The 117,746-nt window shown below is 38.4% G+C and overlaps 1 protein-coding gene across 1 annotated transcript; it reads left to right on the top strand.

Annotated features, from left to right (window-relative positions):
- The first annotated feature begins 43,721 nt into the window (after positions 1-43,721).
- On the top strand, positions 43,722-109,285 carry Ppef1 (protein phosphatase with EF-hand domain 1). Its single transcript, XM_027432575.2, has 15 exons — positions 43,722-43,847; positions 45,917-45,977; positions 53,332-53,495; positions 61,418-61,532; positions 65,567-65,613; positions 86,772-86,938; positions 90,003-90,039; positions 90,916-91,065; positions 92,948-93,100; positions 96,266-96,451; positions 98,011-98,153; positions 100,793-100,899; positions 105,319-105,482; positions 106,568-106,652; positions 108,339-109,285. The coding sequence occupies exons 1-15, from the start codon at positions 43,722-43,724 to the stop codon at positions 108,509-108,511; spliced, it is 1,878 nt and encodes a 625-aa protein (XP_027288376.1). The 3' UTR covers positions 108,512-109,285.
- Positions 109,286-117,746: the final 8,461 nt, after the last annotated feature.

The following is a 117,746-nucleotide window of genomic DNA, read 5'->3' as shown; positions in this document are numbered from 1 at the left end:
CCATCTCATCAGCTCTAGGTCTGCTTCCTAGATTTCTTCTAATGACTTATTTATTTTATGTATATGAGTGTTCTGTCTTTCTGGGCATCAGATCCCAGAACAGATGGTTGTGAAACACCATGTGTGTGCCGGGAATTGAACTCAGGACCTTGGGAAGGTCAGCCAATGTTCTTAACCACTGAGCAATCTCTCTAGCCTCCTTCTTCACTCTTCTAAGTTGGAGATGTCTGAGGGCTTCCCTGAACAAGTCTGAAGGACCAGAGTATCCTCATATATCACAGATTCAAGAATGTTGTCATGATGGTCTTACAATGCTACCTTGATGTCTATGGTTAAGTCACTTCTGCCTATTGTATTCACATGAAAGGGACATGCATTCCCACATAAGCTCTGCTTCCCTTTTGTCTTGGAATGGTAGGACTGAGCTCCCACAGAAGGAAAATGAGAAGAAATGGGGAATTGCGACCACTCTGCTATTGACTCATATTCTGGATGTCAAACTGAGATACATGCAAAATATAAGCATTTACAGGATAAAGGAACAGATTGTAGCAATACTTAAAATAGTATAGCTCTTTAAATAAGAAGCAGTTCTGATAAGCCTACTTGGAGTTCAGGCAAAACACCCATGGACTCTGAAAATCAGAATTGTCGTTGCCAAGTAATGACTTACGTGCTGAGTTGTAGATAAAGATAGGTGTCACTCACATGGTATTGAGAGTCTCACTTGGTTGACAGATACCACTTGCCTCAGCCTCTTACTTTGCAGATTGTTCTTTGTTAGTCTCCCTGTCTGCTCCCCCCCACCCGCCCCGTCTTGGTTTCATAGTGTTCTGTTTTTACCTTATTATAGCCTTCTTATCTATCCATGCTCTTCACAGTCATTTTATTTCCCCTAAGTATTTCAGCTGTTATCCATAACCCATGAGTTCCTTAATCAAACTTGGTTAATTTCCTGCCCTTGAAACCTAGGCTTCTACTGCCTATGGGACATTGAAACAGTGAAGTCTCTCTAGCACTCAAACCTAGTTTTCTCCATGATAAATGTGCCTATTGCCCTTTGCTTACCATTCTGTATCCTAACACCCTACTACAATTAACAGTATTGTCTCTTAGACTGTAAGTTATAGGAAGGCAGGGAACATGTTTGTCCACCTACCATTACACCCCTAACACCTGGCACATGTTAGACACCTTCTAAATACTGTTGGACAAATAATGAATCTGTGTATTCCAAATTAGGAACCTTGGAATCCTCCATGATGTTTCTGCTTTCTTAACTTCCCATCCTCACTTGTAGACTTGTGGGACTTGTTACATAAAACTTTTACATTTGACACCTCCCTCCTCTTCCTGCCCATAGCTGAGGTTTTAATTCAGCCTTTATCATTTATCTCCTGGATTACTGCAGGAGCCTCCTCATTGGTCTTCCTGCTGCCAGCTTTCTCCTGGTTCATCAGCAGCTGACCTCCAGAGTGACTGTCCTGAAGCCTGAATTTAATCAGATTACCCTCAGGATCCCCTGGACTTAAACAGAGTGCAATCTGGCAGCTTCAAAATGAATCCCAACAGTCTATTCATGGTTTTGAGAAAATGAAAATTACTGTATTCTGTTGATTCTAAGATGCATATTTTTTCACATTTTTGCATCTCTGATTTGGGAATGCCTTTAAATTGACAGAGTGTCATAGTTTGATTGCTGGTGGTTTTCTTTCTTACCAGTACATAAAACAGTGATGTACCCTGTAATCTATGGCATCCTGATTGTGCTGAAATGTACTCGTGTGGACATTTAAAAATAGAAGATCATGCATATAGAAGTATGCTTAGCTCTTCTTGAAAAAATGCATGAGGCAACACTGGGCCAGAATCTCTGGATGGTAGCCTGAGATGGAGCTGTTGGCAAGTGGTGGCTGCCTTATTTAGATAAAAATTCCCTGCAGCATCTGTAGCTTCTACCCAGGCTGTTATCTATTCCAGCCCCATTAAGCATCTTAAAATTATCTTTCCTGACCAGTACGTTAATTCCAATTTTTTTGCTGTGATTTATAAGAATGTTCACAGTTGTCACGGATCTACCTCCCCAGGTTAATGCCTCCACCCTCTGTTCTATACAGTTTTTATTCCTTAATCTCAGGAAGCATTACTTACATATTAAGATGATTGCATGACTCTTGGGATGCCTTTTCTACCTTTTATGCTCCATGAAACATTTCCTGACTTTCCCAGGCATAGCTAATTTCTTTCTGGACTCCAATAGTATGTGGACATATTTCTATGCTTGCATCTCATTTAAAAAAATTGTGTGCCTGCCCATGCCCCTCATCCTGCTGTGAAAACTTAGGGGAGAGTACCATAAATTGATTCATCATTGTCTCACAGTTTCATAGCTGGAACAGATCCAGTAAGTATCTGTTAGATGAGAAAAAGCTGGGCTGCACCCTTTATGTGTTTTTCCTCTTGTTCTCATTTTGCTTTGAATTTTTAAAGGTATATTTATTTTGTTTTACGTGTATGAGTGTTTTTGCCTGCATGCATGTAAATCACATACACATGCCTGGTGTCCTTGGAGGTCAGAAGAAGGCATAGGATTCCCTGGAACTGGAGTTACATACAGTTGTGGGTCACTATGTAGGTGCTGGGAATTGAACCTGGTCCTCTGTTAGAGTAGCCAGTGGTCTAAACTACTGAGCTATCTCTCCAGTCTGCTTTGTTTTGATTTTTAAAAATTCATTATATGGTTGAGATTAGCCTTAAACTCCTGATCTTCCTGTCCACACTCTCTAACTGCTTGAATTATAGTTGTGTGTTACTCTGCCTGCTTACTTTGGTTGTTTTCACTATTTGCTATCTTAACCTGTATACAGTTTTTTTTTTGTGTGTGTGAGTAATTTTATTTCTTTAGAGGAACTGCTCTGGGGTAGAATTGTAGGTATATGTTCAACTTTATAAGCAACTACCTGTGATAGGTTTTTTTGTTTGCTTGTTTTGTTTTTTGTTTTTTTTTTTTTGTCAACTTGACACAGGCTTAGGTCATCAGAGAAAAGGGAACCTCAACTGAGAAAATCCCTGTCAGTTTAGCCTGCAGATTGCAAATCTGTGGGGTATTTTCTTGATTAATGATTGATGTAGGGAGGCCCAGTCCACTGAAACCAGTGCCATTCCTGGGAAGGTGGTCCTGGGTTATGTAAGAAACCAGGCTGAGAAAGCCATGGGGAGATGCATTACTTTATTGTCTGTTTCAGTTCCTACCTCTAAGTTCCTGCCCTGCTGCAGTTCCTACCTTGGCTTCCTACTGTGATCCTGGCATTTATGCCATATAAACCTCTTTCTCCTCAAGTTGTTTTTGGTCATAGTGTTTATTACAGCAATAGGAAAGCTAACCAGGACACTACCCAACTCTTTTTAGAGTGATCATATCACTTTGTGTTCCCCCCAGCAAGGCACTAAATTCACCATCCTAGCCAGTCCTGGGCATTGTTAATATTTAAAAAAAATTAACCATTCTAGTAGGTGAGTAGTGTATCTTATTGAGTTCTAAATTTGAAGTTCTAATGCGTTGAATCTAGTCTGAAGGAATTGAAAGAGAAAACAAGGCAAATTCAGAGGTACTTCATATTGATCTGTTGACTTAATTTACCCCCCCCTTGCTGATAAGGATGTAAGCTCCCAGCTACTGCTCCAGCACCATGCCTGCTGCTTTCTGCCATGTTCCCCACTATGATTGTCATGAACTCATCCTCAGTAAACTCTTTTGTAAGTTGCCTTGGCCATGGTGTCTCTTCATAGCACTAGAAAAGTAATGAAGACACATGAGGAATTTCTTTTCTGGTCCTGTCCATTTGGAGTTCTCTAGGCCTCTCATACTTAGATTGACATTTCTTTTTCTAGGTATGAAAAAGTTTCTTCTATGATTTTAATGAAAATATATTCCATACCTTTTTGCATGGTGGTATTCTTCTCCTGTTTCCATGATCTGATGGTAATAGATTTCCATGGTTTCCTAAAGCTCTCCCATGTTCTGCTCACAGATTTTTATAAATTTGTCATTGTCTTTTACTGACTGACACAATTTCTTTCCCTTGTCTTCCAACCTTGATACTCTCTTTTCCTCAAGGTCCATTCTATTGGTAAAGCTTTCGACTAAGGTTTTTATTTGGATTATTGAATTTTTTCATTTCTAGGATCATTCAAGTTTGGCTGTTCTTCAGTAATTCTCTTTATTGCATTCTATTTTACTATCATTTATTGGCTTCTTTATTTCATTCATCTCTTTGCTTTCGTTTTCTTTGAGTTTATTGAACAAAGTTATAATCATTCTTTTGAATTCCTTCTCTGGAAGTTCTTTGAAGTCATTCTCATTTGGACCCATATAATGGGATCAGTAATTTTCAGAGGAGACATGTTTTCTTGGATCTTCATGTTTCTTGTTTTGAACTGAGATTTGTGCATTTGGAGTTAGTTGGGTGAATGGGAGTATGGGACTGGGGGTGATGGTCAGTGTTAGGAATTAGGGGAACTGCAGAGGTGTGAACAATTGGTTTGGGGTCGAGGACTCCTTATAAGTCAGCCCCAAATAGGGAAAGTTTGGGTCCAGTGATTTGGGTCTGGGGTCACTTACTTATTGGCATTGGAAACTGAGTTGCCTGAGTAGTTTGGGCTGAGATGTTGGTGCCAAGGGCCCTTACCTACTGGGGGGTTGGAGCTCAGTGGACCAGGAATGTAAAGGAGAGTCTTTACCTGTCAGTGGCAGGAACTCTTTTAATTACTTCTGGTGACTAGTCAAATCTGACCTCTCTCTTCTCTTTTGCAGTCTGATTGTTTATCAATACCTAGAATTCATTCTTGGAGATATGTTTGAGCCTTTTTATTATTTAAATACAATTATTGTCATTCCTTTAGTCTCTTCAAAAGAGACTAAATCAAAGTTCTTTGCATTTTTTGGATAAATTAACTCTGTTGCAGTAAATGTTTTTTGACGATGGAGCAATTGATATAGATATTTATGCTTATTTACAGCTAGACTACTAAAGTCACATTTTGTATATATAATTAAATGCACATAGAAATAGAAAAGTGTGGTGATATCTTTCTTGCACAAATAAAGCCTGTCTGGGGGTCAGAGAATGGACCTTGCCACTAGCTAACCATAGAGGTCTGAAGGTCTGTACAGACAGACAGGAAGTGACTAGCTGGGCAGAAACAGGATATAAGCAGGGAGAAAAATGAAATCGCACTGTTCTCTGCTGAGATGCTCAGGAGGCAAGGTATGCTGTGGCTTGCTCCTTCTCTCAGCATTTCCCTCTATATCTGACTCCGGCTTTTTATTATCTATACCAATTAAAAACTCCATTTACAGAAAAGTTAGTGATAAAACGGATAAAGATATAAGTTTTAATACTTTGTGTTTTACTAGCAGATCTCTGTTCATTTGCTGGGAACTGGGCACCCCAATTTAGGAAACTACTAGGAATCAGGAAGTATTGATTGGGCGTGATTGCAAAATACTGTGGTCCCAGCATTAGAAGGATAGTTACTAGTTACTAGGGTTGGGAAACCTGTCCTGATTTCTCATCCTTTTAGTGCTGTTTAACTTGAAGGCAACAGGGACCATGAGCAGATAGACTCCTTAAACATTCCTAGCCAAGCAGACATGTGAATATTGATATTTCTCAATCTATTCAGCTCTGCCGCTGTGCCTAGATTTTATCATATTCCTCAGGGTGTGTCATAATTCATAATAGCAGCTATCTATTAGAAGTACTTTGCCTTGGCAGAAATTAGAGCTGTTGGCCTGTAACACAAATAAATAAATGACCCAGAGACTGATATTGGGGTTCAAACTTCAGGCTGCAGAAGAGAAAAGCAAAGTAGCAGGCCACTAGCTCTTACAACTACCTCAGGCTGAATGGGCTGATCTTGCTGCCTCTCTCCTCAGTGTGGCCGGAGAATGAATGCTTCCTATCTTCAGTGTGGCTGGAAAACGAATGCCTGATACTGAATCCTTGCTCCTGTCTTATATACTTCTCTAGTTCTGGCATTAAAGATGTGATCTCTGTTACTCTTTTAGACTGATTCAATCTTGTGTAGATCTGGGTGGCCTTGAACTCAAGAGAGATCGCTCTACCTCTTAATCCTGTGTCCTAGAATTAAAGGTGTGTGCCATCACCTCCTAGATCCTGGCTGCTGGGATTAAAGGTGTGTGTCTCTGGCTTCTATGGTTTATGGCTGATTTTGCTTTCTGAATACTCAGGCAAGCTTTAATTAATCATAAATAATATATCACTATAGTAGCAAGTTCCAAGAAGTATATGAAATAGGAGAGCTTTTCCTGCAATGTCTCCTCTTGCTTCTGCTGGTAGCCAACATTCTCTATTCCCATCTGCCTTTTGGGAGTTTGTTACTACTATCCAACTAACCAAGTGTCCTAGTTTGGGGTCCCTCAGTAGCAGAGCCTGAGACCAACATTTTAAAAAATAAATTTGGTTTTGTAGGTTTTATTTTTAGGGGGCAGTCTCACAGTGTAACCCTGGCTGTCCTAGAAATCTAGAAATCACTGTGTACCAGGCTGGCTGTGAACTCACAGAGATCCAGCTGTCTCTGCCTCCTAAATTCTGGGATTAAAAGTGTGTGTGTGTGTGTGTGTGTGTGTGTGTGTGTGTGTGTGTGTGTGTGTATGTATACGCCCGTGCTTATGTATGGGTACACAGCTCAAGCTGAGCCCACTATGCCTATCTTAAAAGTTTATATGTAAAATGAAAGCAAAGCCAGTAGGGGAGTGGGGAAGTAAGAAGAGGGAGACAGTGAAGAGTCAGTTAGTTCCTCCTGTAGAGATGGAGAGGATATTTTTCCTATTATTATTATTAAGAAGGCATTTCATTCTGATTTTCAGTTCTCTCTCCACATCCTTTCTAAGTGCTGTAGAATGTGCATGTTTATGAGAACAGCCGATCTTTTTTAAAATTCTATGTGTTTTTCATATCATGTATCTTGATCCCATTCATTCCCCATCACTTCACATCTTCCCTCTGCCCCTACACTCCCACCCACAGAGTAAAACAAAATTCAAGAGAAAAAGGAAGTAAATAAAATGAGAAAAATTTAAAAAGGGAATGAATTAAAAATCTCATCGTGGAGAGCTGCAGTGTGACACAGTGAGTCACACCGTGAACCCCTTTGTCCATTTATCTTTACTTGCAGGTGTTCATTGCAAAGTCATTGGTCTGGTTTGAAGCCTCTGGTTTCTACTATATCCATGCTGAGCCCTTGCTAGGGCTCTTCCTGGATATCCTGTTGCTGTCCTGTGTTGTGGAGATCCTGCAGCTCTGGATCCTGCAGGTCCCTTCACGTGCTCCAGCACATCATGGATGGGGTGGATGATGGGGCGGGCCAATTCATAGCCCTGGTTCTGGACCTGGGCAGCTATAGGGTTGGTTTGCCAGATGGTAAGTGAGAACAGCTTTCCTATGGCCACAGTTTCAGGGCTGGCTCACGTAGACCTATGCTAACAGGGTTGTCTCTATCGTGCTGTCTTGGTGAGATGCAGGGCCTGCTCTGCTGAGTGTTGTAGCTGGTGGGGGTCACAGATAACTCTCCCATTCTTATGACCACAGGGACGGATCTCCCACCTGTCCCAGGTGTTGATGGGTGGGAGGGAGCAGTTCTCCCCTGCCCATTATGCACAGGACAGATGAGAAATTGGGACCACTCTCCCATGCTCACTACTTTGTGGCTGGCTCACCTGTACTTCCGCTAACAGGGTTGGCTCAATTGTGCCGCTCTATTGAGGTGCAGGACCTATTCTCCCAAGTGTTGCAGCTGGTGGGTCAGAGACAGCTGTCCTGCTCTTATGACCACAGGACAGTTCTTCCACACCTGCCCCAGGCATTGATGGGAAGCACTTCTCCCCTGCCCATGTTGCCACCAGACAGGTAGGTAATGGGGACAGCTCTTCCATGGTCATAGTTTTGGGGCTGGCTCTTTTTCCCTCACATCTTCTAAGTTCTGCTCAGTCTTTACGTCATGTGTCCCTTTTAGAAAGCCTTCTCACATCCCCCTCTCTGAGCCTTTTGTGCCCCTATGGTGCCCTGTATTTTTCCTATTAGAGATTCTATCTTACCATATCATTTTCATTTATTTATGGATGTAATATTGCTTTTTGTGACCAACACTATTTGAACAACAAAGGATGAAGATTTTCATTTGTAATTTTATGCCATTTCTCATCTATTTAGGTGTTTGCTCCACCAAATACTGTATTTTAGTTACCATCGGTGTCCTTTCCTTCAGCATAATTGAGTGAACTAGCTCCTTGAGTCTGTCTGTCTGTCTGTCTTTTGAGAGTTTCATGTAGTCCAAGTTTGCCTGGGGACTCACTGTGTATACAAGGATGATCTTAAACTCCCGACTTCCTGCCTTCACCTCCCAAATACATGGTGTGTACCATCATGTCCAGCTCTCCATCCATTTGTTTTTCTTGCATGTGCATTTGACATTACATCTATGAAATGTGTCAAGATTAAAGTCTTGAAGTTTTTGTTGTTATTCCAAGAAGTTCTTTATTTTCTTCCTAGGAATTTTATGGACACAGGTCTTTCATTTAAGACTTTAAACCATTTTGAGTTGACTTTATTTGTGTATAGTGTAAGATGGAGATCCAATTTCATTCTCGTGTGTAAGTATTCAATCTTCCCAGGACTGATTAATTGGAGACTATGATTTGTTATTGTTTGAGACAGGTTCTCACTTGGAGCCTTGGCTAGCCTGGAACTCACGATGTAGAACAGGATAGCCTCAAAACCACAGATATCTGCCTCCCTCTGCCTCCCAAACACTGGAATTATGGGCATGCACCACCAAGCTTGGCTCTCTATCAAGTTAAAATGATACCATTGCTTGATGGAATGTTTGTTACTAGTGATTTGCATTCAGAGTTTGCTAGATACCATTCCATGCTTTCTGGATTTGGGGTTTTGTGATGAAAGGCCAGATGTTTCTCTGATAGGTTTGCTTTTATGAATTTGTAGCTTTTAAGTTTCTTTGTTGTGTTATTTTGGCATCATGGATAGTGTGCTGCTTGGATATGTCCTTAGAGATATCTGGGGAAAGGGAATCTTAATTGAGAAATGCCCCCATAAGATTGCCTTCTGTATTTTCTAGATTAATGATTGATGTGGGAGGGCCCAAGCACTTTGGGTGGTACCACCTCTGGGCAGGTAGTACTGAGTGGTATAAGGAAGAAGACTAAGCAAGCCACGAGGAGCAAGCTAGTAAGTAGCAGCACCTCTCCACGGCCTCTACATCAGCTCCTGCCTCCAGGATCCTGCCCAGCTTGAGTACCTGTCCTGATTTCTTTCTGTGATGGACTGTGATATGGAAGTGTAAATGCATATATATCCTTTCCTCTTCAAGTTGCTTTTAGTCATGCTGTTTTACCACAATAGAAATCCTAACTAAAACAGACATCCTTCTCTAGTCATGCCTATTTAGGGTTTTGAATATCTAGTGCTTGATATCCACAGACTTAGGGAATTTTATATGATGATTTCATTGAATAAATTGTCTATTGCTTTAACTTTTATCTCAGTTCCTTTTTCTACTTCATGGATTCTTAGGTCTGGCTTCTTTCTACTGTCCCAGAGTTCTTGACCATTGTAGTCAACATTTGTTAATTTTTTTGTCAATGTCTTAATGTAATATTTCTCGCCATTGTCTTCTCTCTAATATTCTTTTTGATATTTTATCTAGCCTATTAGTGATGCTTCCCATTGTAATTTTGCTGATAAATTGAGTTTTAATTTTCAGTATTACTTACCTCCAATCTTTTTCCTTGCTGAAATTTTCTTTTTTATTTAATAAATTTTATTTAAATTAGAAACAAGCTTGTTTTACATGTCAATCCCAGTTCCCTCTCCCTCCCATCCTCCCATGCCCCCCACCAACCCCCTTCCCACTCCCATCCACTCCCCAGGGAGTGTGAGGCCTCCCATAAGGGATCATCAAAGTCTGACACGTCATTTGGGGCAGGGCTAAGAAGTCCATTTATGCATTCGGGATACATCCTGGTTCCACTGCCAGAAGACCCATAGACTGCCCAGTGCTCCTAGCTGACAGCTTTGTTCAGGAGGTCTGGTTTGGTCCTATGTTGGTTCCCCAGCTTCAGATTGAGGTCTGTGAGTTTCCACTTGCTCAGGTCAGCTGTTTATGTGGGTTTTCCCAGCGTGGTTTTGATCCCTTTGTTTGCCACTCCTCCCTCTCTACAACTGGATTCCAGGAGTTCAGCTCAGTACTTAGCTGTGGGTGTCTGCTTCTGCTTCCATCAGCTACTGGATGAAGGCTCTAGGACGGCATATAAGGTAGTCATCAATCTCATTAACGGGGAAGGGCATTTAAGGTAGCCTCTCCGCTATTGCTTAGATTGTTAGTTGGGGTCATCCTTGTAGATCTCTGGAAATTTCCCTAGTGCCAGAATTCTCTCTCTCTCTCTTTTTGAGACAGGGTTTCTCTGTAGCTTTGGAGGCTATTCTGGAACTCTGTAGAACATGCTGGACTCAAACTCACAGAGATCCATCTGCCTCTGCCTCCTGAGTGTTGGCATTAAAGGCATGCGCCACCACCGCCTGGCAAATGTTTTTGTTGTTCAGAATTCTCTTTAAACCTAAAATGGCTCCTCCTTGCTGAAAGTTTCATCCATGTTTCCTTCTCTTTTTCTTTTAGTTACTTCTAGTTTCTTTTTCTTATGTTAGTTACTTTCTATTGATGTGATAAAACACCACAACTAAGGAAGCTTATAAAAGTAAACATTCAATTAGGCTTACAATTTCAGGGGGTAGAGCCCATAATAGCAGAGCAAAGGCAGGTCGGCAGGAACAGCTGAGAGCATACATCTTGATCCACAAACAGGAAGCAGAAAGAGAAAATTGGGAATTGTGCCAATCTTTTTAAACCTCAAAGTCTACCCCCAGGGTCATATTTCCTCCAACAAAGCCACACCTCTTATTTCTTTCCAAACTGTTCCCCCTATTAGAAACCAGTATTTCAAAATTATGAGTCTACGGGGCCATTTTTTCCCAAGAGATTATTTTTTTTATTAGTTCAAATTAGAAACAAGACTGCTTCACATGGCAATCCCTTCTTCCTCTCCCTCCCCTCCCCTAACCTCCACCAGTTCCCCCCACTTCACCCCCTCCTCCCCAGGGAGGATAAGGACCTCCATGGGGGTTCCCCAAAGTAGGTCATATCATCCTGGGCAGGGTCTAGGTCTCCCTCATGTGTCCAGGCTGAGAGAGCATCCCTCCATTGTGCTATGGGCTCCCAAAAGTCACTTCTTAAGCCAGGGATAAATACTGATCCACTACCAGGGGCCCTATAGAGTGCCGAAACCTCCTCATTGACATCCACTTTCAGGGGATCAGTCCCATGCTGGCCTCCCAGACATCAGTCTGGGGTCCATGCGCTCCCCCTTGTTCAGGTCAGCTGTTTCTGTGGGTTTCACCAGCCTGGTCCCGACTTCTTTGCTCTTCACTCCTCCCTCTCTGCAACTGGGTACCAGAGTTCAGTTCAGAGTTTTGCTGTGGGTGTGTACCTCTGCTTCCATCAGCCACTGGATGAGGGCTCTAGTATGACATATAAAGTAGTCATCAGTCTCATTGTAGGGGAAGGCCATTTAGGGTAGCCTCTTCACCATTGCCTAGATTGTCAGTTGGTGTCATCCTTGGAGATCTCTGGAAATTTCCCTAGTGCCAGATCTCTCCTCGAACCTGTTATGGTATCTCTCACCCTGCTCTCCTCTATTCCCCCCCCACCCAACCTTCCTGCTCCTCCCTTTCCTCCTCTCCCCTCCTCTTCTCCCAGCTCCCTCTCCCCTACCCTCATGCTACCAATTAGCTCAGGAGATCCTGCCTATGGGGGCCATTTTAATTCAAACCACCACAATTGCTGACTTGCTTATACATGTCTTAAATTTGACTTAATTCATTTAGTTTCCTCTTGGAAATAATTGACCTATTTTTAAATATTTTTTATTTAGAAACAATGTTATTTTATATATCAATACCCTATTCCCTCTCCCATCCTCCCATGCCCCCTACCAATCCCCCCAACACACCCCTCACCGGCTCCACAAGGATGGTGAGGGCCTTCCATGGGGGAATCATCAGAGTCTGTCACATCGTTTGGGGGGAAGACCTAGGCCCTCTTCCGTGTATCTGGGCTCCAATAGTATCCCTCCATAGGGAATGGGCTCCCAAAGTCCATTTGTGCACTAAGGATAAATACTGGTTCCACTGTCAGAGGTCCCATAGACTGCCCAGGCCTCCTAGCTGGCACACACATTCAGAGGGCTTGTTTCAGTCCAGTGCTGGCTCCCCAGCTTTATGACTGTGGCTGATCTATTTTTTTTAAACGGAGTCTTATCATATAGCTTTGGCTGTCCTGGAACTTGTGATGTAGCCCCGTGGGACCTCAGACTCACAAAGATCTGCCTGCCTCTGCTGCCAAAGCTCTGGGATTTAAAAATGTATGTATGTTGCCACACTCAACGATGCAATTATGTAAAACAGATTTTTGAATATTTTGTTAAGTATGTCAACCACTTCAGTATCTTTGGATTCAATAATGATTTTTTTGGAGGGATTGGGTTTCATACTTTTTCTTATTGTGTTTCTGTGTTGCAATCTGTGCATGTGTTGGTTTGAATATTTCATCCAGCTTTCTTTGGAAATAGTACTAGTGAGAAATATAGAATTTTTTCTCCCAGTATTGAGATTCAACCTAGCTACTGATGCATGCCAGGTAAGCACTCTATCCCTGAACTATATCTTCAGCCATCTTGAAACAGAGTATCTCAGTACATTGCCCAGGTTAGCCTTCAGCTCTCTCTGTAGGCCAGGCAGACTTTGACCTTGTGATTCTCTTACCTCAGCCTACCAAAATTGCTGGGAATACAGGCTTGTGCTATCAGACCTGGCTAGTAACCTACTCTCTCTTAAAAATGTTTTTAATCAAAATATAATTACATAATTTTCTCCCTTCCATTTTCTCCTTCTAAACCTTCTCATTCCTGCTCCCCAGTTCCTCTCAAATTCACTGTCTCTTTTTTGTTTTGTTACATATGTATATATACATATACAAATACATATATCTGTAAAACAAATTTGTGTGTGTGTGTGTGTGTGTGTGTGTGTGTGTGTGTGTGTGTGTGTACATAAAGGACCACTTGAAGTGGAGACAAACTGCTTTTAGGTTTCTGTCCCCTCCCATCTCTTGGGAGCTATACTGAGAGCCATATGGTGGTCACTCATTTTCCTTTTCTGTTTCTTTATACTCTTCAACTACCTAATTATCCTATTTGTGATTTCTCATATCTATTTTTGTCACCCTGACTGTGCTCATTCACTTGTCACATGGAGGCAGCTTCCAATCTGCTATCCTAATTAGAAGTCACCCTAAGTATGTACATATATATATATATATATATATATATATATATATATTGATATAACTAATCTAATTCATGGTGCAGCGGCTGGCTGTTAAAATAACCATCTGAGTTCATTTCTTTCTGTGATTAAACAAATAATTATTGAGTACCTCTTGTGTATCCAAGGCTATGGATGCCAAGAGGACTAGCATGAGTCCTTTCTCTTTAGGGTTAAATTTGTAAAAGGACAAATTACAGCACACTTTGGGAAGCTCTGTGATTGGACACACTCATGGCTTTGAGAGACAGGAGACAGAATGACTAATTCCCCTTTGGTGATTCAGAAAAGGCTTCACACAGAGGAGGTGACATTTGAACAACTACATCTAGACGCAGCCATCATTTAATCACTGTGGATCGAACAGGCACTTGGCTGTAAAGCTAGCCATGTAGCTACATGGTCCACAAGTTTGCGGGGGAGCCTGGGTAATTATGCTATCATTTACAATGTGTGTGGCAGCCTCATCAGATCCTAGCTTTGGCATTCCTGCCATGAAAACATGTATGGTTGTAGTGCCTCATAATGAGACTCTCTGGTGATAAAATACAGAAACTTCAAACTGCCTTCCCAGTTATTTTTGAAGTGACTCCATTAGACTAAATAGCAAACTTGTCACTATTTTGTTAGATCTCCTGTGGTTCTCAATTGCAGAATGATATTGGACTAAAGAGCTATTTGGGTAGGGTTATGAAATGGTTATATCCAGAATCCTGTTAATCTTGGTTTCCAAAGCCTAAAGACAGTTAAGTGTGAAAACATATATGGATATAACCACCTAGTGAGAGTTTGAGAGAAAAATTGCTGGTGGTGTAGCCAATAGCCAGCATGAGTCTCTAGGAACAAGGGCCTAGGATTGTTCCAGAAGGTGAATGAGCTACTGCCATTGGCATCTGTTAATGATATTGTTACTTTAAATTTTCACATGTGCTTTCCATCTCTTCCTTCTAAAACCCTGCAGAACTACAGATCAAGTTTCTGTTTCATTTTTGATACTAAGGAGACTGAGTCTCTTTCTTAGGTGAAGTCTCTTTGAATAGCTGAAGCAATATAAATGTCACATGAAATAGTTTTTGACAGTGTTCTCAAGTGCATTTCCTTCAAACCCATGTCTTTTTAGTTTTAAGGAATATTTTCCTATTTCTTTCTAAGTATACACACATTACATCAATGTTTTCTAAAATTCACCTTCATTTGACCCAAAGAATGAATTTCTGGCCCTTATTTACTGAAATTCTCTTTTCCATTTTATGCTGATGTGACTTGCCTTTGCAAAGAGCAGTCTGGTCCTGCCTGGGTGGAGTATGGTCCCCTTGGAAGTAGTTGTATGACCGATGAGATTGTAGCCCATTACTTAGGCACACCCCTTTATATCCAGGCCAGAAACAGCAGGGTTGTGGCAGACAGCCACGCCTTAGAGGCTTGATCAGCTTCTCCAGGATGTGTATATGCTGGCTTGCCTCCCACACTGAAAAGCACAGTAGTTTGGCCCTGTTCTAGCTATTGTGCTCTCTCTCTCTCTCTCTCTCTCTCTCTCTCTCTCTCCTCTCTCTCTCTCTCTGTGTGTGTGGTGTGTGTGTGTGTGTGTGTGGGGTGTGTGTGTGTGTGTGTGTGTGTGTGTGTGTGTGTGTGTGTGTGTTTAGGCAAAAACTTTCCCTCTAAAGATGTGAAGTGTGGTTTTGTGTGTACGTGTGTGAGGGGTGCTCCAGAGTGCTGAAACTGTATCTCTTTCTTTTCAGACCTCTGAGTTCTTTCACACATAAGGCTTTTCTCATCTTTGTTTCTCCCAAAACACCTGGAGTGAGGAAAACCTCTGCACTGGCCAAGCAGAAGATACAGGTAATATTTTTCTTTGGTACTTAGGCATTATGGGTCAGCAAAATCATATACCATAAACATATCTCATATGGAAAGAGGGAATATGTACTCTTTAGAGTATATTTTATGACTTTGTAATTTCTCAGAATGATTTTTCATCATTGCTGTTAGTAAAGCAAATAGCATCATTTAAAAAGAGTGTGCAGATGACTTTGTACTCTGAAGAGTTGTAGCCTATTCTAAATGAATTTGATTTTTGGAAAAACTCTGGTTTCCTTGGGTGAAGGTCAAGAAATGAAGAAAGAGATAAATGAAGAAATGACCTTCAAGGCAGGTCCTTCATGGAGTATTTTCCACATTCCTCTATACAATTTCATGTTTAGAATTTTCCCTTTCTCTCCTTTTGCCTCATAAAAACTTAGAAAACCACAACATTTCTATCTGTGTGTAAGAATTGGTAATATTTCCTTGCAATGGTCAAGAATTCTGTTTATTGATTTAGTTTTTTTATAGAGTGATAGACCAGATCCTGAAACCAAGACCTGGGTTACCTTTAGTGTGTAGATATTTTCATTTTTTTTGTTTGTTTTCCAGACACAGTCTCATTTTGTAACTCAGATTGGCCTGGAACTTGCAGTGCAGTCTGGGCTGGCCTGGAACTTAAGGCAATTCTATGAAATACAAGGACTATAATGTGAACCACCATGCCCAGTTAGTTCTATTCTCCCCACTCCACCACACCCCCTGCCTGCCTTTTTACCATGACTAATGTTTACTGTTACTGAAGCTGTTTTCAAACTCCTGATCCCCCTGCTTCCATCTCCCAAGTGCCAGGATCATAGGTATGGGCCACCATGCCCAGCTATCATTCTTTAATGACTGCTAAGAGGTTTTAGTGTTGCCACTAATAACCTGTGCCAATGATATTTAGTTTGTGAGCCTTATTTTCTTCATAAAATGGAATGATGATGATACTACCTTGAAGATGCCTTCTGAAAATTCACTAGAATACTTTAAATATAAAGCACCTACTGGGTAAGTAAATAGTGGTAATTTTAGCTATTATTGTTACTGTTAGCATAGCATTCTTTCAGATCTTAGTGCCCTGGTGGGGACTAGGAGAGTCCATTTCTTTGTGAACCTTCAGTTATCCCAGATTCTCTAGATACTCATGGAGGTTTAGCCTCTGAGAGGCCCCAAACAAATCATTCTGAAGGAAGTGAGTTGAGCAAACACAGTGGGTACCTGCCATGCACAGCCCCTCCTAACTTTACACCCACTAAGAAGGGCTGTGTTTTGTTCAAGCCAGTTTTGTGTTTAGCAAGCTCTTCACTAAGTACAAGTCCCATCAGGTATTTTTTTCTTATGCACAGTCTGAGGTACAAAGGAATTAAAGACATGCTGAGTTCAAATTCTAGTTTGTCAGATTTAAAATCATGGCTCGCTGGGCTAGCATTAAGTGGGGATTTTTTTGTTGTTTTGTTTTGTCTTATTTTTGTGACACGCTTTCCCTCAAGAGTCCCTCTTTGGAAAACAGTTATTGGCTTAGAGATTCACAATTGTGAGAAGTCCTATGGTAAGGAAACCTGTTCAACCTGACCTCTCCTGAACTTCTCAGGTGATGAGACCTTTGCCACACCTGTATTTCTAAAATCATAAACCACAGAGACAGTCAAACTTCAGAAAACCTAATGTCAGTGCAAGCCGCTGCCTGGCTATAATAATTTCAGATACACCAACAGGTACTTTCAGGCACTTTCCAGGAATTGATATAGTTTCCTTATTGTTTCTATCCTTTCATCTGATAGGATCAAGGAAGAACCACTACATCAGTCTTACATGTCTCTCCTTGTTCATTTAAGACCCCAGACACAGGCAAACAGTATAATATTCTCAGTAGAAGAGAGTTATGGAAGGGACATACTTAGTGTGGTCTGCCAGCCATTTCTCTACCCTGCCTTATCTCCCCTAAGTACATTTAGGCCACAGGCAGCAGGTTATAGAACCTCTGTTTCAGTAAGTGCCAATAAAAATGCAGGATGAGAGCCTGGCAAGGTACCAGTCCCTACTCCAGTGAATGCCAACACATTTCACGGAGGATGAATTATACCTTCCTGCCAAATTCCCATTATGATGGTGAGGACGGACTTGATGGCAGGGGAATGATACTGGGTTCCAGGCTTTTACTTTCATAGAGCCAGAGCTTGAATAGCAGTTTTTCAAAAAACTAACACCTTTGGGAAAAGCTGAACTTCTGAGAAGGGCAGCTGTATAGCTGACAACCAAAGCACTGTCAGAAGTGGACTCATAGTCAGGGTGGCTGAGCCAAGGTGTGGGAGCTGGATAGAGATACACTTTGTAATAGAACAAATGCTAAGAATGAATACGAGCAAGTTGAGGAGGCTAGGCTGGCACTTGAAAAGCTCCTAGAGCTGGAGGTGAATCGAACTCCAGGGGCCGTCTTTTGTTCTTTCAACACATTTTCAGCTGTGCAGTTACAGTGGTAAGGGTGAAAAGAATGGACAACATCAAAACAGTTTCACCCTTCAGGCCTTCCTGAAATACATTGTACAAACCATATAGTAGAAACCCTTCCTTTTGCAGATTGGCCATTAGTGTCTGATGACTCACTATTTTATGTTCTCTCTTTAAAAACATCCTTGGTATGATTTTAGAGAAATCATCATAGTACCAAAGTATCAACTCAAGTGGGGCTTTAGGAACCCCGAGAAACCCATGCCCTCACCTCCCTGAGCCTGAGAGCCCCTCAGGGAATGGCTTCTTCAGGCTTTGCTAATGCACTAAGTGTTCTGCTAATGCTGACCGAGGGTGGGGATAGGAGCAGCTCAGGTTGCACTGAGGAGTGAGAAATCCCTAAATCATCCTTGTCAGTTTTACAGTCAGAGGTGTCCTCAGAGGTACATGGACACAGCTCACAATTTGTTTCCCACTCTACTTCAAGGTCTAGGCTGGGCAGTCCTGAACTGGCTCATGTTTTCATGAGAGCTAAACAGAGATCTTTGTTTCTTCATCCCCCTCCCTCCATTTCTCCCTCTGTCCATTAATGGAGAGAGAATAATAGGCTTAAAATAATTTAAAATAATTAATAACACACAATTCTAATAGTCTCTAATAGTAACTTACTGTTTCTGACTACCAAATGATTCTACAACAATTTCCATTTCTTTCTATCATGATTTTAAAATATGCTTTTAAAAAGGCTAGATAAGCACTACCCATTTCTACTTTAATAAAAGGCTTTTATACCATCAAAATAGCACATAGCTGTGTATACAATAAAGCAATAATAATGATTTTAGTAATTAATTTTTAAGGAACTCTGGCTTAGAAATATTAATTTCTTACTCATCTCTCCATCATTTATTAAACACATTCTATGTGAATGCACTATACAGGTGCCTGAGATTCAAGGGTACTCAGGAAGAAGGTTATGCACATGGAGCTTGCAGTGTGCAGAAATGAACTTCCATGCTTTTTAAGTTCCTAGTGATTCTTTTGTTTTTATTTTTGAGACAAGCGCTTCCTATGTATCTTAGGATGGCCTCAAGTTCTTATTTTTACAAATTAATGGAATTTCTTCTTTCACAAGTTCTTTAAAACTTTTCTGTTGCATATATTTATTTTGTGTAAATGTGTGGTAGCTGCTACACCATGTATGTGGAAGTCAGAAGACAAGATTGTGAGATTAGTTCTTTTCTCCCACTGTGTAGTTTCCTGTATTCAGGTCATCACACTTGGTGGCAAGTGCTTTTACTCTCTGTGCCATCTTGCCAGCCCTTTTTGACAGCTTCATACATGTATGTAATACATTCTGATTACTCTCACCTTCACTCTCTCTTACCGATTTCCCATACCTGTCAAACTCCTTTCTCCCTTTTGGTTCCTTTACCATGTTCATGTTTTTAATTTTGTTTTGTGACTCACTGAGTTTAACCAGGGCCATTGGTGTGTCCTTGAGTGTGGAGCTATCCAATGAAGCCTGATGGGCTTAATGGTGAGTACACAACTGAAGACAATGATTGACCTCATCCAGAATGCTTCAGTAGCTAATATAGTTCAGCAGTGAAGGATAGGGCCCGATCCCTCATCGGTGACTGGTTACTAACAGGTTTAGTTCTTTCCAGCACCTCAAATTCTTGAGTCTCCTGTTTCCCTTTCCTGAGTGCTGAGATTATAGGTATGTGTTACTGTGCCCAGATTCCTAATGAATCTTGTGTCATCTTGTTACATGATGAGCTAACTTTGAGGACGTCTAGATCCAAATATCTTTGGACATGCACTGCTTTTTTCTGGCAAGGAAAACCATCAAGATTAAACTATATCACTTCCTGTTATGCAACCAATGTTTGCTGCCTGCTCAAGGCCTAACTCTTTAAAATTATTTTATGTGCATGGCTATTTTGTCTACATGTATGCTTATGCACCATGTGCATGCCTGGTACTCATGGAGGTCAGAAGAAATACTTGAATCCCAGTTCTGGAGTTTAGATGATTATAAACCAACATGTGAGTGCTGGGAATTGGCCCAAAATACCCTCGAAGAGTAGCCAGTGCTATTAACCACTGAGCCATCTCTCCAGCCCCTCAAGGTCGTACTCCTATAATTCATAAAAAGGAATCGAATAAGGATGGAGCAAAACCCAATGGAAATATGGGTACTGTGGGAAAATAGTTTTTTTTAACCTGGAATATGTAGACTGCCTGCATCAAAGTTCCCTTAAGAGTATACTTTATTGTTTCTTTTTATAGTTATGGGAATTGAAGTTGAGGTTCTTGGGTATACTGGGAAAGTGTTCTACCACTCAGCTACACCCCAGCCCATGGTTGTGTTTCAATGCAGATTCCAAGACCCCATGTTTAAAAAGATGTCTAGTTTTATTGGTAAGGCCTGGGAATCTGCATTTTAACCTTTCTCCTCCATCAGAAAACACTGACTTGGAGAAAGATGCTAGGTCTAGAAGAATAACTTCAAAGGGTGGCGAAAGAACTTTCTTGTACATAGGTAACCACAAATGATCTTTGAGAAATTTCTGACAGTGGAAATGGTGCCCTAATTTTAAACGTGAGTAAAGAACAGATGCCCCAGAATACAGGCTTGTAACTGTGACTGGAAAAATTCAGTTTCAAATAGATGGATTGAAAGCATTTCTAGGAAAATGATTGCTAGGTAGAATTATGGGTTTGCTAATACATGTTCTCTAGTAGAGGTTGTCAAGATTTGTTGCATATTATAATTATTTGGAAAAATTTAACAGCATCTTTATTGTGTGTGTGTGTGTGTGTGTGTGTGTGTGTGTGTGTGTGTGTGTGTGTGCAAGTAGGTGTCTGTTTGTTTTCATCTATATGTAGGTGCACTTTATGTACTGTGGAGGCCAAAGGACAACTTTATTATTTCTCAGAAGCTGTCCACATTGTTTTTTGAGACAGGGTCTCTCATGGACCTAAAAATCCTTGATTAGGCTAGGATGACAGGTCACTGAGACAAAGGAATCTGTTCATTTTTTGCCTCCTAATTGCTTCCTTTACAAGTGTGCACTACCATACCTGGTTTTTGTTGTTGTTGTTTTGTTTTTAACCTGGGTACTGGAGATGAAATTCAGGTTCTTATGCTTGCACAGCAAGAACATTACTGATTGAACCATCTCCCTAGCCCCCTCATCTGATGTTCAATCACCACCCACTAACAATTATTTAAGAATCTCAATTGGTAGGTCCTGGGCATCAGTCTTCTTTAAACTCCTAGAGATTCTGATTTACTGGTTCAGGCTGAGTTTTTAAAAGCTCCTTAGATAATTCTAATTGCTAACAAAATTTGACAACTGTTGGTCTGTATGACAAAAGAAAGTTACCTAACTTCCTTGCACTTTGTATACATAATATGGTAAAGATCGTTCACACCTTTAAATGTCTGTGATCTCTTTATTAAAAGCTCACCAAACTGACTTGTTTCCTTCCTCCCTCCCCAGAATACCTCCTCCTTCATCTTCCTCCTCCCCACCTACTGAACAAATATGCTTAGGCTTATAAATTATGAATACAGTGGATCTTTGGTGATCCTGAAGAATGATGTGGAGTGTCACAAGGCTTGTTCTGCCTTTGAACTTGAGCTTGCTAACATTTTTTATCCATGTGTTGTATGACAAAACTTTTCCTGGGGAGATGCAGCACACAAGTCTACTCACCACAGATAGGAAGCCCATGACAGACCAAAGTATGGATATCACCAGAGTCTAACTTGGTGAACCAATCCATTTTATGGGGTTTCTTACAAGAATGGGTGAGAGTTACTTACAACAGCAGAAATGACTCAAAGGCAGATTCATCACCAAAACTCACCCCAGCATGACTTACAAAATCTGGGAACCTGGAGTGCACTGAACAGCCTGCAGGCAGCTCAACAAGTTGGAAAGTGTCCTCTCCAGGTGTCTCAGTTGGTCTAAACCTCTTCCAGGCAGTTTGACTGATTTCTGCTTTTTTCAGGCAGCTGGTCTGGTCTCAGAGTCTTTGCTGTTTGGCTTCTCTGAGTGTGAGCAGCTTGTCTGAGAGTGACTCTCAGTAATCTTTATTGCTTACTCTAGCAGGCAGGACCCTAGTGAATCTAGTCACTTTCAGGGACTTCCTGAAGCTATTTTGAGTTGTTTACCTCCCTGCTTAAAGGGCTTCCATGCAAGATAGGATGTTTCAGGCTTGGTGGAAACTGTTATATAACATTATGATGTAGAAAACAAATATGCAAAAGGGGAATCTGAGGATCTCAGATTATACTTCATAAATTTGGGGGAGGTCTTGGGCCTTGGCTGTTTTTCGTGGAGTTTTTTTGGTTTGTTTGGTTTTTTTTTTTTTTTTTTTTTTTTTTTTTTTTTTTTTTTTTTTTTTTTTTTTTTTGTCAGGAGCCTCTTCCTTAGTGATTCTAAAGGATAGCCAAAGATTTCACTTTAACTTGTTTTCTTGGCATAGGTAAATGTTTTTGTCTCATAGTCAGCCTCCAATTTGTGGTTAAAAGCCTAGATAGATTTACTTTCAGTTTAAAGCCAAAGCAACTGAATTATGTTAGCTCAATTGACAGAGTGCTTAACTAGCCAGCACTGTATAAACTGAGTGGTATATATATGTTATCCTAGCACTTGTGAAGTGGGGGAAGAAGATTAGGAGTCAAAGTCATACTTGGTTGCAGAGGGAATTTGAGGCAAGTCTGGGTCACATAAGATTCAATCTCAAAATGAAACAAGACAAGCCCCAAAATGCAAAACCACCACCAACAAAACAACCCACAAAAGAAACTCCTATCTAACTCAAAATAACTCAATGTTTAGAAGGGTTGATTAACTCAATACATAATAAAATCAGTCTGATTAGAAAATCTTGTTATTAAAGTTACTATTGATTACAAATAATTCCAAAGTTAAATTTTATTTATTTAATTTTGGTGCCTGAACTTGAACTTAGAGCATCAGGCATGCCAAGAACATTCTATATGATTGAGCTATATTTCTAGCTTGGTCATTTTAATATTTCCTTTTTTAGCTCAATCAAAAATTTTAAAGCTTTTGATGTAGGAGTGAGAGAAATATACAGTTGTTCTCTGTGTTCTTTTTTTTCAGATTTTTTTATTTGAATTAGAAACAAGATTGTTTTACATGACAATCCCAGTTGTTCTCTGTGTTCTTACTAATAAATGTAAATAGGCCTTCTGAAAGTATCATAAAATAAAAGAAATACACCCTCTACCACCAAACAATGAGACAATAAAATGAGGAGATGCTATGCTGCATAGAGGAACCCTTTTGGAAGTCTTCAGATGATTCCAAAAGTCCTAATGGAGTGGACTTATCTGAAGGATGTAGTAAGTATGAGGGGAGACAGCAAGGTTTTGGAGCTGCCTCTGCCACATCTGGAAGCTTAAGAACACATTCAAATTATGATTTGTAAGTTTTAGGGAAGGCTTTGAACCTCCTGTTTTGTAAGGAAGGCCCTTCTTTACTGATTCTAAGGAATATTGCCGAAAACTCACTTTGATTTGATTTTTGGCATAGTTAAATGTGTTGTTTTGTCTCATAGTCAGCCTCCAATTCGAGCTTAAAAGCCTAGATAGATTTAATTACTTTCAGCTTTAAAGCCAAAACAAATGAATTATGTTAGCTCCTCCATATTCCATCCCCTGTATTTTAATTAGAAAATTATACAATCTTACATTTCAATGTTTCTTTTTATTTTTAGTGCCTGATTTTATACAAAGCTTGAACTGACCTGAACATGGGAAACTATCATTTTGGTATAGCAGCAAAAATTTTTATTATTTTGTGACTGTTCCTGTGGTTTGAAAAATAAAGAAGGATCAGATTATCTGATCACTTTCCATGTCATGTGATGAGCATAAATTGAATCCTACTGAGCAGGCCCTTAGCCACCATGTTGTTCACTGGTACTTTCTCTCCCTCCCTCCTCTGTCTTTCTCATTAATTATCTATAGACCAAAGGGAATCAGTTGAGTGGCTTCTGAAGCATAAAGGGAGGGACTTCACACTCTCTTGGAACCAGAAGTTGAATTTCTAAGAATAATATGATTTGGAAATCATGGGCTGTGGTGGTTCTTCAATTAAAGGCAACAAAACTCAGAAAGGTGAGTGCTGGGTACAAGCCTGGTTTTATGAATGAAAAAGAGGGATTAATCAGGACTCACACTCCTTGTTTCTTGTTTGTTCTATGGTTTTCAAGCTGCCTTGTGTGACTCTGTACTAAAACATCATTATGTGGACTGAAGGTGAAATATTGGGGGAACATGGGAAACCACCTGTAGTAAGATGCAGCATTGAGTTTATGATGTACCATAAAGTATTGTTTCAAAGATGTGTTTGATTTAATTTCAGTTAAAGTGTTCCAGGATAAAGTATCAATTTATAACCCCAGACAGGGAACCAGAAAGATAATGGAATTTACATATCTACTTCTTCTATATTCATGTAATAGGTATACCATACCTATGTGACATTTGGTGGTGGCATTAAATTTAATTAGATTTTATAACTCAACGATCACATTTTTAAAATAATGTATTCAACACAGAACTTCATGAGATTTGCCTTATGATTTAAAGATATTCTAGTGAGAATGCCAAATAATGTTTCCAAAAGAAGTGTGTTGCTTCTGCATAGACGACACGCCCACTTCTACCTCCAAATAGTGATACTTAAATATTTCCTTTGTTTATTTGTTGCAGAGGTACTTTTCCATGGCTACTGGAATCTAGCTGAAACTCACTTGCATGTTTAAGACACCTAGCTTCTGCAAGAAAGCTAAAATAACAAGCTGGAACAATTACATGAACACTTTGCTCTTATGCTCCATTCTTTTGTTATCTAAGTCATGACTTCTTTCAAAGTTTGTCCAGGTTTATGGTAGAGAGTTTAGGATGCACAGTATTCTACACTAGTTAGTCTAGGGTGTTTTTCTTTGAGAAGCAATTGTTGTTCTCATCAACTGAATTGTGCTAGGATTGCAGGCTAATTTCTGAAAGTAGGAAGAAACATGCCAGGTGCACTAAGTTTTTGGAATCTAAGTATACCACAAACAAATTCCATAGTAGTAGTTTACCAACACAAACAGAGGAGTCTACTTGCCTTCTTTGTTTTTTACAAGATGAGTGAACAAATAAAGGATTTTATTATGATACCTTTCTATATACATCATTCACTTTCACATCACCTTCTCCTGCCCACTCCTTCAAATTTTGTCTGATTTCTTAGATTTTATAAAACACTAACCTCAGGCTGGAGAGAGGGCTCAATGGTTAAGAGTAATTACTACTCCAACAGAGGACCCAGTTTCGGTTCCCAGAACCCATGTGGAAGCTCACAACCACCTGAAACTCCAGTCCAGGGAAAATAAGGGTCTCTTCTGGCTTCCATAGGCACTACACACTCATGGTACACATGTATATATGCAAGGAAACATCCATGTACATAAAATAAAAATTAACAAATCTTTTTAAAAGATCATATATTTAAGGGCTGAAAAGATGGCTTAGTGGTTAAAGAGCACTTGTTGCTCTTACAGAGTGCCCAGACCTGTTTCCCAGCACCCACGTGGTATCTTCAACATCTGTAACTCCAGTTCCAAGGGACATAAGTAAGTTCTAGCTCTTTGAATTGCTTTTCAACTTTTAAAATGTTATTTATAAATGGAAGTATTCGATTAGGTTTTTGTTTTTTCTTTTAAGTCATTTATTGAGATAAAACTCACATAATTTGAAATTAACTATCATAAAATAAACAACTCAGTGGCATTTAGTCATGTTTCCATGACTCTAAAGTAAAACCTCAATGGTTTTTATTTATTTCCATCTCCTCTCAATCTATAACAATAGTCAATTTGTGATCTGTCTCTATGGATTTATCTATTCCAGATGTTTTATTTCAATGGAACCATATACTATGTGACCTTTTGTTTTTGGCCTCATTGTTGTAACATCTAGCAGTATTTCTTTTTTAATATATAATCTTTAATATATGGGTAATATTTTTAATTTAACTTCATGAAAGAGTTGATTAAATAAATCAAATGTGTATTTGTACACTTGCCTTTATATCAGTAACTCAAACAATAATTTGAAATGGTATATGGAAATATGATTTAGACCTTCCTTCCTATTACATCTTGTCATGTGGTAAGTGCCAGGTGGTTAGTGCATTTTTATATATATTTGAATTACAAACAAGATTGAATTACATGACGATCCCAGTTCCCTTCTCCCTCCCTCCTCTACCACCCCCCAACTAAAATCCTACCTGTCATATGTCCTTTCTTCTAATCTACACCTGACTCAAAATTTCTGCTTCCTCATGACCTCTGCATCCTTCCTTTTCTTCCCTTCTCACTCTCGTAGCTTCCTCTCCCCTCTTCCCATGTTCTCATTTTACTCAGGGAATGAATGGTGACCCTTTCCCCTTCTCCAGGGGACAAAGTTTGTCTCTTTTAGGGTCTTCTTTGTTTACTAGTATCTCTGGCAGTGTGGATTGTAGGATGGTAATCCTTTACTCTATGTCTAAAATCCACATATGAGTGAGTACATATCATGTTTGTCTTTTTGTGATTGGGTTACTTAGCTCAGAATGGTTTCTTCGAGTTCCATCCATTTTCCTGCAAATTTCAAGATTCCATTGCTTGTTTCTGCTGAGTAGTACTCCATTGTGTAAATGTACCACATTTTCTCTATCCATTCTTCGGTTGAGGGGAATTTAGGCTGCTTCCAGTTTCTGGTTATTACAAATAATGCTGCTATGAACATGGTTGAACAGATGTCCTTGTTATATGAATGCTAGCAGTATTTCATTCCTTTTTATTGTTAAATAATACTTCACTGTGAGATGAGGCCATGTTGTATTTTTCCCATTTATTAATTAGTAGATACTAGGTTATAAGTTGTTTATGCTTTACCACCTTTTCGCTATTATGAACAATGCTTCTATGAACATTCATATATAAGTTATTGTGTAAACACTGGGTTTTCAGTTTCCTTAGGCATATACCAATTAGTAGAATTGGTGGGTCAAACTGCTTAACAGTTTGAAAAAATTCCAAACTATCTCCTTAAGTGACTACACCATTCTGTGTTCCTACCAACAATGTGTTAGTGCTACAAATTTTCTACATCCTTGGCTACATTTTTATTGTCATTTTTTATTATAACCATACTAGTGGTTATCTGGAAGAATCTCATCGTGGTTTTTATTTGTACTTGTCTAATGACTAATGATTTTGGGATTCTTTTCATGTGTTTATTGGCCATTGTACCAGTCTCTTTAGATAAGTGTCTGTTAAGATCATTCACACCCCCACTTTTTTTGAGGCAGGATGTCACCTGGGAGCCCATGGGGCCTGTAGCTTGCTATAGAGCACAGATACCCTCTGTTACTGCCTCCTGAGTGCTGGGATTACAGGCATGTGCTAACATGTCCAAACACCCACTTTAAAATTGTTGTTTTTATACTATTTTGTTCTAAGAATTATTTATATATGCTATATACAAAGTTTTTATCAAATATATAATTTGGAAAGCAACTATGTTCATCCATCTATCACTCAAACATATGATTTGTAAGTATTTTTCTCACTCAATGACTTGTCATAGTATTTTATTTTATTGTTGTTATTGTTTTTGAAGTGGTCTCCTGTAGTTCAGGCTGGACTTAAACTCACTATGTAGTTGAGGATAACGTTGAACTCCTGATCTGCCTACCTCTACCTCCCAACTGTGCACCACCATGTCTGGTTTAAGACATGCACCAGGCTGGCCTTGAACTACTAATTTGTCTGTCTTGTATTTTTTAGCACTTGCCTACTAGCATGAGGCCATTTTCAATTTCTTCTTCTTCTTTCTTCTTCTTCTTCTTCTTCTTCTTCTTCTTCTTCTTCTTCTTCTTCTTCTTCTTCTTCTTCTTCTTCCTCCTCCTCCTCCTCCTCCCTCCTCCTCCTCCTCCTCCTCCTCCCCTCCTCCTCCTCCTCCTCCTCCCTTCTTTTGAATGGGGAAATAACAGTATTTTGCTTCATTTACTTTGTGAACCAACAAGTTTAATTAGTATTACTTAACTGTAGTACAGGTGAGGAATGTTTACAGAAGCATGGAGAATTTTTCAGTGGCAATACTGCTGAAGAATATCTCCCTCCTTTTGCAACTGTTAACTACAGATCCTAGGGAGAGACAGGAACTCAGGAGCTCTTCCTCTCTTTAAATTCCTTTACTATGCAGTTAAAAGATAACATCAAAGACCAGTACATGTTTTCTAGCTGCCATCTGACTTAACTGTCACCCTGTGAGTTTAATGGTGTCATTCTGGAGACCCTGACAGGGAGGTGTGTGTGTGTGTGTGTGTGTGTGTGTGTGTGTGTGTGTGTGTGTGTGTGTGTGTGTGTAAGAGAGACAGACAGACAGAGACAGAGATAGACAGACAGAGAGAGCAGGGAGAGAATACATTTTCTTCCTGAAGGAAATCTTTGAAATCTTTTGGATTTCAATATAAGTTAAATACCACCAACTAAGTCCAAATGAAATGTTATGAATTAAAGAAAATAGAACAGAATAAAGGCTCCATTTCTGAAACCCTACACTTAGTGGGAAATAATGTAGCTCTACTGCTTGGTGAACCCACTTCATCCTATAGGGCATGTGATGGGCTGGGGCTCCAGACCCTCTACATCTGAATCCTGGGTTCAGTTCTCTCACCATGTAGGGGTCTTGATCAGGTTCATTTTCTCTGCCAATTAAAGAATTGAAAGGGCAGGGAAAAATCTCAAGCTTAATAGGTAGCAGTGGAGGAATTCTCAAACATAGCAGTCAGAATCATCTGCCAAAGAAAGGCCTTTATTAGGGGTGAGGCGTGTGTGCATGTAGCAAGTACAAACAGAGAAAGACTCTCTGCAAAACAAGAGGGGATTTATAACTTTCTTTATATTGTTTTTTGCAGTGGAAAAAGTTCAATTTTGACAAACTCTAGCTTATTTTTAATTTAGCTTCTTTTGTGTTTGCTATCACCTGCAACAATTGTTGCCAAATACAAGAAGATTTATGTTCATATTCAACCCATAAAGTCTTTGTAGTTTTAGTTCTTACATTTAGATTTTTGATCCATTTTGAATTATTTTCACATATATGAGGTATGGGTATAAATACATTCCTTGTATGTGGATATATGGTTTTTCTAATACCAATTGTTTAAAAGACTACTTTTTTAAAAAAATGTCTTGATACTCTCATAAAATGAATTAATAAGGACTGGAGCTTTGTAGCTCAGTGGTACACTGTTTGCTTAGCATGTATGAAAGTCCTGAATTCTGTTCCCAGCCCTACAAAAACATTATGGGGCTTCAGATGTAGCTCAGTTGGTAGAGTACCTGTGTAGCATGCAGAAAGTTCTGGTTTTGATTTATAGCATGGTATAAAGCCAAGTGTAGGACACACTGCCATAATCCCAGCAGTTGGGAGACAGATACTAGAGATCAGAAATTTAAGGCTACCTTGCAATTTTGAGGCCAGCCTGTTTTATATGAAACCTGTCTCTTAGACTTTCTCTTTTACAATGTTACTTTAGGTATTTTGGGTCATTTGCATTTCCATAAGGATTTTATAGTTAATTTATCCACATATTTTAAAAGTCCATATGAAATGTTCAGGGGGATTATACTGAATGTGTTTGGGAAGTATTGCCAGCGTAACAACTGAACCATGAGGTATATGAACATAGTATGCCTTCCCATTTATTTAGTTTTGGGTGCTACTATAAATAAGATTATTTTCTTAATTTTTAAAAAATATCCATGGCATGTGTGTGTAAAATAACTTATATTTTCAAGACAGGGTTTCAATGTGTGGCCATGGATATCTTAGAACTAGCTCTGTAAACAGGCTGGCCTTGAACTCACAGAGATCAGCCTGCCTCTGCCTCCTGAGTGCTGGAATTAAAGGCATGTGCCACCACCACCTGGCTAATAACTGATTTTTGTATTCCCCAAAGTTTTTCTAACTTGAATTATTAGCATGAATAGCTAATTATTTAGGGATTTTTTGTTTATGTCATATCATATGCAAATAGGATTAGTTTTACTTCTTTCTTTCCAATACTTTTCATATTGTATTAGTGTTTAATTATTCTAGCTAGATACTTTGTTTAAATATTGAACAGAAATGAGAGAGTACATTTCTTCATATTGTCTACTGTCATTGTCAACTTGACTTGATTTACAATCTCTTAGTAGATTGAACATACTTCTGTGTTTATCTTTGAGGTCATTTCAAAACGGATTGATGGGAGAAGACCCACTTTGAATGTGGGAGCACAATCCATGTGTTGGAGATTGGATGAAATACATTATTGTATTGTAATTAATTTTTTCATACAATATATTTTGATCATGTTTGCCCCTCCTCCAACTCTTCCCAGATCCTCCTCACCTCCATATCCATACCCAAACAACTTCATGTGCTGGCTTGTGCTCTTTCTCTTTTGTGTGTTTTTCAAATAGATCTGCCTTTATATGTTACTTGGTCTTTTTCACTTGCAACTTTTAATATTCTTTCTTGGCTCTGTACATTTCGTGTTTTAATTATTATGTGCTGTGGGGAATTTCTTTTCTGATGCAGTCTATTTGGTGTGTAAACTTTTTGTACCTTTATAAGCATCTCCTTCTTTAGGTTAGGAAAAAATTTTTCTTCTATGATTTTGTTGAAAATATTTTTCGTGCCTTTTACCTGGTTTTATTCTTCTTCTATACCTATCATTTGTAGATTTGATCTTTTCATGGTATCCTAGATTTCTTGGAAAGTTTTGTGCCTGTGGCTTTTTTTTTTAAAGATTTTATATTTTCTTTGACTAAGCTATCTTTCTTCTTCCTTGTCTTCCAGTCTTGTGATCTGTTGGTAGGCTTACCTCTGAGGTTTTTGTTTGACTTTCTAAATTCTTCATTTCTAGTTGTATTTCCATTTGAGTTTTCTTTAGCATTTCTATTTCTTTGTTAGATTCTGCTTTCATGGCTTGAATTGTTTTCATTATTTTATTCAGTTTTTGTGTTTTCATGAAGTCATTTATTCATATCCTCTTTAAGGTTCTTGACTATATTCCCAATTGCTATTTTTAAGTCTTTGTCTTGTGCTTCTGCTAAATTGCTTTTCTCAAAGCCTATTGCACAGTGTTTCTGGCTTCTGTAAGAAGCATATTGGCTTGGCTGTTATGTTTGTGTTTTTGTGCTGGGATCTAGGCATCTGGAATTATGATGTTTTTGGTGTTCCTTGGTGTAGATATCTGGTCTTGTCTATATCGGGTGGGTGTTCTGCTCTTTGGTTGCTATTGCCCTCTCTGGATTTTAGCCAAGTATTTTAGATTACTTCCACCATCAAGTGATTAGATATGAAATTACTGCATCAAGGGCTAGGGATAATTTGAAAGCTCTTTATAGAAAATAATAGCTTTTAGGGCTATGGGGTCCATGGTAGAGTGTTTCTCAGGGTCAGTGGGGAACACAAAGGAATGGGGGTGGGCTAGAAGGGAAGGCTGAGCAGATCTAAAGGAAAAATCTAGGGAGACACTGGGTCTGCACAAGATGTAACATCTTCAGGGTATGGTGGTCTTTCAGGAGGAGGGGCTCTGGACTAAGAGAAAGTCTGGTAAGGGGATAAATATTGTACTTGCACTTAATTTTAATGCCTAAATAGTAATTTGATACATAAAATACCCTGACCAAAGTAACTTAAGGGAGAAAAGATTTATTTGGACTCCCAGTTCCAGGTTATCATCCATCATGGTGGGGAAGTCATAGAGACAGGAGCTTGAGGCAGCTGGTCATACTCATCTACAGACAAGAAACAGTGAGTTGGATGCGTGGTGCTGCTCATCTCCCCTTGTCTATTTGTGCAGAGCAGGATCCCTTCCCAGATTTATGGTGGATCTTTCAACTTCAATTAAAGTAATCAAGCAATCCCCCACAGACCTATCCAGAGCCCCATTTTCCAGATGATTCTAGATTCTGTCAGGATGATCACACTAACCATCACAGGGTAATTTACTTATAATTCTTTTTATTCTTTCATTATCTCTTGTTCAAAATTGCAAAGTTTATTATGACTTTATACAATAACTTTCTGAAATTCTATTGTAATGCTGTTTGCCCTCATCCATTCATAGATGAACATTTTAGTAAAAAAAAAAATTTTTTGCATCTGTGGTGTGTGCACACATGCCTGTGCCTGCATGTAGAGGTCGGAGATTGATTTTCTGTGTCTTTGATCACTTTTAAACTTACATTTTGAAGGGATTTCTCAGTTAACCTGTAGCTTACCAATTCAGCAAGACTGACCAGTGAATTCTGGAGATCCTTCTGTCTCCATTTCCTGAACATGAGATGTTCCAGGTTATGTCTCCATGCTCCGCTTGATGTGTAAGTGCTGGGGATCCAAATTTAAATCCTTCTGCTTGGGGAGCAGACACTTTACCTATTGAGCCAGCTCTCTGTCCCCATCAATTTTCTCATTTTTAAAATTTTGGAAGATATGGAAGCAAATAGAACTAACTAATACCCATCAGTCTACTCCCCAGAGATTACAAACTCCAGATATTTTCTTGAGATATTTTAATCATCCTAAATATTAGTTTTGAAGCTGTGCTTGTAACACAGAATATTGCTATATATAAATATTTCTCAATTTTATAATTGTTTTGTAGACAACGTTTTCTCCATTGATAAATATATCATTTCATAGATGATTATAGTATACTGAAGTATTTTTCCAATATTGCAGTTTTATGCTAAATACAAATAACATTTTGAAGGATTTCTTCATGCAAAGCTGTTTATTTCAGATTGCTTCCACAATCAAGTGATTAGATATGAAATTACTGTGTCAAGGGCTAGGGATAATTTGAAATCTTTTGATAGAAAATAATAGCTTTTCATTCCTGAGTATTCGAAAGTGTTCACCATATTGTATGTACATTTTATTCCTCGGGTTTACTCCTCATAGTAAACCTGAAAATATTTTAATTTTCTTTTCTTTTGAGACAGTCGGTGTCTCACTGTGTAGCTCAGGCTTGTCTTAAATCTATGTTAATCCTGCTGCCTCAAACCTATAAGAGTGTTGTGAGTTATGCAAGAGCCACCATGCCCTGCTCCTGAGTGAAGTTTCATTATTCCAATTTGTATAGTTGAAGCAGCTGATGGCAAATACTTGCCAAATTTGCATATCTTTCAAATATGAGAATTGGGATTTGAGCTTATGCATTTTTGCTGTAAAGTAGTTTTGCCACCATCCATTCCATCCTCCTATGCCTCCCACAGTTGCTCCTTTTAGAAATTACCTTTTCATTTTATTTTTTCTTGAGACAGTCTCATGTATTCTGAGCTGCTCTCGAACTTACTATATAGCTGATGATGACTTTGAACTCCTTTTGATCCTTCTTTCTCTTCCTCTGGAGTGTTGTGATTACAGGCATGTACTTCTAAATCTGGTTTACTTGGTGCTGAGGATCAAGCACAGGACTTTGTATATTCCAGGCATGTGTTCTACCAACCAAGCCACATCTCCAGCCCTAAAACTGGCTTTAATTAAGTTTACTTATATAAAATGCCTTCTGTTTCTGTGGTGCTTACTTATAGGCCAGGCCTTTTTATTTGATCTTCATAACTTGGTATGAAGGAAAACTGAGGTTTTGAGAGGGAAACTGATTTGCTCAAGAATACATAGTTAATAATTGTCAGGGACATGGCCCAAACGTAATACTTATTTCTTGGGGGTCTGATCATGCTTAAGTGTTTTTTTTTTGTTTTGTTTTGTTTTATTGTGTTATCACTCAGGTCTATCACAGTACTCTGGCTCTTTGTGTTGTGGCAATTTTGAGGATGAATAGTCTGTATAGAGTTCCAGGACAGGCTCTGAAGCTACTTAAAGAAACCCTGTATCATTAAAAAAAAAGAAGCAAGGCCATCTTCTTTTTGTGGGTTAGGCACCATCTATACACAGAAATTGCATCCAGACTTGTACTATTTTGTTTTTGTGATATGTAACAGATAAGAAAATATACATCATAGCTATCATTCATTGAATACTTAATGCATTCATCCATTTTCAATAAAACTCTTAGAGGAAGCTCTGATTAGTCATAAACAGAGAAACTTAAACTTTTATTAAAGAATTATTCAGTATTATACACTAGTTGTTGGCAGAGACTAAATTGGTGCCAGCTCTAACAGAGTCCAAAGTTTAATTCTCTCTCTCTCTCTCTCTCTCTCTCTCTCTCTCTCTCTCTCTCTCTCTCTCTCTCTCTCGTGTGTGTGTGTGTGTGTGTGTGTGTGTTGTGTGTGTGTGTGTGTGTGTGTGTGTGTGTGTGTGTGTTTGGGTGCATGTATGTATATGCATGTGGAGGCAATAAGGCAACGTTGCTGTTTTCTGCAAATGCTACCCATGGTATTTTGAAATAAGGTCTTTTCACAAAGTATGTTAGGCTGGGGATCTGCCTGTCGTTGCCTCTTCTGCTCTGAGAATATAAGTGCATGCCACCATGCCCAGTTTTCTAGGGTAGCAAACTTCAGGTCATCATGCATTCACAATGACTGGGATATTACCCCAGTCCCAACGTTTAAGTCCCATGTCATATGCTATCCTAACTTGGAGAATTGGAATTTATGCAATGAACAGAAATTAAACATAGTTTCTGTCTGCTGAAATTCACTTTGCACTTAAACTTTTATGTCGATAGGCTTTCAGTTAATGATCTATTGCTTATTGTTGCTTTTTGTTCTGTACGGAGCACTCTGAGAGCACTAATATATTTCTTTTCTTTATGCCCTTGAGACCACTTAGAAATATAGCTTTTTAAATGCTAAAGAGCAGAAAGAGATCCACACCTCTTTGGCTTTGAAGTTTGATGCTTAAGCTAGAACAGAAAATTTCTCTAGTGAAAATTTTTAATTAAACTATTTGTTCTCGTTTTTTACTTAAAAATCTGAAAAAAATAGGGAGGAAGCTGGGGAGATAGCATAGTAAAGTGTTTGCCATGCAAGCATGAAGACCTGAGTTCAGTTTCCAGCACCCATATAAAAATTGTGATGGCGAATTGCTGTAATCTCAGCACTTTATAGAAGGAGAGAGGTTCCCTAGGGATCATTGGCCAACCATTCTAGCTGAATAAGTGGACTCCGGATTCAGCCAGACACTGAGTCTCAAAAAATAAGGCAGGAAACAATTGAGGAAGGTAACTTGTTGTTGATTTCTGGCTTCCACGTGCATGCACATGCATCTGTATACATACCTACATGGGTGCATTGAGTACACACATGCACACACATGCACACATGAAATTAAAAATCTCAAAAATACTAAGTAGCAAACTAAACATTTCTGTAATTCTTGATAATTTTTTTTAAAAAATAAATTCAGGAAAAAATAGTTCATTAAGTTCATTAAGTTAATTTAGTTATTTAAAAATCTCACGGTATGTTCACAACTGCTGGAGAGATTCTCTATGGTCACTTCTAGCCCTATGTCTCCCAGCCCCTCACTCCCACTTTTAAATGTTTATTTAAATTTTGAATCCTATGGGAAATGAATTATGACATCATTTCTTTGGTATTCCCTAAAGAATGTTCTCCCCAGTTTGGAGAATCTTTTGCTTTTGCTACTCCTGTTACTGTTGTTATTATAGTTGCTATTAAGCAGTCTTTACTAGCACTTGGAAGTGTAGCAGAAGTCAGTCTGAGCTGAGACCTTCCTTGTGTTCCTATTCCAGGAAATACAGACACCAGATCAGATGCATTGTAATGTCTGTCACTGAAAGTCTGCTGGATTGCATGGAGTGGCAGGGACACTAGTTTCCCCATTCTCTCTTTTGCTTAATCCTTTAGCTAGCTGTTACTCAACAGCCTCTGGGTATGTTCCTGTTCTTTAATTTTTTTTCTTTTTGAGTATATGTGTGAGCGCATATACATGTTTGTATGTATGTGAGGTGTGTGTGTGTGTGTGTGTGTGTGTGTGTGTGTGTGTGTGTGTGTGTGTGTGTGTGTGTGTGTGTACATGTGCATACATCTGCATGAATGGAGGCCAGAAAGATGACATAGAGTATGCCTTGTTTTACCTCTTTCTGCCTTATTGTTTTGAGACAAGGTCTCTCACTGGATCTGGGGCTAGGCTGGCAGATGAGAAGCCTTCCTACCTCATTTTCCTGTCTCCACTCCCTACAGTGCTGGGCTTACAGGCAAGCAAGGCTCAACCTGGCTTTTTACTTGGGTACTGAGGTCTGAACTCAGGTCCTTGGATTCATACATTGAATACTCTTAACCCACTGAATCATCACTCCAGCCTTTTTATTTTTCTCATGGAATTTTGTTTTGTTATCTTTTGCTTTCCTTCTAACTTACTGTTCTTGAAAACCAAAACCTACAAGGACAGTGAATACCCGTATACTCATTACCTAGCTTCCCCTATTCACATTTTCTATTCTTTCTCTTTCCATCCTTTCTCTTCTTTTCCATTTGAAAAAAAACCTAGAGCCATTATGATGTTGACCTATATATACCTCACCATGAATATCCTAAAAAGAGATATATTCACTTACATAATTACAAAACTGAATCACATTGAAGAAATTTAGCATTGATGATGTTGTATACAAGTAGATAACATTATATTCATACTTTCCCAGTTGTCAAGAATTGTTGTCTCCTACTTCTCAGCAGTCCTAGACCAGGGGAAATGATCTGATAGATCCTTAAATGTCTTCATATTTCAATGGAGCATGTCTGGTCTGATTTTGCTTAACTTCCTGGCAGAACATGGCATTCCTGCACACCCTTTTCTTAAAATAGCCATTGCTCTTGGCTTCAGTGACAACACATTCTCCTGGATTTCCTTTTATGTCTTTGTCATAATTGTTCACACTGGTTCCATTTTCTTCCAACTTTTAAATATTGGAACTCCTCTGGGTTCCTCTTAGGCTTCTGCTTTGTCACACTTATATTCCCCTTTGGTGGATTTATGACTTTAATTATAAGTCTTCATTTTTCATCACATCATATATTATAATTCCTAGTTATTGAGAATTATCATAAGAACTCTTCTTTGTAAAAGGAGATCATTTGTTTTTCATTTCAAATTGTAGTCCCTCTCAGTACATTTTGATAATGGTAATATGTTTGCATTGAGACTTGTGTAGGATTGATATTACAAACCTATTTATTTTTTATTTTTATTAGTTCAAATTAGGAACAATCTTGCTTCACATGTCAATCCCTTCTCCTCCTTCCCCTTCCCCCAAAACCCCCAGCCTCCCACCCCATCCCCCCTCCATTCCCCAGGGAGGGTAGGGCCCTCCATGGGGGCTCCCCAAAGTCCACCACATCATCCTGGGCTGGGCCTGGGCCCTTCCCCATGTGTCCAGGCCAAGAGAGCATCCCTTCATGTGGGATGGGCTCTCAAATCCCCTTCTTACACCAGGGAAAAATACTGATCCACTACCAGGGGCCCCATAGAGTGACATCCACATTCAGGGGTCTGGATCAGTCCCGTCCTGGCCTCCCAGACAGTAGTCCGGGGTCCATGTGCTCCCCCTTGTTCACAAACCTATTTATTGTCTGAGTATAATGGGCAAAAATTCCAAACCAAACCAAACTAACAACCTAGTTCCAACAACCTTTCTATTCTTTATGCCAGTTAAATATATTTTTACTTTTTTCTCTATTTTCTGTGTGATTAGCCCACCTTTGCTTTTAAAATCCTAAGTATTTTCAGACCCTGACAGACCCTGTTTAAATATCAGGTTTTTGAATCAGTGATCTTTAGAAGACAGAAAATAAAGTACCTCTTAAATGATGTGGCATTATCTATTTAAGTGACTTTGTTTTTTCACCAGCTTCAAGTTTTTACTAGGCCAATGTGCCATATTTATGGTTGTGTCCTGTTAATCATTAGAAAATCCTGTTACAGAGAGACATATTTCAAATTAATAAAGGGCAGTACCTAAGCTCCAGTTGTCAGTTATTTTCCATAATCGGAACATTTATATAATTGCGATTCATATTCTATTAGGCTTTTAGCAGGTTTAGATGACAAAATGCTGATTGTATTTGACCTTTGAATAACAAATGTGGTAATATAACTTAGATTAGTAATTAATAACAAGGAAGACAAAACAGAATTGTCATCAAGATATTTGATATTTTTCTAAGATTGAAGATCATTTTACTGGGCTGTCTCATAGGGCACATCTCCTATGAGAAAAAATTAAAATAATTAAAAATGATGTTGATACTTTGACCTATCTACATTTCTTTTAGATAGTTAAGAATACAATAGTGTTGCAAATTAGATATCTTCACAATAATGATTCTTTTAGAAAATTGGATACTGCTTTTGTCCTGCTCTGAGTGTTTACCGAGCTGTGTTGTTTTATTTGGTATCACCTACATACAACTTCACATTTCCCTAAAGTAGTGCTATAGCCAAGGATTACATTTGTATGTAAACTTTCATAAAATGGCTGTTTGTAGTCTTTGTGTTGCACAATCTCCCTATTAGATAAAATAGGGCTTTACATGAGGTATTTAAAAATCCAAATCCTAATAAATACAGAAAGAATGAGTTGAAACATGACTGCTCTGTGACCACCACAGAAGCAATTACTATAAGCAAAACTCAGTAGATATTAGGACAGTAGAAACTAGTAGATAGTAGGACAGACTATATACATAGTCTCTAAGCATGTTACTGGAATTGTTTATTAAAAGGATACAAAACAGTGCTTCTTTGGTAGAGGATCTCTGGTCCTGTGAATACTACCTTTGCCAAGCTTTTCAAGTTAGCATACTCATTGATGAGACTGAACATCTTGTGCTTATTTTTTAATTGTTGCCGTTTACATTTTTTAGATTCACTTATTTATTTTATTATACATACTTGAGTGTTTTGTGTGCATGTATGCATGTGCGTCATGTTCATGACTGGTGCCTGTGAAAGTCAGAAGATAGCACTTGATCTTCTGGTACTGGAGTTATGGGTGCTTGTGAGCCATCATGTGGGTGCTGAGAACTGAACCCTGATCCTCTGAAATAAGTGCTTTTAATTACTGAGCCAATTCTCCAGGTCCATCATATGCTTCTTGATGTTGTTGTCCCTAGAAGGACAAATTATTTATCACAGCAAAATATATAACCCAAATGGGATTGAGAAGAAATAGCAGAAAAATTAAAATTGAGGGACATTTTACAAACAAATATTCTATGCTTTTTAATAATTTCAATGATGGGCTGAAGAGATGGTTCAGTGGGGGAAATTTCCCTTAACTTCTAATTCTTCAAGGATTTTCTCCAAGTCTTGTCACCCTGATTACCTCCCCCACACACACATATACAATGCTTTGTAACACCTCAGTTCTTCAATCTCCTGAGTTCAGCAACCTCCTCCACTACTCAGATTCAGTTGCTTACTTTCATTTCCTACCACAATGACTTACCTCTGAAATCTCTGTAGTTATCATCTCATTCTCTTGCTTCTTTGTCTACATTGTTGAAACCTCTATGCCTTAGACTCTGCCTGTATGTCTGTGGGTTTCAGTTCCCTCTGTTCTTAATCTTCTTCTCCATTTATCCTTCCCCACCCTTGATCATGTCAGTTAACTGATTAGCCACAACAATCACATTTTAGAGTATTTAAAGAGGTAAATTGGGAGTGGCGGTACATACCTATAATCTCAACACGTGGACGCAGAGATGAGGATCACAAATTCCTTGACTATATAGAGAGAACCTGCTATAAACCAAACAACCAACAAAATAAAGCAAGACTTGAGACAAGAAGTTATACTAGGGAAAAAAAACCAATGTTCCTGAAACAATTGTTATCAACTTTGGCCACAGTTCCTTGATAAGAAAACCAGAGTTATTTGTAATTTTACTTATGCTTTTTATACAGGGATAATTTGTTTATTTGTTTTTTATCTAGTTTTATTTAGCAGTGCTGGGGATGAAAACTAGGGTCTTCCATATGCTAGGAAGTGTTCTTCCACTGAGCTACATCTGTACCAAGTCCTTCTTAAGTTTGAATAGCCTTTAGAATTTGTCTTGGTTTTTTGCACAAGTTTCTGGGTGAGCATTACGTTTTACTCATCATATTTTTGTCCTTCAATAGTTATTTTCAACTCTGCTATGTGTAATAATAGGTTGGCTGCAGCTGTGTCACTAAAAAAGCAGATGGTTTGAATATTTTCTAATTGGAAAGGATCTTAGAGATCACATAAACCCAAAGTTGTCAGTGTCCACAGGATGATGACCAGAGGAGTTGCATGATTTGCCTGACGTTACACAGCTGGCACCTGGTTCAGTAAAGACCAAAATGGAAGTCTTCTAATTACAAATTCAGAACTTAGTTTTTGGGTTTTTTTTTTTTTCGTCTTCTATATAGATAGGGTTGGTAATGGATGCACAAGTAAATAAAATGTAATCTAAATAACTTCTAATTCTTACTCTTCTCTAACTGGAAAGCCAGAGGTTTCTGACAAGGATAGAATTATCATCTCCATTGTCACGTGAAGAAAGTGGTGGTTTTAAAACACCCATCATGCTTTGGAGATTTGGCCTCATGCTTTAGTTTCCTGTTTAAGAAAATGTCTGGAGCTGGGATGATGGCTCAGTGGTCAAGAGCATGCAGTACTTTTGTAGAAGAATGGAGTTATGTACCCAGCACCCATATAAGACAACAACTTACAACCAGCTGCAACTCTCTCTCCAGGGGTCTAATGCATCTAGCCTCCACGGGCACTCTCTCTCTCTCTCTCTCTCTCTCTCTCTCTCTCTCTCTCTCTCTCTCTCTCTCTCTCTCTCTGTCTCTCTCCAAAATACCTTCTTTTTTGGTTTTTTGAGACAGGGTTTCTCTGTGTAACTTTGGAGCCTATCCTGGCACTCGCTCTGTAGACCAGGCTGGCCTCGAACTCAGAGATCCGCCTACCTCTGCCTCCCTGAGTGCTGGGATTAAAGGTGTGTGCCACCACTGCCCAGCTAAAATACCTTCTTAAAAATGTCTTTTTGGGACTGACAGGCTGACTTAGTGTGTAAAGGGCTTGCTGCCAATGTTGAAGACAGGAGTTTGATCCCTGGCACCCATATGATGACAGGAGAGAACTGACTCCTGCAAGGTGTTCTCTGACCCCCATATGTGTACTATAGCATACACACACCGCCACCACCACCAGTAAATAAATCAGTGTGGTTTGAAAATGTAAAAATATATTAAGCCAGCCTATTAGAGATGCTGCTTGTTGACTCAGTTTGTCATTTATATTTCCCAGGCAGAGAGCCTTGTCAGGCCACACAGGGAAGCCCCAGGATTAGTTATGTGGGTAAAGCCTTCACCCAGGCTTTCCTCCCCCCATGGCCAGCTTAATTGGGTGGTGTGGCTATTGGCAGTTGGTCTGAGGGCCAGGAGTTCCTGCTGACTGAAATGGTTAGGTTGGAAAGCCCTGGCCCGCTCTGTGGGAACTTTGTAGGGTGTGGGATTCTCTGGAGTACAGCTCAGTCTGGAGTACAACTCAGAGTTAGTGAATGTCACAGGAAAGGCAGCTCTAAGGCTTTTGGCAGTGGCTAAGGATTGACTTATTTCAAATCAGTGAACAAGACAAATCAAAAACATTTGCTTTGTACCAGACATCATGGTGTAGATAATTTGATGAATTGTCATTAGCCATAATTTGCAAAATAAGGCAACTGAGATCCAGAGATAAATTGTTTGAGGTCATCCTGCTTGTCGGTGATAGAATGCAAAGCCAGATTCAGAACTCTAATTCTAGAACCTAGGTGCATGATCATTGTGCTATTGAACCCAACATGACATTTGGGATCAGTCACAAATCACAAGGCAGCACATAGAATGGCTCTGTACTCTTACTTCAAATTCCCTTTTCTCAGCATATGTTGTACTGTTCTCTGCAGAAAGATCTCTATATAAAAGGAATGCTGCCTCTCTGTAGGTAACCTTCACAGGAAATGTAAACTGTGCTGGAATTCTTTCTTTGTTAAGATAGAGTATCATAATAGTCCAGGTTCCCCTGTTACAGTCATGCCACTTTTGTTCCAGTGAGCATATCGTGCCTGGGGTAGTGTATTGTAGTCTTCAGAGTTTACATCTGGGTAAGACTGTTGATGACCCCCCACTCAGATTCTACATAGCACCTCTGGCACTAGACTAGCTAGCCATCAGGGAGGAAGCTTCCAACTTGATTTACCAACTTGATTTACGAGTGATGTAGCAAATACACATTGTGTGTCCAGAAATAGGGTCTCATCATCTAGTTTTGGTGGGTAAACAAGAGTAATAGTAATAGGCTGTGTTATTTGGGGGCCTCTGGGGTTTCTCTGACCCTAGGGAGATATCCTGTATCTGTGGACTATTTGACTCACAGCTGGCTGAAGACTTTTTCTAGACTCCAGGATGAGAGGCTCCTTTCCCTTCCACATCCCTGGCTTTCTATCCTGCCTCAGAATACAACCCAATGAATGCAGTTGTTTACCAAAGAAAGCAATGACCCCTCCCATGCAGCACAGGATTTCAAGCATGCCTTGCATAGGTCAAGCAGAGACACAAAGATGTTAGCTCCCATTTTTCCTTGTGTTGGAAAAGAGCAGAAAGGGTAGTTACTGACAGAACATACTAGGCAATTAGAATATAGTGGTTGTTATTATTCAAAGAAAAGAAAGGTACAAATGAAGTATGGGATAAAGTAACTGGCTCTAGTGGAGAGAGCTCATGGTTTGAACTTAGAGATGTCTATGCTAGGTGAACTTAAAAACACACTTGCTGCTCTGAGCTCAGTTTCCTTACTTTTAGCATGGAGATAATGTTTGTAGGCACTGAAAGTTTTGAAGTAGACCATTCTGTTATTAAATAGAAATCAGCTCGGTTATATTATTTGACATTGTTAATACTAAGTAGATGAAACTCCAGTGATCATTTCTTGTGCTATATCATTGTATAAATTGGAAAACTGATGCATAGCAATAGGTCAACATCTCGTTGGAGGTGAAAAGCTTGGGCCCTGGAGTCAGATCTGTGTTCAAATATTCCCTGTCCATTTCCACTTACTGCCTAAGTAAGCATAAGTAGGTACTTCCACCACTTAGTTTCGTGGTGTTTGGAGGCCTGCCAGGAGTCTCTAAGTACTTGGTGAATCTTGTCAAACAGTACCTCTGTGCTTGGTGAATACAGGAACTCCAGGGGAAACGGAGATTGAACCTGGAGGCAGGAGCAGACAGAGAGGACATGGAGTGGTGCTGGTTAATGGCTTGTTCCTCCTGGCTTATTCAGTTTGCTTTCTTATATCATCTAGGACCACCTGCCTAGAGTTGACACCACCCACAATGGGCTAAAGCCTCCCACATCTACCATTAATCAAGATAATACCTTACAGGTCAATCTTATGGAGACATTTTTTTTTCAGTTAAGTTTCCCTATTCCCGTATATGTATAGGCTTGTATCATATTGACAAAATAAAACAAAACAAATCAAACTAAAAACCAACCAGTACACCCATATTTCCAAGGATTTGTTTAGTCCATTGTTTCTAATAGTGGCAAGATACTCCATGGTATGTATTCACTGCAAGTCTACACTCCTTTTCTTAGTGACTGACAGCCAGGAAGTGTCAAGTTCAGGCAAACTTACTTTGAAACTTCTCTTAATGGCTATGACATCACTGTTCTCTGAGCTCTCTGAATGAGCGTTAACATTTTTTAAAAAGCATAAAGGTCAAACTCATTGTTTATAGTGTTCCTATGTTTTAAGAATAAGAAATTATCTGATTGTTTTTTGTTAAAACACCTGCTTCCCTCAAAGGGTATGTAATTGTTTTTCTCTGCTTTTCATATCCTGTGGGTCCACAGCAATGAAAGCTGCATTAGTCATCCAAAACTGGTACCGACGGTACAGAGCTCGACTGACGGCTAGACAACATTATGCCCTTGCCATCTTCCAGTCTGTCGAATATGCTGATGAGCAAGGCCAAATGCAGGTCTGTTTAGCAAGCATCTCTCTGTCTCTCCTCGTCTTGTTATTGAAAGAGTGAAACTGTGAGTCTGTTTGAAGCTGAGGAACCTTGATGAAATGCTTTCATAGAGGCTGTAATGACATTGTTTTGGAACTAGTTATTGAAAGATTGTGATTTGAGGAGATGGTATTTCTCAGTTTTGAAGTTTACATTTTTTAGAACAATGCCAGATGTCTAGCTAACTAATAAAAAACATCATCTTTTTCTATGTTTTGAGCATATTCTGTAATGGTAAATCAAGTCATTACTTTATGAATGGAAAATTTTTGTAAAAAATGGAAGTGGGAAGATTGAACACAGAGCCTTGTAGATGTTAGGCAAGTACTGTACCTCAGCCCATATCCTCAGCCCAGAAAGAATAGTTGTATTTGCATATGTTCATGTGTATGTACGTATAGGAGTGCGTGTGCACATCCATGTGTATGTGTGTGGAATGGGTATCATTCCTCAAGAGCTTGCCTTTTTTGAGACAGGATGTTTTATTGAGATCCAAACTTCCCAATAGGGTTGACTATTAGGGAAGTGATTCCTGGGGACCTTCTTAATTTCTGCCTCCCCAGTTCTGGGATTACAAGTGGATACCTCCCTGTTTGGCTTTTTTATATAAGCTCTGGTGATCAAACTCAGGTTCTCAACTAAGCTCACTCCAAAGCCCTTCACACAGGCTACTTTAAGGCCTTATAAATGGAAGGTTTTCCATGGAAAAAGCCTATGAAAGTTCTAAAAGAAATATGTGAATGTGGAAGTCCTTTATAAAACTGATGGCACAAATTCATAACTCTAGCTTTAATACTCACTAATAAAAATGAGTACCTTTTAACCCTAAAATGATCTTAGAAAGGTCTCCCATACAAACTTATTGAGTACTACCTAGAGTTTATCACATGCATGTAAAAGAAAATTAAGCATTCAACCAAACTCTGAAAAAAGATACATAGCAAACTCTGCATAGTGGTTCTTGGCAGGGACAAGGGTGCCAAGGGTCTTAAGAAAGACCTCATTTTCCTTTGGTACTGTGTAAAGTTTTAATGACCTCATATAATTATCAGATTATTGTCTTTAAAAATAACTAAGAAAATTTCAAAAAGAGTTAAGTTGGCAAATGTCTTTTTGGTAGCCCTTAAAATAATACAGATTAGGCCAGGCATGGTGGTGCATGTCTTAAATCCCATCACTCAGTAGGCAGAGGCAGAAGGATCTCTTGAGTTTGAGGCCAACCTGGTCTATATAGTGAGTCCTTGGAAAGCCAGGGCTACAGAGTAAGACCCTGTCTCAAAAATAAAAACAAAGCAAAACAAAACAAAACAAAAAACCCACCACCAACAACAACAAAAGAGACAGGTCATTCACTGTTACCTTAGTTTGGATTAGGAGCTCATAGTGTTGGCTGTTTTTTTTTTAAAGTTATTTGTTTATTTGTGTATATGTGTTTTGCCTTCATGCATGTCTGTTTACCATGTTTGTTCAGTGCCCATGGAGGTCAAAAGAGGGAATTGGATCCCCTAAGACTGGAGTTACAGATAGTTGTAAGCTGCTGTGTGGGTGCTGCGAATTGTACCCTGTTTCTCTGGGAAAACAGCCAGTACTCTCAGCTACTGAGTGATGTCTCCAAACCCATGTAGACTGTCAATTTAAACAGTATTAATTTTGCTATCAAAGAGATAAAAAAGGAGACCATAAGGAACAAAGAAGCTAGGAAGAACTATACCTTCTGGACAAGTCTAACTTCAGCCTGATCCCATGAGAAGTGTTTAAATGTGAAAGACATTGTTTATACCATGCATGGCAAGGAGGTGGAGGACTGGATTGTTACACTTCTGTTTCAGTGACTTATGTATGGGCAGTTTCCCAGGAGGAATGCATATATAATATCTATGCAGCTCAGTGTGGTGCTGCCCATCTGTGTCTCTTGGCATGTGCTGTAGCAGGAACATGAGCACAGCAGGAGAATAAGGACTTGCATAGAACTCCAATATTTGCTTCAGTGGCTCCTTAGTCTTTGTTAATGATTTATGTCATTTTATCTTGTGCAGCTGTCCAACTTCTTTTCCTACATGTTGGAAAACTATGGAAAGACACGTAAGGAAGATTCAGGTAAGCAAATAAAAGTTTAGCCTTTTAAGGTTATACTCATTCTTATTTTAAAATTATTTTTGTGGGGTGGGTGGGTGGATGTATGTGTGTGTGTGTTGGTGCAGATGAATTCAGAGTCAATGAAGGCCAAAAGAGAACAACAGATTCTCTGGAATTGGAGTTACAGTAGATTATGAGCCGTTCAGTGTGGATGCTGGGAACTGAACTCAGGTCCTCAGTAACAATAACATGTACTCCTAACTGCCAAACAATCATTCCACTTCTAAAGCATAGCTTTTGAAAAGCAGTTTTAGATACTGAATTGTCTTCATTATAAATATAAATGAGGATGGGAGAGCCTATGCAGGTAAAAGATGTTCACCTTTCTTGTCTGTGTGACACCCAGCAACTTAACTTGGTTCAACTTGTTTTTCCCCCTTTTCTCTGGATGGAATTTGCTAAATCAGCATTTAATTAAAAACAATCTAAAAAATTTGAAAAACAATATTCTGCATTCTTTTGTTAAATATTTTGTCTTGAACCACAATCTGTTGATACATAGCAGTCACTTAGTAATGAGGATCTTATGTTTACCCACAGAAGTTTTATGCTTGGAAACCAAAGTATTTTGAGTATTTCATGCAGTGGAGTCTAGGTGAAAATGATAGATCAACCCTAACCCTTCCCCTCTCTCTACTCTGTATGTCTTCTGTGTCCTAAATTTTTCCCCACAGTTCATACATCATGTGGAAAGTGGGACCTGTAAGAGCTGTTTAAGTTAGAAACCCTCCCCGCAATGGGTTCATTATTTGAGCAGTGGTGGCCTTATAAAACCTAAAACCTCACTCCTCTTCCTTGCACCTGCTCTTTTGCTGTGATGTTTTCAGTTGTGTTTTACATTATAGCATGAAGTCCTCATCAAATATTTCTCCTTCATCTTAGAGTTCTCAGACTGTAGAACCCTTAGACACATCATTTGATTTTGATGTGGAGACTGTGGGTGATTTTTATTTTATGTCTTATTCATACCTGAATTTTTTTAAAACCTGAAATATATGCCAATTATTTTTATAATTCCCTTTTAAAATGGCAACAGTTTCAGACTTCAGGTACATGAAAACTCATTTTAGTTTGATTTTTGTCTGAACCAGAATTTAAAAGAATCTAAAAACAACTGGGCCCATTCATAAACTTGTGTTTGCTCTAAATTATCCAGTTTGTGGTATTATATTATAAACTATTATAATATAAGGTACTTTCTGTGATGTGCTTATATCTTCTGTCTATCATCTATATAATCATTTTTGAATTGATGTAGGCAGTATAGGAGTTAAAATTATAATTATTCATAAGACATATATTTCTCATACTAAATAAAATCTGCCTGCTTCTTCCAAAGTAGATGCCAAACCTAAAAGCTATTTTAAAAAACACCATGGGCAAACCATTTTTAATTCTAACAACATGCAAAGTATTTAGATTACCACCCCATTATATGTGTATGCATGTGCGCACATGCTGGTGTAGTACAGTGTGTGTGTGTGTGTGTGTGTGTGTGTGTGTGTGTGTGTGTGTGTGTGTGTGCATATAGAGGTCAGCAGAGGATGTCAGGTCACCTGTTCTCTCTACCTTATCCCTTTAATATAGAGTCTCTCATTGACTAGCAAGACTCATATCTGTGGCTTCCGCCAGTGATGGAGTCACAGAAGTGTGCAGCCATACCTGGCTTTTTATGTGGGAGCATAGAATCCACATGGAGCCACACTTAAGCCCTCAAGTTTGCACAGAAAGTGTTCTTACCCACTGAGCCATCTGCCTAAACTCCTAAGAACATCTTTAAATAATCTGATAAATACTTTCTTCTAAAATTGTCTTCACACACACACACACACACACACAGAGAGAGAGAGAGAGAGAGAGAGAGAGAGAGAGAGGGGGGAGGGAGAGGGAGAGGGAGAGGGAGAGAGAGAGTTCACACATGTGTCTTGGCATGTGTGTGGAGGTCAGAAGACAACTTATAACTTGAAGGATTTGGTTCTCTCTACCATATGGATCTTAGGAATTAAACTCAGGTCATTAGGCTTGGCAGCAGGCACTTTACCCACTGAGCCATCTTCCCGGCCTGTAAATACTCTTTAAAGTGGTGAGAAGAGTGGTATTTTAGTGGCATGGTTTGAGCCAAGAACATATGTATGAAACTAGTGAAAGAATTTTTGGATCCATAGAGGCTTTCTGAGTGGTGGAATAGGCAAACCTGATGTGTGGGAACTGCATGGAAGTGGGTACTTCACTATTTTCTTCATTTTAGGTAGCTGCATTTTGAAGACAGTTGTTTGTGCTTTATGTTCTTGGTCAAAAATATTTTGGGAAGGAAATATAATAATGATGAAATGAAACATGACTTTCTCTGCTAATGATCTATTATTTCAATCTAGACTGACTTCATCAGAGTCACTTCTATGGGGCTTTAGAGCCACAGAATACTGGATTACATCTCAGAGATATTATTCAGATTCTTCATTTTTCAAAATCTGCATTTTGAAAAAACTTTGCAGATGATTTAAAAATATAGCAGAAAGTTTTTCTCAAAGAAAAGAACAGTGTTTTCCTTGAAATATAAAATACATTATAGAAAAGTATACAAATAATATATTACTGAAATTTTCTCAAAGAAAACACACCCAGAAAACAAGTACTCAGAACAAGAAATAAAACACAATGGTTGGGGATGGAGCTTAGTTGGTAGAGTGCTTACCTAGCATGCAGGGGCCCTGGGCTCCATCCCTAGCACTGCATAAATCAAGCATGGTGACACATGCTTGCAATGTCAGCTTTTGAGGAGGAGGTGGGAGGATCAGAAATTCAAGGTCATCCTTGCTACATGAGACATTGTCTTAAAAACCAAAACTATAGCCTCCAACTATTCATTATTAGAACCACAGAAGCCTCCCTTCTGCCTCTTCTAGTTGCAACCCAACTTCCACTGCACTATGGAACTAGTTTTGAACATCTATACTATTAGTTAATGAACTATGTTTGTTTTAAAATATATTTATATACATAGAAACATATAGAATAGATCTTGAATCTATTGTATTGATTTGTGAGATCACTGTATTTGTGAGATCATTCATGTTATTGTAATTAGGCATTCTTATTGCTGGATGGCATTCCATTTTACCAATACACTATAACTTATGCATTCTATTGTTTATGTATGCTTGGGTCGATTTCAGTTTGGCAGTGCAATTGTGCTGCTGTGCATATTTATGTACATGTCCCTTTTGGTGAACATATGTATTCTTCTCTTCGCTCCCTTTCTCCTCCTCCATCCTCCTGCCTCCCTCTCCTTTCCTCTTCACCTTCTCCCTTCTCCTTTTCATTTCCTGAGGCAGGGCTTTAGTATGTGTAAGGTGACTTTATCTATGTAGATCAAACTGGCTTTGAGCTCACAATCATCCTGCCTCAGCATATTGAGTACTGGAATGACAGGCTGTAAATGAAGGTGTGTCTTCTGCTTGTTAGTTCCCAAATACACACTCAGAGGCTTAATATTAATTATAGTTGTTTGGCCAATGGCTCAGTCATCTTACTGACCAGCTCTCACAATTAAATTAACCCATTTTGTTTATATTTTGCCACAATGCTAGTGGCTTGTTACCTTACATCTTGCTTCTCTGGCAGCTACATGGCATCTCCCTTCTTTCTCTCTGTAACTCTGTTTGGATTTCCTGCCTGGCTTTATTCTGCCTGGCTATTGGCCAAATCAGCTTTATTCATTAGCCAATAAAAGCAACACAGATTCACAGTATACAGAAGGGCACCTCACGTCAACAGGCATATGCACATTTGGTGGGAGGATTCCAGACAACCTCCACCTTGGTCTGTTTAACTGAAGTGCTAAGATCTTTTAGCAGCCAGAAAATTATTTAGCATTCCACTATGTAGAGACCATGTTGGTGATTGATTTTTGAAGTGCAGAATATCTCAGGGCATTTTGATTTCAAAGGCAAGAGGGGTCCTAATGTAGGACTTGTGCTGGCAATCCCACTACATCTTATGCAAAACTCAATTATGGTTTGAGTTTATGCAAAATTCAAATTACGCAATGCCAACTTATATTCTTGTTTTTCTACTTGTAGAGCTAAAACAGATTCATAAACTCTATAGAGAGTAGAGTCCACATACAAGTTCTCACTCTGCATTTTACAACAATTTCTTCCACAGTCAAAAAGGCAAAGTTGCCATAGGTTTAAACAGAGACTGGTGGGAGTGGACTGAGTCATATATATGCAAGCGTTGTTTAGACATTTCTTCTGCCTCCCAATCAGCCAAAATGTTCCCTTAGACCACAGAGTTTACATATATGTTCTTTAGGAATACCTGTATACATGTATGCATTTATATTTTTAATTTTTGTGATGCTAGAGTACTTTTAATTTTTTGTTGCTATGGTGAATAGGATATTTTCCAGCATGCTATCTTCCCATTACTTACTTGTAATATTCCATTAAAATTTTATATCCATATCTCATCTTGTGCATCTACTGAATATTATTAGTAGTTCATATATTATTATTGATATTTTTCAGTAACCTTTACCATGTACCATGTGTTTCAATAATTTATGTCATTTCATTTAGTATTTATGATAAACTAATAAGACATTGGTATTAATTATTTACCTTTTATAAGTGTATAATCTGAGGTCTTGAGAGTACCCTTCCAAGGTTATTCATCTCATCAGTGATATAAATGTGAGTCAAGCCTGTGAGATTAATCTCTGATCTGTATTTAATTCTCTTAACAGTTTTTGGAGTTTTTCTTGAGTTTAGTTTTTAATCACATCAACAGATTTTATTATTATATATTTTTGTATACTAGTTGCTGCTCTTGATCAGCTTCCTGTCTTATTGCATTGGTTAGAGATAGCAGAAGTGTATTAAAAACTAGTAAAATAGGTAGACTTTTTGTTGATGATTTAATGGAAACCAAAATCATGTATTTATTTAATTTAAAAATTATGTCAAGAACGTATCCTTCCATTCCATCTGTTTTAAAATCAAAAATTGATGATTAACTTTATTAACTGTTATTTTGGTATCCACTGAATTTAATATATGAATACTAATAATTTTGACCTAGATTTATGGTTGACTTTATTAACTGTCATTTTGGAATCTATTGAATTTAATATATGGACACTAATGATTTTGACTCAGATTTATAATTAGAAAACAAAATAACTATAAATGTTGTCAAATGGTACTTTTCCTTGTCCAGAAACTATGGGCCTTGTTTTCAAAGTAACATGTGGGTGGCATGAGCTGATATTATCTGTGTGAAAAAATTATGAACTTAAATGTTTCCCTAAAAATATACTTTTTCCCTCTTCCAATGAAAGAAAAGATCTTTGAGTTTTAATCACTGGAAGTGATGGAATTTACTCAGTATGAGCTAGTGGGAAAGAGGAAATAGCAGCATGAGTGAAGGCAAGGGTTTAAAAGTTACTTTCTTGTAACAACTTGTAGAGGTATCATTTAGTTGTGTTAATGTCTTATTATATTTAATTAGTTTAGATCCATATTCACAAAGTTATAAATCAAATATCTAAGGGTTAACTCCAATTAAATGTTGCACAAATTTTCATATATTGCTTGCATTCACTGAATTATCGTTTATTAGTTATGGGCCACAAGGAAAATATATGCATTAGAAATGTTAAAGCTTTCCAGGTGGTGGTGGTGGCACAAACCTTTAATCCCAGCACTTGAGAGGCAGAGGCAGAGGCAGGTGGATCTCTGTGAATTTGAGGCCAGCCTGGTCTACAGAGTGAGTTCCAAGACAGCCAGAGTGGTTACACAGAGAAACTCTGTCTTGAAAAAACAAAAACAAAAAACAGAAAAGAGAGAAAGAAAGAAAAAAGAAATGTTAAAGCTTAGTCTTCATATGTGATACACACTAGTTATTAGAAGAGAATCTCTGTTACTAATTTTCATGTTGATAAAAACCCAACAGAAGCATAATAATTTAATATAGATTTATATTTCACATCAGAGGCTGGAGAGATGGCTCAGCTCTTAGAGCTCTTGCTACTGTTGCAGAGGACCTAGGTGCATTTCCTAGTGCACACTTTGTAGCTCACAGGCTTCTGTAACTCCAATGTCCTCTTCTTGCCTCTGTAGGCACTAGACATGTATGTGGTGCAAAAACATATGTGCAGGCAGAAATTCATACACATAAACTAAAATTAAAATAAGTTAATCTCACATATTTCATATTGCATAGTTTTACTGAAGAATTGGCTTAGAGAAGTATTTTTTCATTCATTTATCATTAAACTTTTTAAGGAATAAGGGTCATTAAGTCTCTGTAAGGAAGAACTATATTAAGCTATTGATTTTAAAAGAATATTTTGTTTTGTGCTTGAAACAATTGAACTCTAGTTTTCATCACTGGCATTGAAAGAATGGACTTGGAGCTGGTAGGTAGCTCTTAGACCACATTGTTCAGGATAGTATAAACTTATGAGCCTAGCTCATCTTGAAAGCAAGGGAAAGCAAACTCTTGATGAAAATCACATTATAAGAAAGCATGGATAGAAGTTAGTATACAATATTGAGGCCAATTTGCAACTAGTCCTCTTGCATCTTTCTCTGCCTGAATTGTTGAGGTTTTTGTTCAGGGGACTGTTTCATGGGCAACATGGCAAGAAATGATTGTGGGTCTCAGCCATGCTAAATTGCCCTAGTAAATGGGCATTGCAGGCAGTCTGTTCCTATACAGAAATAACTAAGAGAGGAAGAGGCCTTTGGTTATTTCTGCCTATGGTTTGTCATTTAAGTTTTATCTGCTTTGTTCCCAAGAAAAAAAAAGAAAATCGCAGAAGAAACATTGTACATAAAGAGAGAAACAAATCAATTAAAGCTAAGTAAAATCCTCTGAAGTATTTAACAAGGGAAAAATTGAATGTTGCAGTTTAATTTTGTGTAGATCATGAATAGCAGCAGCTGCTTGCACCAAATGCAGTGCATTGTTCATGCTTTTAGCCTTGCTTGTAAGAGTCTGATAAGAGTGGACAAAAGAATTAGAGCTTCAACTTCAGAACATCAAAATACCTGACTGACCAGTTTTTCATGTGCTGCGTGGTCTTCTTCCCATTGATTATGGACTCACTGCTTTGGCAAAGCATGATTCCTGGAAGGGATGGTGGTGGTTACTGGCTTCAGAATCAATTATTCCTCATAGTTTTATGTGCTCTGTGTTGGCATTCATAACAGCACAGTGCCTTGCATGAGACAGATATTGAAGAGGGTTTTTTGAAGCATTATAATGTTGATTCCCCATCTTATACCTCTTTGCCTTTCCTTTTCAGCAGTAGTGACTAGACTCTTTGAAAGCACCATGCGGGAAAACAAGGACAGACAGGAATATGTGGGGTTGGTAGAAGTGCCGGACTCTTATGATGGCCCTCGGCTGCACTTTCCTCTCACCTCTAATGACATTGATTTACTTCTTCAGGCCTTCAAGCAACAACAGGTAACCTCAAGCAGAAACTGCTCTAGTTCTCCTTCACAGCTATCAAATGCATGAATGAAAATGCTGTAGTATGTATTTTCATGGGAAATGTTTTACATTGTGTGACAGTTACTGTCTTCATTTAACCTAATAAATAGATGTTTCCTTGGGTGTACAGTAACTTCCTCTTGATCTGCAAGTCTATAGCATCTCCCTTTTCATTTTCTGAGAATACTTCACAAACTGTAAAGTTTGTTGTTTAAAAATATATGGTTCAGCGATTTTAATGTAGTCACAAGGTTGTGTACTTATTAGCACTATCTGATTATAGAACATTTTTCATCATCTCTATCTATTATTTGATCTGTTACCCTAAACTGCTACTATTCCATTTTCAGTCTCTGTTGATTTGCCTATTCCAGATATTTCATATACATGAATGAGGATGTGTTATATTGGCTTCTTATATTTGGATTCTTTGACTAAACATAGTGTTTCTAATATTTGCCCTGTTGGAGCATATAGCAATACATCATTTCTCTTTATGGCTGCATAATATTTCATTGTATACTATACACTTGTTTACTTATTTATCAGCACATGGATATTTGAATGTTTTATAACTTTTGGCTGCTATAAATAATGCTTCTTTGAAAATTCACATACAATTTTATGGACATATCCCCATTCACTTTGTTATATATGTGCCTAGGAGAGGAATTCTGTGGTTATATAATTAAATCTATGTCTAAGTTTTTAGGTATCTGCTGAAGTTTTTCTATAAGTGGTTGAATAGTTTTAGGTTTCTACCAGCTATATATAAGGGTTCTACTTATTCCACTTGTTGATACTTATTATTTTGATTAATGCTTTCCTAATGTATGTGAAGTGATGTCTAATTCTATTTTGGTTTTATTAATTTTTTTGAGACAGGGTTTACTTGCTCTGTAGACCAGGCTGGCCTTGAACTTACAGAGATCCACTCGCCTCTAGTGGATGACATTAAAAGTGTGCACCACCATTGCCCAGACTAATTCTAGTTTTGACTGATATTTCTCTAATTAATAATGTTCAGTCATTTCATCTATTAGCCATTTGTATGCCTTCTTTGGAGAAATATCTATGCATAACTTTTGCCCGTTTTAAAATCAGTTGTCTTTTTGAGTTGTAAGAGTTCTCTCTAGATAGAAGTGCCTCATCACGTATATGACTTGAAACCATTTTTTCCCTTTCTTTGGTTTGTCTTTTCACTTTGTGTTTTTTTTTAATTTTGATATTATAATGTAATTATAACATTTCTCCCTTTCCCTTTTGCCTTTCCAAACCCTCCCATATGTCCCTCCCCACTCTTCAATTTCTTAGTCTCTTTTTCATTAATTGCTATTACATGCATATATATATATATATATATATATATATATATTCCTAAATATAACCTGATTAGTGTGTATAATGTTACTGGTTTGTATGTGCCAAATGGTCACTTTCTTGATAATGCATTTCTATATGCAAAAGGTTTACATTTTGTTGATATATATGTATATGTATACGTATATGTATGTATTTGCTATATGTGCTTGTATAATCCATTGCCAAGTTCAACATCATGAAGATTTCCCTGTGTGTCTTCTTCTAAGAATTTTATTATTTTTTTGCTATTGCATTTAGGTTTATAAACTATTTAGAGTTAACATGTAGTAAAAGAGGATGCAGTTATTTTGTTCCAGGTCTTAGAAAACTGTTGAGTATTTTGCCTTTGAGTTTCATGTTAGCTGCAGGTTTTTCCCTTGCTCATGTTGAGGACGTTTCCTTTTATTCTTAGTTTTTTAAAGTTGTTTTCACATAAAATACATTGGATTTGGTTAAATACTTTTCTTATGTCAACTGTAGTGATTGTGTGTGTGTGTGTGTGTGTGTGTGTGTGTGTGTGTGTGTGTGTGTGTTCTTTCATTCTATTTAGGTCTTAAAACACATGGATTAATTTTTTATCTTCATCACATGGATTAATTTTCTATCTTCATTCAACCTTGTATCATTGAAATAAATTATGTTTGGTCATGATGTGATTATTCCTAAAATATTGTTGGATTTGGTATGCTGACATTTTGTTGAAGATTTAAAAATCTCTATTCATAAGAGATAATGGTTTTTAGTTTCTTTTCATATCCTTTTTATTATTTTTTTGCTTTACTATCAGGTTAATGCAGGTTTCATGGAGTAATTTAGGAAGTATTTCCAATATGTTTATGAAGATTTTGAGAAAGATTAATAATTCTTTAAATGTTTAGTACACTTCATCAATGAAGTCATTTGGCTTTGCTCCCCCTTCCAAGATTTATTTATTTTTATTTTATGTGCATAACAGTTTACCTTCATGTATGTGTGTATTCCGTGTGTATACCTGGTACATATGGAAGTCAGAAGAGGGTATGAGATCTCCTAGAGTTGGAATTATAGACAGTTGCTTTTTCAAAAATCTCATTTATCTTTACCATAATCCTTATTTTGTCAACTGCTAGCTTTGAGTTCAGTTTGTTTTTCTAGTGCATGAAATCATTCTTTTCTATTTGTTTCATTTTTATTTTTTATGTGTGGGAGTGCATCATACCCACAGAAATCAGAAAATGGCATCAGGTCATTGGAGTGACAAGAACTGGAGTTATATATGAATGGTTGTGAACCATCATCGTCTAGGTACTGGGAACCAAACCTGGGTCCTCTGCAAGAGCAACATGTGCACTTGACTGATGAGCCATCTCTCCATCCTACATTAAAGCATTCTTATATTAATGATTTAAGAGCCTTTAAAAAATACAGCTATATATTTCTTTTTGAGCATTTTTTTGTATTCCATAAGTTTTGATATGTTGTACTTTCATTTTTGTTCATGTCCCAATTTTTTTATAATTTGTCTTTTTTAGCCCATTGATTAAGCATTTATTGTATAATTTTCACATATTTATAAATTTTCTAATTTTGCTACTGATTTCTAGTTTCTTTTCATTCTGAAATCTACATGATTTCAACCTTAATCTGTTTAAATATTCGGAGGCTTATTTTGTGGACTAGCATCTAGTCTGTCCTGGAGAATGTTCCGTGCATACTTAAGGTAAATGTGTAGTGTTCTTTTGCTGGGCAAAGTGTTTTATAGATATCTGTTATGTCTGCTTGTGAACAGTTTTGTTCCTATAGCTTATGTTCAGTTTATGTTTTAACAGAGATTGCCTTAAATACCAGAAGAAAAAAAACAAGCAAGAGAGAAAGAAAAGGGAAAGTAAAGTAAAATAAATTTTGCTTGGTTTTTTAATATTTCTCTGGAAAGATTAGACCTTGGAGTTCCCTACACCACCCTTTTCTCTGACATCATCCCCAACCCTCATTCTCAGATAAGCACACTAGATGACATATCCCAGAAATCAGAGTGAACTGGAAGGGGTAGATTGGCTTTTCTGGAACTGAAGCAGAGTTTTGAATCATCTAATTCCTAAAAATGATTTGAGATCATACTAGATAGCTAGTTCTTCTGGCCATCTGCCAACAACAAATTTGAATTCTCTGGGAGAAAATAGGCCTAAATATTTTTATAGTTTTTCATATAAAATGTCCAGAACTCAGTTTAAATATAGCCAGGCCTATGAGGACATAAAATACATGAAATAAAATTGAGGCAAATAACAATGACAAAGGAATTGTAGAGTACTTAAATAACTACATCATTAAAGTCAGAGTTAAAACAAACACGGATAGTGTGTTCAAGTAGATAAAATATGCAACATTGATTCAAGGAACCATTATAGACATGCTTGATAATTCTGGCTCTATAAATATGGGAAAATTATATTAAGAGAAGAATCAAGGTTAAGCACAGTATATAATATATTTTCATTTGTAAAAATAAACCAAGAAACATATATTTAATAGTGAGATAAATTTCATATAAATTTGGTCATTTTAACTATTTCAAAGTATATTCTTTGGTGATTGTGGTGGTCTGAATGAGAATGACCCCTGTAGGCTCATATATTTGAATATTTGGTCCCCTGTTGATGAAACTATTTGGGGGAGATTAGGAGCTATGTCCTCATTAGAGGAGGTGTGTCACTTGGGGTGGGCTTTGAGATTTAGAAAGACTTGAAGCATTCTCTCTGCCTAGTTCCTGTTGATCGAGGAAACCTGAGCACTCAGCTATTGCCTCAGTTCCCCACCTGCCTACTGGCTGCTATGCTCCCTGCTATGACAGTCATGGACTCTAACCCTCTGGAGCCATAACCCCCTAATTAAGTGCTTTCTTTTAGAAGTTGCCTTGATCATTGTGTTTTGTCACAGCAATTGAAAAGTAACTAGGATATTGCTTTGAGTATATTAAAATGTTATGCAACTCTTACCACTATTTAGTTCTAGGAATTTTAAAAATATATTTATTTTTCAGTATTCGGGATTGAACCCATAGCCTTGTATATTGGGCAAGGGTTCCTATTTCCCAAATGTTTTTTGTCATTCAAAATGAAACTATACTCATTAGCATCCACTCCCTTTTCTCCAACTCTCAGCTCCTAACAGTCACTAATCTTGATATGTCATATGAAGAGAACATATGTGGCCTTTGGTGTTTGGCTTCTTTCATTTGTCATAATGCTTTCAGAATTCATTCATGTTGTTACATACCCCAGTGCTTTATTCCTATTTTTTAGCTTAATGTACGGTTGCTTTGCATGTATAATATCATGTTTATTTAAGGAATTAAACATTTATACCTACATGTGAATATTAACATATGGTTATATTAATTTTTTCTTCTCATAAACAAAGAATATTTTGGGGAAAGATACTCAAAACATTATCACATTGGCTATCTCTGGGGACAGAGATTGAGAGACAAAGGTCTGAAGAAAAGGAAAAATAATTTTTCATTATTCCACCCTTTTTTAATTATTTCAGCCAAAAGAATGTGTTGTTTGTCATTTAAAAACTACTTAAGCCAGTCATGGTTACACATGCTTTTAATCCTAGCACTTGGAAGGCAGAGGCAATAGGGCCACTATGAGTTTAAGGGTAGCTTGGTCTATGTGGTGAGTTCCAGGCCAGCCAAGTGAGACTCTGTCTCAACAAACAACTTAAAGCAGAAATAAGCCAGGCGTGGTAGCATATGTCTGCATCACAGAACTTGGAAAGAAGGCAGAGACAGGAGGATTGCTCCAAGTTCAATTCTAGCTTAGTCTACATAGCTAGTTCTAGGACAGCCAATATCTCTCTTTGTCTCATATCTCTCTCTCTCTCTCTCTCTCTCTCTCTCTCTCTCTCTCTCTCTCTCTCTCATACATAAAAACACATATACACATTAACACACACACACACACAAATGCACACAAAGAGGAAAATATCCTTGCAAAGTAGAAGTTTCTTGGTTGGACACCTTTATGATAATGTTAATACTTTGGTTAAGTGGTTCTTTTATCTGATATATTTATAAAAGTAAAAATCAACATTTGAATAAACTATTTTGAATATTTAATATTTTGGTTGTAAACATAACAATTATAATCCTGCTGATATATAGCTTTCTTTTTTAAAGGTTTATTTATTATGTATACAGTGTTCTGTCTGCATGTATCCCTGCAGGCCAGAAGAGGGCACCAGATCTCATTATAGATGGTTGTGAGCCACCATGTGGTTGCTGGGAACTGAACTTAGGACCTCTGGAAGAGAAGCCTAACCTCTGAGGCATCTCTCCAGCCCAATATATAGCTTTCTAAGCAAGTACTAATGTTAACAAGATTATTTTAACCAATCTTAAGGATGCTCAAGAAAACTATATTAATATTAAGAATTTTCTGTTTACAAAATATTTTCAGTGAAATTTGTTAACATTTGAAAACAAAATGAAGCTAAATACATCATTAGATGCAGTTACTCTGATTAGTGGTACAATAAGCCAGAAGAACTACAATTGCACATTAAACCATCATTAGAAATCTGTAGATTAAATGTACAAACAGAAACAAGTCATTAAACAGCAGCATTTTTGCCTATTTTTAAAAAATATTTATCCAGGGCCATTGAGATGGATCAATGGGTAAAGACACACACCACCAAGCCGAGGAATATGGTGGAAGGAGAGGACCAGCTTTCATAAGTTGTCCTCTGACCTTCACATATGTGCTGTGACATGTGTGTCCTCCCCCAATAAAATACATAATAAATTTGAAAAGAACAAATGAAAAATGTTAACCCAAGGGCTTGGGAAGCTGAGGCAGGAGGGTTGTCATGATGTTTGAGCCAACCTACCCTAAGTAGTGAGATCCAGACCCTGTGTTCAAAACCTAAGTAAATAAATAAATTATTAGATAAAAGAGTACAAAGTAATAAAATGTGGCTGTGGATTGACCGGCTTTAGAATACTTTTGTAGGGAAAAGACTTAGGAGTCCATTGTCTTATGTGGACAGGAAATGAGGGTCTAATAGAAACATTTGGATCACATATTAATAATTTTCTAGTACTCACATTAAAAAAGAGAAAAAGCACACAAAATTAATTTTCATATATTTAACTCAGTACATCTCAATATATGAAACATTTTAATATACAATCATATTAAAATGATTGAGACAGTTTGTGCTTTTTTTTAATACCAAGTCTTTGAAATCCAGTGTGAATTTTGTTCTTTGTTGATGTTTAAGACAGGTTTCTCTGTGTAACAGCCGTGACTGTCCTGGAACTCGCTCTGTAGACCAGGCTGGCCTCGAACTCACAGAGGCCGCCCCTGCTTCTCCAGTGCCTGTGCGCCACTGCCCTGCCTGAATTTTGTTCTTACAGCACTTCTCAATTCTCACTAATCCCCATTTCAAGTACTCTGTTATCTCATATTGCAAATGACTACCATATTGCACATCCCAATTCTAAGTCAACCGGACCTTTAAAACTGTGTTGATGCTAGTTAAGTTTGTGTGATAATCACCCATTTGTTATCTTTGTGGAGTATATGTTTGGAAAATTCATAATTGAAAACCAAGGAGAAAGACACATTGGATTTTTAAAAGCTTAAGAGAGAAACAGTAAATCTGTAGGAAACAATGCTTTCGATGCTGTAACTGGAGGAGTGTGGTAAGGCAGTAATAAATAGGTGATAATCCAAGTATTTTGAGATTGGAGTATTTTCTATAGTTAGACTTTTATTGCATTGTGCTTGCTGTCTTGAGCATTCTGTACACCAAAATCTGGAGCCATACTTAGGGGCTTGGGAGTTTGTGTGGCTCCCTAGTGAGGTCTCTGTGCTCAGCAATACCTACTATGCAAATGACAGGACATCTCAACAAATGAAGATCTGCACCTCATTCACAGGCTCTTTGCTTTTCCTTTCCTTCCTTGTTTCTTTTTTCTCCCTTTTAAATGATTTTTAAACTATACATCCCTTTTACTTATTTATTTTTATTTAGAAACAATCTTATTTTAAATATCAACCCCAGTTCCCTCTCCCTCCCATACTACCCTGCCCCCCACCGATCCCCCCATCCCACACCCAGGGAGGTGAGACCTTCCATGGGGGATCATCAAAGTCTGTCATATCATTTGGGAGAGGGTTAAATGATTCTCATTATTACTCCTTTGTCTGAACCTTATCTTTGGGCAAGTGAATCCCACTCCCATTGTCTTCATCTGTCCTCTTGGGATCTAAGAACCAAAAATATTCTAAGCAAATGGATAACGTCAAAAAAAAAAAAAACACGAGGCTATAAATAATTTTAGGAACCATTCATTTATTTAACTACAAATATCTCCTGAGGGCTTTTTAAGTACTAGACACTATATAGAATAATCAGAGAATAAAGATTATCCTGAAATACAGCGACCTGAACTGTGCTCATATGCCCATTGTTGTAGTTTTCTTCAGTCATGTCTTTCTCCCTCGTTCATTATCTCTATTTCCTCTGCTTCCCCTTCACAGATACTTCATGCTCATTACGTCTTAGAGGTGCTATTTGAAGCTAGGAAAGTCCTGAAGCAAATGCCGAATTTCACTCACATAAGAACCTTTCCCTCCAAAGACATAACAGTCTGTGGTAAGTTTCAGAGGAGAGTTGTCACATTAATATTTAGGAGCCTCTTGGTCCTGCATCATTTGCCTAACTTGAAAACTATGGAAATTGGATTGTGTTAAGGGAAAAATGTTAATATAGAATTATCTATCATGATAATACCGTTCCCCATCTTGTCTTTGTTTTGCATACCAGCTGGCAGGAATTAATTATGTGAGAAATTAAAGAACTCTTGTAGCTTTTTCTAAAGACAGATAGCATTTTAATATGGAAAGCCACTGATGGGTAGAATAAGTGTTCTTTGCCCTCTGACTAGCTCTCATTATCTCCATCCCATGTTGCTTTTTCCAGGTGTGCCTCTGTATGCATGCAACTTCTACTGGGAATAGAAACACCCAAGGCAGGGTGGAGATTAAATTCCTTTCTGCCCTTGGCTGCTGTTTTAGATTTTTCCAACTGGTCTTTGCAGCTTTTAAAGGAGTGGGAATGTCCCCAAAATCTGTTTCTTGTTCTTCTAAATAACAAGATTTGAGATTTTGTTATCTTATAGGCCAGCCTGGCAGGATATTGCTTCAAGAAACAGTACACATTGAAATTCATCACAGTTGGTGCTCAGCATGCTTATACTGTCTGAGAGTGGGGTGCATGGAAGGAACAGCAATTCCCTAACTTCTAATTAAGGCTTTAGGTTACAAAACAGTGATTGTTATTTTCCAAATCAGTTTTTAGCCCACGTTCTCTTATGCTGGCAGGTAGAAGTGGATTTGACAATCTAATTAAACCCTTTCCATTCCCAGCATCTCATAGTGACAGGGACTTGATGTAGCAGTGTATATCTCATGACATGGCCTGACTCCAGTTTTTGAAAAGTCTCTAATGGTTTAATTTCAACCTAATCAGGCCACCAGATCTCTCTAGACAATAATATACCTCAGCACAGAGACCTTTTATTCAAAGCCATAGCAGACTTTGCTTTTGATGGAAATAAAGAACTATGGGCCGTAAGGCTCAGAAAACCATGGCAACCCCTGAAGCCTCTGAAGCCAGGGGCTAGGTTTTCTAGCTATTGGACTTTAACAGTCAAAAACAGATGCTAGGATCTACTCCTGTGCAATTTCCATTAGCCCTCCGTTGCCATTGCAGATCTAGCAGCATTGAGGTTACAGATGTGTGCTATTGTACCCTAGAAGAAAGAGGGCATGGAGGTCCTAGAATTCTACAATTTGAGAACTGAAAATTCCTTACAAAGATGTTCTTGTCCTTTTACTAAAAGCTAAGTTCTTAATTTTTTCTGTGTTAGGGATGAAACCCAGGGCCTTCCATGTGCCAGGCAAGTACTCTATCTCTGAACTATATTCCCAACCCCTATATCTTGTTCTTGTGTGTGACATAGTGGCCCAGAGAGAAATACATGTTGTTGTCAATGTATTTCTACATAGTACCCCACATGCAAGGTTGCTCTCTCTAGGGAGAGTGTCATGTTTGTACTTGTCTGGCTATTTTTTACTTATCTTCATCAGAAAAGTACCAGAGACCAGGTAGAATGGACAAGTCCATTCATTTAAGGGAACCTACATTTGGGTCATTTATTTTCAAATTCCCCCCACGCACAAATAGCACCTTTGGCAAAGAGAAAAATAAAAATCAGTAAGTCTCCTTAACATAAATTAGTAGTTTATGCCCCTCATCATTTTTAATAAAAAAATTAGATTGTATCTCATTATGTTGCTGATGCTGGCCTAGAACTCACTGAGTAATATAGGATGGTCTTGAGCTCTTGATCCTTCTGCCTTAGCTTCTTGAAATTTTGCTGTTTAAGCTGACCTGAACAATGGGGAGCTCTTGGTCTCCAGACTGATAGCTGGGATACCAGCATGGGACTGATCCAGACCCCAGGAACATGGATTTCAATGAGGAGACCTCGGAAATCTACAGGACCTCCTGTAGCAGTTCAGTACTTATTCCTAGCATAGGTGTGGACTTTGGGAGCCCATTCCACATAGAGGGATACTCCCTGAGCCAAGACACACGGGGGTGGGCCTAGGCCCTATCCCAAAGGATATGATAGACTCTTATGACCCCCTATGGAAAGCCTCACCCTCCCTGGGGAGCAGAAAGGATATGTGATAGGTAGGGTATTAGTTTCGGGGGAGGTGGTAGGGGAGGAGGGAAGGGAGTGGGAACTGGGATTGACATGTAAAACAATCTTTTTTCTAAGTCAAATAAAAAAAGAAGATGGGAAAAAAAGAAATTTTGCTGTTTAGTTTGCAATTCATGTTATAAATCATAATCATTTCTGTACTCAAACCATTGCTTGCAGTGAAAATATCTTTGTCTGCTTTTCTATGGTACGTTGATCCTATGTCCAACTATGAGCTAAAAATATTTTATAGCTTTCTTTTTTCCCATGTGCTGTGACTTGAACCAAGGATCCTCAACTCTTAATATGCTGAAACAACTTCATATTTTAGCATGCCAGCTATCATAGGACTTCATATTCAAATTTCTGTGTGCATGGTGACGGTAGTGGTGGTGGTGTTTGTGTTGTTGCTGTTTGTGGTAGTGGTGGTGGCAGCAGTGGTGGTGGTGTTTATATGTGTGTGCTCACACGTGTGTGCGCATGGGCATGCATGTGGAGACCAGAGATTGATGATGGACGTCTCTCTCCATTGCTGTCCACTTTACTTTATGAGACAGGGACTCTCTCTGAAATTGAAGCTCACTAATTGGCTAGGTTGACTGGCCAGTGAGCTCCAGGACTCTGCCTGTCTCTGCTGCCTGCAGCATTGGGGTTACAGATGGGTGCCATTGCACCTTGTTTTTTACTTGGTTGACGGGGATCTGAACTCAGGTTGTCAGGCTTGAATAGCAAACACTATATTCACTGAATCATCTCCAGTACCAAAATACTCATATTTTTAAAAGGCAAATGACTCTGAAGCAAATTAGGAAAGCAAAGTAATTAGCAAAATACATTAAATATTTAATTGTTCAAGTTTTGAAGTGAGATAATCTAAAGGTACTGACATTTAAGTACCCACTAACATCAATATGCCCTTTATCTTCTTGTTAATATTGTGACAGTTTTAAATAAGTGCATGATGTAGGATTTCAACTTTATTATTTTTAGTGTAATTCAACTCTTCTGTCACATATACTTGATTTATCTTATTTGTGGGATTTTTAAATAAACTGAGAAAATAAATTAAAGAATACGGTGATTAAGTTGAGTACAAATTTTGAGCAAAGATTATGAAAGATAGATATTTTAATTAAAATTATTTATCCAAAAAGAAATGCTGAATATTCATATAGTCACTCTTTAATTAATGAGTTATATATTCAAAAGTTTCCCTTAGTTGATTTTGTTTTTTCATAAAACTGTCTCATCAAAAGAATCTCAGCTATCTAGTCATAATTTTTAAACTTTTAAAGTTAGAAATAAAATAAAACAAAATCCAGCAATGAATGGCTGTTGATTTAGTGATTAAATGCATGCCAGTTATTGAGTGCCTACAGTCTCCTAGGTTCTATGGTAGGCCCTTAGAGAGTTAAAGCTTCCTGTAATAGGCATTTTTTGCTGCTTTCCTGAGATTAAAATATAGGCCATACAGAGGAAATTGCTCTGAGTTTTAATTTTGAGGTGAGAGAACACTGGGTTTGAATTCTAGCTCTGATTTTGGTGACTGGGTGACTGTATAAGTTTCTTTACCCTGAGCTTCATTTGGAATATAAGAATGATGACAATTCCTCTCATCTCATAGAATGGTTGTTAAGGATTGAACAAGAAAATAAACGTAAAATTCTTAGTATAGAGATAAACTACATAAATGGCTAGAGCAAAGGGTTTCAGCTGCTGCCCCCCCCCACACCTACACAGTATAAGAGAAGAAAGAATCCCTGGAAGCAAACTGCATATTGAATTAGTATCATCAACATAAGGTGAAAACCCAATCCCATGAGAATACTTGGGGTATTTGAGATTTAAAATTATGTAACAAAGTAAGCATTGCAGCTTGGTGCCTACAGAATAATGACTTTTTTCATTTGTATTCCAGGTGATTTGCATGGGAAATTAGATGATCTTTTGTTGATCTTCTATAAGGTAAATGATTGCTTTCCTAACTATTTGTGCTTTTGCTGAGTGAGGGCAGTCCTAGGGCATATAACAATATTAGTTTTGTTGTATGCATGCATATACACAACGAATATAAATGTAATATAACAGGTTTTTGCATTTTAGAAGCTCAAAGATTTGTAGACATGTCTTTTGATTTTTTTTCACACATCTCAGAAATTTGCTATAAAATGTAATTAGATTTTTTGTTCAACATTGTGGCTATCTGCATATCAGTTAGAATGTGTACCTGGCTGTCTTGATTATGTCATAAAGGCTCAAGTGGTACAGGATGAAGAGGAGTGCAGTTTGCTTTATATTGCTTGGAAATTAACACATCGTATAATGAGTCTTTGATCACACACTAATTATGTGTGAAAGGAGATTCCTTTAGTAAGTTTCAAATTGCTGTCTTTTCTCCCTTGATTCATCAGCTCTGACTTCAGTCACTCTGCTGGTGCATTTATTATCCATCTATGACATCCTCATGACTGGCAAGATTAACCACAACTCATTTTCAGCTTCCGTATTATCTTAGGCTTATATTCTATTCATTATCTTACAGATAAAATAATGGAATTATCCAAGAGTATTTTTATTGTTAATGCTTATTTATTATATTTTTATTTAATTTTTTCATATAATACATTTTGATCATATTCTTTCCCCTGTCCCAACTTCTCCTAGATCCTTCCCATGTCCCTACCAACCCAACTCCAAATTCATGCTGTCTCCCTCTCTCTTTCCCCCTCCCTCTCCCTCTTCCCTAATAGTATTTGATTTTTGGGTTTTTGAGACAGGGTTTCTCTGTATAACAGTCCTAGCTGTCCTGGAACTCTCTTTGTAGACCAGGCTGTCCTCGAATTCACAGAGATCTGACTGCCTCACGAGTTTTGGGGTTAAAGGCATGGCCAAATGCCTGGCTCACCCAATAGCCTTTATAGAGAACCACATTGTAACAGAAATGCAATATTTTGTTTCATTCATCAATAATGGCAAATTGGAAGAAAACTAATAGTAGGCCACTGGACCTGGCACTTTGGAGCAGATTTGGATGAGACTTCCAGTAGCCTAATCAAGGTTACAGAGCTAGGGATGGTGTTCATAGGACATTGGAAGCTCCCCAGGCAGTTGGTGGTATAGGAATTCCAGACAGGTAGGGGGCTGATGGAGTTAGTAAGGACAACTTCCAGATATCAGCCATAGGAATCAAGCTAGGGAAGGAAGGAAGAGAAGCCAGTGTGGGAGAAATGGGAGGACTGAAGGATTAGAATGCTCACCAGGGTCAGGGAGGAGCTGGAAGGGTCTTAGGACATAGGAGGGGTAGAAAATTGCAGGAGAAATATTCCCAGGTGATATGAGGGTCTGAGGTGGAATCCAGAAGGCAAGCTAGGAGGAGGAGTAAAAGAATATCAGCAATGAGGAGGGAAATAACCAGGAAAAAATGTGTGTTGAATGAGTTGGCCCCATAGACCTAGCTAGAGCTGGGGAGCTGAAGAAGACATTTACTCAAAGGTCCTGGGGCTGAAAGCAGTCAGGCAAAGCGTTAGACCTCCCCCTACCCTGACCCCTGAAATGTTCATCCATGCAGGAAATGGGTTCTTTTCTTCCAGAGCGATTCTGGAGTCATGGGTCCAGCAGTATCTTTAAGGAAGGTCCACATTTGTGGAGAGAATTCTTTCTGGATGAGGTGAATTAGAGGGATTTTATTCACCATGGCATAGGGATAGCCCTGGACAGATTGGTGAGGTGAAGATGAAGGATGGATTGGTAAAGGGAAGTCTCAGGTTGCCCAATGTGAGGAATATTTGTCTGACTTACCATACTGCTTCATACTAAATGTCCAAAAGCCCAGTCCTGCTACTGCTGACAGGTACAATCTGAGGATGGGGATATGGAGAGCAATAACCAAGACAATATGGCAATAACCAAATCTATTTGACAATAACCAAGAGTAGCTGGCAAGTCTTTATCTAGAGACTTTAGAAAATATGTAAAAAGGAAAATGACTGACCAAGTTAAATGAGGAAAGTGATCACTAAGTTCCAAGGCATTTATTTGGAAAAGAAACATTTTCAAGAGGGAGCAGAAGGTATTGAGGTGTGATCAGGGACTGAGTCCTGCAGTAGAGAGGTCAGAACAGAGTATTCTGACACATTTCTTTAATTGCACTGGCAAAGTGACATGGAACATATAAAACTGGAAGGTGCTAATGTAAAGACTGAACAGGAGGAGGTGGGTGGTAAGAAGCAGAAAAGGAACTCAAGGTGAAAATATAGCATTCAAATGGAAGCAAGAAACATCTCAAGAGTTCTCACTGACAATATTCAGGAAATGGAGATTATAGGCCCTGAAGTAACAGAGAAGGAAGCTACTCTGGCATAGAGTGGGGTAGAAGAAGGTAAGGGGGACATTCTGAGGTAATATATGAGTCATGGGTTAGAATTTTGCCAAGCTCAAGGTGAGAAGATAAAATGCATATTAGTCCTGGAAAGAACCATACACATCACTTGCTTGACTTAATGGGGAATGCAGGGAAGGACCAATGATGACAGTAAGGTTTCACTTTTAAGAAACTGAAAAGAGATCTATGTCCAACATGAGAGTATTTATTGGCTGCTGAGTTGTGAGGTAGGTACCTTTAGTGACAAACTCACGTATTAATGCATTTTCAAAGTGCCCTTTCTCTTCTGCAGCTAAATCCTTGTGTGGATAATAAAGATGATTTCCTTTTTGCCATCTTTATAATACAGGCTGAGCATACCCCCAAAGTGTCCCTATCTACCATTCTAACTTTTGAAATGTGTACTTCATAAACCTGAGCTGAGTGTGCTCAAAAATGTGTCCACTATCTTTCCTTCTTAAACTGAACGTGCTCAGAAATGTGCTCCTTGCTCGAGTGTTCCAGGAACATGCCCACCCTCACAGAGCTTTCCCATGTAAAATCCCTTTGGTGCTTTCACTCAAAGAAGGTGCTGCTGGGGAACAAAGCAACTCTGCTGTTCCCTTACCTACTGCAAGGAGCAAACTTCCCTCACTTTCATTTCTTAGTCATGCCTGTTTTGGTTTCATGCTCATTAAGATGCAAAAACTACTGTGCTCAGTTACTTACTGTGTCTGAGACTCATGCTAAATGAGTTGATTTTAGTGGTGAGTTCCAAAAACAAACTGAGTTGCTATGTGAGATGATGGGTATGTTGATTTGCTTCACTGTGGTTCCTTTTTAAGTCTTTGTATGTAGCCTGTAACATCATGTTATATATCTGAAACACAACAATAATAACCTTTTAAAAGGAAGAAATAGCCTTTTAAAACTTTAAAAAGGAAGTCAGGAGTAACTGTGCTAAGTAACATTTTTTAAGGCAGTGAGGACAAGGGGAAGTTGGCCACTAATATGATTAATATTTTTAACAATGGCACTGGAAAAAGTACTGAAACCATACAGGCCTCATATTATAATTTTAAAGGAATTTGTACTAATTGAATAAAGATTTTTTATTTTATTGGGGAAATTCCTGAAATGTTGCAGTTGAATGGTATCTTGAGAAAAGAAAATGGCAGGATAAACTTATGCCGGAGCAGGGCCTCTTAGCCTGAGATACACAAGTACCTAAGGTAAAGGCAGTGAAATGAAGAGTCAGGACAAAAGACACATCCAAAGAAGTGCACTCTCTAATTTCCAAAAGTCAAGATTTTGGCCCCTTCTGTATCCTTTTTGTCTGTAATTGAAATACAGGCTGATAACACTTTGTATGAGGATGATGCTACATAAAACCAAGAATACAAACTCTTCTACAAAGAATGTTGCCATATGAGGAAAAAGATAGATCCCCTCTCAGGCTGTCACACTTCCAGTCACATTCCTTTCCTTTTTTGTTTTTTGTTTTTTTCAAGACAGGGTTTCTCTGTGTAGCTTTGGAGCCTATCCTGGCACTCGCTCTGGAGACCAGGCTGGCCTCGAACTCACAGAGATCCACCTGCCTCTGCCTCCCGAGTGCTGGGATTAAAGGCGTGCGCCACCAACGCCGCCACTATTTTAATTTTTAAAGGCATAACTTTCTGTGATCTGGATAATTCATATAAACAATAGTTTGAATGAATATTAATTGTGGCATCAGATACAAAGGTTTTCTACTCTGGGTTGTAGCAGGTGCATAGCTCTGAACTAAGTGATGACTTCAGGACATGGTGGAATTTCTGTGATGGCTTCTGATTCTCACTGTGCTATTTTGTTTTCAATCAGCGAAACAACAGCTGAATGAATCCCTGTCCAGTGCAATGATTCACTGCAGCTCATTGACAGGAGTTATGGGTTGAGTCATGTTGGTGTGAACCCTGATCTCCAAAGCTTGTTTAGAGCCAGCTAGTGGTCAGACTTTAACTTAAGTTGATTTCATTATTATGCTTTAAGGAAAACAAGTTTTGATTTTTGAGGAACAGTTTGTTCAACTGAATCATGTTAGAAATTTTTAAAGCTAGGAATACCTGATATTTTTATCTTCCCGTGGCTAAACTATTCTTCTCCATCAACCCTAAAGAATCCAGAAGCTTTGCTTTAATGAAAAATTCTTATTCATCTCTCAGTTGACATTTTGCTGTGCACTTTCATCCTCATCAATTCCTCTGTATACGCAAGACTATATGCTCAGGCTTGGTCCAGGTCAACCAAGTCTGAAGGGCAGAAACATTAGTGGAATGCCTTGCCATTTTCCTTTTCTGTTCTAAGTGGTTTATTTGGCTCAAGACTTTGTTTTGACAATGCCAGGGATAGAAACTGGAGCCTCTCACATGCTAGGCAGGCACTCTAGCACTAAGCTATATCCTCAATCCTTTGTTTCATTTTGTTTTTTTTTTTTTAGTTTGAGACATTAGAGTCACTCCAGAACTCAGGCATGCCTCGAGTGTGTAATCTTCCAGCCTCGTCCTCATGAGTAGTGGGATTTCAGGGTCAAGACCTTTATCATTATAACTTATCGTATGCAAAAATGAATCTTTCCACTAATTTATTCACTTAATAATTCTTTTATTTGATCTCTGTGGTGATGAAGACATAAGCACCATGTAAAAACTAGAGCAACATACAAAGATGGAATATAGGGTTCATTCATTTCATACACATTAAATATCAGTTATGTATGAGATAATATATTAAAATTTGGCAACATAATGTGACTAAGATAGATAAGCTTATTGCCCTGACAGAGTTTAGTGGGAAATCTGATTGACAAAAAAGACAATATACTCTGGGGTCAGTTCCTAGCACAGGGATGGAGGTGAGGACTGTAGCATGAATAATATAAATCCAAAGACAAGATATTGTGGTTCAAGCTGGAGATCAGAAAAGCAAAGCAGCCAACCACTAGAGAGTTCTTGCCTCTACCAAGGCTCAGACCAAAAGGGGTGATCCTGTCTTCAGTGTGACTGTAGACTGACTCCCATCTCCTCCTGGCTTATATTCCTCTCTAGTGCTGGGATTAAAGGTGTGTGCCACCACTGCCTGACCTCTATGGCTAACTAGTGTGGTTAGCTTTGCACTCTGATCTTCAGGCAAGTTTTATTTGTTAGATCATAAACAAAATATCACCACAGGGCACCACAACAAATAAAAGATAATTGAGAGAAGATGTATTATGATTGAGATGAATTTGGAGTTCTAACAGAGCTTATTGATGGGACACTAACTTCACTGAAGACTTCCTGGATGAAGTGGTTAGTTTTTGTGTTTGAGACAGGATCTTGCTGTGGAACCAAGTTGAACTCCAACTTGCAGCAAGCCTCCCCTCTCAACTTCCCAAATGCTGGGAATCCAGGTGTGTGGCATCAAGCCTGACTTATCTTTTTTATTTTATCTTGAGACAGCCTCACCATACTGCCCAGGCTATCCTTGAACTCAAAATCTTTACCATTTAGCATTCTGAGTACTCATGGGATTACAGGCATGTATTACCATGCCTGGGTTACGGGATGGTAGTTTTGACAAACCTTTTAAGGAAGCTTAATAAGGGCCCAAATCATGAAGCAATGTCTTGATTGGTAAGAAATAGTTTGTTACATACTTGCATGTGGTATACTGCAATACAGTTTGGATTTCAGACCAATGATTGCTTTTGAGGAATTGTTCTTATTTTTGTTTGCTTGTTTGTTTAGTATTTGGCTACCCTTAAATTTTTTTGTTGTTTAGCAATTTAATATTGAGATATTTTCAGCTCACACAATGCCATCTGGCTTGGGAAAGAATTTTTCCCCTCTAGGTACCATACTCTTAACCACAAGAGAACTTTGCTAAAAGGGCACTTTCACTTTATGTGTCTTCAAATGTAATTTTATCATCAAGTGGAGCAATTTGCATATCATTTGTTAGGTCGTGGTTTTAGATTTCATTTTCTGAAAAGGTTAATTCTAATCAGCCACTTTTGCTTAATTGGAGTGACCAATTTGAAATACTTCATTTAGAGCCTCAGCCTTGCTACCATTACAAGACATTTTCTCTCATTGAATGGAAAGCTTGAAACTGTAGATCAAGTATTAGTGAATTAGTTTGTTAAATTGGTGCTGAGAGTGGTGCTCCTGAAGCTGAAAAGGAGCTGGCCATGGATACAGAGCAGCTAATTAACTCTAAACCCTGTGGGTATCCCACAGATGCTGTTTGTTGGGTTCCATGCTGTCTTGTTTTACTTTTCTTCCTTTCTTCTCCACACTCCTCCACCTCAGCCCAAGCCCACAACTTTCCCACTGTGAAGGTAATCAAACCCGTCACTGGGATACTTCATGCTACCACTGGAATAAAGTCGTTTCTTTTTTGAAAAGAATAGATCTTCAAAATAAAGGTTGTAAAAATGAAAGTTGCAATATTATGGAGTTGAAGTCCAGAAGTTTTTGTTTGATATACCTTAGTATCAGATATGTTGAAATAACTTCCATATATCTATTATAAAATGCTTCAGCAGGAAATAGGCAAGAATATAGGAAAATATCTCATTTTTTGTGTGTATTCAACTTAATTATGTTCTGCTTACTTTTTTCTCTGGTAGACCATCTGAGTGCTTTTGAAAATTGTAGTTATCTTGGGTTTTCTGTAATTTTTGACTTAATCTCGATGCCATAAGTGATTTATTTATTAGTCTGAGTTTACCAGAACCGAGTGAAGAATTTTTGCTCGTTTGAAAGGAACTGAAAGAGCTCTCAGTAGCAAGAGCCTAAAGAGCATAGAGACTCGTGTAACTAAAGAGACTTAGTTCCTTTATTATTTGGAGACTAAAATAGGTTCTAACTTAGATTATGCAAAGTAATTTGATTAATCCTGAACAAGCAAGACAAAAATATAGCCAAATAAATTTTGCCTTTGTGGAAGCCATTGCCTTGCGAGGCTTAGGTCCAGTATAATTTAAGATTTCTTAATTTTTTTTTTTAGTTGTGGGAGTGGAGTGGGGAAGTAGTGGTGGTATTTGTGCATGCATGTGTGTGTGTGTGTGTGTGTGTGTGTGTGTGTGTGTGTGTGTGTGTGTGTGTGTGTGTGTAGGTTTCTCCAGCATTGGCCTTGACTCCTTTGCTCCTCCCTCTTCCCTCAGTACTTAGCTGTGGGTGTCAGCTTCTGCTTCTGTCAGCTACTGGATGAAGGCTCTAGGATGGCAATTAAGGTAGTCATCAACCTCATTATAGGGAAAGGGCATCAAAGGCAGCCTCTCCACTACTGCCTAGATTCTGAGTTGGGGTCAACTTTGTGAATCTCTGAACATTTCCCTAGTGTCAGATTTCTCTTTAAACCTATATTGGCTCCCTCTGTTAAGGTATCTCTTTTCTTTCTCTCCTCTATTCCTCTCCTGTCTCAGTCTTCCTGATCCCTCATGTTCTCCTCCCTCCTCCTCTTCTCTACTTCTCTTTTTCCTAACTCCATCCCCTCTCTCCCTGTGCTCCCAATTTGCTCAGGAGTTCTTATCCCTTTCCCCTTCTTCAGGGGACCATGTATTTTCTTTTAGGGACCTCCTTGTTTCCTAGTTTCTCTGATGGAGTGGACTGTAGGCTGGTAGTCCTTTCCTCTACATACAATATCCATATATGAGTGAGTACATACCATGCTTGTCTTTCTGTGACTGGGTTATCTCACTCAGGATGGTTTCTTCCAGTTCCATCCATTTGCCTTCGAATTTCAAGATTCCATTGGTTTTTTTTTTTTTTCTGCTGAGTAGTACTCCACTGTATAAATGTACCACATTTTCTCTATCCATTCTTCAGTTGAGGGGCATCTAGGCTGCTTCCAAGTTCTGGTTATTACAAATAGTGCTGCTATGAACATAGTTGAACAGATGTCCTTGTTGTATGAATGTGCATCTTTTGGGTATATGGTAGACTGATTCCCATTTTCCTGAGAAACCACAATCCTTATTTCCAAAGTGGCCACACAAGTTTACACTTGTGTGTAATGAGAAATGAGAAATTTCTTTCTCATTCCATTTATTGTCTATATAGTAGGGCTACTAATTTTTTTTAGTTAATCTTGTATCCTGCCACTTCGCTGAAGGTGTTTATCAGCTGTAGGAGTTTCCAGTAGAATTTTTCAGGTCACTTATGTAGACTATCACATCATCTGCAAATAGTGAAAGTTTGACTTCTTCCTTTCCGATTTGTATCCCCTTGATCTCCTTTTGTTGTCTTATTGCTCTAGCTAGAACTTCAAGAACAATATTGAAGAGATATAGAGAGAGTGGGCAGCCTTGTCTTGTTCCTGATTTTAGGGTAAACACGTTGAGTTTCTCTCCATTTATTTTGATGTTGGCTGTTGGTTTGCCATATATTGCTTTTATTATGTTGAGGTATGTTCCTGTTATCCCTTTTCTTTCCAAGACCTTTATCATGAAGGGGTGTTGGATTTGTCAAAGGCTTTTTCAGCATCTAATGAGATGATCATGTGGTTTTTCTTTCTCAGTCTGTTTAAATGGTGGATTATACTGATGAATTTTCGTATGTTGAACCATCCTTGCATCCCTGGGATGAAGCCTACTTGATCATGGTGGATGATTTTTCTGATGTGTTCTTGGATTCGATTTGCCAGTATTTTATTGAGTATTTTTGCATCAATGTTCTTGAGGAATATTGGTCTGTAGTTCTCTTTTTTAGTTGTGGCTTTGGTACCAAAGTAATTGTAGCCTTGTAAAAAGAGTTTTGCAATGAACCTTCTGTTTCTATTGTGTGGAACAATTTGAAGAGTACTGGTAGTAACTGTTCTTTGAATTTCTGGTAGAATTCTGCACTGAAACAATCTGGCACTGGGCTTTTTTTTTTTTTTTTTGGTTGGGAGACATTTGATGACTGATTCTACTGCTTCTATTTCATTAGGGTTTATAGGTCTATTTAAGTTGCTTATCTGTTCTTGATTTAATTTTGGTAAGTGATATCTATGCAGAAAATTATCCATTTCCTTTAAATTTTCTAATTTTGTAGAGTACAGGTTTTCAAAGTATGACCTGAAGATTCTTTGGATTTCCTCAGTGTTCATTATTATTTCCTTCTTTTCATTTCTGATTTTATTAATTTGAGTGTTTTCTCTCTGCCTTTTGGGTTAGTTTGGATAAAGGTTTGTCTATCTTGTTGATTTTCTCGAAGAACCAACTGTTTGTTACACTGATTCATTGTATTGTTTTCTTTGTTTCTACATATTTATATATTTTTCAGACATAAAATTTCCTGAGTTTAGCATCAAGTCAGCAGACAGACAGCATGGACAGAATTCCCCCCCAAAATCCTGAGTTTTTGTTTTAATACATCTTTCATATTTTAATGTGAAATTTTAACTCATTTGCATGTCTGGAATTTTTCCTTCTATTCTTCTTTACCATTTATTTTGCTTTGTTTTGTTTTTTCTTTCTTTATGTTGTTTGGTGATTTTCTTTTGAATTATTATTGTATTTGGACTTTTAAAACAAAATGTTAAAGTTTTGTTTGAAAAGTTAACTTTTTCCCATTTATTTTGATGACTTTCCTATTCTTGATATTTCTAATACATTGTGTGTATTTATTAAATATTTATACATTTATTTTTTTTACAGCATGTTTCTTAGTTAGGGTTATTATTGCTGTGATAAAACACCACAACCAAAAGCAAGTTGGGGAGGAATGTTTTGTTGTTGTTGTTGTTGTTTGGCTTATACTTCCACAGGACTGCCCATCACTGAAGGAAGTCAGGACAGGAACTTAAGCAGAGTTGGAACCTGCAGGCAGGAACTGATGCAGAGACCATGAAGTGGTGTTGCTTACTGCTTTGCTTCCCATGGCTTGCTCAGCCTGCTTTCTTATAGAGCCCAGAACCAACAGCCCAGGGATGGCACCAACTGCTATGGGTTGGGCCCTCCCACATCAATCACTAATGAAGAAAATGCCCCACAGGCTTGCTCATAGTCTGAATTTATAGAGGTATTTTCTCACCTAAGGTTCCCTCCTTTTGATGACTCTGTCTTGTGTCAAGTTGACATAAAACTAGCTAGTACACCATGATTCTATTTTACTGAGCAAATCATCCTTTATTTATTTATTTGTTTATTTATTTATTTATTCATTCATTCATTTGTTTGTTTTTGAGACAAGGTCTCATGTTATATAGCTTAGGCTGGCTTTCAAAGCGCTATGTATCTGAGGATTACTTTTAATATCTGTTTTCCTGCCTCTATGTCTCAAGGGCTGAAATTATAGGTGACTACCACCATTCTTAGTTTTGTGTGGTATTGAGGACTTCATGCATGCTGTGGTGGTATGAAAGAAAATGGCCCCTGAACAGAATGGCTCTCTTAGGAGCCATTAGGTGTGTCCTTGTTGGAGGAATTGTATCACTGTGGGATGGGCTTTGAGGTCTCTTTTGCTCAAGCTTCCCTCAATGTGACTATCAATTGACTTTCTGTTGCCTGTAAGATGTAGCACTCTCTCATTATATGCCATCCTAGTGCCTTCATCTAGTATCTGATAGAAGCAGAAGCAGACACCCACAGCTAAACACCGAGCTGAACTCTGGAATCCAGTTACAGAGAGGGAGGAGTGATGAGCAAAGGGGTCAAGACCAGGCTGGAGAAACCCACAGAAACAGCTGACCTGAACAAGAGGGAGCTCATGGACCCCAGACTGATAGCTGAGAAACCAGCATATGACTGTACCAGACCCCCCGAAGGAGGAAGTCAGTTTGGAGAACTGGAAAATCTATGAGGCCACTGGTATTTACCCCTAGTACATGAATGGACTTTGGGAGCCCTCTCCACATAGAGGGATACTCTCTCAGCCTAGACACACAGGGGAGGGCTTAGGCCCTATTCCAAATGATATGACAGACTTTGAAGATTCCCCCATGGAAGGCCTCAGCCTCCCTGGTGAGCAGAAAGGGGTTAGGATGGGGGGGTTGGTAAGGGGCAAGGGAAGAGAGAAGGGAGAACTGAGATTGACATGTAAAAGAAGCTTGTTTCTAATTTAAATAAAAAAAGAAAAAAAGATGTAGCACTCTAAGCTCCAGCACCACATTTGTGGTGTAGCATCACCATGTTCCCTGTTATGATGATGATGGACTGAACCTCTGGAACTGTAAGCAAGCCACTGCAATTAAATGTTCTCTTTAAAAGAGTTGCTGAGTTCATGGTGTCTCTTCACAGCAATAGAAAACCCTATGACTCATGCTAAGCTAGCAGTCTACATCCCCAGCCCTATTTTATTAGATCCTGAACTTTATTAATTTCTGTCTATTCAGTCTGAATAATGTATTTGTAACTTTAAACAATTTCCTTTTTTGTTTCTAGATTTCTTGCTTAGTACTTAAATGTAAGTTTGATAATTTCATATTGATTTATGTTTAATAATATATTTGAAGGTTAATTGTATTCTGTAAACGTATTTTTCTTTGTGCTGCTAGCTCACAGAAAATGACATGGAGACTTATTATTATGAAAGCTCAGCCTTAGCTTAGGCTTCTTTCTAACTAGCTCTTATAACTTAAATTAACCCATATATATATATATATATATATATATATATATATATATATTTGGTTTTTCAAGACAGGGTTTCTCCGTGTAGCTTTTGAGCCTGTCCTGGAACTAGCTCTTGTAGACCAAGCTGGTCTCAAACTCACAGAGATCCGCCTGCTTCTGCCTCCCAAGTGCTGGGAATAAATGCATGTGCCACCAATGCCAGGCTTAACCCATATTTTTTAATCTATGTTCTTTCATGTGCTCGTTACCTCATCTCCATTTTCCCCATCCTTCTTCTGCTTCTGGCGGGAGATTCCACCTTTCTTCTCTCAAGACTTCTCTATCCCCATAAGTCCTGCCTCACCTCTTTTCCTGACTAGCTATTGGCTATTCAGCTCTTTAATAAACCAACCAGCAAGCACCTTGGCAAAGACACATCTTCATAGTGTACAAAAAAGTTTATTCTACAAAATTTTTGCCTTTTTGTCTAAATAGACAAGAAAGGTCTTTAACTCTAACATAGTAAAACTATATACAATAACAATAATTATCAGGTAAGAATTACATATATAATGTAAAGTCCATTAGCATTTTGCAAATTCAGAGAAAATACTACATTATCTATCTTATCTTGATGAATTTAAAGTTTTATACCTAGACCATTTTATATTATAACTTATATTACCATCTTAAAACTATCTTTTTAGACCTAAAAAATTTTCTTAGATAAACAATGTAAGCTTTTATGTCTCTCAGCCTCATAAACTATACATCTCTTAATGTAAGTTTTTTTCTGAATTTGGTAACAAGGAAAAATGTAAAGCTCTATCTAGTCTTCAATCCACATCAGAGACCCAAGAAAGATAAACTATTACCTGAGTAAACAGGAAGTGCAGAGAAAGCAACTTCCAAAATTATGAGAAATGACAGAAACAGCTGGCTGCCTGGACAGTCTCACCAAGTCTCCTCTGCAATGTTGGGGTATACATCTCCAGCCTACAGGCCTAGAATATCTGACAGGCTTTTCTATGAAGCAGGAATTTTGAAGAACTGTCCTACCCTGTCTTGCCAAAGTTTGGTAGATTCTTTCCTGCTTGTCCAATTTGGACACCATACTGTCAGCAGTTGAGGCAAGGGCAGTTTCTTGTTCAAGTGGCTAGCTTTTGCCATAAAGAAAACAAACTCCATATGGAGGTTCTTCGATCCCCATCATCCTTTTATGAAGTAAATTGGTGCTGCCAGGAACAGATGTGTCTCACTGTCAAGAAAATCGCTATGTTATTAAAACATTAAAACTCCATATTCCATAGCTCTCTAAAGTGTTTGAAGACCATCTATCTATTTTAAAAATGTCTCTGGTTGACCTGGAAAACATACTTAACATGGCTATAAGTTTGATTGTTATAGATGACTATTAACCTATATTTCTTTATTATTGCTATGATAAAGCATGTGAGGAACCTTGGCAGATTCCATGGCAGGTGAGGTTGACCAAGTCAGGGGACAAACATGCCAGGAAGACAGAGCTTAGTGAGAAGTTTTATTAGAAAAGGGAGGGAATGGTGAAGGAAAGAGAAAAGAAGTAAAGAGACACAGAGACAGAGAGAGGATAGAAGAGAGGAGGGAGACAGGAAAAGTCCTCTCTGCCCCATGGGAACATCCCAGAAAGAGAGGAGCAGGGAGAGCATAAGAGGGCAAGGGTCTTTCTTTTAAAGGGGTCCTTTGCACCTGTGTGCAGACTATGCAACCATGGAACCCTGGGCTGACCAGAGTACAGCCTGATTGCATTCTGCCAGGTGACAGGGGAAGGCCAGCATATTGCCTGAATCCTAGCAATTATCCTAAATAGCTTTTAAGGACTAAAACTTTACAAAAAATCCATACCAATGTTAAAATATTTGAGACTAGTGGTTGTTCAAAATTTCTCATCAACAATCAAAAAATTCAAAGTCAACAAGACACCATACTGTCCAGATTCTCTGTGTATTCTATGTGGCTTATTCTTTTTGATATTACTTTATTGTCTCTTTAAATACTTTATCTTATTATTTATAAACTATCTTTTCTATAACTTTATACCCATTTTCTTTTCTTCTTTTAAGCCTATGTACATTTTTTAAACACACTGTAACCTGTTTAGAGGTATTTTTTTCCATCTGCATCTGTCTTTACTGAGCACCTGCAGTGTTCTCTGACCATGTGAGACAAATATTAAACTATCATTTCAGCTGAGGCACAGCTCAGCTTAGAACATGGTGCTGGCTTGAGCCCACAGGCAGTGGCCAGTAGCTGTGTCTCTGTACACTAAACCTACCCAAAAGACCTTGTCACCAGGAAGCCTCATTTGGCTCTGTGTTCCAAACTTATTTTTAATCTTTCTTAGGCTATATGTGGATATACATGGCCAGACATTGGGCACCATGTGTAATAGTCTTTCTCAGTCCTGCCTGCTGGTTCCGAAATAACCACATGGAGACTTCTTATTAATTATGAAAGCTTGTCCTTAGCTTAGTCTTGTTTCTAACTAGTTCATATAACTTTAATTAACCCATTTCTATTGATCTATATGCTACCATGTAGCTTGTGGCACTTACCTCTCCTCCTACATGTCCTTCTTCCTCTGCGTCCACTGGTGACTCTACTTTTCTTCTTCTTCTGAGACCTCTGTGTCCCCAGAAGTCCCACCTAACCTCTTTTCATGCCTAGCTATTGGCAATTCAGCTCTTTATTAAATCAGTCACAAGGTACTTTGGCAAAGACACATCTTTACAGTGTACAAAAAATTATTTCACAACAGTGTTCTTTCCTCTTAGTCTTTCCCAAGATTAAAGATATTTTATTTGACATTGTCGTATTTTGTTGAATGCTTTCCTTTGAAAACATATGAGGGCTCTCTGTATGAGTGCAAGCTTATTGAATACAGTGGCTTTGAAGTATCAACTTGTTTGTTCCTTGAACCTGAAACTGCTTGATATACATGTATACATGCTCATTGCTTTTGTGGTACTAAACCACTACACATTTTCCTTCTACCCTTAAGAACCTTTGAACCCTCACATATCTGTAAATATTTTTCTGCTATCCTTAGATGTTAATGATGTCTTTGCTGATATAGAATTCTTGTTTCATAGTCCCATTTTTTCTCTTTAATTTGTAGAATTTATTCTACCATGTGGTAGAATATTATTTTCAGGTGTGTGACTTTTGTTTATATTGCATTTGTTCAACTTGGTGAAGCTATGATTCTTTATCTGCCTAAAACACCTGATGATGTAATAAAGCACTGAATGGCCAGTAGTGAGGCAGGAGCAAGGACAGAAGGGGCTGGCAGACAGAGAGAATAAACAAAAGGAGAAATGAGGACAGAGAGATGAAAGAATGAGAGAACAAGGAGAGGAGGACATCAGGGGCCAGGCACCCAGTCACCCAGCCAGCCACAGAGTGAAAGTAAGATGTACAGAAGAGAGAGATTTAAAAACCCGAGGAGAAGGTAGACAGGTTAATTTAAGATAAGAAAAGATGGCTAGAAACAAGCCAAACTAAGGGTGGGTACCCGTAAGTAATGATAAGCCTCCATGTGTGAGTTATTTGGGAGCTGGGTGGTGGGCCCCCCTCAAAAAGTCAAAAAGTGAAAGACTAAAACGTTGAACAACACTACCATCTTCTGCCTTCCTCTACTTCAAATGATAAGTATAATACCAGGCTTATTCTTTCTTTCCTCATGTTATGTTTTTTCTGTCTGACAGCTCTAAGACCTTTAACAGGTAATGGAATTTCTCTCTCATTATGCCTATGAATAATGAGCTCTTTCAAACATCAAACTGAAATTTCCTTTTAAAAAATTTTATTTTTAATTTGTATGTTTGTGTCTCTGCAAACATGTGTGCATGCACATGACTATGGATACCTATAAAGGTAAGAAGAAGGCGGGTGTTGGTGGCGTACGCCTTTAATCTCAGCACTCGGGAGGCAGAGGCCGGCAGATCTCTGTGAGTTCGAGGCCAGCCTGGTCTCCAGAGTGAGTGCCAGGATAGGCTCCAAAGCTACACAGACAAACCCTGTCTGGAAAAGCCAAAAGAAAAAGGAAAGAAAGAAAAGAGTAGTGGTTTGGAGCTGGAGAGATGGCTCAGCGGTTAAGAGCACCGACTGTTCTTCCAGAGGTCCTGAGTTCAATTCCCAGCAACCACATGGTCGCTCACAACCATCTTGAATGAGATTTGGTACCCTCTGCTGGTGTGAGGGCAGAAGACTGTATCCTAAATAAATAAAATCTTAAAAAAAAAAAAGATTCTCAAAGCCCTCCCTACTGTTATAAAGCAGCAAATGATTTGGGGAGAGGAAAGACTTTAAAAAAAAAAAGGTCAGAAGAAGGCATTGAATTATCCTCCTCTGTAGTTCCAGGTGGTTTGAGACACCCACTGTGGGTGCTCATGGATCCTCTGCAAGAGCGACAAGCTTGCTGAACCACTGAGCCATCACTCTAGCTCCTGAAGAATTCCTTTTAGTATTATTTTAGTTATTTCTTCTCCATCTGTTCTCTCCTCCCCCAACATGGAATGCCTATTATTAGCCCATTAGTTTCTTGGTTTTTTAGTTCTCTCTCTCTCTCTCTCTCTCTCTCTCTCTCTCTCTCTCTCTCTCTCCCTGCCCCTCACTTTCTTTCCTTTACTCTTATTTTTCATTCATTTGTATATTTTATTTTTATTTCTTTTTCTTTTTTTGAGGGGCCTCATGTTTCTTAGGCTGGCCTTGATCTCAGTATGTAGTCAAGGATGACCTTGAATTCCTGTTACCCCTACCTCTATATCTCACACCCAAATGCTGAGATTCTAGGTATATACACCACCATTCATGGCTCCTACTTATTCTTTATGAATTCTTTTTTAAGTAAATTTATTTATTTAATTTAGAAACAATCTTATTTTACATATCAATCCCAGTTCCCTCTCCCTCCCTTCCTCCCATGCCCTGCACCAACCACCCCATCCCACCTCCCACCCTCTCCCCAGGGACCATGAGGCCTTCCATGGCGGATCATCAAAGTCTGTCACATCATTTGGCTGAGAGAGTATCCCTCTATGGGGAATGGGCTCCCAAAGTCCATTTGTGCACTAGGGATAAACACTGGTTCCACTCCCAAAGGCCCCATAGACTGCCCAGGCCTCCTAACTGACACCCACATTCACAGTGCTTGGTTCTGCCCAATTCTGTTTCCTCAGCTGTCAGACTGTGGTCCATGTGCTCTCACTTCTATTATTTTTGCTTTTTAAAAATCTGTTTGCTCTTTCAAGCCAGTAATATATTTCAACTCTTCTTTAGTTAGCTCTAATACATTAATTTTAAAAATGCAAATAGCATATTTTTAACCCATTTACTTTTAAAAATTTATTTACATTGTGTGTGTAAGAGAGAGAGAGAGAGAGAGAGGGAGAGGGAGAGGGAGAGAGGTTGAATGCAGGTGCCCTTGGAGGCCAGAGACATCAGATCCCCTGCAGCTAGAGTTACAAGTGATTGTGAGTTACCAGATGTGGTGCTGGGACCAGAATTTGGATCCTCTGCAACAGCAGTACTTCTTATTTTAATTTTTTATTGAAGATATATTTTTATATACTGTATTCTGATCATAGTTTCTCCTCCTTCATCTCTCAGATCCTCCCCACCTCCTCATCCATTCAACTCTTATACCTTCTTTCTTTCTCTCTTTAGAAAACAGAAGAAAAATGACTAGAATAAGACAAAAGTAAAAGCATGAGAAACATACACATACAACATACACATACCAAAAAAAAAATAAAAACCCAAAGGGAAAAAGTAAGGTTTAATTTTTAAAATTGCCCAAAAAAGCACTGAGACAAAAAAAATCTACAAAACTACCATTGAGTTTGTTTTGTGTTAGCCATCTACTGCTAGGCCTGGAGCCTAAACTTGTGTGGTTCCTATACCCCATGAGACTCCATTGGAGAAAACTAGTTTTTCCTTTGCAAGAGGTTGCCATCTGGGGATAGCTTCTTGGTTCAGGATGGGAGCTCATGACCTCTTCCCTATGTCATTGCTAGAAAGCTGTCTGGCTTGGACCTGCGCAGGCCCTGTGCATGCTGCCACAGTCTCTGAGAGTTCATATGTACGTTAGTCCTGTTAATGTCTAGAAGGCGGCCTTGTTTCTTTTGGTGTTCTCCATCCTCTCTGACTCTTATAATATTTTTGCCTCCTCTTCTGCAAGGTTCCTGACCCCTAAGGGAAGGGGTTTGATGAAGACATCCCATTTATCACGGAGTATTTCAAAGTCTCACTCTCTGTACATTGTCCAATTGTTGGTCTCAGTATTAGGCAGTACTTGTTCTTAAATGCTGAGCCATCTCTTACAGCCCTTCCCATGAATTTTGAAACCTGTTATGCTTTATACGTGTCTTACAATTTTCTTCTGAAATAAAGTCACTGTTTTGACTTTTGTTACTTGCAAGCAGTTCCCACACTTTTCCTAGTAAGATCCAACCCCACCCCCATTAATGCCTAAGGCAGGTCTGAGGTCATGAGAGCAAGGGAGCTGACCCTCCCCCTTGCCAGCTGCAGCACTCAGAAAAGTGAACCCTGCACGTCATCTGGGCAGTACAGTAAAGCTGTCCCTAATGGTGGAGGCGTGGGCAAGCAAGCTCCCAATTTTTGGCAATGGGAGAGCTGTCCCCATTACTCATCTGTAATGTGCCAGCATGGGCTGTGGAGAGATGTCCCCAACCCCCACCCATCAACGTCTGAGGCATGTGGGATAGCTGGCCCTAAAGTCATAAGAGCAGGAGAGCTGTCCCTGGCCCTCATCTGCTGTAGCACTGGGGAGAGTGGCCCCTACCTGGAAAACAGCAGTGCTGGCCCTGAAAATGTAGATGGCAGAGATCCTACCCTGAGGATGTGAAAACTGGAGAACTGGCCACACCCCTTGCTCATTGCGTCAAGGGGTGAAGTAGCCAGAGTAAATGCTGGAGAGCTCACCCTAGTGGTGAAGACAAGGGAGAGCTGGCAGGCTGACCAACCCTGCAACTACCCAGACCCAGAACCAGGGTTATGTGTTGGCCAACCCCAACATGCAGCCCATCTGTGATCTGAGGGGTGGTGGGGTGAGGGTGGGGTCTGTCCTGTGAATCCAGGGATACAGGATCTCCACGACACAGGGCAGCAACGGGATGTGCAGGAAGAATCCCAGTGACAGCCCAGCGTTGATGGTGTAGCAGAGGCCAGGGGTTTGGAACCAGACAAAGGATTCTTTGTGATGAACGCCTGCATGTAAAAATGTATGGATAAAGGAGTTTACTGGATGACACACTGTGTCACATTGCAGCTTCCATGATGAGAGCTTCCCTTTCTCCCTTTCCCCCTTTTTTTTCTTTTAATTTTTACTTTGTATTATTCTGGGGAGGAGGGAGATGGGATCAGGAGGCATGATGTGAAAGACACAAAGAATAAATAAAAAGAATGTTAACAAATGCAATCTTAAAATTAGAAATAGCATGGAAATCGTAATTAATGAATCTCGTTATTTGTACTTAGGGTTTGCATAGAATTGTTTTTACACATAATGTTGAGTTCCCAAATATTATTGCATGGCATTTAAAGGGGGGCTCCATTCCCATTTTTCAAACGAAGAAAAGGTTAAATAACTTTCTCAAAGATAACTGTTCTACGTGGAGCTGGATTGTGATATTAATCATCTTATTACAATAAGCCACTGCTTCCCTCCTTGACTTGCCTGCAGAACATGTTACAATGTATAAATGATTCTTGGAATCCCTAAATCATGTGTTATAACCTATAATGTTTTCAATTACATTTTATACTGAAATTTAAAATGCCAATAAATGGTAGAATGTTGAAATAAAGTAGTAAGATTTTCTTACAATTTGAAATCTAACAAAAGAAGAATTTGAAAATAGTTTGAAACATGAAAATAATTGGAATATGTGTATTCTTTTCTGAAGATAACATTTCTGAGGGGAAGTGTATATTTTGATATGACTTCTCTCTTTGAAATACATTTGCAAAACATTTGACTATATCTTACTGTGCATTGGGAATGCACTTGGCTCTTTCCATATCAAGTATGACACTGAGAAAATGTAACCATGTCATATATACATGTTTTATTTTAGAGTTTTGTAGTGAATGACTGAACAAGCTAATAGCAATTTAAGACTAGTGTTTTCCCTGCTCTGTTTCTTTTCATATAAATGCTGTTTTATAAGTATAATATAAACAATAAATAAATAAAAATAGTATCTCATATTCAGAAGTGATACTTAAAGTAGCTGATATATGATATGGCCTGGTCATCAATCGATCAGAATACATACTGGGTAGAGGCACCAGGTATGGTTATATCTTCCCACTGGTGTATCAGTCCTATCCCAGTCATATCTTACAGAACTGTCCCCCTTGCCTGAGTTCTTTTTTTGTTTTGTCTTTGTTTTTATTTTTGTGGGGTTTTTTGACACAGTGTTTCTCTGTGTAACAGTTTTGGCTGTCCTGGAACTCGCTCTGTAGACCAGGCTGGTCTTGAATTCACAGAGATCCGCCTGCCTCTGCTTCCCAAGTGCTGAGATTAAAGGCTTGCACCACCACAGCCCCTCTTGCTTGAGTTCTTGCCTGTCCATTATCACAGGTGATTTGGCAAGGGATCTATTGTCATCTCCACTTTGCAAATTGAAATAATTACAACCCATAGAAGTTAACTATTGGGCCCTTTGAATGAAAGTGCTCCAACTGTTAGTTTAGTGTTTTTCTCTGGGTAAAAGTTTCCCTCTTTTCAGAGAGAAGGGCAAGATAAGACTATGTACTTTATTGGTAGTTACATTATGTGTTTTCTTTTTATTGGATTTTTTCATACAATATATTCTTCTCACAGTTTCCCCTCCCCCACGAGGGTATCTACTTTTGACAACAGGACAAATCCTAGCTCCTTCCAGAGAAAACTCATGGTATGTGATGGGCAGAATAAGTAATCCCCATCCTCCATGAAATCTTCCTGTCCCAAGCTTATTGTCTGGTTCCAGGTCCCTTGCAGATATGTGTGCTCTTGAAGGAGCTCAAGCCAGTGAGCAGATTCTTCCCAATGAAAGCAATGACTGGGCCTCTTTTCTGTTTCTGCAGGAACAAACACATAGCCCTATTTTTAAGAGAATGTTCTTTTAACTACTTCTTTTCTCCCCTCTCCTTCCCCAGAATGGCCTGCCTTCAGAGAACAATCCATATGTTTTTAATGGTGATTTTGTAGATCGAGGGGGCAATTCCATGGAGATCCTAATGATCCTGCTTGTTAGTTTCCTTGTCTACCCCACTGACCTGCACCTGAATAGGGGGAACCATGAAGACTTTATGATGAATCTGAGGTAACATTGAATTTAGATTTCATCTTTTATTCTCACTGTGGAATTGCTGCTGTGTTTAGCTCTGAACTGGTAAGTATAGGTTCGGTTGTATAGATGGAGAGATAAGATGAATCTCAAGGAAAATCTCCAAGTTCTCACCCTTGTTCACCAGCCTGTCCTTCAGCTAAGTTTCAGCTGCTTTGAAGCTCTCCTCTTATCTCTCCTTCCAACCCTGTGTTTCCTCTTCCTCTTTATTACATTTGCTTTTTTCTGTCATACTTCACAGTCCAAACTGCATGCTAGGTAGGCATGTTAGGTCAGCTTTGTGTGTCTTGTAGGTTATATGAACAGACTTAGATGGAAATTTCTGTTGCTTCTCTTGACTTGCTTCAAATTCTGTCTCAGAAGCTAGCACAATGTTTTACATTGCTGTGTGTATTTTTTGTGTCCTGGTAATTGCTTCTGGCATAGTTGTTCATAAACAATTTTGAGAACAGCTGTAACATAGCATTTGGACTATCTGACTCACTGGAGATTTGAGGGATAAAGAGTGCTTAAATGGTTTATGAATTCTGTCTGAAAGGCACAGTGGGTAATAAATGTTCCCTTCTTTCTTTTTCTTTTCTTTTTATGGAAAACAGAAATCAATTTGTTCTAGAACAATAGAGGTTATGGAATGTCTTATGCTTTGGGTCCTAGGCTTTTGGGTACTGTGAGCAAAGCTCAGCAAATCACTTTTGTCTTCTGGGTAGTTTCAACACCTGACTCAAGTTCAGAGTTTCCATTCTAACTCTCAAGGTGTAAAAGCAAATGCAAAAGCTATAAAGAACAAGAATCTAGAGGTATTATCAGAAGCCTATTCCTGGGTTCTATAAGAAGGAAGGCTGAGCAAGCAATAGGGAGCAAGTCAGTATCCTCCATATCCAGGTTTAGCTCCCTTCATGATGGATTGTGATTGGGACATGTAAGCTGAAATAAACCCTTTCCTCTCCAAGTTGATTTTGGTAATGGTGTTTTATAACAGCAATAGTGACACAACTAAAGCAGTGCCTGGGAGGACTGGAGATGGAAAAGATGGTTGAGTGTTGTGAAGGAATATGAGCATGTATCTAAGGATAAGAGGATATCATTGAAGAATATTACACCTGTTTTAAAAAGAAGAGCAACTTGGAAGAGGACCAAGAATAGATACAGGAAGTTCAATTAGGAAGTAGTTGAAGAAATGATAACTTCTTATTTAGACTAGCATGATAGCAATGGAGATGCCAAAACATAGACTTAAGACTTTTGGCAATAACAGTTTGGCACCCAATAACTTGATATGGAGGCCTTGAAAGAGGAATTAATCAAGGATAAGCAGGCTTGAGTTTAAGGGTATAACAGCACCATTCTGAATGGGAATAGATCCAGTCTGAGGTAAATTTATTTAATGTATTGTTGACTATGGGTCCAGAGATAAAAAGTGAAGTGTAACCTGGAGTGTCATCCTATAGTATTGACACTGGATAGTAATTGAAACCCTGGCTGGGTAGGGTAAGAGTACTAAGGAAGAAAGTGAAGGTAACGGATGGTCTAGGACAGAAAATGAAAGAAGTCTAACAATAAAAGTTATGTGGAAGAAGAGAACTTGTGAGGTCATTTCACAACATCCTGAAAATTTACTGTCACAAAATGGAAGGGAGGATGGCACAGCCAATTATATTCAGGGTTTCAGAGAGGGCCAGAAAGGTAACGATGTTGTCTTAGTTATTTCTCTATTTCTGTAACTAGAGACCATGACCAAGACAACTTATAAATGAAGGCATTTAATTGGGGGCTTGCTTATAGTTTCAGAGGGTGAGTCAATGACTGTTGTTATGTAAAGCATGGCGGCAGGCTGGCAGGCATGGTGCTGGAGAAGTAGCTGAAAGGTTACATCTTATCCACAGGCATCACGGAGAAAGAGACAGAGACAGAAAGACAGACAAAAACAGACAGATGCAGAAATAGAAACAGAGACAGAGACAGAGACAGACAGACAGAGAGAGAGAGAGAGAGAGAGAGAGAGAGAGAGAGAGAGAGAGAGAGAGAGACCCTGGCTTGGGTCTCTGAAGCCTCAAAGCCAACCCTCAGTGCTAAAACTTTCTCCAACAAGGCTACACTTCCTAATCCTTCCTATATAGTCCACCAACTGAGAACCAAACATTCAAATATATGGGCCTATGGGGGCCATTCTCATTCAAACCACCACAGATGGCAAGACGTATGTTGGTCTAACAATGTGACTCCTTTGGTGAGTACAGGTAGGGAATTCATCTTGAAAAGTACAGTTATCATACTGGAGAAACCTGACATGATGTGGTTTGCATGGAAATAAGGGTGAGTATGCTTTGTTGCTACTTTACCTGTTGGGGGTTAAGAGTATACATTATTATCTGGATGTGTCTCCCAACACTCAGGAGACAGAGGCAGGTGGATTCAAGGACAGTCTGGTTGACATAGCAAGTTCCAGTCCAGGCAGGGCTACATGAAAAGGGTGCACAATATTATCCTAAAGCAAGCAAAGGTAATTGAAAAATCTCCCTTAGCTTTTGTTAGCCAGGCATTGAAATCCCTGATGCTTTCTATTAAATCCTTTAGTATCATTCATTCATATGATCCATGTCAGAGAAGGCATGAATACCCAACTTACTTTGTGTACTTTTCTTTGTCTTTTTCACTCTTCTCTATTTTCCTGATGATTCGTTTTGAATGATCAGTCTGAGCAGTGTTATCTAGATGAAGTCTTCTCCATACAGTTTCCTCTGTCGTTGCATACCTCTGAAAATACTAGTAGCCTTTACATAGCCCGTAGTACACATTTGTTAAGTTGTCTTACAGTTGTTCCGTAAGTATCTATTTTCTTGCTCTGGTTATACTCCAGGTTTCTTGAGAATAGAGGTCGTGTCAATGGTTACTTTTGTTTTTTCTCACAATGCTCCAGAAAGGCTCTACTAAGTATTTCAACTGAAGTCTATAGTTGCTTGAGTTCCTACTATTTGGTGATAGTGAGACATCAATGGCTCTCCTTTTTGCAATAATTAATAGTTTAAAATCTATTTTTCAGGTATGGCTTCACAAGAGAAATTTTACATAAATACAAGGTAAGACTCATACTTGTTTTGCTGTGAAAAAAGAAAGAGCTAATGAAGACCAGATTGTTACTTTAAGAAAAGGTGATGGGCTAATTAGTTAGAATCTGTGCCAATAAAATAATAAGCACAGCAGGAACCCCTCACCATGATAGGATCTTAGATTTTCTTTTCTAATTATGACTGTTGGATCAGTTTCAGCATAGCTATGAATATATTACATTGGTTTAAAGGTACCCATCCAGAATTTTTTATTCAGGTGTAGCACAACAGGCAGACAGAGAAATGACCGATGTGAAGAAGGGGGCTTTATTCAGCTACTTACATGCAGGAAGCATAGCATGCCACATTGGGGATACCTCATAGGGAATTATCAGATTCAGACAGATGGAGCCAGAAGAAAATACAGACAAGGACATTTATTAGGCTTCACAGGAGAGAAAGGGCAAAGCCCTTCAGTATTGAAAGCTGAGTAGTTGGAACAATGGTGGCCAGCTGTGGGGCATGAGGGTTATCACTAGTTGTCTACTATGTTGCTGTGGGTTGATTAGCACACCAGAGTAGTGGCCCTGCAGTAGAGTCTAATAAAAGAATTCCTTAGTGTGGAATCTGAAATAGCTGGTTTGTACATGCAATTAGTCATTTAAGATCTCTAGGAATTAGCCCTGAAAGGGGCAGTTTCCTCTCTAAGCAAGGCCCACAAATGTCAAAATATCAAAAATACAGGATGAAAATTTTCCATGATAAATACTTTCTTGTTGATTGATAAGCTCCTGACTGCTTCCTTTGGCTGGCATGGAAAACTTGGGTTTTTTGTCTGTATATTGAGACTATTCATTTAACTGGACATATCAGGAAATGAAATCTTACTCAGGCTCTTACTTACAGCTACATGGAAGAAAAATCTTGCAAATCTTGGAAGAAGTCTATACCTGGCTCCCAATTGGTACAATTATTGACAATGAAATCCTGGTCATACATGGTGGGATATCAGAGTCCACAGACTTGAATACACTCCACAAAATACAAAGAAATAAAGTAAGAAGTGATGTGTGCATGGATCTTGTCTCAGAGATTTATAATGGAATATGCTGCTTTTCATTTGTCATTTTAAATAGTTATGTGCTTTGGTGGTGTAGCTGAGAAAATTAGTAAAAGTCATAAGGAAAGCTATGATTGATTGCATGACAACTAGGTGGTTTTTCTATATACAGTACATTTTTACAAAAGAAATCCTGTTGAAAATTGGGATGCATTAGTAAATCAGATAGTTTCTAAAGGTGAGGGTTTTTTTTTAGAAATAAAGTTTAAACAAATTTGCTTACATTGTGGCAAAAAGAAACACAATTTAGCACTGTAGTCTTCTGTAAGTATAAAGGTCTTGGCAGTGAGTACATTCCTCTTGTGCTACTGTTACTGCTGTGACCACCATCCAGTCACAGAATTTCCTTGACTGAAGCCATGCCCATAAAACAGTAATGCCTCCTTCCCTCTCCTTCTAGCTCTGATGACCAACATTTTCTGTATGAACTCTAGCGAACTCATATAAGTAGACTCAATAGAATTTATTTCTGAATTGTCATCCTGTCCCTTTATTTCAACTGAGTAGAGTAACTATCTTCAGGTTATTTTAACTCTAAACAATCATTCAATACAACACAGCCAGGACAAGAGCCTGTATAGACCCTTTCAAGGAACTGGCTCTATGGTGCCTGTAAGATTCCATACCTACTAAAGGGTTCCTGGGATGCACCTTACACACAACTAGAGCTATCTTCCTCCTTTACCAGAGCCAAGCTGAAGCTCCAGGACTAGAAGTAAACTAGCTTCCAGATGGGCATGAGGACCAATGGCCGCTATATAACAGATGATGGCATATGGTCCAAGTGGGAAACTTGAGCCACTATCCTTAAAGACCAATCCAATCATTCTGGGGTCTGAAACTGGTATTCGATCTGATAGAGACAGACATGTGATCTTGGTAGTACCTTGAAGTCTGGAAGCCTCCATTTTTTTGTACACATGTGGATGAGAATATAATCATCTTCTCATTAACTTTTCACTTTAATCCTACTGTAACCTCTAGGCTAGATAGGTCCCCTTTATACACTCTCAAGACCTTTATACATAGCTTTCATAAGTTACCAAATTTAAGTAGGGAATGGTGATATTTTATTACTGTATTCTTGTACTTCTCTGATCCCTGGCAAAACCCCAGTACCTGAGATGTAATAAGTATGTCTTATTTGTTGAATGCTTCTTTAGAAATTTAAGACCAAAGCAGGGCAAAATAAAAGTGGATAGGAATTTTCTTATAACTTCTTTCCCTGGACTATGGTGATGCCCCAAAAGGGGCAGTCTCCACTATAAGCCTCAAGAAGTCAAAGTATCAAAAATACAGAATAAAAACTTGTGGGTGATTTAGCCTGATGACAGCCTCCATTCTAAATTCATTAAAGGCCTTTTGTAAGGTGAGCAAAATAGGTGTCACTGGTGAGAAATGAGATTCTGTAAGACAAAGGCTCTGGTTTAGTAGGCTTCAAATTCCCAAGCAAGAGTATAGAGAAGGAAGGAAAAAAAGATGCTATGAAAGTTTACTTTCATATAGTTTATCATGGAATGTCTATTCATTATCATATGCAACAATGTCTAGCACCTACATGTGTGCCTCTGAGGTCCCTTAGAATTTCTGATTTGAAGCTTTTCCCATAAAGTAGCATCTTTAGTTATAAAATACATAAAGACATTTAATAACATAATAATAGACATTAGTAAATTAACAATCATATGAGATGAGTGAGATGAAAAAAAGAGACTGGATGTTTTTTCAAAGTTGATTTCACTGTATAGACAAATTTCCAACCAAAACTGAAGTGACTGCATACAGTATTGAATTAAAGCATGTTTCTGTGTTTTACAGATGAGATCTGTGTTGATGCCACCAATGTCAATAAATCAAGAACATTCCATTGACTTAAGGAAAAATAAAATAGGGCCAAGCACTGCTATGCCTGGGAAGGCTGAATCAGAGAAGCTCCCTTCAGAACAGTTAACAAAGCATGAATGGGAACAAGTAGGTAACCAAAACATCCATAAGCTTGGTAACATCAACTCATCAACAGTGATGATGCTGTCCCTTACAAAATACAGGTTAAAATGACTTCACTTTTGTAAGCACAATATATCATCTTCTCAAAATTCATCTCTTTTATCTTGCATATAATTAAGTATATTTCTGGACTGAAAAAAGAAACCTAGAACTCATGGAATAGATTCTGAAAGAGAAACTCATTTCTTGAAACCATTAGCCCTTGTGATTTTAAGTCAATGAAAAATGAATAATAGATACTTCTTTGTTTTGTTGATAATGACAAAGACTCAAATAAGTAAAGTGATTTACCCAAAGTAACATAAATAACTACTGAGTAAGAAGCCCTTTGGCTGGTACTTATTCTGCCTTAATGGAGTTCTAGCAATATGTATTTTTAAATGATTTAAAGTTCTTTTAAGATTATAACATCATTTACTCCTTCCCTTTCCTTCCTCAAACCCCTCCCTTGAACCCATTGCTTTCATTTAAATTCATGGCTTCTTTTCCTTTAATTCAGTGGTTCTCTATCTTCCTAATGCTGCAACCTTTGAATACAGTTCCTAATGTTAGGGTCACACTCAACCATAAAATATTTTCATTACTACTCTATAACTGTAATTTTGCTATTGTAATGAAAATATCTTTATTTTCCAATTGTCTTAGTACACCTCTGTGAAAAGGAGTCACAACCCACAGATTGATAACCACTGCTTTAGGTCTATGTATCTATGACCTAAATATTGTATGTATCCTGCCTAGTCCATATAATGTTACTTGTATTTTTTATAGTACTAGAGATTGAACACAAGCTTTGGATAGGCTAGGCAAGCACTCTACTATTACACTATACATGTTAGTCTTTATTTTTTTTGAGATAGGGACTTGCTGCATAGTTCTGGAATTTGTAATCCTTCTGCCTCTGCCTCCCTATAGCATGTGCCTCCATGTTCTCATATGTACATTTACTTTTTGAAAATTTTGATTATTGGTAGTAATGGTAAAAAGGAAGAAAACAGATGCTATGAAAGTTTACTCTCATATAGTTTATCATGGAATGTCCATTCATTATCATATGCAAAATATTTTCTTATTTATATTCCTATGTAGGGTTGTGTACATAAAATAATGTATACTATATACATCAAGGGTAAGTTAGGATGCTTTCCAGAGTAAAGTTTACCTCTAAACTACTATGTTCATATAGGAATTGAAAACTTAATCCTTTCCTAACAAAATGACCTGTTATGTTCTATGTTTCCTCTTTCATTATACTACAGGGCAAGTCACACACCCAAAATGTGAATTCATTGTATAGAAATCCCATGACTCAGTTAGAATTGCAAATGTTGTTTTTTGTCATAAATAAAAGACCTTAAAGGTGTTACATTATATTTATGTGTAGGGATTCAATTGTGCAAATATTGGAATTCATTGAGAAGGGAGGAGGCCCATGGGGTGATTCTTCTTTGACAGATTTTTTTATTATTATGTATACAGTGTTCTGACTGCATGTATGCCTGCAGGCCAGAAGAGGGCACCAGATCTCATTACATATGGTTGTGAGCCACCATGTGGTTTCTGGGAATTGAACTCAGGACCTCTGGAAGAGCATTCAGTGCTCTTAACCTCTGAGCCATTTCTCCAGCCCTTCGTTGACATTTTAATTCTCACCTCAACTAGTCATCAAAAACTCTGCCTGCTTGTTATCCCTATCTGAGCTTGGTACAGAGTGTCTCTAGTGCAGATTAGGTACTGATCATTCCAGAATTATTCTTCCACTTCTGTTCTTCTTTCTGCCACTCTGTCCTCTCTCTCATTTATCTCCAGGTCTCCCTTTATATCAAACCTATAAATGGTTGCACAGTCTAGTTTAGTGGAACAGCAGTATCTGGACCTCTTCTCAAGACCTGATTTGAACTTACGAGAATAACAAGAGATTTTTCAATTGAAGGGACCTGACAAGATAGCTCAGTCAGTAAAGTACTTGGTGGTTTAACCATGAGGTTCTAAGTTCATATCCCCAGCACTGGTATGAATGTTGGTTGTGGCATTGCACAACTGTAATCCCAGCACTTGGGAGTCAAAGACAGGTGGATCGCTGAGGCTCATTGGCCAATCAGTCCAACTAAATTGTTAAGCTATGGATTCAGTGATAGAGGAGAATAGTCAAGGAAGACACCTGATATATACCTGGCTTCTACACACATACAAAATTCCAGTTGTGTGTGTTTTTCCCCAAAGAAATATGTAGATGTGGAGTGGCTGGGGGTGTGGCTCAGAAGTATTACATTGGCCTAGCCTACATGAGGCCCTGGATTCAATTCTCTACACACATAGGAACAACAGAGAAAACTATGGCAAATACTAGACTTTCAGAATTGTCTATTAGAACCCTGGCATGCTTTGCAAGTTAATTGACCCAAATACCTGACTGAGGGATTTTCAAAGTGAGACACAAACAGATTTCTCAAGGCCACTGTCTTTAGTGATAAAGATTCTTATGTTTTTTGGTTGTTTTTTTTTTTACTACTTTCTTAAGTTATTACAGTAGTAGTTTAAAAAATTGAGTCCTATATTTAATATAGACCAGAGACTCCACAGCCTCTAATTTTCTGTGAAAACATTCTTAGAAATTTGAGTCTTCAGTCCTGGGTAATGTGTGACCTGAATTTGCTTCTTCTAGCCACCAAAGAAAATATTAAGCTGAAAATAATCATTGTGTGTTTAGAAGACCTGGTGGAATCCAGTCAATGGATGAACAGACTGCTGAATTGGAGAATGTCCTTATGGTAGCAAACTATCAAAGAAGCTTTGGGGATGTTCTTGGGGAAACATGAACCACCATGCCCGGCTAAATTCAGAAGAGAATGTAGTTCCTTCCAATAAACACATATTAGGTCTCTGTAATAAGTTCAATAGGAAAAAAAAACAGGTTGGAGATCTATCTAATCTCTTTGAACATATTAAGAACACCTAGTATGTGTTCATTGGAAGGCACTATTTTCTCTTCTTAATGTAGCTGGGCATGGTGGTTCGTGTCTGTAACACCAGATACCTTTAATATTTCTGACAAATAAGTTGGAATAGAAAAAACGATGATAGACTGTTACTTCTAAGTAGAAGCCTAATTTGTTTTATTGTTCCAAGATTATTGACCTTCTGTGGAGTGACCCCAGAGGCAGAAAGGGCTGTTATCCAAACACAAGCCGAGGAGGGGGCTGCTATTTTGGACCAGATGTTACCTCCAGGATTCTTAGTAAAAACCAATTGAAGATGCTCATTAGGTCTCATGAGTGTAAACCTGACGGATATGAAATCTGCCATGACGGAAAGGTGAGCTGGCATCATGGCTGAAATTCTCATAGACATCCTTGCCACAAGCCTGATCTTCTCTACACAGTATTGTCCTCCCTAAAAGGCCATGTGATGTCTTCACTACTCCCAAACAAAAAAACAGAGACTGAAGGGGCCTCACTCTCCCTTATCCTTAGAAATATTTAGCTTATTCCTCAATCTTCACAAGCAGAAATCCTGATGTGTGATTGCATTAGTTACTCTTCTCATTGTTATAACCAAGTGACAAGTAGCAGCTTAAGGAAGGAAGGCTATATTTTGACTTGCAGTTTGAGTGTATAGTCACATGATGGAGAAGATATGGTGGCAGGCTACTTCTCACATCTCAGATGACCAGGAAGTAAAGAGAGATGCTGATACTCAGCTGACATTCTCTCTCTCTCTCTCTCTCTCTCTCTCTCTCTCTCGCTCTCTCTCGCTCTCTCGCTCTCTCCCTCTCCCTCTCTCTCTCTCTCTCTCTCTCTCTCTCTCTCTCTCTCTCTCTCTCTCTCACACACACACACACACACACACACACACACACACACACACTTTTTGTCTTTTTCAGACAGGGCTTCTCTGCTTCTCTTTTCCTTACAAAGCATATCCAATCCCATTTTCCCTCTTTCTTCTTTTGCACATTCCCTGTATAGGACAGAAAACACACAACACACTTCTTTCAACTCACTGAGGAGGTGATCACTAGCAAGTTGCTTACTGTGGTCAGTCTAACTACTGCCATGAAAATGGAGTATCTTTTTCTCCCTCAGTTGTGTCAATAATGCCAGAAGAGGTGGGGACTAAGAAACTGCTTCTTTTGCTCTCCATAGGGAATAGAAATAAGTAACAATGAATATGGAGCCCTGTGGCATTTCCTTCTATTCTGATACTTTGATGTTCGTAACTCTATTAATTCATTTTTGGCTCCTACTAACACTGAATAAGATGAATAAGAAAAAGTATTATTTAGAAAATAGCAATGGTTCATCTGAAGTGACATCCTTTTTAGACCAGAACTAGATTAGGCCAGATTTCCTGTCAGACGAAAGTATTATCTTTCTATAATCTACCTTCCGTGCCTGCAAGGCTGATTTCTTCCTAAGGTAGTAGCCATAGCCCCATTATGTCTCTGCTCTTAAACCATTGGTGTTGTGCAGCTCTGAAGCCTCGAAATCACTCATCTTTGTGCAAAAGAAAAAGAATGAGCTTCTAACCAAATTTTATTTTGAACTTCCAAACGTCACAAGGGAAGAAAATATGGGAAAATCAGAATTTATAAAAGTAAACCTTAAAGAGAATTCTAAGAACTGCCACTACAATGTATGTGTAGGAATTCAGGACCAGACCCTGGGATACTAGATGAAAAGCTAGGCGTTAGTACTGGAGACACTGACTGAAACTTTTCTTTTCCTTCAAGGGAAAAACATGAAATCATGTCAGACCCAGATAATTTGCAGAGATTATAAGGGGATTTTTGAGAATTGAGCTATTTCTGGCTTTTATTGAATGACCTTTTGAGAATTAACTTAATGAACTTGATCCTCTTTTTCTTTAATCAGGTCATTACTGTATTTTCTGCTTCTAATTATTATGAAGAAGGCAGCAACCGGGGAGCTTACATCAGACTAAGTTATGGTTCAACTCCACAATTTTTCCAGTACCAAGTAACTAGTACATCATGCCTGAGTCCTCTTCACCAAAGGTATATAGCTCTGAAAATACTAAGGACTCTTATTTGTGATCTAATGAGACTAAGGACTATATTTGTGACCAAGTAGAACCAGTCCCAGGTGACTAAGAGCAGTCTGCCAGTGAAGATTTAGCAATTATTATTGAGTTATCTGTTTCTTTAATTCTTTTAGTTTGTGCTTCATGTAGTTTTAGGTTCTGCTGTTAGGTTCATTATCTTCCATCATTAAGAATTGCCTGCCTTTACCTCTAGTTCTCAGTTGCAGTTTCTAGTTGCAGTTTCTGGTACAGTTTTCATCTAATGTCTATTTTGTCTCCTATTAGCATGACACTCTTCATTTTGAAACTTCACTTGAGTCTCATATTCTCTGTCTTTTTTAGTTGATTACTTAATTTACTTACATATGCTACAATTATTCACATGATTGTATTTGCATCTGCCATTTTATGTTTTTGATACACTTTGTATTTGTGGGCTCCACACTGAAAACATTTTTGAAAAGAGTCTGTTCTGAAAATATACAAGCATTTTTCTTATCACATCCCCCAAATAATATAATATACCACCTATTTATATTAAATTAAGTATTACAAATAATCTATAAATTAAAGTATATAGGAAGTTGTATGTCAATTATATGCAAATATATTGTCAGTTTGTTTAAGGAAATTGAGAAGCCTTAGATTTTTTTGTATGAGTGCCACATAGCAACAAGAACCTCTTTTATTTTTTTCAGATACACAAGTTTGCATGTTATGCAAATATTGCTTGAGAGCAACACTCCTCTGTATAGTGTCTTCTGTCTAATAGCACGTAAACACATATATGTATCCACAGTGCAATGCTGGCTCAGCCAGGATCCACCTTACATAATACTTAAATGACTGATCAAACCAGAACAAAACTTAGGTAGTGCACATCTTCCTAAATGGTATCAGTGTTGTTTTCAAATAACGCATTCCCATGCTCCAACTTAGGGCTTAATTCCCTTTGACCCAGGAACTGGGAGTAGAGCCCCTCAACATGTCTTTAAGTTAGGGAAGAAGTGAAGTTATCAGAACATGGGGAGTCTGCTTTGCTTCCTTAAGAACAAAAGTCACAATGAAACCAGATTACTTCCTTCACAAAACCTAAATGATAAGCCCAGCAATGACCACATGGCAAAATTAGGATTATTCAGTTTCTGAAAAACTATCTTTTGTTTGTTTGTTTGTTTCTTGAGACAGGGTTTCTCTGTGTAGCCATGACTATACTGGAGAGAAGTCTTAGATTTTTAAAATCCATTTTTTGCATCCTAGAATCTATACTCAGTGAACACTGAAGATGTCTGTATCTCAAAACTGTTCTGTTCTTCTCTTCCTCCTTCAAACTCATTTTTACAAATTACCTGAGGTAGTTTATGTTAAGGTAGTTAACTAAGTGTTCTGACATCTAGCATCAATCAAGGTTGTCTTTTCTACCGAATTATACTTCCTCTGTTGCCATAGTTGGATCTATTTTTGAAGTTCCTGTTATGTTCCACTCATGTGCATGTCTTCTTTTATCACATTCAGAACCCATTTTGCTTCACTAATATGTAGGTGGAGTTTTTATTCAGGATCTCCAGCTCCCCAGTAAAGGCACAGAGACTTACCATTAATTATAAATGCTTGGCTGATAGCTCAGACTTGTTACTAACTAGCACTTACAACTTAAATTAATCCGTAATTCTTATCTACTCTCTACCACGTAGCGGTACCTTTTTTCAGCATGGCATATTCATCTTGCTTCTCTTCATGTCTCCTGGTGACTCCACCATCCTTCTCCTCTGTGCTCTTTTTTGTCCACAAGTCCTGCCTAACCTCTGCCTGCCCAGCTATTGGCCATTCACCCCTTTATTAGACCAATGAGAGCAACAAATAGTCTCAGTGTACAAAAAGATTGTTCCGCAGCACTGATGTAACAGTAAATTTCAATATCTCATAAGTTCCTTTTTTCAAGTAATTATTCACATGAATATTTAAAATTCCAGAGAATTCTTAACTGTAATCTTCTAAAAGAAAATCCAGGAAAACACTTTGTGGCTGTTGTAATTGCTGACCCTGTGATACTGTGAAACTGGGTCATAAACGAAATACAAAATACAAAAATAAATAACATGGCTGAGCATGCTGGTGCATGCATGTAATCCCAGCACATGGGAGTCAGAGGCAGGAGGATTTTGGATTGTAGGCTAGTTTAAGCTCTGCTTTTTAAAAAAAATCAGATTCTCAAGATGGCTCAGCAGGTAAAAGCACTTGCTGCACAAACCTAGTGCCTTGTGTTTGAGTGAGCCTTGGAACATACATAAAGGTACAAGGGGAGAACCAGCTCCAAAAAGTTGTCCTCTGATCTGCACACTGAACTGTACACAACCCCCTTACCACATCAGATTGTGAAATATAAAATAAAATGTCAAGAAATGAAAAGGAACAATATTCAAATAATAATAATTTTTCAAATGTTTAATAAATCTCTAAAATGCACACACAAATATGCTACAATTACCATCTAGCAACACAGTATTTATGAATACAATTTATTTAAAGTGGAAACTGGTATGTGGTACATTAAAATTAAGTAGAACAGAATGATTTATGAAGTTTTTCTGAAATGTTGTTTTCTTTACACAGGGTGAGTGCTATGGAATTCAGTGCCTTCAGGATATTAAAAGAAAGAATGCTTTCACGAAAAACTGATCTCATCAATGCTTTCCAGCTCAGAGACTACAGCAGATCAGGTAAGAAATTTTTTACCATTTCTCAACATACCTGGATATATACAGAGTAGGTTTCCTTCAATAGGATTTTAGTTCTTTATTACTAGAAAGGAGTGATAGAAAATAAAGAATCCATTATTCACTAAAAAATATCAGAATGTATCTCCTTTCCAGTAAGCTTCTTTGAATTCAGGATACTAACAGCCCTGAATTAGACTTCTCTTCTGGTTGCCTGTGAAGAAACAGATGCTGGAGGATGCAGAATTGCAATGTGTTTGTCAGCTTCACAGTATCTTAGTCTCATGACTGCCATTCTTTGGAACAGTCATTTGAGCCTGGTATAAAGGCATAGGCCTGTGATTCCCAGACTGAGGCAAAGGCAGGAGAATTATGAGTATGAGGCCAGCTTGGGATACACAGAGAGATCCTGTTAAAAAAAACAGTCATAACAAAAAAGATTATTTGAATCACATATGGAAGCCTGGAGCACCAAATGCTAGACTGTCCCGGTATGAAGGCTAATGTTGCTCTAGCAACCATCCTGGCACAAAATTCTAGCATGATAGAAAGAGAAAACATGACTTTGGGGATTCTGTACCTTCAAAATGGCTAAATAACGCTCCCAACTGCATCTTTGAGAAAAACATCCTTAATTGTAGCCACTGCTATATTCAGAGGTTAGCACCAATTAGCACGAGCTTGCAATTAAGGATGGACTACTAAACACATGAGGTGAGCTGTGATGACTATGAGTCAACAACAACAACAAAAGAAAAGCAGCAAATAACAGAACAAATTTCCCCAAGGAAATCAGCTGTTGGAATAGTTAAACACAAAATACAAAATGTCTAAGAAAGGAACAAATGAAAACCGCAAATGTGTGTTAGAAAGATTTGAAATATGATATGGTTTGAAGTATCAAATAGTTATAGCCCTATGTTTGTTAAAATCAAGAGGAAACAGCTGGTGCTGCATACCTGTGATGCCAGCACATGGGAGGTGGTGTCAGGAAGTCAGCAATTTGAGGCCAGCTTGGCTACATGAGACCTTGTCTCAAAACAAAAACAAAACCCAAAAGAGCGAGAAAGATACTGTTCACAATGAATGTGTTAAAGAGAAGATTGGCCTCAAGAATTAGAGGGAGAGATAGCAACTTCAAGGCTAGCCTAAACTGCACAGTAACCCCAATGCTAGCCTGGGCTACGTAGTCACACCCTGTCTCAATAAAACTGTTATGGACAGCAAAAGGAGAATGTTTAACAAATATCGAATCTGATTCACAGTCTAACATATATCATCAGGATACCAGAAGGAAGAGACTTGTAAGGGAGGCAGGCTATATTTAACCTCTTCCAGAATGGATGGCAGACTCCTAGAAATAAGGAGGAACAATGATTCTCAAACAAGACACATAAAATAAATCTGCACTCAAATTCACTTGTAATGAAGCTACAGAGCATCAATAGGAAAGAGGACATTCAAATGCAGGCAGAGAGGAAACACACATTGCTACAAAGACACAGCAGTTAGACTGATAGACCAATCAGCAACTGAGGAAAAAGCCAGTAGATAGTGGATCATATATACGAAGATTGAAAGCTATATTTAGAAAAATAGCATGAAAACATTAACAGAAACACAGCTGGAACTACTCTGTTAATAGCAAACAAAGTAGACTCTGAGGTAATATATGTCTAGACATGAAAAGGGACACTTCAAGATAGCAAACATTTAATTTACTAGTCAAATTTGTTCTACATGTTTATGTTCCTACTGATACAGCCTGAAAATATGTAAAACAAAACTGACAGAGCAATGATCAGAAGTAGAAAATTCTGCCATCATAGTGGGAGATTTTAATACTCCTCCCTCAGTAACTAAAAGACACAAACCCTGACATAGTGAGCAGTGCTACAGCTCAATATAATCTAACTATAAAAATACCTTTTGGTGGCACATGCCTGTAATCCCAACATTCAAGGCAGAGGCAAGGAAATTCTGAGTTCGGGTGCCAGCCTGTGATATATAACAAAATGCAGACACACACACACACACACACACACACACACACACACACACACACACGGACACGGACACGGACACGGACACGGACACACAGACACACGGACACACATACTTTTGGAAATGAGAAATGTACTTCTGAATAACCCTTGAACCAAAGAAGAAATAACAGTAAAAATTAAAATATTCAAGGTGAATGATGATGGAAATTGACCATGTAAAGTTTACAGAATACAGTTTGAATACATCGATTTTAATAGATGAAACTTATCAACTAATAAAAAAATAGTTCCTTAAAGAAACTGGTAAACTTGATAAAACAAAGATAAAGAGAAGAGCAAGTGAACACACAAATTAGAGAACACACATTCAAGTACAAATAACCAATAGTAAGATAGAAAGATGTTATAAAGATGTTATTATGGGATTTATAAGCATCAAGATCATAAGATACATTATGAAAATTTGTGTAGCAATAACTTAAAACTTCACATAAAATGGACATATTCCTAAGATATTTCCATCTATACACATACTCTAAACAGACAGAAATAAACCAAAAGTCTTAATGACTCTGTAAGTGGTAAAGAAACTGAATAGAAAATTGGAAAGTTTCTATAAGAAAGCTCTGCTTTCAGACAGCTTCACTCAGAATTACAGAAGGCATTTAAGACAATGAGGAAACACTTCCACCACTTCTTCTAGAGAATAGGAATAGAATAGGAGGTCAATGTAACCTTTGTGTTTAACCCTAACAATGATATGGAGAAGGACAATTAAGGGCCGATCTTATTGATAAATTTATATGAAATAAACATTAATTAAATAGTCAAATATTAGAATATCGTGACCAAGTTTAGCTTTTGCTGTGAATACTATCAATTCCAAGTTGTTTTGTCATTTAAAACCCAGTTATTATAATTCGTTATTTCAATAAAAATATCCTTAATTCACTTAAAAACAATTATTTGGCTGGGCAGTAATGGCATACCCCATGAATCCCTGCATTTGGATCTCTGTGAGTTTGAGGCCAGCCTGGTCTACAGAGTGAGATCCAGGGCAGGCTCCAAAGCTATAGAGAAACCCTGTCTTGAAGAAAAAAATATTTGATATATTTTACCCTGCTTTTATGGTTAGTTTTATTTTATTCAAAAATTTTTGAGACAAGGTCTCTAAAACAATCTGGGCTCAAACTCTCCATGTAGCTGAGGATGAATGCCGGAATTTTTGTTTCTCCTGCCTATACCTCCTATGTGCTAAAATTATGATTTATGCTACCACGTCAAATATGTGGTACTGGGGATTGAACCCAGGGCTCTGTAAATTCTAGACAAGCATTCTACCAATTGAACTCCATCCTGAGACCTGGTTTCATGGTTTGCAAAGCATTTAGACAATGAAGAATAAATGTTGAATGTGGTGGCTCATGCCCGGAATTCTAGCACTGGGGAGGCGGAGGCAGAAGGGTGGAGAATTCAAGGCCAGCTTCAGCAACATATTGTATTCAAGGTATGGGCACTGTACAACATATGGTGCTCAGACATACATGCAGACAAAACATTCATACACATAAAATAAGTCTAAAAATGAAAGAAACTATATGTATTTATTTGTAAATACTTATATGCTTAGCAAAAAGACTAGAAATAATAAAATTGTTAATTCAAAATCATTTAAATGCTGGCATGGTGGCTCATACCTGTCAGAAAGGATAAAAGGAAGATTATAAGTTTGAGGCCAGCCTGCGCTATATAGTGAGTTCAAGGCTAGCCTGAGTTACATTATTGAAACTGTCTCAAAAGCCAGGGTTTGGCTATATAGCTTGGTGGTAGAGTGCTTGCCTATTGTATATACTAGATTTGATCCAAAAAAGCTGCTTCAAATGAATATATATCTTCAATAATCAGAAAAAATAAAAACAATCTGTGGTTTGACAAATTACAATATAATATTAAATAAAAAACAAGAGTTGGGAAAAATAGGTGAATGATATGCTAAAATGTTAAAGATGAAAGTAAATCTTTTCTTCTGTGTTTTCAAATCTTCTGTAATAACTTACTTTGTGTATTAGATAAAAGGAAAAAGATCTTTTTTTTGGGGGGGGGGCGGGTTTCAAGACAGGGTTTCTCTGTAGAATCCTGGACGTCCAGGCTGACCTTGAACTCAGAGATCTGCCTGCCTCTGCCTTCCAATTGCCTGGCTACAAGTGAAATTTCTTTCAGGTGACAGATTTATAGAACAAAAATTTTCTTTGCTTATTCTTCCCTCAAGACTTTGGGGTCTGGTCAGACCGATCATGAAGGAGATCAGGGACCCTCAGGCCTCAAAACCCCAGGGTGCCATTAGCTCTGTGAAAGAGTTTGCACCTTTATTTTGTCAAAGTATACACCAATTGTGGGTTTTTATTGTTGCTATTAGGGAGGATTTCATTGGCCCAGTGGGCTTTTTCTATGGAGAGCATTTTGGGGCTGAACTTACCATGGAGATCTCTGAGTTCACAACTAGTAAACATAGACCATGATGGAAATGTTGACTACATGTCCAGCTTCGAGGATGTCCACATTGAAAAGCCTGTGAAAGAGGTGAGTGACATATTCGTTCCAGCTAAAAATCTGATTCACTCAAAACACCCCTTGGGCAACCTCTAAGCAACTTAGTGCTTTCAAAAGTAGGGAGTGAAATTATCTAATGATTGAGAATGACAGTCTTAAGGAAAGCCAAAAGGAAATGTCTGAGGAATATGGTGAGGAGGCTGGGAAATGTGTGTTTTCTCTTTAGAACAGACAAAGAAAAAGCTTTGTAAGCAAATCTATGTCAAATCTGACATTGTTATTTTCAAGTGCTGTCCAGTAAAAGGACAGATATAACAACATAACATTCTCTCATAAAACACCATTCAAATACTCAACATACATGTACTTGCTGACATGCTCTAGAATATGCCTTAAAGTATTAAAAGATATAAAATATCTTATTAAAATGACAATACCACAAGGACTCTGATCAGATCCCATCTAACTATTTAGCAATTCATGAGTAATTAGTTATAACACTGAGCTGAGGGAGACTAAGACTTGGGTGACCATTTTCAGGAAAGATGAGAAGAATAGAGAGAATCATGTAGGCTAGATGGGAAAATATCCATGGGAAGAAGGCCTTGGATGGTAGAGATAGTTTACCACGGTGACTCAGATCAAAGGCCTTAGCACAGAGGGGCTAAGATCCAAATATCACTCAGTAGCTACCTTACCTCTGGGAAAAATAGCTTTATCTCTTTGTTTTCTGTCCCTATTCTTTAAGATCATAAAAGGTGAAATGGAACAATCGCTGTAGACCTTTCCATAGATTTCAATTGTTATTTCCTGCTGTTGTATTGACTCTTTGCCCCTGTAGAACACATGAGCAAGTCTTTAATCTGACTCAAAGTGGTTAGGCCAAGGGATAGCTTGCTTTCTCGGATATGAATTGGTGGTCTTAAGACCTAGTTCAATGCTAAAGCACTTGCCCAGCATGCATACAAGGCCCTGGCTTTATCCCTCAGCACCATAAAAAGATAAAAAGAAAGGAAAAAGAATTTGTGAGGTTATTTTGTATTTGTTACATTTGCTGAAATTAATCTGTTTTGTTAATCCTTGGTGTTTTAACACCTAGAAAATCTTTATTCTAGATGAAATCTAGTATAATTGAAACTCTGTACAGATACCGATCTGACCTGGAAATCATATTTAATGTCATCGACACTGATCACTCAGGTAAGTGAGCATTGATTGGTTCAGGACTAATACTGAATGCCGACTCGTTCAGGAATAACACAAAGCAATGGCTAGTTGTTTTTCTTTGAATTCAGGACTCAGTTTTCATCAATTTCATTCTTCATCCAAACTTGGGGGAATGTGAAGAGAAAAAGTAAGCTAGTGTTTAATATTATTGGTAATTTAGTTTGGCCACAAATCCTACAGAAGCCATTGTAGTCATTGGTCTCACTGGAATAGCTCCTTTATATAAACCACCATCAAAGATGAGAAAGACAGCTCACATTCACTTGAGCTTAGCCACAAGGCTGAGTTAATGTGAAAAAGAGTTCTAATTTTGTTTAAGGGATTGAAAACTTGGTTTTGATTTAGCTTTGATTTATAATTACTGATTTTCTAACTTAAAAATGCAGGGATGGGAATATAGCTCAGTTTTAGAGATTGCTTGTTGTGTATGAGGCTCTGGGTGCCATCCTCAGCACCCTGCCACCACTTCAACCTCTGTGCAGAGACATCTGAGTATGAAAAAGTATCAGTAGTCGTGGTGATATATTATTTATGATTTATTAAACCTTACCCGAGGATTCAGAAAGCAAAGTCAGCCCCAAGCTATAGCGATCAGGCAGTGGTGATACACACCTTAATCCTAGGACTCAGGATTAAGAAGTAGATGGATCTCTGTGAGTCCAAGGCCACCCAGATCTACCCAAGACTGACCCAGTTCTAAAGAGAAACAGCTCACACAAAGATGATCACAGCACCTGGGGTCACATGCCTTTAATCCCAGTACTAGTGGGGTATATAAGACAGGAGTTAGGTCTCAGTATCAGGCATTCATTCTCCTGCCACACTGAGGATAGGAAGCCATTCACTCTCAGGATTCTCCAGCCCTGCTGAGAAGAGGCAGCAGGATCAACCCATTCAGCCTGAACTAGTGGCCCACTATGTGCATTGCTTTCCTGTTCTTCAGCTTGAAATTTGAACCCCAATATCTGTATCTGGGTCCTTTTATTTATTGTGTTACAAATAGTGAGCCATGAAAGTAGATTATTGTGTATAAAAACAGCACCAGTGGGTTTATGAGATGAGTCATCAGGCAAAGGTGCCCACTGCTGACCATGATGATCTGAATTCAGTCCCTAAGACTCACGTGGTAGGAGGGTAGAAGGAGGAACTGACTCGCTCAAGTTTTCTCTGACCTCAGGATATGCAGTATGGCTTGGGCTGCATGCACACGAACACACACACACACACACACACACACACACACACACACACACACACACACACACACACACACACACACACACACACACTATCTTAGTGAGTCTCAGGGTATTTTCTCCTGCTTTAATGTTGCTCTCTCTTCTGGCATCCTTCTGCGAGCCCTGCACCTTTGGATTTTAGTTCTTATAATTTCTACACTACTTTTGTCCACATCCACTCACTATTTCTTCATCTGTTACTCTTTTTGGCATTAGAATATTCCCAAGATCCTTGGTAGTTGCAAGTGACGTACTGTTTCTTACATGTATGATCTTATTCTTCTGTGTGCTTCAGTGTTTTGATTCTCAGGCATATTAGTGAACTTGTTTTGGGGGGCTGTTCAGTGTGGCTTGTCCCCTACTCTTTCAGGGGGTGGGGATCTTAACATTAAGCACTTAACATCCTCCTGTTTCCTTTTAGGTCTGATCTCCATGGATGAATTCCGGACCATGTGGAAACTTTTCAATACTCACTACAATGTTCATATTGATGATTCCCAAATTGATGAGCTTGCCAACACAATGGACTTCAACAAAGATGGAAGCATAGACTTTAATGAGTTTTTAAAGGCTTTTTATGTAGTACATAAATAGGAGAAGCCAGGGAGCCGTCCTGATAAAGATGAATGAACACTTCTCCCAGCCTCCTTAAAAACAGCTGACCCCAACTCGAAGTCTTAACCAGGACCCTTGAAATCCATAGGAGTAGAGAACAGTAGACCTTAATTCACACCACAAGCAGACACAGTATTGTTGGCAGTCGTTAGCAAACCATTATTGATAAGACTAGGTTAAATATCAGTTGATGAGATTTACTTCCAGTATTGGGATCCACACACTGCCAGCGATAAACTGGGTTTGAGCCTAGCGCTAATCTCAGATGATACCTAACCAGGAGGCTAGAGCAATTTGGAATCATAATGCAAGGAACCCACAGAGCAGGAGAGGAAACTATTAGGTGTAATATCTGTGAGTGGATGAGGATAAGAGGAATTCTAAACTACTGTTGAAATAAAATGTTTCCATCATCAAACTGTAATCATTTTTTGGAGATTCTATAACCAGCGATCTTCAGATGGTGGGGGACCACCTCCAGGGATGAGGGTCATATTAGAATCTTGAGAGAGACTGTGAGAACAACAATAGCCCTATTTTTCATGTTTGTTGGAAATAAAAAGTCAGTATGTTCAGATTGAGCCCTATAATTAATATGGTCTGACAACCTGACTAATAAGACAGGGCCTTGGTTATATATACAATACAACTTATTCTGCTGTTCTGATTGCATAGCAAACAAATGATTTCTGTCTAAGGCAAAGCTATATTTCATTATTTTTAAAGTTTTAGAACTTCAAGATCAAGAAACAATCCAGATCATACAAGTCTGCCTGCTACATATATTAGAAATAATGGAGGAACCGTATCAGATACCTTTTGAAATGAGTATACAAACTTGTAGAAAAGTGAAAGAAACCCTCCAGGGCAGGAAAACAGTATAATTTAAATCATAGTAATACTAGCATCAGACAAGATAATGCTGTCAATGTAAAAATGCAATTTACACCTCAAAGAATGAGTGATAATTTATTAAATATATATATATATATATATAGCCATGCCCAGAAAACTATATTACCTCCAGTCTATGTTATAACATGGCAACAGTTTCATAAAGTTTTACAATGACAGAAAAAGGAAAATCATATGTCAAAACACTGATATAATCATCCAGTATAAGGGTTAGCCATCTGGTATGAGGTTTAGAGCAAAGTGTGGAAATTTTCATCATAGGCCTCACACTATTGATGACATGGTTAGAGTGGATTGATGGGATCTAGAGGCTTGTTAAGCATACATCTAAGGTGGTTTTTCATTCTTTATTTTTTAAATTACAATGTAATTATATCCTGTTTCCCCTTCCCTTCCTCCCTGCAACCACTCCCATGTACGCCCCCTCCCCTGTTCGCTCTCAAATTCAGGGCATTCTTTTAAACTTAGGAATGGGCAATGAATCACTTTTAAAGGGACTTAAAATAGCCCAAAATAATTTGACTTGGGCTGAAACATTTTAATTTTCATAATCGCAAAATTAAGTCATTTGGTCTTGTATAATCTTTAACACAGGTGCAGCTCTTTTTCCCTTCCCCTTGGGAACTTCAGTTCATAATGGAAAGAATATTATTGAAGACTTAAAAAAAGATCATTACTAAATGCTAAAAGGAATAACTCAACAGGAAGACAAAATAATTTTAGATGTGTGTGTATCTAATTACAAAGCTTTAAAATTAATACAAATATCTGCATAAATGCTGGGCTAAACTGATAGAGGAAGCTTTGTGATATACCTTTGTCAATAATTTGTTATAGAAAACAAAATAAATGTCTGGAAGATTGGACAGCCTAACTAATTAACCCGATGTGTCATGTGAATGTATATAAATGTATATGAATATACTTTATAGATGTACATATGCATGTGTAAACATTTATGGAACTCAAATCAACTTTTGGAATATGATTTTTAAGATCAAGTCTAATGAATACATATTTTAAGCACACAGACACATTTATAAAAACTGACCACAAAACAGAGCACAATTACCAATCAATAAGAAACATATTACATTCTCTAATTCTAATGCAATTCAATTCAAAATAAATACGCACAAGGTCCTACCTAGGTTTGAGCGCCAGCACTGAAAAAAACAACTACAAAGCTAGCCATATAATGAAGACTAAAAAGGAATAGAAACTATGGATTTACCATAAAACCTTAAAAAGAAGTTCACAAGAAACCTGTAACTTTATGCTAAATTTTAACAATAACAGAAATAACTGCTACATGAAGACATTTTGGTTGCTGAGAGAAAATACCCTGGATGAAAGCATCACAGTGGAGGAAAGGGTTTATTTGGCTTACAATTCCAGGTCCCAGTCCATCTTTTCAGGGAAGTCAAGGCAGGAAATCAAACAGCAAGTCACATCACACGACAGTAAGAGCAAAAGAGAATATACACAGCCTTGCTTGCATGTACTGCTTTTCAGGTAGCTTTCTTCTGTCTCATGTAACTCAGAATCCTCTGACTAGGGAATGATGCCATCCATAATGGGATGGGCAGAAGCTATGGAAAAAAAACCTGAGGTCTTCAACCTATATGTACAAAACTTCTTTCCTCTTATCTCATATTAAAACTTTAAAACTGACTGATAATGCAGGGTTTGAGAAATGTCTAAAGCCTCAGACAGTTTCTGATGACTATTTTTTTTGTTGTTATTTTGTGAATAGCATTTGGTTATTTATTCCCAGAGTTTTTTTCTGGAACCCTAGAAAAATGATATAAGTGTAGATCCTCATGCTCAGATCTCATTATTTACCAATTTTCCTGCTCACTAAAACTTATTTGTAATCCAAAATTAATATGTGAAATTGTCATGTGCAAAGGTGGTGGAAAAAATAAAGTCAAATGAATGGTCCCAGTTGAGGTCAAACATGGTGACACTCTGCCTTTTTGTTTAAGTTTTCAGATCATAATCAAGTGTCTTTCTCAAGATAAACTTATGCATCATGCTTTCCGTGTGTGTGTGTGTGTGTGTGTGTGTGTGTGTGTGTGTGTGTGTGTGTGTGTGTGTGTCTTTTCTTAGAGAGTTTGCTATTGAAAATGGCTCCCAAACTTAATGGTGAAGTGTTTCCTAATGTTTCTTAAGTGTAAGAAAGCTGTGAGGTACCTTATGGAGAAAATACATGTGTTAAATAAAACTAATTCAAGCATGTGTAATAGTACTGTTGGCATGAGTTTAGTGTTAATGAATTGACAATACACAGTAAATGAATTCTATTTAAAGAGAAATGCTTGTAAAACAGTTGATAGAAATGGTGGCCAAAGCCAGGTAAGAATGATTACCAGCCTACAATCCACACCACTAAAGAAGTTAGGCAACAAGGAGGACTCTAAGAGAGACATACATGGTCCCCCAGAGAAGGAGAAAGGGACAAGATCTCCTGAGCAAACGGGAGCATGAGGGGAGGGAAGAGGGAGCTAGGAGAATGAGAAGGGGAGAAGAGGAGGAGTGAGGAGGACATGAGGGAGCAGGAAGGTTGTGTAGGGGAAAGAACAGAGGAGAGCAAAATGAGAGATACCACCAAAGAGGGAGCCAGTATAGGTTTAAAGAGATCTACAAGGATGACACCAACTAACCATCTAAGCTACAGAGAAGAGGGTACCTTAAATGCCCTTCCCTGATAATGAGATTGATGACTAACTTATATGCCATCCTAGAGCCTTCATCCAGCAGCTGATAGAAGTGGAAGCAGATACCCACAGCCAAACACTGAACTGAATTGGAATCCAGTTGCAGAGCAGGAGGAGTGATGAGCAAAGTGGACAAGACTAGGCTGGTGAAGCCCACAGAAACAGTTGCCCTAAACAAGGGGGACCTCTTGGCCCCCAGACTGATCACTGGGAAACCAGCATGGAACTGATCCGGACCCCATGAATGTCAGTGAGGAGGCCTCAGAAATCTATGGGGCCCCTTGTAGTAGATCAGTACTTATCCCTAGCATAGGAATGGACTTTTGGAGCCCATTTCACATAGAGGGATACTCCCTGAGCCTGGACACAAGGGGGAGGGCCTAGGCCCTATCCCAAATGATATGACAGACTCTAAAGAACCCCCCCATGGAAGACCTCACTCTCCCTGTGGAGCAGAAATGGTATGGGATAGGTAGTGTGTTAGTGGGGGACAGGGGAGGAGGGGAGGGAGAGGGAACTGGGTATGACATGTAAAAAAGCTTGTTTCTAATTTAAATTTAAAAAATGGAGGGGAAAAAAGAACCCAACGTTATATTTCCCCAAGGAGCATTCTTTCAGTGTTTGCTAATCAAGTCTTCAGTTGGAATACATAGATCCAAAATACTATGAATAATGAGAATCAGGTGGGATCTCCAAAGATTTTTCTTTATATTTTTATTTTGCTTTACAAGAACATTTATCTGTTTAATTCACTATGAATGATTTATGGGTACTTATTGAATAATTTCTTTGTTTTTACTCATTTAGAATCACTTCTGTCATATAGTAAGCTCCAACATGCACATGGCTCTCATTTTAGACTCCTTGTTGCTATCCACTGATCTCTGGAGTTATGTTCTCTCAAATGCTTCATGTATTAAATACTATAGGTTTATAATTTTCTTGCTTTCTGGTAGCATGAACACTGCCCTCCCCTGGATTTTCGATTTTTTTGTTTTGTTTTGTTTTGTTTTGCCCTCTCTACATACATTAGAATCAGCTTGTCGAATTTGTGAAATTAGCTATTGGATTTTGATAAGAATTGCATCATTTATAAATTAGTCTTTACTATAGTGATTCTCCTTGCTCGTAAACATGACGTATTTTCCAATCATTTTAGAATTTGTTCACCTGTTTTAATGAAAATTTTATGTTATTTCTATAATGACACAAGAGATTTATGATGAAGGGGAGTACATGGGAGGGTTTGGAGAGAAGATAGGGAAGAGGGGGAAATGATGTAATTATAATCTCAAAAAATAAATAAAAATTGTTTATGCCAAGATATACTATGTGAGTTTCTGGTATTGTTATTATTCTGTTTCTTTTTTTTAAATCTTCCCTGCCACAGAGTTCTATTTTTAGAGTTTGATTGATTCTTTTCTAGTCTTTGGTTACTTTGTGTGTTTCTTGTATGATCTGTTTGCATTTGTGGGGGAGAACCTATTTATGTGTTTGTACTATGTACAGACACTTGATCAGTCTGGATTGTTCACTTGTGGGCTTTGTAATTTTTCATTGTGAACTCATCATTAGAAGCACTTTATTGTTGTTGTTCCATATGTTTGTATGTCTGGAATAGTCCATGCTATTTGGAATGTGGGAGCTTTTCTTCCATGTCTTTGTTTGACAAAGGGGTATCAGTGCTTAAGGAACTGTTCTTATGTAACTTTTTAGTTTGGAGTCTCTGAATTATGTGGGTAGAGTGAAAGCAGTGTGAATTGTAGTCCTGTGGTTTTAAATTCTCAGAGAGTTTTTATTATTTTCCCACCCGAAGCCCAGTTGCCCTGTGGTCTCTTGTTTTTAAATCTTTTCATAAATAAAATAGTTCTTTGAGGGTCTTGGCTTTATGTGAAGTTCTCAGTTTAATTCTCTACCCCCTAGAGCCCAAAGCCTCATTTCCTGTGCCTATGTAGGGGTATTAAATCCCAAACCCCTAGGTTCTGGAGACAAATACCCCCTGTTATCTCAAGCATTCACTCTTCTACTTTTTCTTTTTCCACATTGTTTCTGGCACCTAGGGGTTGGCTTTTATTATTTGTGAGCCTCGTTATGCATTTAAAATAATCATGCAAGATTTTACTCAGTGTATCTAGGTGATTATAGTAAAAGGATTTTCATGTTGTCTGAGTTGCTATATTACTAGCAGTGATAGAGTTTTTGTGTTCTGTAGTGTGATAATACATGACATTCTTAGTATTTGTTAATAATCTTTAGACTTCATATTTTTATCCAATGATTAAATGTTCATAATATGCAATGCATTTGAATTATATGTGTGTCATTTATTGGACCACAATTTTAAAACCATGGTAGGACTTCTGAATTTCTGTAACAAATTTTACATAAATTGTATCATATTGTATATACTTTTAAAAGCAAGGCCACATGTTTTTTCTTTTCACTTTTCCTTCCCCAGCATTAGCATGACCTTCATCCATTCTTCCTCACATACAGAAGTCATATTAACCCACTATAAGATTTTCCATATTTTTAATCTCAGCATATAAATCAGTATAGAAACACTTATATCCTCATATATATGTATCTTCATATGCACTTTAAGACAATTGCAGAGTTGTTACTTTGCGCTGTATTGAAAATAGAATTAGATAATCATTTTTTGCATTCTGCTTTACTATCCTATGGTGCTGAAGGCCCAGGAAGCTTTTCCACTTCCTGCTCTTTTATCTTTTGAATGGTGATACATTGGAATGTGCCACCCCCAAGTTAAGGTGTTGAAAACTTAATCCTGACATTCATATGTTAATGATTTTTAGAGAAAGGGTTTCTGGTAAGTAGAATTAGAAAAGTCCATCAGAGTGAGGGCTCCATGATGGCATTAGTGAATTTGTAAGAGGAGAGAGATCTCAACTATTACAGGTCTTCCCTGCCTTGTGATATTTCCTGCCATGCTGTGTTATGCTGTAGTAAAAAGGCCTATGCCAGATGCTTAAAAGACTCCGAAACTTGATTTCTCTTTAAACCTATAATGTCTCCCGCTATTATATTCTCTCTTATCTTGCTCTCTTCTGTTCTTCCCCCAACTCAACCTCCCTGTCCCATCATGTCTTCCTCACCCCTCCTTTTCTCCCCTTCTCATTCTCCTAGTTCCCTCTCCCCTCCCCCATGCTCCCAATTTTCTCAGGAGATCTTGTCCCTTTCCCCTTCTCCAGGGGACCATGTCTGTCTCTCTTAGGGTCCTCCTTGTTTCCTAGCTTCTCTGGCAGTGTGGATTGTAAGCTGGTTATCCTTTGCTCAATGTCTAAAATCCATATATGAGTGAGGACATACCATGTTTGTCTTTTTGTGACAGGGTTACCTTACTCAGGATGGTTTCTTCTAGTTCCATCCATTTGCCTGTGAATTTAAAGATGCCATTGTTTTTTTTTTCTGCTGAGTAGTACTCCATTGTGTAAATGTACCACATTTTCTCTATCCATTCTTCAGTTGAGGGGCACCTAAGTTGCTTCCAGGTTCTGGCTATCACAAATAATGCTGCAATGAACATTGCAGAACAGATGTCCTTGTTGTATGAATGTGCTTCTTTGGGGTATATGCCTAAGAGTGGAATTACTGGATCTTGTGGTAGACTGATTCCCATTTTTCTAAGGGATCATTATACTGATTTCCAAAGTGGCTACACGAGTTGGCACTCCCACCAGCAGTGGAGGAGTGTTCCCCTTTCTCCACATCCTCTCCAGCATGAACTGTCAGTGGTGTTTTTTATATTAGCCATTCTGACAGGTGTAAGATGGTATCTCAGAGTTGTTATGATTTGCATTTCCCTGATGGCTAAGGATGTTGAACACCTTCTTATGTGTCTTTTAGCCATTTTAGATTCCTCTACTGAGAATTGTCTATTTAGTTCTGTACCCCACTTTTTAATTGGATTATTTGGTGTTTTGGAGACTAGCTTCTTGAGTTCTTTGTAAATTTTGGAGATCAGCCCTCTGTCAGATGTGGGGTTTTCCCCAATCTGTGGGTTGTCGATTTGTCTTGTTGACTGTGTCCTTTGCCTTACAGAAGCTTCTCAGTTTCAAGAGGTCCCATTTATTAATTGTTGATCTCAGTGTCTGTGCTACTGGTGTTATGTTCAAGTAGCAGTCTCCGGTACCAATTTGTTCAAGTGCATTTCCTACTTTCTCTTCTAAAAAGTTCAGTTTGACTAGATTTATGTTGAGTTCTTTTGTTAGACCCCCGAAAACTCAAGTATCCGGGGTCCCAGGCCACGTTCGCGGTCACCCCAATCACCAGGCAGATTCGAGAGCTTGCTGTAAACTGCACGAGGCTTTATTGTAATTTAACCAGCTAACCCCATGTTAGCTCGGGTCTTTCACACACCCACCATGGCGGATGGCTCGCAAAAGACAGCTCCTAGAGGCTCCCGAAAGATCTTATAGGGCAGCGTAAGGGGAGTGTCTAGGGGTACGCACAGGCTCATGATTGGTGTGCCTCTAGGCTTGGAGGGCTTGCCCTGTGTTGATTGGTCAACTGGTTGTTATGGCCCATAGGCCCTCCCAGGGTGGTTGCTATGCTCTCTACGTCATTGCTGTGTTCTTGTCCGTAAAGCACACCCAGGGTCGTAAAGCATAGCGCCACCAGCTAACTTCTGATTGGTTCCTTGTCACGAGACAGGCATCTGACTTTCTAGTGACTAACTTCTGATGGGTTCCTTGTCATGAGACAGACATCTGACCTCTAAGTGACCAAGGCAGGTTTATGGCAAGCACGTGTTCGGCTGTTATGGCTAGCAAAAGGGAAGCTGGTTCCTTCCCTTTGATCCATTTGGACTTAAGTTTTGTGCATGGTGATAGATATGGATCTATCTTCAGTCTTCTACATGCCAGCATCCAGTTATGCCAGCACCATTTGTTGAAGATGCTTTCTTTATTCCATTGTATAGTTTTAGCTTTTTTGTCAAAAATCAGGTGTTTGTAGGTGTACAGGTTAATATCAGGGTTTTCAAATCAATTCCATTGGTCTACCTGTCTATTTTTGTGCCAATACCAAGCTGTTTTCAGGACTATAGCTCTATGATAGAACTTGAAATCAGGGATGGTGATACCTCCGGAAGTTCTTTTATTGTACAGGGTTGTTTTGGCTATCCTGGGTCTTTTGTATTTCCATATAAAATTGAGAATTGTTTTTTCAAGGAAATGTCTGGAGAACCACAAAGATGACACCAACTAACAATCTAAGCAACAGAGGAGAGGCTACCTTAAATGCCCTTCCCTGATAGTGAGATTGATGACTAATTTATATGCCATCCTATAGTCTTCATCCAGTAGCTGGTGGAAGTAGAAGCAGACACCCACAGCTAAACCTTGAACTGAATTGGAATCCAATTGTAGAGAAGGGGGATTGATGAGAAAAGGGGTCCAGACTGTTAGACCCCCGAAAACTCAAGTATCCAGGGTCCCAGGCCACGTTCGCGGTCACCCCAATCACCAGGCAGATTCGAGATCTTGCTGCAAACTGCACGAGGCTTTATTGTAATTTAACGAGCTAACCCCATGTTAGCTCGGGTCTTTCACCCA

Source organism: Cricetulus griseus, chromosome X, assembly GCF_003668045.3.
Source record: "Cricetulus griseus strain 17A/GY chromosome X, alternate assembly CriGri-PICRH-1.0, whole genome shotgun sequence".
NCBI lineage: Eukaryota > Metazoa > Chordata > Mammalia > Rodentia > Cricetidae > Cricetulus > Cricetulus griseus.
The sequence above is the reverse complement of the archived record's forward strand: the minus strand, read 5'-3'. Positions and strand labels throughout refer to the sequence as shown.

Bases quoted from the DNA above. Each gene is read 5' to 3' on its own strand.
- Ppef1 (XM_027432575.2), top strand. From the start codon at position 43,722: ATGAAAGCTGCATTAGTCATCCAAAACTGGTACCGACGGTACAGAGCT. The intron at 53,496-61,417 runs GTAACCTCAAGC...TCCCCTTCACAG, and splicing joins AGGCCTTCAAGCAACAACAG to ATACTTCATGCTCATTACGT. The intron at 100,900-105,318 runs GTAAGAAATTTT...TGTTGCTATTAG, and splicing joins CAGAGACTACAGCAGATCAG to GGAGGATTTCATTGGCCCAG.